The sequence below is a fragment of the Copidosoma floridanum genome, unplaced genomic scaffold (assembly GCF_036245765.1).
Source record: "Copidosoma floridanum isolate Cflo_tuat_1 unplaced genomic scaffold, Cflo_Japanese_pri ptg000013l, whole genome shotgun sequence".
Taxonomy (NCBI): Eukaryota; Metazoa; Arthropoda; class Insecta; order Hymenoptera; family Encyrtidae; genus Copidosoma; species Copidosoma floridanum.
In genome coordinates, this window is record NW_028321890.1 from 15,504,214 (window position 1) to 15,648,392 (window position 144,179).

The 144,179-nt window shown below is 36.3% G+C and overlaps 4 protein-coding genes and 1 long non-coding RNA gene across 5 annotated transcripts; 3 read left to right on the forward strand and 2 right to left on the reverse strand.

Annotated features, from left to right (window-relative positions):
- Positions 1-513: 513 nt before the first annotated feature.
- On the reverse strand, positions 514-1,853 carry LOC149374898 (uncharacterized). Its single transcript, XM_089591192.1, has 3 exons — positions 1,545-1,853; positions 1,055-1,336; positions 514-625 (listed from the first exon to the last, which is right to left on the reverse strand). The coding sequence occupies exons 1-3, from the start codon at positions 1,665-1,667 to the stop codon at positions 569-571; spliced, it is 462 nt and encodes a 153-aa protein (XP_089447318.1). The 5' UTR covers positions 1,668-1,853; the 3' UTR covers positions 514-568.
- A 7,001-nt stretch (positions 1,854-8,854) lies between these two features.
- LOC149374899 (uncharacterized) lies at positions 8,855-59,299 on the forward strand. The gene is made up of 2 exons (XR_016292949.1): positions 8,855-8,871; positions 58,453-59,299. It is a non-coding gene; the product is annotated as an uncharacterized LOC149374899 (long non-coding RNA).
- A 241-nt stretch (positions 59,300-59,540) lies between these two features.
- Oamb (Octopamine receptor in mushroom bodies) lies at positions 59,541-112,206 on the forward strand. Its single transcript, XM_089591186.1, has 9 exons — positions 59,541-59,801; positions 62,342-62,479; positions 78,982-79,080; positions 83,807-83,943; positions 96,497-96,634; positions 101,891-102,221; positions 105,403-105,582; positions 107,870-108,180; positions 112,008-112,206. The coding sequence occupies exons 1-9, from the start codon at positions 59,541-59,543 to the stop codon at positions 112,204-112,206; spliced, it is 1,794 nt and encodes a 597-aa protein (XP_089447312.1).
- Positions 112,207-112,217: 11 nt separating this feature from the next.
- LOC149374900 (uncharacterized) lies at positions 112,218-114,172 on the forward strand. Its single transcript, XM_089591193.1, has 2 exons — positions 112,218-112,587; positions 113,911-114,172. Exons 1-2 carry the CDS (start codon positions 112,218-112,220, stop codon positions 113,988-113,990), a joined length of 450 nt encoding a protein of 149 aa, XP_089447319.1. The 3' UTR covers positions 113,991-114,172.
- Positions 114,173-128,173: 14,001 nt separating this feature from the next.
- Positions 128,174-136,494, reverse strand: CPR16 (cuticular protein 16). The gene is made up of 2 exons (XM_089591189.1): positions 136,365-136,494; positions 128,174-128,925 (listed from the first exon to the last, which is right to left on the reverse strand). Exons 1-2 carry the CDS (start codon positions 136,489-136,491, stop codon positions 128,174-128,176), a joined length of 879 nt encoding a protein of 292 aa, XP_089447315.1. The 5' UTR covers positions 136,492-136,494.
- Between the last annotated feature and the right edge of the window lie 7,685 nt (positions 136,495-144,179).

The following is a 144,179-nucleotide window of genomic DNA, read 5'->3' on the forward strand; positions in this document are numbered from 1 at the left end:
CTTATATATACTTAAATTGATATTGTATGCGAAGAAAAAGAAAGACGTTGTCATAGCGATATCTTGTTTGTTTGTTTGTTATTTTTTCTGGTTGACTTTATGCAAAAAAATAAAGCAGTTTAACTCCAAAAGTCCATCAAGTCAGTCGTTATCTTTACTTGCGCGTTTGTTCAAAAACATACAGGTACATCTATACGAGCAAAACAATTGCCAACGTTGCTGCAAACATTTACCTTCTTCTCTTTTTCCCAGAAATTGTAAGAAATGTCCTCAAGTACCTTAACGTCATATAAATTATTTTCAAAAAACTGATTTTTATAAACGAATTAATATCTACGATTATTTAACTTAACTGCTCTAAGGTTTTATGGATAAATAATATTACCGTATGGTAAAAATTTTTTATTTCTATTTATTCCGATGTAGGAACTTACTTATTTAAGTGGGATTTACAACTACATTGTGAACAATGTGAAGATTATTAAACAACCACTATTGGTAATCATCATAGCATTTAGGATTCGTTATTTCCTATTGATGTGTACAAAATAAAATCATCGCAATTTGCCTATAAGGTCCACTCTGACAGATGTGATATCATATTTTCAGTATGCATTTCCAGATCCTGTAAAAAAAAAAATTTTGTATGTTACGTTGTAAATACATTTCAGAGCTGTGTATATATTTAGACTACAAAGAAATGTTGAAAAAGTAGGTGTGAAATAAATTATTTACATTTAATTAATCAAGTTTCATGCACACACTTTCAAAAAACATTATGTTATCTACGTAATACATTTGTGATTATTCAAAGATCAAATGCATAAGGGCTCGATGCACGGGATTTCCATTCACGTAAAACAAACTATCAGCACAAGATAAAGGATCATCGAATAAATTTTCTGAAAAGTGATGGTCACGCAGCCTCTTACAGTGTGAGTGCATATATAGTTCGTGGCCGTGCAATTTTCGAAAGAAATAGCTTATATTACATGATATATACTATTATGGACGTATGTACATGTGGAAGAACACGTGTGTATCCATAAATTACCTCTGGTTCCATAATGCCATCGTCTGCGTCATTACATGCATTGCTGTCGTCCCATTGTTGGGTGTAGAAGAACATCGTATCCACCTTATATATATCTTGCCCAATCCGCTCCTTGACATAGTCCTGAAATTGCGTTGTTGTAAAATTTTCTCTCAAATGTACCTCACAGAAATACTCCATGGACTTGTTGAGATACAATCTCACTTCTCGACCAAGCTCGTAGGAGGGATTACATTTATAGGCAGGGCTGTTCACTATCTGCTCCGCTTTCAGCATGTATATCTTGAAAAGACAAAAATATCTATTGTGAATGAGTTAAAAGTCATCATTTTCAAAATAAAATGAATGTGATGATTTTTTTAAAAAACCATTGAACCACTTGTGTATTGTTGAGACAGAAATCAGACTTTTTCATAAGTTATTCAAATGAGCTTTTACGTGTTGATCGTGGAAATAAAAGTTTGTTTCTTGAATATAAAATAAAACTTACTTTGCCCTTTAAATACGAAGAAAGCGAGCAGTTGTGGACCTCCAAAATAATCTCAGCTTTCTCGAGCTCGCCTTGCTCCACAAGTTTGGTGGAATGACTAAGTACAGAGTCACTGGAGGCCATTTCTTCTTCCTCTTTGGACACAAGATCTTTAAAAAAACTCACGAGTAAAAAATCACACCCACTTATCTGGACGCGTTTGGCAAATATGGTGTGTCGATACTGACATGAAAAGCGAAAACCAAAAAGTAACTGCTGGTGTAAATGTATCTGTACTATCGATAGTCTACACTTGTATTGTACTGACACTGTTGGTATAGGCTCGTTTATACAAAGGACTCTCACTACGATGGATGCGTTTCACCCGTTAAGTACTTAAATATTACTTAACTTTTCCTTTTATCTACAAGTGCGTGACTGTAGCCGAAACATCACGCACCCGTTGGATGTGACTAATAGAACCAAGATAAATTTTGATAACGAGAACATAATAGTCACTAGTTTGGAAATAATTGAGTTGACGTTTATCACCTATAGCCATGACTAACATCGAGGGTGTCTATCGTGTACGAAAAGACAATTTAATGTGTGTAAACTCATTACCAGGTGATAAATAATCTTTCGGTAACTTTCACAATATGTAATTACCCACACACCCCCATCCCCGTCGCTTCTACCATCAGGAAGCGCGAGTTGCTTCGTTTATGCAACAACTTTTCGCAGCTACATTGCACAATCGAATTTGACGCTACGTTTAATGTGACTACATTCGTAGTTTTTTAATGGAAAATGAAACAGAATAATTTAATTTATATGTATTATTATCCAAACTCCAACTGGTACTGCTCGTAAAATATACGATATTTAATATTCTACCTACTAATCATAATCTATTTTAATAAGAGCCGTAATTTGTTCTTACTACATCATTGTAAATTTCTATCGTTTTCCACAAACATCAAGACTCTTGTCGATCACACGAAATGGAAACTTATTCATTTCATGCGTGTATACGCATTACGTATAAGCTTTTACTTATAAGTGTATCATTATATATCTACTACTGTTGCTCCTGTGAGTAACGATAATAACCAAAGGGAAGTCAACGAGTCAATGTCCTTGGTGGATTGATATCAAATGGCAATTGCATGAGGATATGACGGGCCATTTTTTGCAACACTGTCTGCATAGCGGACCAATTCTATCATGCCAAATGTAGAAAAAATATTTTTTACAATTAGTAAAATTGTCGTATGGTTGAGCAAGTGTTGTTAAAATTTGACAAGAACAATATTCTTGATACAAAAAATCTCGCTTAAGCCATAAGGAAGTCAAACGAGCTAACCTTTTTCCATTGTTTTGACAATCAGATACGTGAATTTTGACGTCGAGTTTTTTTCTTGTGATGGGGTATCAAGGCTATTTTGCTCGACTTTGTTGTGGGCGTACGAGCTACACACGCGCTAAAATCACTTAGCACATTTTTTTGTAGCAAAAATGACTGTTCACACCATCTTTTAATGACAATTGCTCAACCATAAACGGCAACTCCTCTAAATGCAATAAATACTTTTTCCATAGATTTGGCATTGTGGAAGTCGTCCACTATCCAGTCAGCATTACGAGGAATCGCCAACTAGAGCACTGGCCGTCTTCACTTTCATGACGAAAAGCTGATTCAAATATGCGTGTAATTACTGTGCGTGGCATCCAAAGTGAAAAAAAAAAAAAAAAAAAAAAAAAAAAAAAAAAACAGACTCTCCGCAATGACACGTCCATGACGCCCATCCACGAAAGATCCGCAACATTTATGTGCACACGTGTATCACCTGCTTTGCGCTACACATTCATCATAGTTGCCCCGTTGTACATGCGTTATTCAGGGTAGGCATAAAAGGGACGCAAAAAAAAGGAGCGGAAACGAGGTGAGGAGGGAACAAGAGCAAAGGCTCGGACAATAAGGAAAAAGAAGTCGAAAAAGCATTTACTCCGTTAGAGCGTACGTCTGCACTGCTGAGATGCATTTCCGCGCCAGCTATTTTCTCACCCCCACCGGCCCCTCTTTCCCAGTCCACTTGGGCACACGGACGTATATATAATCCACACATATATAATTTCTGGTGTACGCTCCGCAATGAATGAGTTACGTCACAGATAAAGAGAGAGAGAGAGACAGCCTTGTCTTATTTCCTCGGTGTGCGCCCGCGCGCGCCACCCACGCTACCCCCTTTTCCGTGAGCTCTCGTCATCAGCCCGCGTACATGCATATATATACATGCTGGAGCTCCGTGAGCACATCCACACATATAAGGATCGTGGGAGCTTGGTGAAGGTGCGCGTGGCCCCCTTTTCCCTTTCTTCCTCCCTTACCCGCGCTTTTCTGTGTTTGTAGGTCCCTTCCTTTTTCCCATTCTCTTCTGCAGTCTTCGTGGTCTTGTGTTGTCTGAATTGGGGATGATGTGCAGCGCAAGAGTTGAAAGTTAGCTGGAGGAGTTTTTTTTTTTTTTTTTCCTTTTCGAGTAGCGAAAATTGGAGTGAAAATTTTCTCCTTGGGCGCGTATTGTGTCGCCCGTCCCGAAGTGCACTCGCGGAGATGAGAAATTTCTGATGCCTCGTAATGTTACCTTCTTCTTTTTTTTTTTTTTTGTTCGTTTAACAACACTTTTCTCGCTGTTTTCAACGCAGAAAGGTACGGAGAAAACATGTTCAACTTTTTCGCGAAAAATAGGACGCTGCGTGTTAGATCAGACAACCTGTTGAGCCAACATCATAAGGTTAATAATAGGACTTTGAAAATAGAAGTAAACGTGAAAGGGAAAATTTTGATTCCGTTGAATTATAATTGTGAAGTAAGAGATGGAATGATAGTTCTTAAAGAAACGAAAATCTCACTCTTAGGAAAAAAACATTAGGCATCGAAAGCTCACGTTTGGCGTCATCGATTTTTGGGCCGATTAATAATGTCTAAGGTGTATTTATTGCCTGCAATGCTTGAAATAATCACCAGCGTAACGCGTAACCTAGGACCCGTGATGTTATATTTTATCACACCACACCTTTATTTTTTTTATTCATGCTGAATCACTCGTTTTAAGAGCAAATCGAATACTTAATAGTAATTTATGTCGCTTGTCACGTTTCATGCCTTATTAATGTTTATTTTGGACGCATAGCATATAGCCTTAGTTTTTCTATAGTATATCTAGAAATACGAGAACTTGATAAATTACATGTTTGATTTGACGATTAATTTCAAAATTTATTGTACGAAAAATTAACATGAATTTTAATTATACATCCACTGTTTTTCTATTATTGATCTGATTGTGAGCATTTGATGGTCAATCAATCGATCTCGCCTAACTTTGTCGATGTCTCTTGGGATACTTTTATTTGCAAAAGGTCATGTAGATGGCGTTAAAAATAATGTATACAACTAATTTTTGAACAATCAAAACGTAATATTTTTTAAAAACTGTTTATATTAATATGTTAAAGTGGATTACAATAAGGACCATCATGCCAAAATTCATTGTTCATATTACGATGTATGGTATCAAAAAAAAAGCTAAAGTAAATTTATAATTTTTTTTTTTCACTGTTCTCCTAACAAGTAAAGTAGTATTTGATAATAAATAGGAAGTTTTAATAAAATAATTTGGTCATTTGTACAAGGTACATTGTTCTGCATCTAGTTTACTTCTTTAAGACTTACTTCTCTATATTTTAACTATTTTTGTAACTGGCACTCGATTAATATTTTAAATGACAAACTGAACGATATGTACACATAGTATTTCTATTAAAAAACTGTTATGTTTTCTTTCATATGTTTACTTTTGACTGTACACCAGCGTGAACAACGGCTGCCAGTATAAACACAACTAACCGAGTAGCTATATATTGAACATTACTAACATTTTCTAAATCCTAACAATGTCATGCCAAATGTTCATCAGCACAATATTATCTTAACTTGTGTACGGTTATTCGATTCCAGTATTCATTCATGAATTTCACTTTAAAAAATTACGCAGTGAACTCTTTCTATTTAAAAAAAAAAAAAACATTGATTACTTCGATTCTTCCAGAGCCTTTTCTTGTTAATTACGGGGGCAAGGGTTTCAGGTTTTAAACTTTTTACCATCTCGGCCAACGTTGATAACGTGCAAATAAAAAAAGAATAACATTCAAATCCAATAACTTATTCGCTTTTGTTGTGGTAGATGTTTAAAGCTACCACCTTACTTGTTTTAAAATTAAGTTTTTTATCAAAGTTAAATTTTTTTTTTTTGTTTTTTTTTCTTTTTTTTTTTTTTTTTTTTTTTTTTTTTTTTTTTTTTTTTTAATCGGTGCGGGCAGGGATGACGCAACACTTAGTTCATTCGTACTCAGACATATTGTAACTGGAAATTTGACTTAGATTTCAAGACAATACCAATAAAGTACAAGGCTTTAGTGATACGAGACTAAGACATTCATACTCCTAATTTTTTTTTTAATCAATACAATACTATTATCTGTATTGGCTCGTATTGACTCTCGTGCACCATAATTAGGAAAAGGTTTGGTCAAAAAGCCATAGTAGACCCCACAGGAGGAAGGGAGGCATTAAAAAATGGTCAAAATAAGGCTATTTGGTTTACGGACAGGCCCTGTCAGTTAGGAAAGCTCAATTTTTCATGGACGTCACCACAGAACTTTTAATCGTGAATGATGATGTCCCACAGCGATATCAAATTTTTAATACTGCATGTAACGGAAAAGTATTATGAATCTGAAAAGAGCAAATAGCAAAGGGTAATAAATAGAACTGGAGAAATGTATATAGTCTTTGAAGCAAAATGTAATCACTGTAATAATGAAAAACCAAAGGAAATCCTCTTACGTCGTGTGGGTCCGGTCTCGAGGCAATATATGATAAAACCCCCCCTTAAGCCCTCCGGAGACCAAAGTAACGAGACGAAATAAGTCTGCACGCGAATGGGAGGTTAAAAAAAGAATCGAGAGTCGAAGAGTAAAAAAATACGATGAAAGAAGAGTTGGGAGTGTCTCCTCCATCTGGTCTTATTAACCACGACGTGGGTTCTGGTGCTCGTTCAAAGGGAGAGGGAGGGCGACTCGCCTGCTTACCCATCCACCCACGTAGAAGCAAACTTGCCTACACGTACGTAAATTGTAACCCATCCTCCCACCGGCTCTCCAACAGCGAGCTTGGAAATGCAGAAGTGCAGGTATGTGCTTCCATTTCCTGTATACCTACCTTCTAACAACATATATGGTCAAGTAGCTTCTTCCTCGCTTCGTGGACGGGCGCGTGAGTGAGATTTTGATGTAGAGGAGAAGGTCCGTGAAAGAAGGAATTTTATTCGTGGTGCTCAAGAATTTATGACATTACTCCTGTCAATGTTTACTTTCGGCAATAACATTTTGTTTAAAACATCTCAAAAAGAGAAGTAACACACAAAAAACTAATACAGTTTGCTGTGCCTTTAAAAGCTATTGAATGACTCGGGACTAGAAGAACAATCAAGGTGGAAGAACAACAAAAGAAATACTACTACACAGGAAGGAAAAAGCTATCGTCAAAACCACTATTTGTTTGGGTTATACTACGATACCACACTGTATATAATTTAAGTCCACTCAATGATCATTTTTGTTATATTGTGAAGATTACTCCACATCACTGCTATGAATTTTTGTTACATAAAAACTATCATGTGATTTAATTCCCGTGTTTTCCAAATAGATGGTAATGTTTACCATGTAACTTGTAATTTTACAAAAAAAAAACAGTATTTTAAGACTAGACTTCATAGGTACTGGAACATTTTTATCAAATTAAGTCGTCTTTCAAGGAGTTCACTCCCTAACAACCGTAACAACAAGTAGTAGAACCCTGAAGCCCCTGTAAAACTTACCAGCGTATGCCCGTATTTAGATAAACAAAATATGTTTAATTTACTACAATAATTAATAAAAAGAAGTTTATTTACGTAAGCTGCAAGAAAAAAGAAAAACTGTAGCATCCGTACCTAAAACGGGGGTTCCTAACCTCACTTGTTTTTGTGGTAATATTTCATCGACTCCTTTGGTCTTAAACTCTATGTACTTAACAGTTGTTACTATTAATCTCTTAAGAGTTTTTAAGTAATTTTAAGAAAAATTAGAGATCTTTTCAAACAACTACAAAAAAGTGCATTTCCAACCATTCCAAAATTTCATCATTTTAGGTCTCTTGTAACGAAACTTGGTTTTGAAGTTTCCCTTAAGAGTACCCACTAGTTAAACACAAGATTCTTCAAATAGTATCTTTTTAGTTTTTAGTTTTTTTTTTTTTTTTTTTTTCATCAACATTTGATTTCGATTTCGAAGGTGAAAACTTCCTCAAATCATTCTCAAGAGCGAATTCAAACATAGATTCAACTAAAACTTCAACCTCAGGAGACTTGGGCGCATAAGTTCATACTATACTGTTTGCATCCAGTAATAGCGCCATGTAAGTAAGAGAGAGAGAGAAAAAAAAAACTGAGTCCACCCCGTTAGTGGTGATGGAATACGAAAGGGGAGGTCGAGAACGATCGGCACGCGCCAGAAACCGGGCCGGGAGTGACAAAGTATGAGCCCACTGCACAAGTAAGTAAGTAGCATGAAGGGACACAACCAGCACATACGTGTGGCATAGTCGACTACGTCGTCGCAGTCAGCGCGCATGCACCATTGACGTTCGTCCGTACGTCCGAGCGTTCCGCTTACATATACCTACCTATATACGTTCGCCGGCCTATAGCGGCAGAGGCAGCCCGGCCCGGGGGTTTCCCTCCTCTCTTCAGTGCGCTCGGCATCGCGAACCCGGCTGGACGGCTTCCGCGTGTACAACACACTATATATCCCTCCCTCCTCCCTTTCACTGCGCTGTACTTGCGTCGTATATACACCCCGTGGGTCTTTACCGCGCGCGGGAAAATCTCGAGCCCACCCTTTCGCATCGATGAATACCGTGTGGTGGATTTTACAAGTGCCGTGACTGTTTGCTCAGTGGTTTTTGTTTTTGTTTCCCACAGTTGTTGGTGCCTCCCAGTGTATTTTTTATTTATTTATTTCTTGTTTTTTTTTTTGGTTGTTTGGTTTGAAGTTTCGAATGAAGGAGATAAAATGATAAAAGAGGCATCGCTGGGGACGAGGAGCAACAAGAAGAGAAAGAAGAGGCAGCGCCGGTGGTTGTACTAGTGCGAGTGAAAAGCTCGGTCGTTCGGATCGGCGAGTCGCCGGTGCATCGGGGAAAGTACACCTACGTCGGACAAGACGGCCCCCGGCTCGTTCGGTAATTGTTGGCTCTCTTCGGTCCCTCATGTACACGCATACATATACACCCCGAGGCACACGTGAAAGCACATTTTGGGGTGATGGTTGGAGAGGGCTTTTTCTCTGATTAGCTGACGCGCGCTGCGTATAGGTATATATTGTACCTTATGACTTTGATAGCTGACTCGTTTCGTGTGGTATGGGTTTTTTTTCTGAACTTCACGTAGGTATATTTGGAACGTGCGAAATGTGAGTGGCGACGGACAGAATTTTCTTCGGGGATTTATGCGAATAATCACATAACCATTTCACAAGTGTGATTCGCGAAATTTACAAATGCGAGGTAGGCACGCGTATGTTGCGTGAAATCACTGAGGTCGATCTTTGCTCGGTGTAATTTTTTCACTTCAAGGAATTTTTTTTTTTTTTACCCTTCGATAACGCGCTGCGATGATGAATATCTCGAGTGGACTCGACACGAGGCTTGTAACTCCAGACGGGACACATCGGTCGCAGAGATTTTTTTAGTTTAGAGCGAGTATGACCATAAGTTTGCAATAAATTTCTGGCCTGCCGTCGCGTTAAATTGATAATTGCTCGTGTGAAGCTTATCTAACTGGTGCGTTATTGTTTGTTAAGAAGAAATAGGTTTTCTTAAAAGGAAGCGGAAATGTAAATTTTCTTATCAAAGGCATTAGCTTGTGTAACCAGAGGATGGATTGAAAACAAATTATTTCCGTGAAAATTTTCAAAGTTACGTAGATGGTTCCAAAAGATTTTGTGGTTTTATATATTTCCACGGTGAAATCCGTGGAACAATGTAAGGAGAGTTTAGCTTCCTTGTAGTGAAAGCTTTACAATCGGTCGTACATCTGGATTCTCGCGAGCGATTTTTATCGTTTTGGGCTTAAACGATTTATTTTTACTATCTTATAGTAGTAGCCGAAAAAAAACAGAGCTTTTATGCTGTTATCTACTTCTTTTTTGTTTTTTTGGTTCTTATGATTGTTTATTCATTTTGGGTCGAAAATTTCAAAAAGTATTTGTGTCAGACGTATCTTGTGAAAAATAAAAACCTCATTTACATTATTTTTATAGGCCACACATTAACAAGGAACATTATTTTTAAATTAAATTCAACCTAATCATAACAAGACACGAATACTATACTTGGACACATGTTAATTTTATTCATTATTTTCTGATAAAATTAATGGATTGAAAACAATTCTCATTGTTACTATTATACCAAACAATCATTTAAATAAATATTTGAATAACTGCATCGATTGTACATGATAAAAAGAAATAAGTAACCAGTAAGAGCATACGAGAGTATATATTATTAAAAATCATGTGAAAATGATCAGGAGTAATAAGCATTTTTGTAAATACGTCGAGACAAAAAAGTTTGAAAAAGTCTCGTACCAATTCGTTGACAATAGTTTTTTCTTCTTTTATCTTGTATTATTTTGATCGTTACAAGCGTTTTTACATATTATTTTGAAAACACGAATAACACGTTAAGTTAACAAAACTACTATAGTCATGCTTATTCGACCGACTTCTTAGCCACCCAAAATAACCATCAAATTACCTCGCAATGTTTATTTACAACAGAAATAATTTGAAGTGAAAAAAAAAAATACTATCGTTGATGAAAAAATATTCATACGTATTTATGACAAACAATGATGCAACCGTTTCGGCTTTGTATTAAAAGTATATTTCACAAGAATACATACCTAAAATCGTTATTAGGTTGAATAATTCCAGGGATGAGTGCTTCTTCCGTAACAATGTAAAAATATCATACCGAATTTAATAAATTATACTCTCACTGCAAAAAAGAAGAAGAAAATAATAATCCAAAACAATTGACCATTGCATAGTTACATTGAAAAAATTATCTCAGCAAATACCCTTCAGTTCACGTGAAATTTCATTACAAGCAACAAAAATGAAAGATTTACTCAATTTTCACCAGCACGCTATAACTCATACTGTCATAGATTTACGCGACCTCCTAATAATCCGCGTTTACCTTGTAATTGAAAATTACGGAACGAGTCGCGGTGCAGGCAGTCACCACGATCGATTTTCTTTTTTTTTACGTACGTTTTTTCATCCCGGCCTTTTTTTTCTTGCTTCACGCATACACATCTCAATGGAGGTTGACCTTTTTCAAGGCTAGCACTAATAACGCCTTGTACTGCTATTGTCACGTGAGAATCAATCGGTAATGTGCTTAAATTTAAGATCGCACTCTTACCCTCGAATTATGTTGATTTTACACGCATCACTTAACCGAATGACCAGCAAACAGATAATTCAGCGACGCATCGTTATGAAACGCACAGCAGCGCTCTGTAGCGCCGGACAAAGAGGAACAGGTTCTGTAGGTTAAAAGCGGCAAAAAAAAAAGCTCCAGAACGAGCTCGATGCAAATCATCTCGTCACGCCGAGAGTGAAAAGAAAAGAAGCGCCGGCTATCCTCTCGTGGAGACGATAAACGATCTTTGTTGCACAACGCGAGGGACATACATTACGTGTATAAGTACGAGCTCACGGCTTACACCATCACCTTACTGGTTCCCCCGGCAATCTAACGTGCAAATATAATTTCGTCGACAGGGCAGTGGTAAGTATATGGCTTACGTGTACGGTGGGGCACGAGTGCTCTCCTTCGGAGGCCAAATCGACTCCCTGAGGCGCCAAGAGGGCCAAATCTAATGGGTGTAAATCATCGAGGGAAAAGGGAGCTGGAATTACCGGGTTCTAGAGCTGGAGGTACCGTGCAGAGGAGGGAAACATTGGGGGACACAACTCTTACTGAGTATTCTTTAAATTCTGGTGACAATTCTCTTTTAGCTGCGCTAGATTTCTCCCGCACTGTAAAATCAAAGAGTCTTAAAGCACGCGTTTAAAGCACGTGAAATCAAAATTTACACTTTTCATAAAATGCATAATAGCAGTATTGATAAACGTTGTAAGGAAAACCAAATCGATGCTTCATAAACTATTTCACCTATACCATTAAACTAAACTATTGTTTTTCATCAACGATTGACATGAGATGGCTGTAGAGAGTAAAACATTCATGTCACAGATTTTACACACTTGTAAACGTATTGTAATCTGTGACAGCCAAGTTTTTTCACTCCACAGCTTTCCTACATTGGTTTTTCCCATTAAAAAGTATCTAATTTAATGGAACTGATTAACCACTTTGTGCACCATAGCTTTGGTTGTCCTTAAAGTTATTTATTATCCACGCCACCACGATGTATTTTATAAAAATTGAAATTTCAACTACACAGTTAAAACGTGTACTTTAATACACTTGGATTGACAGTCCGTGGGAATGTATACTTGATCAAAAAACGCTTCAATAAACAAGGGGTTTTTTTTTTGGACTAATTTTTACGCAAACATCAACATGGATGATCCGTATTTACAAAGGATATCCCGTGCACACAGCGACGTCGGTCTAATGAAAAAGTGATTGCTCGGTGCAAATATTAACAATACGAAATATTACCGATTCGCGCAATGCTTTAATAAAACAACAAATTTATCGAAATTGCTTGGTGGATGTTGGTGTTATGTTATACCTACGCACACGCGACAGGCCGTTCATCAAATAATTCAATATCGTGCAGGTACACGCGATGTGTTTATAATACGTTTTATCCCCCAACTTCCTTAATGAAACTGTCGAGGGTTATAACGCGCTATATATTATACATTTACACATTGACATCATTCATACATCAATCACATCTTTTGTTATTCATCTATTGATTGACGTGATTTACTTTTTTCAAGAAAGTGAATATTTCGAATCAATCACATTTAAGAGCTCTTTAATAAATGATTTAATAAGGATACAATTCCGTGATTCCGAAAAGGATATGTCAGATTTGACTAATTTACGAAATAACATGTATCGATGATAGGTGTTGGACATAATATCTATGTGTCCAATTTTTGGAAATTGTCATCTGGCAAAGCGTGTACGAAATGATATACATAGTAAGATGGTTCTTTGGTTGAATAATTGTGAATAGCATCAAATAAAATTTTAAAAAGATTTTTATTGAGTTACTGCCCCTCAAAATTTCAAAGCGAAAAAAATGCTTGTTGAAAGTTGCCGTTACTGTTATCTTATATAGAGCAATATTGTCTGGCATCCTTAACAAAAGTTATGATAATTTTACTGTATAAAACGAAATAAAAGTCCAACACAAATAAAACTTATGTGATTCCGAATAAACTGACAATTCGAAATACATAGGTACATGGACTCAATCGAAAAATATTGTTAGTGACTCGGCATACATTGTCATTAGGCGAGCATCATTTTGCTGATATTTTGAAGTTGAATGTAGTTTCACAAAATAATTCCTAGAAACTTCTCTATAGAAATTATCCAGCAGTTTCAATAAAAATCCATTCAAAAGCCGTGCTTTTGACTTAAAAGTCACGAAAGAACTACTTCAAGTTGTCAACTAAAGAATTCTAAGAGACGTGATCGATTCGGAGTTTAAATGAACTTTTCCTTAAAAAAAAGACCCTTTGATCCGAACATCGTTTTAATTCTCGCAGACGCTTTTTCGTCATAGATTGTAATTAAAAAGTGAGTGTACGTGTTACCGTGGGTGACCTTATTACAGTAGATTTGAAGAAAATTGCCAACTATCAGTTGAAAAAGAAAGTTGTGTCAGAAAATAATCTATTTTTCTTATTACCTAAAGGTAGCGTTAATTAAGATGATAAAGTCAAGACGTAAAAATGAGAGTATTTATTAAGTAAACCATACAATAATCCACGTAATTCTGTATCATTCACATATAAACTAGTCGTGTGCGCATTGCCTTGATAAACAATACCTCACTTTTGTACTTCACAACAGTGATTACAGTAAGCGTGTTAATAACTGACTAATCATATTCAAGCAATTAAAAAATTTATTTAACACTAATAATTTAGTACAAACAAATTTTTTAAATATTTTCATTGCATGTGTGTTGGATCTTTTTAATCTTAGAACACAACAACTGATACGATTAGCCTGCAATTGGGTACATTTTGGAATCTCCAACGCTTTCTAACACATGAAATAAACTTTGTAGTCCAAGAGAAGTATGCTAAGCCCAACAAAATAAGGCCCCTCAGCACAGCAGGTGTTGAAATAACATTTTTCACCAAAGTTGCACCATCCAAACTTTTTCTACCGCAGTTGCTCTCGGGAATCTTCTCGATGAAAAACTTCATTTCACCTTAAAACAACTCCACTTCTAGCGACGATCTTGTAACTGCAACTGAAAAAAGATTGCTCTTCTTTGCGCTACGATCTTTTAGCCACCGAAGGCTTTTACTTTGTTGTATGACGCGTGAAACTCTTTATATATGCAGCGCAATCTCGTGTGTAAATTTTTACAAATCACTCGAGCAGGAAGTAATAAAAATTGTCGAGCCATGCGTCTGTGGAAAAACAAAGTCAGGGTTTATCCACGTACCTTATATTGTTTCTGATGAATATGAATACAAATTTATTGTAAAAAAAAAACTTTGGTAACTTTCAGGTCGAGTCATTAAAGTACAAGAATTTCCGATCATTAACTTGGTGTACATATTGATACTTTTCACGCTATTCTTACCACAAATCATCGTATAAAAATCAAGAGAACGTAACACTTGAAAACCCAGAGCCATGCACTTTTGCGTGTTCGAAGAAAACTGTGTTTGCAAGCCTGCGAAAAAAATCAGCGTGCGTCCCCTTACCCCGACTTATCCCCCCAATCAATCGGCGCTCGAACAACAGCCACTTAACGCGAGGATGTTTACGAGCTAATTGAACGATGTTTTATAGGTTTTTGATTAGCGCGCGGTTAAGGCGACACGTGGGGTGGGGGAAAGCAGCAGCCAATTGCGGGTACGAGTATTGTCCGTAAACACGCGTGCCAAGGAAAAAAAAAAGGAGGGAAAGAGAGCAGGGCGTTAATCTTGTCGGCGATAGTTACTGTCGGGGCGCCCGTGATGATGCATGCGGTCGTGAATTATGTTCCCAGCGAAAGAGCTCTCGTCATTCGTTTGGCTCCCTCCCTTCCCCTTTTACTCGGGAATAACGAAGAAACGTGAATTATCGGTGGCTCCCGTCTATTATTCCAAGAAGCTTTCCTCTCGTGTGATCTGTCCTCTCGTTTTTGTTTTATTGGCAAGTCAAGAGTCTTAAATTATATTTTTGGAAGACATTTCGGAGGGGGATCATGTAATTGTTACCAAAAGTTTCTGGTATTGGGAGCGTCTTGGTAATTATTATCAATTCCTTTTGCGAGTCGGTCGGGAGGAGGAATAAAGTTAATATTATGACCTTGAAAATGTATTCCATGTATTTGGTGAACAGAACAAGCAGATTTTTATTTTTTACAAAACAATGCCAAATTCGAATGAATCCAAAAATATTTAGAGTATTGTTCATCATTGATTGAAATTGCGAGTAAAAGTATTAGGGAAAGCCTTCAAAGTCTTTTTACCGGAAAACTAGTTCATAACGGTTACAACTTTAGGTGCAAAAGTTTTTTGAGGTACCATGTACAATTAAAGGTAATATTAGGTACTCCAAATTTTCAATAGCGATGAAGAACACTTTACATAAAAAAACCACATGGTCTTTACTGAGTTCGATACTGCTTTTAAAGTAACACTGGAATTTGTAGAATAGTGTGATACCTACAGTTTCAGAGAGAGAAAAAGAGTGATTTTTACCAGAGACGGAGAATGAACATCAGAAATTTGGCAACATTGCATAGAGCAGGCAGACATAACCTCCAAGATAAGTTTTCTTCTCCAAGTACTGCTTAATTGATGTGCTTAAGACTTTGACATATGTACTGAACAGCAACGCAACACAACACTGAATTGCTGTCAATTAAAATATTTTTAATGAAAAAATTTGAGGTAAATGTCAAACAATTATCTTTTGCGTGTTTGTTATTACAGTCTCTATACGTGTACAAAGTCTCACATGAATAATGTATCATAGCCAACTAACTAACTAACCACCTGAAGATTTCTGTACAAGTGTTTTCTTCACATTATAAAATACACCCTTATCAATAAAAGAAAAAAAGATTTAGTATCATTGGAAATAGAGTTCTGTTTATTTAACTATAATCGTGACTATTACCCTAGTCCACACCTATTTTGAAACCACTAGGGGTTCGAACCTAACCTAATAAAGTAACGGTAAACCCAAATCCTGTTGACCGAACGAATTACACAATATTAAAAAAAAAATCCCTTACACTACATTATCGAAAAAAGTTCCTATCTCGAACTTTCACTCACAGTATAACGTTTCCTCGTAAAATCAAAAAACAATCTTCCCACAGCTATAAGTACCCGATGCCTTTTCGCGCGTGGCTCCACGATACTACGAAAATTCCACCTTGTCCCAGTATAGCCCATTATTTTCTCCACTAGCTCACTCTCGTATCTCTTCCGTGCACATCATCCTGTCACAGCAAAAATTCCACACAATGTATAGCAGAACTATGAAGCAGACGACAAAAGTTAAAACCATACTGGCTAGATCAAAGAACTGGGAAGCAGTTCGAGCCATCAAAACTCGTTCTCTCGCTAACAGTCCCGAAATATACGCATACAGAAGCAAATTTTCCGTTGTCAGCCCGTGCCAAGGTAACTTTCGTTGCAAGAGTTTGCGTTCTCGTTACGGTTAATCCGCATTTACCCTGTACCTGCGCAAGGGAATGAACCATGTACCGAGAGACAAGGAGAGTAGTCGGTTGGCTTCTCTTTTTCTTTTTTTTTTTTTTTGCAACAGACTAACCCTTTGATATTTCTTTTCTACCCTATGCCGATACCTGTATAGAGAAAGTAGATGAGAAAAAATACGTGGTCAAACGAGCAAAAGTCCAAACATAGTTGAATAATCTAATAACGTGTAAGATATATATAATAAATTGGCTTTAGTTATTTAAGATAACCATAGAAAAAGTTAGTATGTCATAGTTAAAGAATTGAAAAATAAAAAAAAATAACCTTTAAGTGATCTTTGCATATCTTATATATATAATATGGCCCATGTGTGTAACCCAAGCGCGTGTTAAAATTCAGTAAAAAGAAATACTGTATTCTGTGTAGATGAAACATTCATTTTCACTCCGAAGAATTCTTACTTACTTTCCCCGTTTCGCTACTTTTTTCTTTTTTTTAATAAACCCTCGTTTCGAAAAACAATTGTGAGAATAGCACGCGCACGTGATTTATAGAACAGGCGCTATTACTGTCCGCGCTTCATTGGGAATTTGGGAACGTTCGGGTGTTTTTTTTTTTTTTTTCGTAAAAAAGCCGAGATATAAATTTTTTTTCTTCGAGAAAAATTTCCAAGGCACCACACGATGGAGCTTTATACATACCTATATGTACTGGGCTCAATGCCAAGCTCCGAGTGTGCATAGCAGTCGAGAGGGTGTGGGTTGGAGATCATCACCGGGTGGCTTTCTTCAATTGCTTGCCCCGCGGCTCTTATGCGTCAAGAGACGTTTGACTTTTTCGAGCGACCGTACTACGCGCTTGGCAAACGTTAATCGCTCACGTACTATGTATAGTTTCTTATACACTTGCGTGTGTTGGCACGCCTGTACTGTAATGTGCAAGACTTAAAGTTAAAAAAAAAAAAAAAAAAAAAAAACTAATAAAGAAAAAAAATTTAAATACACTCTACTTGTGTTTATTTATTTCTCATATCTCGCCCCCAACGGATCACTGATCACCTTGAATTTCTAATAAACCAAAAGTTTAAGAATGTTCACGTTCTATTAACTTTAAAGATGATGTACCAGCATTTCTTCATCTTGTGAATTGAAGGTAGATTTTTTTTTAATCGTTAGGTGTGATGGTTTGACACTTACATGAGTAAATCCACCAAAAAATATCTCGTTTTTGTTTCTGATTTTTGAATAGTAATTTTTTTTTAGGTACACCCTTGAGATGGAGCTTATGTTACTCGCAATGTCATGTACTATGAGGAAAAAATTATGAGTATATTTACGTATCATCTATATAGATATAATTTTAACATTTAAATCGTAGAAAAAAAGTGTCACCTCTATTAAAGGTGTGCTTCAAAAAAATTTTTTTTATTAAAAATGGGAGGAAAACACCAGATGTTTTTTGGGGATTTTCTTATATATATACATATATAACAGGTATGGTTTTTGTAAAAAAAAAAAAAAAAATCGAGGGTGATTACTTTCATTGTATAAAATTTTTGTTAATTTTTATTAATTTTTATTAATTTTTCCTCGTGAATATAAACTATTTAGACAGTGAAACAGTCGTTTTGACTATTTCAAAGTAACAGTTAACTTATAACTTATTTAAATTAGTTGGTAAACTTATTGTTTGTACTACTAGAAACAATTGTGTATGGGTTGTACAATTATTTTCATTCGGCTCATTGAATTACTGATAAATACTCAGAATTAAAATTTATATCGACCCGGTGCGAACAAACATCCCTGATTTTTCATTATTTCGCCAGTGAAAATCTTGTTCACCCGCGCAAATAGTGAAATTTTCCCGATTTCAAATTAATAGAGGCACAGCTATTCAAAAACCCAAAACTGTAATGATTTTTTCCAACGCTCAAGATGAGAGTCGATTATTCAAGACAACACCTTTTATTTTTCGCAACCTCTTTTGTACCCATCCCGTTTCTCCCCCTATTTAAACACGCATTCGTGTACACCCGAAGCCGTGGTGCTGAATAGCTACACGAAAGTACAAAAAGAAGGGGAAGCGAGAGCAGTTTATTATTATCATCGTACGGCACGAGCGCGCGGCCTAATTAATTGGCCCTCCCACTCGCACCATTAATGTCTCGTTTCCCTCCCTAATAAGGAGCTATTATAGGGACTTCTTGAGGGCGCCCTTTGTGCGTCCGCGCACGAAGCGATCGGCTAGTTGTGCGGCAGGTGCCCATTGTGCCCCGTGGTCACGCTAATGGCTCGCGATCGATTTGAATATTTTACGCTTTTCTTGGTCAGGTAAGTGATTTAACTGCCGAGCGAAGGTGACTCGCTCGCTCGATCGCTTGTTTGTCCCGTGGATTTATCGCGTGAACGCGCTCACGGTTACTTAATTCATCGGGCACAGTCACGACTCTCCGATCCAGTGCAGCAACCGGCCAAAGGTTGGATTAATTAACCTTCTTGTTTGTTCCCTTTTCCATTGTCGCAAGGTATCAAACGTAAATTAATCGTAATGATTATCGGTTGATACACCGTATTGGTGCGGTTAATGTATACGCACGTGTAAATAAGTTTTGGCGTTATTTTAGAGTACGTAATTATGTATTTGAAAGAGAAGTTCATAAAATTCACAGAATACCTTTGAAGCTGTACGTGTTTTTCTGGGGTAAATTTTTTTTTTTTTTGAAACGTGGTGTAAGGTAACGTACAAAGAAGCAGTATTCCCGCGCAAGGTTCTCAAGCAATCGATCGACTCTCAACACTTTAAAGCTCGAGACTCTCAGATGACACCAAAATCCAAAAAAAAAATATTTTTTTTTATATTAATTCTAAACTCTGTTCAAAAGCCAAACTATTATTCTACCTTGGCGGAGAAGGTAGCTATTTCAAATTAATTTTATAGAGCAGAACTAATTTAAGATTGTGAATCACTGACTTACGTTTTACATTAAACAAATGAATTAAATTTTTGCTTAATTTAATAATGTAATTTTTTTTATTTTTGTACAATACACGTGTTAACAAAATTTGTGTATTATTTTATTAAAACTTCTCATAAAACTTTGAAAAATCGACAAGTATTCATGAAGTTTTCTGTAAACTCTTTATGTTACGAGATCCAAAAAGAAATCTTCCAAAATTCTTAAAGGAGTGGTCTTGAAGCGTTATAAATAAATTTTACTATATAACTTAGACAGTTGCGTATTTTAAGAACGTGTATACTGAGAGAAAAAAAACAATAAAAACTATAGAGAAATCCCAGCAAAAATTAGCAATCTGCACTATAAATTGGATGCAAGTTGGTAAAAAAGGTTAAGTTTTTATTTTTAACAGTAGAAATAATTGTTTTAACAGTAAAAATTACTATGCTGGAACAGTAAACCTTAAAAGGATCGATTGATAAATTTTACTTTCCGCATAAAAGTTTTTACTGTTCTAACCATACTTTTTACTTTTCGAATCATAATTTTAACTGTTACAACAATAACTTTTTTACTGTTAAAAATGTTAATTTTTTTCCTTCTTTGCCAACTTTTACCTGATTTACTGTGCGGAAGGGTAATTTTTACTGGAATTTCTCTAAAATTATTTTTTTTTCTCTCAGTGTATATTTCAATGATTCCTGTCTAGGACACGATATCCTGCATTTTAAAGTTCTGTTTGTTTAACATATGTAGGGGGTAACTTATCCTTGATTGAGTAACAGCATAATTGACGACTTTTTCTCTAAGAAAATCGTATCCCACACACTTTTATTTTAACCCATTATCAATCATGGAACTTGGCATCAGAATGATCGATACCAAAAAACAAACTGCTAAATCTTTGTAAATCCAAGCCATCCTTATGGCTCATTTGTCGTAAAATAACACGTCGACACCTTGGATAAGAGAAAAGTAATCCGCTGTCTTCTTCGCACGGGTGTGTCAATAATTATCGTGAAAACAAACCACTAACCTACGAAGGCACCTTCACGAATTCTTTATGAATTCTCACCCACGCGTATTAAAAAAAAAAAAATAAAGAAATAAATAACCGCGTATTTTTCAAACAACCAATGATTCTACTTAACGGCATCTGAGTTCAACTATCAACAAACATCCCATTATCGTGCGATCACAAGCGCGATTATGTAAGCCCCCGATCTTCTGGCGTCAAGCAAAAGATACACTTATAAAAAACACAACACTCCCGATATCAAATTTATTTTTGTTCCCTCGTTACGTTATATACGTTCGGATCTCCGAGAGACCGAAAAATCCATCCGCCGTGGCCACGAGCCTATACGCGTAGCGTCGAGAAGCCGTAAGCGCTTTTATCGTGACAAATGGCCGTAAGCCGTCTTCCGTAGAAAAAACACACGCACTTACACCGCGCACCCGCTCTCCTCTCTCGAAACTCTTGACAAATCTATTTTTCACCCTGGGTGTACATTTTTCGCGAAATCCGATGAAAGGCGCTTCAGCAGTGGCGGCGTGGATGGCCCAATCATCGGGCTGGTCCCAAAGGTAAATGTCCCTTTTATGACCATAAATTTCATCATACTTGCTTCTTTGATTTTTTTTTCTTAACTGTGAGCTTTAACAGGAGAAATTTCGGTATTAGCTGGTGCGCTATAAATTTACCATTATTATTCTAATTTTTAAATATGTTTCTTAATTGTTAGAATATTTTATTTCATAAAAAGATTATAAGACCAAAATGTACATAATTATAAAACGTTGTACCTATTGTTTCATATTATGTCCCTATTTATGAAACTTTTAAAAAAATGTAAATTTAGTTTTTTTAGTGTAGTGAACAAGTTTCGAGCTAGCAGTAATTTTTTTACTACTGAAAAAAATACATGTGCTTTAGTGAGTAAGTATGAACAATTTTTACCGTTGGTGGCACTATTTCAAAGCGTTGCACTTAGTGAATAGGTGCTCGATGTGATAGATCTCTGCATCCATATAGGCTGTGTCAGGGCTCGATGATTGACCCAAAACCCAATTTTCTTGCTTAATCGATAATAAATGTAATTATTGATTTTTAAATGCAGAAAAATATACACTTATGGTAAATCATCCGAACAATGAACATTTACTGACATCGCGATGAAAGTTCCATTAGTTTCCTGAAACCGACAATTGAACCTCACACCAGAGTTTAAAAAGTACAGCGGGTGAATCGATCGCGTACACCCACCGAAAACAAGTGGCCACGGACTAATTCAGCCACTGCTATACTTTTGGTTGAGCCGCATCAATATTTCATCGACGAGCCATTCAAACCTCACAGGTACGTGTATATACATGCATCTCGACCACGCGATGAAATATATCATAAGTGTCATCGTGCCCGCGAGTGAAAGGATTGATTGACATATTTGTTGTTATTTTGTTGTCGATGATGTCAACACCACCAAAAAGCATGCGAGAAACGCAAAGTACTTACGTGTACACATGTTTGAGAAATCGGTACAACGACGAAGCAGAAAAACTGTACGCACCACACTATAGCCCATCGATTATTCACAACTTCGTTTATCGTAAGCGTACAACGCGTATAATCACGCACGGGGCTGTACACAAGTTTTCTTTATGATAGTAGGTAAGATGGAAAAATCGATTCGTCATCGGATACAGCGACAGATGTACATACACCTCATGTAATGAACGCAGATAATACAGTGTGACAAGCTTGTCAGGTACATGTTTAACAAGTGGCTTGCAAAGAATAATAAAGAGATAACAAAACGAGAGAGGGAAGCTTCGATTCTCGGGGGGGAAAAAAAGAGCTCTCGGAGCGTATACGATTGCATAAGCTTTTTCTCTTATCTGCATAATCTATTTTCCATTTAGCCGCGCTCTGATTATTTCTTTCTACTACTCCCCGCTCTTTCCGTTCGTCATCTCGTGCCTTACTCCTCCATCCCTTCCACAGCTGACAATAGGCAATCGATGAGTTTGTACACGTGCCCTGGTATTATGTACGTTCATACGTAATATACGCGTCGCTGCAAGCTCGCGACAACCACTCGATTCTCCGAGTCATCGATTTATTTTTTCCTCCCTTACTTAATTTTTTTTTTTTTTTTTTTTTTTATCTTATAAAACACGCGCGTTGGTACCCACCTGCTTACAAGGTTATTACACATGCTCTCCGCAGGCGATGTCGATCTGATCACCCGATTGGGAATGAGAAATTCGCTCAGATGCGTCACAGTATCTTTTACGATGTTAAGTAACATAACCTCAAACAAAAAAAGTCGAATTTTATACAGGAAAAGGAGAAAAATCTTCAACAAGATAATTTATTGCTGTATCTTGAGTAATCGACGGGTATTGGTCATTATGATGCATGTAAGCTACATTTCAGCCTCCCATTAGATGATTGCCTGACCAAAACTGAAACTTTTTAGTCAATTTGGTGTCTAGAATCATATTAATCCTCATGGACTGAGAGAAACGGTCAACTTTTTCCTTTGTCACTCGATAATATCGGAAGTAGTTGATCATGTATCGTTCTTTCACAGGATAAATGTATTTTTGGAAGACATATTGGCTTAATTGCAATCAGCACCATCTCCATTGAATTTTGTACAAAATAACTGTAATCGGTGTTGACACATTCACAGGTCCTCGACTTATTGTAATTACTCTTTATTTTTATGTAATGTATAAACGTGTATTGACGACAACATTATTTTTTCTAAGGTTACGTTTTGTTCTACCATAAACGTTTTAGTGATGCATAAAAAGGCATAAAAATGTTTGGTGTAACGAATAAATTGAAATATAATCACCACTTTGATGATTATATTTTTTCTTTCTATTAAAAAAAAAATGTATTCAGGTATATCGTCATTTTTTGCTCTCTAGTTAATAAGGTAGATTTACTAGAGTTGGGACTATATGAATAAAGGTTATGAATTAATAAGGTAAGAATCTACATTATCGACCCATTATCGTTTGACGACACATAGTTTTTCAACCAAGGGAAAAATTACTGCCTGGCTTCGACTGAGAGACGAATTTTTTCCGCTAAAAAAAAAAATTACCGTAAAGCTAAAGTAAAACACGCAGTGAACATTCGTTGGTCACAACATCACTGTTGCTTTTTTCTCCGCGCACACAATGGCACCCACAGACACTTCAAGGTACTGACATAAGCTGGACTTGCTAGATCTGCAGTACAGACCGACGACCGAGCAGAGATTGGCTGAGCGTGACGCGATAAACTCGGTTTTACAGGAGGTACTCGCACATATACATGTATAGCCCGGTTAGGTATAAGTCGCAATCGGGATGGTTTGCGTGATACCTCGAGATTCTACTCGCAGTAGAAGTTGGCGCAGTGCAGTTATTACACCTATACACATTATGAAAAAGAAAAGAGTGTAGGCTGGCGTTCACGTGCTCGCCGAGTGGTGTGTTGATGTGTGTATACGATATACGCTGATTCTTATCTCTGCGTTATTGATGGAGAGGGCGGTGTAGCTGTCACCGAGGCGTCAAGTCACGGTTATCGATGCCGTATTTTTCTGTTAACGCGTATAAAAAGGACACTGAATTGTAACTTGGAGTCACTTCTTTGTACTATCGTTGAAGTTGTCTGATAGTTAATTGAAAATATTTTAATTGCAATCACAGGATTAACAAAAATTGAGATAACACGTTATAAGTAGACCATTTTTTTTCTAGTAGTAAAAATAAATGTGTACTCTCCAAAATCCGGTATTTCCATTATAAGAGCATTAATATGCTTCTTCTGAACAGATCCGAACTTGAGCTTGCACCTTTTTTCGAAAACCAGACGATCTGAGCGAAAAAGCACTTTTTTGAGCTCATACGTGTACGAGTACTTCCACAAGAAAACATTAGTTGGGGGTGCCTGAAAAAAAAAAACAAATATTTTCGAGACTCACCTAATGATTTTCATCGTTGACGAGTCTCCTGAAATATAAAAAACGAAAAAATTCCAACAAAAAAAGTATGCAGCTCGTTACCTTGTCCACATGTTAAAACCTCGAAAACACCTAATAAAAACCTGTTCCAAAGGCGTACCTTGAAAAAAAAAAAAAAAAAATTATTTCACTATGGACGGCCCACGTATGGTTTTTTTCTTTCAACGGTACCGCTTAAACACGCGAAATAAGAGCACAGAATCCTCGGCGAAATTAAAAAACTAATTATCCAGAGTAGCCGTGACTGTAAAAGCACCCTCGTACGAAAACCCGCGCCAAAGTTTCCGCAGCCTATGCTCGCGTGCAATTTTTATTAATTTCACGAGCATGTGTTTGTAAGTTAAAAGCGCAAGAAAGAAAGTAACCGGGTCGTTCGCCCACTACGTGTGAAATGAATGCTTTGAGGACGATGTACCAGGTAGCCCAACCCAAGGGGAGGGTGGGGGATACTTGGTGTCCATGAAAACCTCTCCTATTCGCTGTGCGCGCGAATTTCATGAATTTTGGCACCGATGTCTCTAGCAGATGTATTTCAAGTGGATTTGGGTATCCGAGTTCCGATTTCTGCCACATTGAGCACACAGCAAATATAACAGCCCGCCCAAGTACCCATGTACATATACTCACTAAATGCCCAAGCGATGGGCATCACATTGGAGAGCGTATCTGCGGCGATAAAGAGCGGCAACAGAGTGCAACGTACGAGGAGTAGCATACCTACACCCATTCGCCCGAAGAGCTGTGATTTTTTTTTTTTTTTTTTTTTGATATCTACATACTCATTACACAGACGCACGTGTGCACGTACACGGTCCCCATGTGTATATATATATGGACGCGACAACAACAATACGACCCTTCGCATCGACGACGCCAATCTTCGTATTAGCTAAAGTTAAGGATCACTTTGTCTTTGGTTGGCGTGTGCGGTGTGTACACATTGGGTAAATCGCGAATAAGTGCAAGCTTCCCCTGGACTCTAAATCTGTCGCAATTGGATTTCGCTCGGCCGCGCTATGCAATTGTTGTTGCTCCATCTATCGCTCGCCGTGATTCATTTTCGCGTTGCCGACTTTGTTGCTTTAGTACCGTACGTGTGTGTATATACTCGAAAAGAACGAGAGAGTGAAGGGGTTTGTTTGTTTGTCCAATGTTGATCGACGCGATGAGATTTTTCTCATTGTTTCTATAACTCTCGGTTCTCGTTTGTTGGTTTTCTTGATTGACGAAAGGGAGGGATAAATAATGGCTCGATCCGGGGGGACGAAAAAAAAAAAAAAAAAAAAAAAATCATCAGCTTGGTGGTGTTGCATCTGAGCCGAGAGAATTGATATTTTTCTTTTTTTTCTTTCGAACATCCGAATCCAAGTTGATGGTGTTAAAAACATAAACAAAATAGGGTAAAATAGTTTTCTTCATTGATTTGTACTCACTTTAGTGTGAATATTTGAGAGCTTAAATTCCTGAAACTTGAGATTTATTTCTTGTTCTATGACTTTACAATGGTAACCAAACATTTTTAATATGATTTCCACGCAGAAAAAAAATCGTTCTATATAAAAATGGTATTAATGAAAATACCAAAATCTCAAACTTTGTCCTAGTGTTTAATCAGTTATACTCGATTATGTAATTCCAATTGGAATAACCATGATGTAATATTTAAACTACATAGTTTAGATACCATAATTTTCTTTTGATATAACTTTTTTTTTGTTATATCAATATAAACCACACACAAGATACATTATGTTGAAACACGTTCGGTCTTTATTTAACACGAAACCGTTATTCAACTCATCTATGATAAAAATAGTCAAAATTATTTTTCTAAATAGAACTAAAATATTAAATTAATAAGCTAAATTACATCACAAAGACATTGATTTTTTATTTATTCTCTGGATAGGGACATGTTTTAACAAGTAGGTATGTACTTTTTCCTAAAATTTGCTAACTCGTTACTCAACTAGTTGCGTTATCGTGATAGTGTGTGTTCTTCTTATTACTGCGTGGATACCATCTCGTCACTTTATAGCATGCGAATTATTAACCCAAACTACATATACAGCGATCGTTGTTGATTAAGCAAAAAAAAGTTAAGTGTTGATTTTGTTCGAAATGATACTAAGATAAAAAATGGCACTTTATAAAAACGTTACACCCCAGACGTTTGGATATCAAATGGATTAATTACTTTTATAAATAATTTTATTGGTGCTTGGCTATACATGAATCCCTAAAAATGGTATATAAATATGAAGCAACAGGTTTACGATCAATTTTTAGGGCAAACCCACCCATTTTTTGAGACTTTGTTTAACACATTTTGTCAAAAGTCCGAAATATAATGTATTAATCAAACATACATACATATATACATTTAAAATGGGAATTTGTTAAAGTGATGACAAATTCCACTTCGAATACATGAATAAAACTGGAAATCGACGTTTCTGGACATGAAAGTGGATACAGCGATTTTTCTGTTCGTCAAAACTTATGGATCTCATTTTACGCTCGATCGACCATTAGGCTACATCAGCACATTATTCTATTATAGAGCGTAAATGTGATGTGGTGTTATTGTTCCTACGCGCATCGGCATTACGTCCCGGCGGTACTATAGTTCTTGACAAATCACGCGGAAGCTTGAATTTGCTGGAGCGAAAATTCATCACTCGATGACAAGTATGTAGTTACGCGCTTGTTGTCAAACCGATCAAATTTATAAACAATAACGCCGATTCCTGCACTCGTAGCTGTTGAGTACTTTGAATTAATTTTGCGAAACTTATTTACACACTTTTTTTATTGTTCGTGTTGGCTGTTGATAAATATAAGAAGTAATAATAAAAAATTATAAAATTATTAAGAGATGAACTTAAAATTATAAAAGTATTGGTTAGTATGTTATCTTGAAAAAAAAATTTTTTTTCCATCTTCTCTGATAGAAAAGCAAGTGGCTTATTTGAGGCTTTATTTTCAATTCAGCATCAATGAAGAATTCATCAGTGTAGAGCTACACTGCCGAGAAAAAATTTAAGACGGCCCGAACTGGGAATACTGTACTTACTGAATAATAATGAGCTTGCACTGCCCGTTCCTGGTCCAATCTCTCACCAAGGAATACTTTGAGCTATCAAGATTTTTGTCGTTCTCTACCTCCAAAAATACTTGACCAGTATACGATGCAGAATACACACGAAACTATGTGTTTGTTGGTATATTAGTTTTTCCCTTTTTACGAAAGTATGAATACGTATATGTGTACGTAAGTATATGAATTTATTTTTGGTGAGCCCCTTGGCCCTGATAAAGATTTTATATACATGAAATTTTTCATTTTGTATTGGAGGTAAACATAGAGTTATATTTATATTTATATTTATTCATTTATTTTAAAATTTTTTCTAATTATTTGGATATCTCATTAATATTTGATTCCATACAGGTAACATACTTATTTAAGGTAACACTGTTGAAGTGAAACTTTTTTTTGTCAAGTTTCAACATACACGTACAAAGTGTTGTACATGCAGTAATTAGATTGTTGTGAATGGAGATCCCGCATCAGGTATTAAAAATACAGGAACAAGATCCAGCTTTTAGTATCTAGTGTTCGTCGTATTTATCATTCTAAAAATTTTTTAATACATGCAGATTAAATACTTTTATCATAATTAGTTAGACATGGGTTTTTTTAAAATTTATTTTATGCTGTTGTATGGTTAGACCAATATAAGCTGCAGTAATTAGAAACTTCACCCTACATATTAGTTTCTAATTTATCTTTTTTTCATACACCTTAAATTAAAGATGATATTCTTGTTTTCCCTATACCTAACTACCCTTTTTACATTCCTCTGTTCAGCTTTTGCCTCGGAATCTGCTACACACGCAGACAAAAGATTTGATTTGAAATACAATCATAATAAACTCGGTATATACGGTAAACTCAGTAAATAAGTTTTGACGTGCATTATTGATTTCTTATGTATTTATATATCTTTTTATATGAGGTCTGATTCCTGATGATACATTCTATTTCTAATTACTAATTATAGTTGCTACCTTACAAACATATAAAAAGCTGTTTTTTGGTCTATGAAAGCTACACATACCGATGAAAAAAAATTGTTTTCAACTTAAATCATTTAGGCTATATAATTTAAAGTATGCACATTGTCCGTACAAATTTTATGTGTTAATTGCAAACTGTTTTCTTTGGCAACTAAAATCAACAAAAATCGTAACACCGTAGCAATGGTTGCTGCTTAAAATCGAGTATCCTTCCCTTATTTTACTATACAAGATAGAAAAATACTGATTTCACACAAAAATATACATGAGATTAAACCGTAACATTGACCCACTAAATCTTAAGATCATTCCGCACATAGCTGGTCAGAAAAAAGGACAAAATACCACACAAACGTCTCAGGTTTATTGTGGTTCATAGAAAAAAAAAAAAAGAAAAAAAAAAGAATAATCATAAAAACCCAAGATACGTGTGTGCACATCATCTCTGACACGTTGCATATCATTTTTTCACCGTCTGCGGCTCGTATACAGAAAAAAAAATGATGAAAAAAAACTGAACAAGATTTCTTTATAATAGGTTTGCACACGCACGACTGTTGGCCATCAGTCCAATTTTACACCATTTACCATCACATGGAATAACAAAAGTAGCAATGTTTGCCACACACGAGTACATAAAGACAAAAACAAACGAACCATAGAAATACGCAGGGCTCTGTTTGAAATCCAAACCTATTTTTAATACGACTAACTGCGTGACGTGCCCGAAAAAAAAGCTGTCAGCTGTCTTCTCGTAGAGATAAAAACAACGGCCAACAATTCATCCAAAAAAAGGAATGACAATGAAAAAGAAAAGAAAAGAAAACATCCTCGCAATTCAGAACCACCGTGTGCAGCTTTTTCCCCCTAAACAAGTTATTTTTTCGAGACGCCCATAAATTTTCTTTATCAATTTCGCTTGCGAGTCACGGTGAGAAAGTCTCCCTCCTCCTGTGCTCTAATATTTTCTCTGTTTTTCCAGCTCCTTGGCCTCCGTTTATTTTTCGAGCTTCTTTGAACGGATTTTAGGTGCGCCGTGCTATCCTCTTACGTTTTTTTCTCATCGTCTCTCCCTTGCCGTTGTCCATTATTAACTGTATTTTCTTCAAGTCCGACGGTAGTTTATAATCTTTATGTTCCCTTTTGTTGTGAAAAATAGTGTGCCCTAAGAGTTTAAAAATAACATATATATAAACAAATGAGTAAACTTACGTTTTGTAATTATTTCTCTCATTAGTTTATCACTTTATTGTAGATATAAGCCATACCAGAAAATCTTATTCGAAATTAACTTTTGATACTGTTAAACATTTTTTCTTACATGTGATTTTGACTAATGCTTAACGTGTCAATTGTAAACATTAAACAAACTGATTTGCTGAAAAATTTATTAGATGTACCGTCATTTGACCACTAACACGACAATAGTTGATACTAAACATATGTTTAAGCTTTAATGCGCGTAGGTATACCTACTTCTTTAAATTTCGAAAACAAACTATTAGTTTCCGAAAACGTAGCAAATGGATATTAACTATTTTTGATTTTTTTTTTCCCCATAAACAGCATTAAAAAATCTGATGAACTACGTAAGTAATAATAGTTTCAAATTCAATGTATCCAAACACGAACAACTATAATTCAAGTTCAGCAGTAAATGCAACAGCCTCAGCCATTTGACAGTTTTTTTGTTCAATTATTTTTACTCTGCGGTTTTGCAGACAATTTGTGGTGTTCAATCGAGTCATTCGATACAATCGATGTCTAATCGATTGCTCGAAAACTTGTCATCAGCAAATAATTTCAGTAAAGTATAATTTGCCTAGTAAGTCCTTATAAATTCTCTAAAAATCTTAAATCCAACCTTATAGCGTTAAGTAAACTATAAGACACATTTATGCTTAGGAATTCATCAGACTAATTATACTTTACTACTTTCTAGTAATGACGACGAGTTATCGAGCAATCGATAAGATGTCACATGTATCGAATGCCACGATTGAATCTCAGCAGCAACTTTTCGCGTAGCACATAATTAGCTCGGAGACGTCTGGATTATTCTCGAACCCATCCGTATAGGTATAGACACATGTTACGCATATGAGTGACAGCTTATCAGTTACTGCTTCGGGATCACTTAATTGCAAATTTGTGAATTGCAAAATCAGCGTTATTCGTGACATTTCATTAACGAGGGTGAATTTTTTTTTCATCGAGACCTTTCCCGTACAAAACACTATTCGTTCCCATCCCAATCACTAATATTTAGTTTCAATTCCACATACCTCTTCAAATTCGACAAATTACCACTCCTATACAAGTATACATCGTGTATCGTGTTTCGCATCACTGACTCTCTTCATTGGGGAAAAAAAAGAGAAAAAAACTTGTCATTATTACTTACAATACGCTCTATCGAACGAGTTAAACTTTAACCGTTACATCACACGCAGTGCCAAGCTCGGCTTTTCTCATCGTAATCACGCGAATCGTCCCCGTCGAGTTTATAATTGATTCGAGAAGAATACGAATAGACAATCGGATTAAGAACTTTCTGTCCCCGCAAATTAATACAGTTAACACTAAGGGCGGCAGGAAGGGGAGGGGGATGGGTTTGTATCTAGTTAGACCAACTTAGTGTTTCATGATTGGAGGGAGGGGGGGAAAAAAGTTTTCCCTCGCAACTCTCGGGTGAAGCCTCGTTGTATCAAACACCTGTTAAATTATCCCCAATTATCCCGCTCTTGTCTCGTGCTTTGCCGAGATTTAATAGATGTGTATGTAACCCACGAGGAAGAGCACGGAAACTTCGTGGCAAAGCAAGAGAGGGGCCCGAAGTACGTGATTGATTGAGAGGCAAGTTTCCCGTGACACTACCAGTATACTTGTATCATCGCCCTATCCTCATGATCATTAACACTAACATTGTCATGTTGTATGTATTTACATTGTATCTAGTGATCTTTTCGGCTGAGCCAATGTCCACCTATAAGTACCATATACGTATACAAAGAAATACCATTTATTACATGTACAAACGTCAGCCAGCAAAACTTTCGCAACTTACCTACTACTAGCTTGTTTTTCAGACAAACAACTGATGAAGAGGTGAAAAAAAAAGGGCAATTAAGTGTGCCGTGACAAGCGAAGATTGACGGCGTGGGTAGGAAGAGCTGCTCGAACGAATGGGCGGGTGATCGACTCTCCTTTCTCCCTCCTTATAGGGTGATGAAAAAAAAAAGCTCCTGAGAGCCACGGACGAGTGCTTGCACGCACAAACGCCGTGAGCACGTTTAATCCGTTCTCGGGGGCTTGTTTTTTCGAGGGCAGGGGTATTTATAGGCAGGCGTTCCCTGCAACCCCTGACTCTCGAGACCCTTCATTATAACTTCATTCAGGTTGCACATCTGCTCGATAGCCCTTTTGAAACTGTGTATTACGCTGACAAGTGGAAATTGACTTTTTATTTAGGTATGGAAGTGTAATACAGGGCACTATTAGGTGAAACGTCGAAATTGTTTTACGATGTTTTTTGTAATAAGCAATAAGATGCATTTCATTTATCACCTTTGATAAGTGTTTAAATAATGCTAATGTCTATTTTACATCCATTCACAAAACATCAGTGAAATAGGACTTTCTAATGTTATTTTAGCCGCTGAATTATTACTTTTTTATCAAATAACGATCTTATTCGTATCATTAATTTTGAAACAAACTAATAATATTAATTAAAGATTTTTTTTCGGCATATTTGCCATAAAATTATTGATAACCTTCGACTTTTCGTATGATTTTATTTAGCTCGTACTACCTGTATGTCCGTCGCAGTATGGGTGGTAAATCGATTTTTACCCTATACTTCGGTCGTCCATGGCTCGTCTTACCCTACTCGTCTATTTCTACTTGATTTCGTAAACGATAAACTCTTGTAGGAGACATCCATTAATTTAGCGAGGCAAAGGGAGGGAAGTGGTCCAGAAAAATCTCGCTAAATATCGCGATTACGGGGAGTAGGCATTAAAAATAATACGTCAACTTTATAATTTAAACGACATACATTTATTACCCGTGTGAACATGGTTACTCGTATCTTGTTATTGTACTGACACGATACGATTAGCCTGTGCAATATATATATGCTTATTTTTACTTGTTATTTTGCTATCATTCGTTGAATTTAATTCAATTTGGTAAATTTTATAGAAAAAGTGGAGCAAAAATCTCACGCAAGAGGAGGTAAAGTCGAACCAAATCTCACAGAATCCCATTGTGAAGGAAGATAGGATCCGAATTTAGGGAACAAATACCTCACGTAATTGATGGACGTTTCTTCAAGTTAAAATAATCGCAATGTGGATTACTTTAGAAGAGCAGATTGTAACAATCAGTAGAATTTTAGACGTTCATTAAAAATTGTTTGCATCGCGTTAGTAATAAAGAAATATGTTCAATGCTTTTGGAGTGCAATGATTACGGCCATTAAAACCATTATTGCTCCTGATATGAACGCCTGTTTAGCATGTGCCTTATAAACAGTAAATAAATGTTAAAAAACACTTCGCCAGATTCAATAACAATTTTCTTATTTTTTTACCTACTTTATAACACAAATCAAACCACTTATCCATGTACTACTTTATTCCGCAACTATTTATGTTACAGCACTTATTTTTTTCTTTCTTGTTAACTGCAAGTTAAAAAAAGACTTAGAAGAATCCTCTGTGCTCTTTAATGATTTATCTAGCTTGCTACAAGTACTAAGCAGTTCCTTTTCAATCTTATCTGACGCTGCCGCTTTTGCAGCCCCACGCACTCTTCTATTTCACTCGCTCTTTCTGCTCTTTACCGGACCAAAAAACTCTTGCCAAGTATTCTCATCCTATTTTCACCACTCACTATCCTTTTGTAGCTTTTAACACAATGTTAACTTGTTTGTTTTTGTCTATCTCCCTCCCAACTTTTTAAATTTTTATACAACCATTTTCTTGATCACGCAGGCTTTTTGGACTTTTGCTGACAATCGGGTCAGGCTTTAGCCATACGTCAGCCGGGTGTATTTGTTTAGGAAACAAAAGAATTTATTTACAGCAAAATGGAAAAAATATCGGGTGAAATCACTTAATTGAAGTAAAATGTAAATTAGATAACGAAAACCACAACAGCTTGATTTAACAAAATATGAGCTGTAAACGGTAAAGGAGTAAAAACGTCACTTTACAAAACTCCATGAAAAATGGTAACATCGATTTGTGCTCTTGACATTTGATCGAAAGCAAAAAATAACCATATTTCAAATGGAGAAGTTTAAACAAAACTCGTCATCCCAAAACGCAACACTTGTTACCAAAGGACGTACATGATTATTCCTCAAATGCCTCAGCATGACAAAAGTTATCAATGTCGAAACTGGCTGTTGGTTACCACAAGGAATGTTACGTCATTGACGTTTAATTATATCATGTCTGAGAAATAATTAACTTCCTTTGATGCAGGTACATGCACATAAACCTCGCATAACTAGCTACGGTAATTTAAAACGAAATAAAAAATGCACGTTGGTTTGAAAAAAATTTAATTTACTTATATAAAATTATACTCAAGTAATTAATTATGATCATTAAACAATTTATCGAAAAGTCAATCAGACCTAACTTTAACCTAATAAACTCTTGACGTCTTAAAACTTCACTATTTTGCGGCATGTCGTTTTTGCTAAGGTTTATGGAAAAAAAAGATGTGGTCGTCTATCTAGCTCTGAATCAATTATGATTTAATATAGATGTAAAAAGCTGTGTGTTAAACAATTAAGGAGTAATCGGGAGATATGCACGAAGTACAATAATATTGATTGGATCAATGTTATTGTAAGATGGTACTTTGATGACATGATATGCTTATAATATTCACTCTTGACTAGCAAGAAAAAAATATTATTTAACAATAAATTTATAAATTTCGTACATTTCTAGTATTTAAAAGATAGGTAAAATCAATTTACAAACGCAAAGAGAATTGTCAGTGAAAAAAAATGTCAAAGTAAACTCTAAATTGTCTCACACAAAATATTGTATTGTGTTCCCTGTCGACGGCCTATCTTGCCAAAAACTCATCTGATATCTCACCTAAGAATTGAAGAAATTTACTTCCTTTTTAGAAATGACATAAATCACTTATAAAGATGTGTTTTTTGATGCACCATCTAAATTTTTTTTGACTGTGGATACTTTGTATGAAATTTTAGCTGAGATCTGAGGTGAGTTTTTGGCATCAGATAGTCACCTGAAATCTCATGCCAAAACTTACCTGAGATCTCTGCTGGGATTACTTAAAAAGTGTCCTTACTAAAAAAAAAAAAAAAAAAAAAAAATTAAAAATCAATTTTGACAGTATTCAAGCTGTCCCGTTCGAATAGTACATCGAAAAACACATCTTTAACAGTTTTTTATGTCAATTTTTATAAACAAAATAAATTTCTTCAATTCTCAGGCAGATCTCAGGTGCTTTCTCAGATGGTATATCTGATAGTCATCTATGAGATCTCAGGTTAGATCTCACACTCTGTCTAAGTAGGGGTAAACGGGGGTATAATTGCGGTTTTTTTTAGTGGTTAGCTTTAAACGATTGTCTAAGAAATTAAGTGCGTCAAATCGTTGTGACTGTTTTTTATTATTAATGTTGGACTCAAAAACTATTGAATTCCCCTTTGATAAATGTATAAACTCATGAATATCGATTTAAAAAGAGGTTTTAAAGTTCAGTTGCCAATGCTGGTATTAGTGCAGGCCTGTATGTACCTATTATTGTGCATGCATTATTGTGGTCAATTTCAATGCTAAATCAACCGGGTATCCGCAATAATACCATCATAGGGAAAGAGGTTATGTGTGCACCAGTTATTGCGGACGTGATTTTTTGTTATACAAGTGTAAAGTTTTTAAGGCTATTTTTGAACTGAAGTTCAATGAATTAGGTACTCTATAACTTGATTTAATGATTTCAAGTATTTACTATCCATAACTCATCAGTTCAGTTAAAATATACGCATTATTCGAGAGTAACGCAATAATTGGAGCAACCGCAATGATACCCTCGTTTACCCCTAGACAGGCTTTACACCTTTCCAGCCCGATCTCAAACGAATCTCAACGACATCCCGAAACGTTCGACAAGCGTTGCGTGCAAGAATCTCTTGGCCGACTAAAATCGCCTGATGCGCTCAACGGCATAAGCATCCACCTCAACTACCCATTACTCAATATACAGAATCGGAGCACTCGAGTAAACAGATCGAGCGATATTTTTTGATCAGTCGAGCGGTGCGGAAGTCGACCTCGATGAGGTGGGAGGGGGTGAGAGATGAATTTCGTTAAAATTACAAAATATCCCAGTGCCGGGGTATTGGAAAACGATAACGGGAGCTTTGCCTTTGACTTCCGGGGGTGCGTTTTTCCGGTGAAGCACGCAAATGTTTGGTCCTGTACGCTGTGTGACTGGAAAAAGTACACCTGATCGTTGCATATCGCCAGAAAACAGCAAGTGGTTAAGCTTATGAATAAAAAACGTTCTTTTTGCACACAAAGAGCAGTTGATATTGATACCTTCATCACCAACGTAAAAAATGTTTTGTAAAAAAAAATAAACAATTACGTTCCGTTAATCCTTTTCTGCTTTAAATAGTTTTTATTGGTTAATTTTAGATAATTACCAGCGTTTAGTGTGTTGGTAGAATGTTGTGGAAAAAATGTGCTATGTATGAAATTTTTTGAAGCCTCGCAATGTTTGCAATTGCTATAGTGTCAGTTTCTTACTGTCAATGGAAAAAAAAGAAACGTTTTTCAACTGTTTCTAGTCATATTTTTCTATTTCACGTATTTATTTGTTTTTTTCAGATAAATGTACGTATGGTACAAAAAAACGTGTTTTTTATTGGAACCAAAGTTACAAGAAGCAAAAACAAAAAAAAATCTGTTTTCCTATACTCCAGAGCTTCGTAATAACAGTACTAGGAATTTCGTTCTCTCTGGTAAAACATCTCCGGCTCCAATCCATTGCATTCGAGTATGAAAACAAAGTTATCGATCAAATGCGTGCCCGATTGGATAAATATTACTCGAATTAGTCTGAAAATTGGACTACGTACACAAGGAGCTGATTACGCATCTAATGCTGTAAAATACTCGAACCAACCTCGTTTCACATTCAAAGTTTGTTTTACTCTATTTTAGGTTTTACTCGAAACACAAAGTTTATTTTACTATCCTTTGAAATAGTCATACCTAAAAACAACAGTATCTTGAAAAACTTTTTAGTTCAGCCAAACTTACAAAAGGTTAATATACTAAAACTCTCCCAATGATTAATCAGTAAGACTTTTCCAGACTCGTTTATTCAAGTTGAAAAAAAAAAAAAAAAAAGCAATATTAATTTACAAAAACCCTTCAGTGTTTATCCATTACACTTTAAAGGCCTGGATTCAATAATACCTATAGCGTACAAACAATTCACCAAAGGAGATTATGTATGCTTTGGTTATCTTTTCGTTATCTTATTAATATTAAGGATCCAGCAAAGTTAAAAAAAAAAAAAAAAAAAAAAAAACAGGTTAATGGAGAAAAAAGTTGGAAAGCACTTTGGCACAAGGACTCCCCGCAAGTTTAGTTGAACTTAACAATTTCAACGCGAGTATGAGCCACCACGTTGAATATATAAGCATCAGAGGAGTAAAATAAGCTCTCGCAAGCTCAGTCGAACGCACCAGTCACCCGTATCGGATTTGCATCGTGACTTTGAAAAAAAAAGAAAAAAAAAAAAGAAAAAAGAAAAAAAGAAGAAAAGCTACTCTCGGTGACGAGATATTGTGTTCCGCGCGAGAAAATAGGACCGCAGCGTATAAGGGCGTATCGCGTGGCAATTAAGACGACGTGCCGCTGACCCCGAAAGCTCGCCGAGGCACGAAAGCGCTCGAGAGCCAGCGACACTCGAGAGCTTCTCCCCCGCTGATGCCGGGGCGACTTTCTCGAGCGGCACCGCGGAGTGCGCCTTAGAGCGAGAAGAGGCCGGCTCATGGAGGGGGGGGGGCAGCTACTGCACTCACCGATATACGTATATATACATGCTCGGAGTGAAACTTCCGGGGCAGCGAGAGAGAAAAAGCTCGAGGCGCCGGCAAAGTTTTTTGCATGACCATTGGGGGCTTTTTTTTCGCTTGCCTGGGCGTTTCGTCAAGGAGCGCGAGCGTCTGCTTTTAATTACGATTAATATATATTAAAAAAAAAAAGAGGGCAAAGTGGGTTTGTGAAGATATGCCCATATTTATATACATGGGCTTCTGCATCGACTCGGGGTATGTACGAATTCGTAGCGTGTCATTGCGGTGAGATTTTTTAGGAGATCCGGTTTTACTCGGTCAGCCAAGGTAAATACAAGTGAGGGAAAAAGTGTCGATACTCATCGAACCTTTTGAAATAAAGAGCATTGTTTTGACACAGCTTTCTCGCTCGAGATACGCCGACTCGGAGAATTTCCACTTGTTTTGACCTGAAAAGCTCAAAAGATGGTTCGGCTTTAAATGCTCTTTTATACGTGTACACGCGGTGTGTGGGTGTGTGTACGTGTATTTATTCTCAGAGTCGCTTATCGAGCTCGTAGTATATACTTCGCTGGCGTGACCATTCATACTCAATTCCTTCATTTGTGAAAATATCGTGTTCAAAAGGGAGGGTTATTTTTTCACGCAAAAACAAAATATTCTCGCAATCTTTTTGAAAAATCATCAGCCGTGAAAAATGTAACAATTGCGGTGATCAAAGCTCGCGTCTCGATTATCGTTTACGTGTGAGCTCTTTTCATGTTTCAAAGCAATTTTTCATCATTCACCTACAATGTGGAAAAAAAGCTCTGACAATTAATTTGCTATAGTAAATGCAGGTTCCATAAACTTTATTTCATTTGAGCAATATCAATGTTTAATATGATTCATAAGTTTGCATTACGTCATCAACAGCCCAACATGTTGTGATATCATAATGTGGTATTAATGTATATAATATGTTGAAGGAGTACTTGCAGAGAAAATTTTCACATTATTTATAAAGTTTTTTTACCGCTTCAAATATCACATTATTACAACTATAAAATTACAAAACATACTCTTTGTAAAAAAATGATACTATCAATATAATTATTGATTATTGTTATTTTAATATCGCACTTGCTTATGGAAAAATGAGCAGAATATACATTTTGTTTCACAACGTTAAATTACATGGTGTATGCAATGCAAGTTAGATTTTTTTTTTTTTTTTTTTTTTGTCAAAATATTGGTTTCGATTACAACTACTATGAAATGTTTAAAAATATTTGTGAAAAGTTAAAAATTTTTTAATCACTTGTTACATCTCATTGAAAATAACTTTCAAGGGAATCTCGAAAGAAGAGGTTATGTTTGGTTTTTTTTTCCCATCATTTTAATATTTTTTCCAAAACTGAAAGTTCGGAGCTCTTTTATAATTTATTCAAAGTCTGTTGTTGAAATTTCAGCAAATTTTCTAACTAACAAAAAAGGAAAATGTAAAAAGACAGAACACCTTTCGAATAACATAACCTCTACTTCCAACGCCTTCTTAGTATGGCGTCCCGTTTTGAGATGTCAAATACTGCAAAAAATATGCAAATCGAAAGTACATGTATTAAAGTTGGTCGAAAAACCTTCTTCAACCCCATTTTGAATTGCTCACTCAAAAAACACAACCCATCCTTACAGACTTTTTTCAAAATCACTGTATCCAAAACTTAAACTACCCACAACCCACTTCGAGCAGCCAAAACTGTAGCATTATTCAAAATTAACATTCCATCGCTGCAACGATACTAAGGGAGCAAAACATACGATTTAATATCAAAAGAAAAAAACCAAAAGCCAATGAAGCGCAAAATTGATGAAACCCGTTCGCGCGTGCAAAGCTCTTCGGGCCCTCGCTTGCGGAGCAAGAAACGCCGCGAGCATCAACACAGCAGCTCCTCTGATAAACGACATGCGTTTCCCTCCCCATCGTTCTCCGGAGAAAGCTGCATTCTCGGTAATTCTCTCCCAAGCCCTCTGCCCGCCACCGCATGAACTTCTTTCACCCCTCCGCGAATTCCATTTGATTTATTTTCCCCCTTCGTATCTCTCTCTTCGCTCCTCGCCAAATACACGAGCGCGCGCATCAAAAGGCCAGAAGAGCGCTTTGCGAGCTTCTTCGACTTTGCGCGGATCAGGCTCTCCTATACCCAACCTCTATCTCTTATCCTTCCCCCCCCCCGGCTCCCCTAACTTTTTTTCCTTTATCTCTCGCTGAACGTTAGACCCCCGTTTGGAGGAGGGGGTAAAAAGGCATCTACAAGCGCGTAGCAGCTTTTATCGCGTGAGCTTGTCCGGATGCAGCTTCCTCCATGTGCCTTGTTCTTTTACCCCCCTCCCCCCTCCCACCTTGCTCTCTCGGGGGAAGCGTTAGCAATTTGCAAAGCAGAAACTTATCTCTTGCCCCTCTCCATCTTTTTTTTTCATGCATATACGCTCTCCGTTCTTGTGTATGAAATACACAAGTGGTACGAAATTGGACGGGGAGGGGGAGAATTTTTTCCGACACTTGAATCGAATTGCAACGATAACTCATGTGCTGGCTCGCGCATGCGTACGAAGTATACGCACTTAAGTGGGGGGAAGTATTTCGCGCGCTCACGGGGGATCCCCCTACTCTATGTCTCGGGAGTTAAGCTGAATTCGCATCTGCCAACTTTTGGAAAATTGGGAACATCCTCGTGTACGTCGGCGGAAGGAGAGGCAAGTGCTTGTCGCGCGTCAGCAGACGAGAAAATAAGTAAAAGTCGGGCTTTTTTTCGTTTTCATCTCTAACTGTGGAGCTTGAGACAAGATCACGGGCGTCGATGTCCACTTGTCCGACGCGCGGGAAAAGAGGAAAAGGACCATAAGAAGAGCCTCGGATAAAGTGAAAGATCTCTCGAGTTGGCGGAAATGAAGAGGAAATCGGGAGAGCAAAAAATGGAGGGATAGATTAACCGGCTGGTTTCACGTACGGTAGAAGAAAAAAATGAGGGGGGGAGGGGGTCACTGGACGTGAGATGGCACTGTTTGTTATGGTGCGGAATATATGGCTCTATTATTGGAAAATCGTTCGGGGGGAAACGCTTGAGAGACAAGGGTTTAGGAGGGTGGGTTGTCGTCAGACAAGAGACGCAAAATAACATTTGGCTGGTTTGAATACGCATTTTCTCTGCTTTTCGTTCTTCCCCCTTCTTTTAATTTATTTCGATGAATGCGGAGCTTTTTGTGTAGAGTCTGCATTTTTTCGAAAGCCCATCAAGTGGCGGCTTTGGTGAGTTTGAAAATATATTTGTTACAGAGAAACTTTTGTCACACAAGAGGCGATTTGACTGGAAACTTTTGTCTTTCTTGGCTTGGTAAAGTCGAAAGCTGGTGGTATTACTTACAATAAATTCGGTACTATATATTTCTAAGCTCTCCACAATAGCATACGTTTAATTTTTTTTTTCCCCTAAGATCGTGACGTTTTTCATGTGGAATCTTTTTGAATGTATTCTTGAGGTCGTTTAAATCTTTTTAGAGATATTATGATAAGTATAATGGGATACATAAACATTTTTCAAGTTTCCATTGTGACAATGCATGTATTTCTAATGTATAAACTTTGGACAGTGCATTTTCATATTTTATAAAATGTCTAGTTGCAGGTAGAAAGAAAATTTTTCATAGATAAAAAGACATTGAAATATCTTAACGTTAACCTTAATAACCATAAGTTTTCAATTTGGAAAACTTCCAAAATATTTTGGCAGCCAAAGTTATGCTGGCAAGTGTGTATACGTACATGTCATACCGGTGATTCGCATGAAATCAAATAAACATAGAATATTGTAAAAAAAATTTAAAAAGTACAAGTTGAATAGGTTAGTTTAGGGCAGCCAAAAATTGTGTAAAAAGAAACAAAAATGGCAAAAGGTTTTTCACCGGTTGGGGCAAAAAATAGGAGCATGGGATGATCGTATTTATAAAACATGAGCTAGAACATGACACATTGTGCACTAGGTTTAGGGTATTCCCCAGACTCGGTTTTTTGTTACTCACAGCTCACAACACGTATAACTCTCTGTACTGTCTCGAGATAAAAGAGTGACCTAATTCTATGAGAATTTTTCGTGAGTTTCTTTAACGACTTGCTGTATTCATGAGCGTTTCATCGTTTATAAAATTAATAGTTCTCTGTCGTTATTTGGCTTTGTTATATGTCTATTAGTGCATTAAGAGGAACAAAATTTTCTTAAATTGCGAATTCACTAGCTTTCATGGTTTTCGTAATTGTAGTTTTGTACTGTGTTATTGATTGTTTGATTACACATCACAGTAAAAAATATTTTGAGAAATTTCAATTGATTCCTGCACATAAATTTACGATATAAATTAAAAATATACATTTAGTTTGGAAATAAAAGAGCTCACACAAAAAAATCAATATGATGTTGCAACGAGGATTTGTAGTTCAACCTAGTTTTGTCAATTATTTCGCTTCATTGTTTCAAATTACTGAAAGGTATACACTATTACGAATCAAATACCCCGTATCGCGCTGAAATTCATTGCGAGGAAATCAGCAACATCGATCTCTGACGTTACTTTCAATTCCAAGCGATAGTTAATTTCGCAGCGAAGCTATGATAAATTACCCACCCCAAACAATAGACAAAAATATTTCTCAAACACTGGAAACCGAAGGTCCGTCTTGTTGTCACATTTCACATTAGTTTAGGATAATCGGCAATTGTTTTCACAAAAACACGGGCAAATGAAACCAGCGATAAAATATACAATGACCTACGTGAAACAGCCTCCGACTCAGGAAAATCCAAATCCTCGAAAGAATCGTTGAAAAAAAAATAAAGATACACTTGAAAGCTCGCAAGGCTCGCAGCAGCATCTGAAAATCCATCGTGATGATTTATGCGAACTCCGCGTCGTCGATTCGAGCGACTATCGAACGCTGACGATTTTTCCCGGCAGCCGGTGCTCCTTCCCGAGCACATACGGGCGCTACAGGTGACCTTTATTTTTTACGATCATCCCCGCCTCCCTCCCGCCTACTCGTCCCTTTTTTACCCTCGAACCTCTGCCTCGCCATGCATACGTGTACACGAGAAAAAGTCAGAAATGTATTCTATAACACACTTCTCGAACTGTTGTGGCGCGATTTTTTCCCTTCACCCCTTTTTTCTTATCTCCTACGGCGACAAAAAGGCGCAGAGCATCAAATATTCCGAGCGTCAACTATAACAGCGACGACGACGAAGAAGAAAAAGACGTTCACTTGAATATAAGTGTACAAAATTTTAATACAAAGATGTAAAGAAGTGGAGATTTCTGGGTTTTCTTCTTCTGTTATTGAAACATTTTAACGGCATTCTGGGTATGAATGTTGGAAGGGAAGAAATGACGGATGCCGCGAGAGAGAAAATTGCATTAGCAACGGTATACCCGAGTTATGCCTCCAGGATGATGTTTTTTTAGCTGCCGGAAAACTAATTTCTCGCGTTATACGTACGGAATGGGTGGATAATGGAAATACGAGGAATTTTTTTCCTCATAACTGTGTGAATATTTTATGTAAGCTTTAATGCTGTTTTTTTTCTGTATTTGCATCGAACGTAAATGCGTTAAAAAAAAATTTGTAATCCATAGTGTTACATGATGGAAAAAAAACTTTTTTCTTTGGCCCCAGGTAAAAATTTTAAGCCGGTAATGTAGCTAAAAAAACATGTATTTTTTAACTGTAATCTTGAATTTTTTTAGCTAGTATATACAGCTGTTTTTTTAGCTAAAAATCTATGTACGTCTAGCCTATCAAAAATTATTTTTGCGTACACGGTAATGTACTTGAATTCAGTGGCCATATTAGATGTTACTATACCCGATGGCAACACCACAACTCATTAAATTCAAGTACAAAAAAAGTGTAATCACGTAGACGCACATACATTTGCAGCTGAAATTTTTAGTTAAGAAACAGCTATAAATATTAGCCAAAAAAAACACATGATTACAGGAAAAAAACACATGAATACAGCTAAATTTTTAGCTGTTTTTTTCAAACTGTATTAACAGCTGAAAATTTTTACCTGGAAGTAATAATTCCATGCAAAAGATTATTGTACTTCATCCTGAGTGATCATTATTTAAAAACTATTTTAAAGCTTTTAGAAAAAATTTGTATTATTAAAACGCTGTAGTATTATTAGGATGTAACACATTTTTCTAACAAAAAGTCTTTTAAATAAAGCGTTTGGAGATACTGGAACAACAGCTAAAACTATTGTAACCCTGTTGAATGAAAAAAGAAACAAGTCATCTTTATTTCACTTCTTAGCAATTTGATTGACAGTTTGATGTATATGCATTCAAGTTTTTTGTAATCCTCTTGAAATTAGGATTTTTTTTATTAATTCTAAATTTTTGATTTTTTCCAAGTACATCATTTTTTTATTAGGTATGGTACTAAAGTAATGATTAATTATTATACCCATTAGGATTTGTTAAACAGTTCAGGTTGCAACCAAGAAGTTCTTAGAGTGACATCGAAAATAAACAAGCGAATGCAACAACCGCATTTTTTTTTTTTAGGATTTTTGGATATTTTTGTGAATTATTGTTGCAGAAATAAAAACACAAATAATATTTCAGAATCACTGACACAGAATCATACCAAATGGGAGAGGCATAATAGTGCAAACATGAATAGAGACACTAGTATACATACTTAGTAAAAGACCTACGGTGATGGATACAATGCAAAGACATTGAGATTTATTAAGCGACGTACAGGCACATAAATAAAGAGGTAACTGCATAAAAGCACAAACACAGAGATAAAGGTGAATTTCTAAAGAACAACGTTTTGAGATTAACAATAAAAGGTACAATAATGGACCTATACGAACAATAATTTGTATACAGTGCACCGTGGATCCTGGAAAATAATGAAAAGAAATACAGGTACATAAACATGCCCATTCACTTGGAAATGTAACAATAGGAAGACGAAAAAAGAAAAAAGACAACAAGAGTTAAATAAATGATTAAGGTAAATTCACCAACAAAAAATAAAATCAAATTGTATAAGCCTGAAATAAGATGGAGCGAAGAAAGTGGGCAACTATAAATTTTAACAACACGAGTAGCTTATTAATAAATATCTAGTCCGATTACCAACTACAGAAACACAAGTGTCAATGCAGGACTAATCAATGGTAGAACAAGAATATAGCACAAGAAAAGAGAATTGAAAATTTAAGAAACAAAGACAAAAAACCGTGATGTACAGAAAGAGATACAAACACAAAGACTCGTTAAAAATGCAAATAAACAAAACTGATACCACTTCAAAGACATACTTAAAGTCATAATTACTGTGCTACTTGCATAGGGAAAAAAAAACATAAACCGAGATAAGGAGGGCTGTAAAGGCGGAATTGCGAATATAAAGTCTGGGAAATAAAAGTTTAGTAACTAAGATTAGCAGCCCCAGTAGCGGACAACTAGTTGTTAAGATGTAAAAAACGGCAAAGATAGAGTTTGCGATACAAAAAAGATTCAGAAAAATAATTTAAAAGCAAATGAAAAAGAAAAAAAAAGATAATGACAAAGATTTTCTGTTTTATTAAAAAAAAAAATTGCAACATGAAAAAATCAACGCACAAGAAAGTTGTTATAGTTAACACGCAAAAAAAATGTGAAATAATGATTTTGTAACCAAGGGAAAATATTCTTACAAAGAAACTCTTACAATTAAAAATTTTTTTACACAAAGTTCATTACAACGAATACTGGACGACTTGTTACTTTAAAACAACGTTTGCTAACAAAAAAAAATGACTTTTTTGAAAATTCTCAATACCCATCGGTCCAATTAAGCAGTAATCAAAACGTATTATTTGTGCAATAAGAAGTTATTACGCAAGTTTCAGTGAGTAATGCAAGTAAATGATCATTAAAATGCGTTAAAAGTTTCAATAAGCGGAAAAAAAACATTTTCCTACCTTGAGCGTTTTTGAGAGGCTGGTGTGCTCTCGGTAGGAAAAATGGTATTCGCCACATAAGCTTCATCCCTCCGGGGCAACCTTACGGACCATCAGCCGCAAAATAGCCGCAGAGGCGATAGCATTTATCCGACGAAAACTACTAATTTTCAATAAAGGTTTGAACGTAAATTCTAAAACTTGGCAGAAGTTGACGAAAGATCGAACCGAGAGGGAGGGGAGGCAAAGTCCCACAGGTATGAATAAATAAAATGTGTAAGCTACAATAAATAAACAGTTTAAATATATAACATGCATTTATATTTTGTGCATCAACTATAATACAACGAACATTCAGCGTTAGATTTTGGAATTTTTTCAACGAGTACCAGTGAAAAGTCAAGATCAAGATCCACCAATGAAAATATTGGCATGAGTTACTTCAGGCTCGATTAATTTAAAAGTACTCAAGTACATAGTGCTCAGAAAAAAACCTAACTGTTTTCGTTGAAAATGCAAATGTTACCACAAATTTTTCAGTTTTACGACTTCCTTCCTCGGAAGCTGTTGAATCGTGTTCCAAACTAAAATCATAACAAATATCCACAATGGCCGAGTACGTTCGAGTGGCGTATCCAATAAAAATACACGCATACAGAAATGAGCCAAAAAAAAAAAAAAAAAACCTCATCCACTAAGAGAGTTAGCAAAGAGAAATGCCACCGTAGCGCCGACTAGCTCGAAACGTAGTATGAAGAAAGCTACTGGCTGCACACGCTGCGTGTACGAGGGACGGGAGCACATGCATGTATGCATGTACGCGCTCCTCTCTCTTTTCCACCCCTCGGAGCGCGTGCGAGTAAAAGAGATCGGTAGGTATGTATACTTGGCGTTAGGTACACCCAGCGCAGAGGGTCGTACACGGAAACGCGAGGGAGGAAGGGAGGAAGAAAGGTTCGTGGGCGCGCAGGACGTGAGCTAAATACCCAATGACTTCGATGGGTGTACTTATATACATGTAGGTGGCACACGTCTTTCTCTCTCTCTCTGTCCCTCTTGCCGCAACTCTCACCTCCATCATACATATATATCGGCAACCTCGAAAGCACATCGTACGCGCGATCGGTATGCGCTGGCCACTACCTACACTGCTTGTCGCTCGAAACGAATATCTCTCTCGCTCTGTACCAACGTAACCGTACATATATACGTATACACGTGCGCATTGATGGAAAAGGCCACTTATCTACCATCTTTTGTGGGCCAACGAGCCCGAGCTTCCATTCAATGGACTTTGGTCCATGCATCCACTGCAGTGCGCGACGTCGAGAGCTGAATTTTTAGCTCTTCCGTGCTTTTTTTCCCCTCCTTTTGCTCGTTGCTTTTCACGATTGCTTATACATACACACACACACACACACATCCACTTATACGTTACACGAACGCTTTTGCTCGGATTGAAAAGCTCCACGTGATGCGCGTGTGCATCGATGCACGGGTTGAAGCAAGCCCGGTTATGAGTAGCGAAAAATTTACTCCGACTGCATGGAAATTTTCGAAAACGAAGCCATTAGTTTTGACACAAAAACGGGTTAGTTCCTTCTCCGTGTCTATTATTGTTATTCTCATTTCTTTATATTCCTAGCGTCGAATTTCGTCGCTGCGGTGCTTTCAATGTTTCATACATATACTGCCGATGCTCGAGTGTACGTCCGTATTGAATTTTTCATGCGCCAAGTGCATACTTTTAACCCCCCCCCCCCATCTGTGTGTACAACATCGAGGCGAGAGCTCGAAACGGCAGAAAAAATGTCCCGAAACTCTCGTACACTCCGGTGCTGATCGCGTCCTCGTTCCGCGGAGCGAATTTTCGGTGGCGCCCTCCTGTCTCTCTCTCTCTTCACTTGTACACACGATCGCGAGTAATCTCGAAAATGAAGCGTCCCCCGAAAATTTTTGGCAATCGTTTGTTTTCCAGCAGCTAGGCCTTTTCTGCTCACTCGGCCGGGAGTGCAGTTAACAGTCGGCACATCGATCAGGGGAATCCCCGGTTTGCTTCCAAGTTTCGGGAACAGGGTGACAGGCGTATGGAGCGCAGCTAGAGTTTGAAAGTCCCGCGGCGTGCTTGTTGGTCGCAACTTTTCTCCACTTCCCGTTGTAGGCGACGGGAAAGAAGGAACCTACGACCCTGGGCGGTCGTAAAGACGATCCGGGAAGCCGTGGGTACGTGAGCTTTGTTCTGTATCCTCGGGAGCATTGATTTTTCCCCCCTTTTTTTTTTGTAGGTGATGCAGCGCTTGGGTCGACTCGCTCGCCTGGGCTCGATTGGAAGTGGAGCGTCGCCGTGGTTATTGGAAGGGCGCGTTTGTATTCAAATGCAACACGTAGCTGCTCGTCGGTGCGTTACTGGCGGTGCGGGCCGACACTTTGACGGGAGAGAAAATTCGTGTTCGATTGGAAAAAGAAGAAGGAAATAAAGAGAGAAATGGATGGAAGGAAAAAAGAAAGAAAAAATTGGGAAATCGTGTCGACATCGGAATGCACGACGTGCGATGTATACGCCGGTGGAAAACGGGCTGACGTTTCGGAGTTTCGTTCGTTTAATTGGACTTTTGATACAGTCGATTCCGAGTGTACAAGCGGCTTAGGTGTATTTACGTGTGCAGGTGGTTGTGCTTTTTATTTTGTCTATAATTTGACAGCAAGATTTTAACGACTTTGAGTGTGTACTAGTGGCTAACTGCAGTTTTTTTACGTTTCAGGGTTACAGAATACTAATCTTAAGGTATTGTTTGTGCAAATATAAGATAATATAGTGATATTTGGTGAATAATGGAGTGTAGTATTCTATAAAACGTCTATTAGGATATGAAAGTACGATTGCGTCAACCTTCGTGCTTTGAAGTATCCCAATTCTTTAAATCTCACGTTTCAATATGATTTTTTTTTTTTTTTGTCAAAACTTAAGATTAAGAAACATGTTAATGCTATACCACTTGTATTTAATTATATTTATATACGGGATCAAAAAATCCATAAAATACAGCGATACTACGTACTGAGTCTTTTTCAATCGGTTCATCACGTCAACAATTTTTACGATTAATACAAAAGGACTCGTTAATTTAGATTTGTATGATAGAGTTGAGGTATTGCTTTTTTTGAACAAAATTTTTTGTGTAACCAGTACGTGTCGTGAGGTTCATACGCAAAGAGAAATCTTTACCTTCTATACTATCTCTGTCCGAGTTAACTGTGGAATGGTGTGATTGAAAAGGTTTCTAATATCCTAATGAATCGTTATTTTGTGCCGCCCTTCAAAATTTATACAGTTTTTGATACTTTCAAAATCACGTGTCTGGAAAAAACTATGTTCAGTGTGTAATGATCCGTGTCCGATGGTCAATCAATCAGAAGAATCCACTTCAATTTCAAATTCCAACGTGACAAGCTTAGCCTAGGATGAAACTCACGACTCCCACGTGTGTGGCAGTATATTGTCTGTGTACTTACTTCTTAGCAACAATACATTACAGCCTTATAATAACGAAATTAATATAAATTAACATGATATGTGATTTTTAGGTTTAATCATTTTTTTTTCATGATTCTTGGTATAAATTAAAACTTTCCTTGGGTAGAACAAACCAAATCGGTTGGTACTTTCAATAGTCTCGAAAAGAACTTAATAAACCATGGAAATATGAAAGTTCTGCAGCGAAATGTCAAAAAACCATTCATACGTGAGATTATCCACAAGCCCCGCCAAAAACTTTAACCTTCTATGTTCTACAGAAATATCCTCCTCCTCTTCCGCTGATCCCAAAACAACAGCGCACAATACTTGTGGTCGGATCACGCGAGGCACAGCAGCCGACTCTCGCATGCACTTCTCCCTTTGCACGTATAACCTCCAACTCCTTGAAAACCCCCCACTTGATAACTTTCCCTTTCGAGGCTTAGTCGCGTCATCGCGCGCACCCCCTCGTACACAGCAAGTAGCCGTTCCAATCGCCACGTATAAGTATACCCACTACGCTTGCGTGTGCATGTACATGTAACACACGTAAAATTAATTTTTCACCTATCGATCACCTCCCCACCCTTGCTTGGTATTATCACACGTGATACCTTCAACGGCCATTGGCATTGGGGTATCATGCGTCAAGCAATGGTAGGACCTTGCTGGTGCATTGTTAATAGGAGTATAGCTCCGTTGCCGCTAACAATAGGTCAATACAACTCTTTTGCGTGCGTGTAGGCCGAGGTCTTTAGAAAATCGTGAGCTGCAGGAGAGATCAAACATTTTTAAAAAGGTTTTTCTCGACTCATTTACCGTCCAGCAACGAAAAAAAAAAAAACAACGGTCATGGTTTCCAGTTTTGTCCTTGCGTATCTTTTTCCAAAACTGATATACCATTTTATAGTAACAGTGACTTTTCGTGACGTTGGGTGGTGGTAAATCTCTCAAGTAATAGTTTTCAAAATCGCTATTTCCTACCTCTACAGTCGAGTCACAATTTTTCGAAGACTTGGACGTGTATTCGTTTCAAGAGCAAGCAAGTGCGCACTTGAAAAGCAGCAATAACAACGGCCCAGTACAACGAAGAAGAAGAAAAAAAAAAAAAAAAAAGTCGATTATAATTACTATCGAGCGTGGCGCTACGCAAGCGCCAGTTACGACACGTGCATATATACACACGCATATATGTCACACGTGGACGCGTGGGTGTTTGAATATTATACATCCAAGAAGAGAAAGTGCTCGTGTATGTATACATCCTCTGATGGTGTACGAGCTCGTGCCAACCGCAAAGTGGCCGCGTGTTGCGTACATATATTATGAACTAATAATGCTCTCGTGTATATATATATTATGTACCCCATTGTGCGTGTGTTTTTGCGTGTATGATATACTGGGTGATAACCGGTTTGGCGCTTAATTAAGTGGAGGTGCCAAGTGCACCGCTCGGCTCTGTTTTCCCGTACAACGACGCAGTGACTAATCGTTTCTTTTATTCGGCTACCGGACGTGTATACGTCGTGTGTACCCGACGCTGTGGTGGCGAATGTGTTTAAAGATTATAACGAGTTCGAATCTCACGAGGTCGATTGATTTATCGGTTCGCTGGTGTGTTCGTGGGTGCTTGGATTTTTTTTAATCGGCGAACGAATAGTCGATCGGTCGGACGATGCGTTTGATTGACGGGTGTGACGCTTCTTTGGCCCTTGCGTCTGACTGAAATCGGATGTTACTACTTGTGTCTCTGATGACGTACGTGTATTTTTTCTCTTTTTTTCTCACGTGAATCCTTTTTTTTTTTTTTTCATTTATTTTTTTTGTGCACCAAAGAATGTGTTCCTCGATAGCTGTTTGAGCATTAACTGCATTTTCATTAAAAATCCATTGCCATTTTCGATCTGAATTTTCAACATTTTAGTTTTTGAAAAACTCCTTTCTCGTCTTCTATAGGAGCCCTGAGGTCTTAAAACTCTGCAATAATTGTCCGTAAAGCAAATCATGTCCTTCACTGGAGGGACCTTTTTCGTACAATAGTAATAAGCAAAAACAGTTTACTTATAAAAATAATAGTGGAAAAAAAAATTCGTATAATTGACAAGCGAGCATTGTCATCAAGATTGGAATTTGATTACATAAAATAGTATCCGACTTTGTATTTTGTGCAGTAAAGACTTGTTGCATATTACTGGGATTAGCCACGTCATTCCAAAGCGAAGAAAACAAAAACTCACGTATACCTACACGATTGTACTTTGGATAGCTTGTGTTTTGACACCTAGGGTGTACGGGGTTACATTTGACTATTTTCATCTGAACAAAAATTATCAAAGCCACATGTGAAAATGGAGACTAAAATCTCACACTGGTGATGTAACGAGTGTCCATCAAAAGATCACCTCATCTAAGATGGTCCCTCTAGTTAGCTGAGCAATAACAGTTTTCGTTGAACGATAAGGCTCAAGGTTTCTAATGCCCCCACTTACATAGCCTCAACACCAAGCCTCCAAAAAGTAGCTGTATTTTCGCAAGCTATTCTACTCATCGTTTCATCATTCTGATAACTCTAGAAAACAGTCCAACTTGCACACCAGCCCTTCATTACTTGCGCCCCTGGAGTATAATATCCCTGGCCCCTTCTACTGCTTCCTTAACGCTTGACAGCTATGAATGTCTACTTCGTGCTCTGCTGCGTATACCTTGAGGATAAAGTAGCAAATCTTTTTTTGTAACCTTTCTTTCGGTGTGTAGTTATGGCTGCCAAGTCAGTATCAACGTCAACTGATTTTCGTTGTACTCCGATGCTTTGAGTCCACAGCCAAAAGTTCCTAGATTACACTGTTGCGTCATCAAGTTAATTAGATAGTTCTATTTCAGAAATATTCTTCCTCATTCTGTTTTCGACCCTCATTTTACTCTTCTTCTTTTTGATAGCTTTTCAGACTCCTCTGCTCTTCTGTTTCGTGTAGAGCCATCGATCTCTGCCACTGTAACACGTTGATTTTGCTCAGTATTTCACTCACGATTTTCACTTTAGGTATATACTGCGTAGTCTTACCAAGTAAGTCAATTAGACTTTCGAGAAAACGATGGCATATACTAACACGTCTCAGACAATTTTCAGATGTCCTTGATAGATTTTGGGCAACTGGAATTTGTTAAAAATAATGTTTACAACTTCCTTTTTAATAAATGAAAAATGTGCCTTTTTTTGTTTTCTGTGTTGCTTTTTAAGAAATTGCTCGCATCAACTCCACGTGTGCTGTTGGCCTCCACTTCTTGAACTGACCAAAAAGTTGTTCCATGCTCTTTGGGCTGTTTTTTTATGTGTGGTGTAAAAAAACCTTCTATGGGTGATTTCCTAGTAGATTCTTACTGGCTGAGAAACCACCCCCACATGAAAGAGCAGCCCTAATGGCTAGACACCCCTTTAAAAGAAAGTTGTGGGGGCGGAGAAAAAGAAAGGAAGAGAAATGGACTGCCAAGTTTGTGGCCAAGAAGCAACGATCAAGGGTAGATCTTTGACTGCCACTGACGCAAAAAGTGTGAGGTACGATTTAAGTGGGATAGGAAACCACCAGCTTTTATACTGTACATATTTTCCTGAGTGTCAGTTGTCCATTTTATCTGTACAAGTGTAGCTCTAGAGACAATATATTTTTCCCTTACATATAGATAAGACTAGTTGTTTGAAAGAGGTACTCTCGAAACTCCGTTTGAGATCCTTTGACATCTTCGAAAGGCGAATGAATCTGCATGAGGAATACGGTTGGCTCGACACAACAAGGTTGTACGAAATTTTTAGTTACCACGGTACAAGTGACTACCTGAACAATGACGTCACTTACTTTCAAGCTGGAGAATTTGTGAACCTATATACATGTCTTGTATTAATTTTGGATAACTACTTGACACTTCAGAGCTGTTGTAAGCACGATAAAATTGATAAGAACTCAAATTGTGTGTTCCAAATGACATCGACAATATACAATGTCTAAGGGAAAATCATAAGTTCAGAGCTCACTCGAGGAAGCGAAAAAGTTTCATCCCACTTTTACTTCGTACGTAACCGCGCGATTTACGATTTGATCGGTTCATTTAGCCGCAGCCACGTACAGTCGGGAAAGAGTATAGAAACGAGGTCGGTGGTAGCGAGGAGGAGGGTGACTCGTTAAGCCGATGGGCCAATCGTTGGGGGGAAACGATTTAATTAATTAACAAGATAAGCGCCCCTATACGATATCACAAGGAAGACTTTTTACGAGCTCGAACTTCGAGGTACGGCGTTTAGGTAGTTTGGACGAGGCAGCAACAGCAGTAGCAGTCGATCAGACTTACAAAGGCTATATCTGGCCGCATCGATCGGGCCAACGATTGCGTGCCCCGCGATTTTCCCAAAGAGCCTCGTAGACACGTGTTATGTGTGTGTGTATATAACCGGGTTACGTTGGCTTCCGTAATGCACGTGAACATTGACGTTCGTTGCTGATGTTATTGGATTCCAATTTATTTCCATCGAAAATGACTCGCGCGCGTATGTCTGTGTGTGTGTGTGTACATGTGCGTAAGGTCAAACCTCCGATATTGATGCTCTTCGATTGTTTGGGCTATTCGCGTTCCTTGGAGATAAATAAAATATCATTAACGTGCCCAGTACCAATGGCGCAACGCGAGGTCTACTCGTGCAGTATCTTTTTTTTTTATGACGAAGCACTCGATTTCGCGGGGTTTTTCAGTCACTCGTACTGATGAAAATTATTTTTTCAGGTAGTCGAAAAATAGAAGAAACGTCTTTCTAGAAGACACGACCACTTTTTTTGAAGTGGCTCGTACATTGCATGTATACTGTGCTATGCACGACGATTCATTTATAATGAAGATACGCTTTCTCAAAATTTCAGACCACTTTTACTGACAAAATATGCAAAAAAAAAAAAAAGGATTTTGCATTTTACATGAACTTTCAGGGTTATTTGGCTTTTCTGTACCGTAAAAGCAGTGGTTTCTATGTATGCGAACAAAATTTCTTTGCCATAAATTAAATTCAAGTAATACGAACTACAAGTTTTTTGCTAATGTTTTCAAAAAGGTTGTTTTTATCGAAGAATCATCCCTATATTCTTATATCTCAAAGAGGCAATATAGGTTATGTGTGTACGTTGATGTTTGTCGTATTTGTAATTAAATATAATAATCTTCTCACTTTGATTACTCCAATTGTTTTATGAGTTTAATTTTACGGACGAAAAGTAATGTTTTACAAGCTTTTATGATATTCTTTTGATTTGAAGCTCTGTTGACCATGATGGCAGGGTATGAGTCACCCAAAGTACTTGCTACATAACCTAAAAGCACAAATTGACTGTAGATGGCAATATTTCTAAGAAAATGCACAGGAGTAAGTTGAAAAAACATGCAAAAAGAAAAGGCACGTAAGTATGAATCGAGCCAGGGTAGTATACTTACACGAGATCCCACAAATTCGCTGGGAAATGAGCGAAATCGGTCGGGTTTCGCGTGTTACTCCGTACAAACTGCATACGCCAACCTTCTCGTAATACCATACTTTGACTGGTTATTTTAGGACGCGGCTATTTTTCCAGGTGTCGCGTGAGTAAATACAAATCCGAGCCCCGTTCCGCAGGATTGGAACGAGGCTAGTAAGACGCCGATCGACGCCCGCGATAGACCCACGATACGGAGTCCCAGATAAATGTGATTCGCCGCGTAAACAACGGCTCTTGCTCCCATTCCAGTTCTCCTATCGCCCCCTCGGATAACACTTGTTTCGTAAGATTGACTGGTTAAGTGTGAACTGGAAACATGTGGGACTTACAGTTTTACCTGACGATTCCAACAAACATTCAATATACGAATTTCATTCTTTTGAATAGCATCATGTGCATGTTTTTTTTTTCATTATTAACAGCTGTAATGAAATTAATCTTTTGCGTTGAATACGAATCAAGATATTTAGAGCTGATGGCGTCAAAAAGCGCGCTTTTTATACTTCTTATAATTAATTCAAGACCAAGAAATATAGGGCTAATTTCTAAAAATCCACTGAACATGAAAAAACTTATTTTTAATGAATGAATAATTTGTCACTAAGACTATTAGTCATACAAGGAACATCATATGTTAAATAGTTAGTACTTCTAAATTTGTCAGATACAGAAGTAAAAAAACACAAGAATAAGGAATACATGATACATTTCTCACGGTTGTGAATAATTTAATGAGATGAAGACAAAAAACAACAACGTGACATTCTTGCATAAGGATTTTCACACAAACTAAGACGAAATTTTCAGAAACGAAAAATTGAATTTTTATATGAAATACAGGTGATTCGTGTTTCGTCGAGTTAAATATTAAATAATCAGATGTCATGTTCATTGAAAGTGGTTGCAAATTCGGACCACTTGTTACAAAATCCCCAAGTAGTACGCTTACAATTAAAAAATAAACAATTCGAAACCCTCGTGTTATCGGTAAGTGACTTTCATCGAGTTGCGAGAAAAAATTCAATTCGTCACCCGCCCCGAGAACCCCAGCGAGGTGTGCAGGTGCGCCAATTAGGAATCGATATTCCAGCGAAGCTGTACAACGTTAAAAGAAGAGAAAAGAAAAAAAAAAGGAGGAAAGAAAAAAAGCTGCAATCAGCAGAATCGTTTTTCTCCGCTGCACGGTACATAGCAGTAACGGTAACAGCTATGCGGGAGGCCATCTCCGCCGAGAGCGCTTCCCTCCTCAAAAGCCCAGAGCCGGTCTCCAACGGAGGGGTGAGGCGCGAAAATCCACCGAGGAAATTATCATTCCCCAGCCCTCGAATCGATACCAGCTCGCACTGTATACTTGAGCCCATAACGAGCTAAAAAGAGGACAGCGCCTTCGGCCCCTGCAGCCCGAGGACTCGATGAAAAAGAAGGAAAAAAAACGCGCTCCTCTTTTACGCGCCGAAGCGCCATTCACTCTCTCGACAGGGGGGGAAGAAAAGTTTTCTTCGCGCCCCCCGATTGCGCAATAACTTTCCTCCTCTCTTTTCCTGGGATTCTCATTGCACCACGGCTGTGCGCCTACATACAGCCCACTGTGTACACTCTATGGGTGGGAGAGCCCGGTCTGACCGTATCTGGACTCGGACTACTTAAACGAGCAAATGGCCACGGCTCACAGATATACGGAGCCCAGACGCAGATGGATATATACTTACCTTGCACACACGTAGCGAATTCGCCTAAGGAAACTTTACGAGTTGGTTATCTGTGGCTGGCGAGCGTATACATATATATATATACCTGCAGGCTGTCATTGCCCGGGAACAAACGAATCGCAGGGAGGTATTTACAATGGAAATTTCTCTTCGCCAACTCGATCGCCCTCTTCACGCGAATCATTTCGAGGAATCCCTTGGTAGTGGCGTTGATGCATTCTCCCCTCGGTAAACGTGCCCGAGTTTGCTTTTTGGTTAATCCCACCGATATTTGGTTGTGCAATGCATTGCTTGACCAAAGACAGAAAAGGTTGGCCAAATTTTTTTTTTTATTTAGGTTTGGTCGCGTTGTTCGCTTGGGTCGTGATACACCCGTTTTTTACATCACTAAAAATGTTGGCATTGAACTTTGGTACCGGTGTACTTGTGCAAATTGTTCGTGATCTTATCGCACGGCTTACGTACTCGCACGCACACGAGTTGAAATTCATTACACAATGATTATATGCAAATCCGCGCTTTCACTTTGGAAATTGCCTGGTCAGGCCAACGCGGTAATTGGACGCTGCCATCTCCTTAGCCACGAAACCGTAGGTAACAATAGGAAGTTTTGCAAGCTGAAAGAACGTGCCGAGTTCGTCCCAAGGTCGTTGATCACACGATCCGGCTCGTTTGCCTGCAGATTATGCTCGGTGATATTCAAATGAGGCGTGAGCTGCCTTTTGTAAACAACTTCCCGAAACTCGTACGAAATCGATATAGAGACTTTTGCGCCCGGGTACGAGATTACGCGGGACAAAGGATTTGTTGGTACGGGGAAATGGGAGTCAGAGACATCTGTTTTGCGCGGAACAAGCACAAGTGATTGTTTCCATCGCAGAACAGTGTACCAAGTAGGGATGGGATCAAAGATTAGTCCAAGATTAAACCCAATGCCAAAAAGATCAAAGTGACCGCGAAATTCGATTTCCTACAACTTCGGTCTAACATCCCGTTGTCCATAAAAACGAGTTCTCGCTGCACTTAAAACAAACATTGGTTACAGTACAGATGAGGATTAACAAAAAAACTTATGATGAAAAAAATTCAAGGATCGAGTAAAACAACGTTGCTGCTTAAGTTGCATCTCGAGTAATGAGCACTTCAGCACTCCTTCATAAATACGCGGTCTAACTTTTCTCCCCAATTTGTAACTGATGACGATAAACTTTGGCTTTGTTGATTATTCCGGGTGGAAGTATGCGCCTGATCATTATTTTACATGAAAGTGGCTATTAAAGTGTTAATAAATGATAATTTATCTAATTGAGGTAGTCTGTTATAGAAATGATTTACTGAATACCATTAAACTAAAGAAGTAGTAACAATCTACTTTCCACTGTTTCACAAGTCAACTGCGGTATTTGCCCAATAGACGGTGGACTAAGAGAAGTCCACTTTTGTACTAAAATGTAAGAATATTTTACCTACCACATGAGTTATATGGTTTGGGAAGTCATGTGAATCGGAATGTTTTCTTTGTACAGAAAAAAATATCCTTTTTATTTCTAAGGAGTTTCAAAAATTTTTTCTTCGTGATTAGTCGTTTATTTATTCACTTGTTGGTACACAACTATTGTGCGAGTAACTCTAATACATATAAAATCGAGTAGAAAATTATAGAATTCTCCTTTTCCTGCGCTTAAAAAAAAGGTTAATTCCTAGTGTGTGTTACCCATTTGGGATAATAATTATGTAAGAAAAACCAAAGAAATGACAATAAATTCAAGTGTTGAGAGACATCTATTATCGTGTGATGCAAATCATAACTTTCCATCAATATTTTACGAAGAATAAGACCTCATGTACACTACCGATAAACACTAACTCTTTTTCGTAAACGATACAATAAAAGCTTGAACAAACAGCACACACAAAAAATCATGAATACACTAATCCAGGTTGTTTTGAACGTCTGCTTGCAGGACCCCTCAAAATGGAGGAGAGCGAGAGAAAGCCGCCCCGCCAGCGAATCTCCGCGCCAACGTCGTCCCTCGCCGATCTCGGAATCCTAAACAACAGCGTCCCCGAGTCCTGCCCGTCATTTTCGTCCTCGCTCGCGACGTCAGCTGGAACGAACGCCACTCCACCGCGCCAAAGTCACCGCCGTCGTCGTCGTCATCATCACCACCGTCGTCGTCGTTGGACGTTATCGCGCGCGCGGGAATGCACCACGCGCGACAGCGGTGCCCTTAAAAACGAATAAGAAAAAGGAAAAAAACAAGCTTAACGAGCAAAACAAGGACATCTTCCGTCGAGGTGCTCCTCGACTGGCTGTGATTGTGTTCATTTCCTGTTCTCTATCGTCGTTCTCTCCCCCCCTCCCTCCGAGCACGCTATACAATGAACGAATAATCGGTGCCGAGCACTCGCGAAATCGCCGGCAGGACAATAACACTCGGACGAAAAGTGCTAGTGTCAGGGATTTAGGAAAAAAAAAAGAAAAAAGAAAAAAGATAGAAAGAAACGAACGAGCAAACAAACAATGATAAAGACGCTCCATCCCGCTTCTACCCCCCGAACAACGTGTCACGAGAGCGATAGGCGGATGAACAAATAAATGGTATCGAGCCACAGTTGGGAGTGGGTCTTGAGCTTTGGTGGACAAAGTGTGTGCGAGTGAAACGAAAACAAACAGCAAACAGGTCGAAAGTGTAGTGGTCGCTTCGTCCGGGCTCAAGGAGCTTTAAGGACGGGGACTCGATAATACCGTGGATCGTTTTCGAGACAAGTGGATGAAACAAAAAGAAAACAATCCCATACAGCCGGGAATTTGCAGGGTACACGTATATACATATACATGCCAAAGAATATAAATCATAGTTTACAATTTCTCTCAATGATACAAGGCTACCGTTGAGTCCTTGTCCACTTTCCCGCCTTGGCTGGGAGTCTCGGTGGGTGGGGGCCGCGATGCGCCAATCGCCGAGGAGAAGACGTAAGCGCGAGTGGCTGTAGGACAAGGAAGGGCCGGGAGGTGGTGGGCTGGCGAGGAAGGGGGGGTTGCCAGAAGATGCGAGAGCTGAACGAGACCGCGTGCAACGCGTTGTACTCGGCGGTCGAGTGGACGGGAGCCGGGATAGTCGCGACCTTGGCTGTGCTCGCCGTGGTCAACGTCATGGTCGTCCTTGGCAACGTCCTCGTCATCGCTGCCGTTTACAACAGCATCAAACTACGCAACGTCACCAACATGTTCATCGTCAGTCTCGCTGTCGCTGATCTCATGGTTGGCGTCGCTGTGCTGCCCTTCAGCGCCACCTGGGAGGTGTTTAAGGTAAGTTTTTCTCCTTTTTCTAAGACTTTTGTCCATTTATGCTTTGGAGTTTTGCCCTTGCGTTTAGTTAAAAGAATGATTAGTGGTGCTGATAGTCGTGAGCCTGCTCTGTTTCCAAACTTCGCCATACCATGCAAGTTTGCACATCACAGTGGTATTGAAGCTAAGAGGGTGGTTCTAATTTCGCCCGTGCCAAATTGTCCTGCAGACTTTTCTGCATGTTTATTGCGCCCAAACCCTGCAACCTGAGCTGCAGTTATTCCTGGAGACTTCCCTACGGCCTGTCTCAAGTTTTCAAGAAAAAAAGTTGTGTCCTGATCTAATTTATTGAAGGTAGATCAGCCACCTTCCGGATGATAACAACAAAACTGGGGAGTTGAAGTAATTTTTTAAACAATTGTTTGAAAATAAAATTATTTTTTCTAGTTTATAGTTTTTTAAAAGTTGTTCAAAAATACTTCAACTCCCCAGTTTTTATGTTATCGTCTGGATGATAACGGCATATGTGGCTGATTTACCTTCAATAAATTAGATCTGAACACAACTTTTCTTCTTGAAAATTTGAGACAGCCCAGTTTTCAGGGGAATCTGCAGAATTTGGGCGCAATAAACATGTAGGAAAGTGTACAGGATGTCTGCAGGTAGGCTACAGGGTAATTTGGTACGGGAATTTATGGAATCCTCACACCAATTACAACAGATTCCCTTATGTTTGTTACTTTACGTGAGAGAAGAATCGTTCATCTGAATGAAACTGAATCGTTAATTTCTCGCGAATCGTTTATCTTAAATTCGTGTTGCATGAGAATATAAGATCAATGGAAATTTAGAGAAATCTCTGGATTTGTGAGGACGGACGTGATTTCGGAAAACTATATTTCTAGTACGCCACAGTGAAAACAAGTGCTTATAGAAGGACGCCATAAAGGTTTTAGTTGGTTTCTGATGGATATCAGTATTATTGTTTGGTTGCAATAAATAATGGATTGCTTTGGTTGGGCTTATGCGAAATATCAAAGTGCTTATGGTATATAAAAAAAGTTTCACTTTACCTGGTGATCCTCAAAAGTTGCGGTAATTCTGAGACGAGTAACGAAGCTATAAAGCAATTGAGATTTTGATCGCATCGATTATCTTGAAACTGATGTATAACTTTTAATGGAAGGCACTCAATTGAGAACGTGTTTTTTTTTTATAATGTAATGATTCAACTGTTAACTTAATCTAATGACTATTGTTTGAGATATTTATCTCCCAAAGTGAAGTAATTATGAAATCTTTGTGAATCTGGGTATACAGTTAAATTAATGTCTAATAGAGACCCCAATTAATTTTTGATACCGTAACATCAATGCTTACAGAAAAATGTTCTTATAATTACCTGTAAAAATACTAAATAATGATAAACTTTTATCATTATTTTGTTGTGTACTAACAAAAAGTATCTAACAATCTTATTTAATTTTATAAAATACTTCGTAAGTGACTGTAAAAGAATATGTTGTCCTGTAAATATCTCTGTAATAAGTAAGTTATGTTTTTACACAAGTGCACAAACGATGGTGTTGGAAAAAAAAATCTTGAAATAATTACACTATGAGCAATCATTCCAATAGTAGTTTTTTTTCCTTTTCATTGTTGTGCACCGTAAGTCAGACTTAAATGTTTTATCCACATATCATGTAGAGTCACATATTAATACCATCTTATGTAGTACAATTTGACGGCTATTATACTTACATTTACTCAAGTACCATAAAACGTTAGGCTATGAAAACCTTTGACCTTCTAACTTTAGTGGGGATTGAATTACTCAATAAATGATAAATCCGAACGTGTAGGTAAATATCTTTGTACAAAATACGAGAGTTTCAAAATCCCTATTAAATCCCTTTCCAATATTGTCGATATTCTCCAATACTTTTGATACAATGACGTTGGTGCTTAACAACTTACACACACAGATATCCACCGGTAAAATTAATAAAGTTTTTAATTTCACATCAGTGTTTGAACAACGAGAATCGTGGAGTAAAACAATTTTTTCCTCGTCATTTTTTCCTACGAATCGTGTTTGCTCGCCACAAATACATTTTTAATCGAATTTTTAATTAATTTCGTAATCTCGCCAAAGCCTCGGACCGACCCACCAATAAAATTTCAATAGACCGGATCTCCGATCAATGTAATTACAGGATCCCACATTCCCCCTGCAATGCGAATACGCGTCGCCCAAGGCAGCGTTTTATGCTACGAAATTTTCTTCTCCCCCACTGGTGGCTCAAACGAATCACGTAGAGAACCAATCGACAAATCCGCGTGAATGGAAAGACCGGAAATAGGCGTCAACAAAAAAAAAAAAGAAGCGCAAACCAGTGGTTCCATGGGAATTTATCGGGAATTCCCACCACAACGCACGCGCGGCTAGAATAACGCGTCTGGGGCCAAAAGGCCAGGCAATCAATGCAATTATATGCGTAAATCGCGTCAGCGTGCCATCGTTCATTAGCTCGCCTCTGACTGATTGTTTCCAAACGCAGGTGTGGATCTTTGGGGACATTTGGTGCTCGATTTGGTTGGCCGTCGACGTCTGGATGTGCACGGCCTCGATACTCAACCTGTGCGCGATCAGCCTCGACAGGTACCTCGCCGTCACTCGCCCCGTCAACTACCCCCAGGTAAGATGGCGCGCTGTGCAAATTTAAACATGTATATATTTTATTTGGTACACTTTTACACAAACATACCTGAAATACACATATATTTTCATCCTTACATCAAGTCTGTTTTTCAATGACAAAGCATATGTTACGCATACCAATCACTCCCACGTGATAAGTTGACATCTGGATTCTGGATGAAATTTTTTTACTACAAAAATAAGTCTTTTTTTCTCCTTTTGATAAATAACTCTACGTATAAGGTTTAAACGAGATGATTAATATTTTCTGAGTGTCTGAGGTAGGATGATTCAACAGTGGGTATTTTTAGAGATGCAGTGAAAGAAAATACACATTAGAATAATGTCTGTGATAACAAATTTAGCTAACTTCTCTATTCGAATAATACGAACAATAAGTATAGGGAAGTGTTTTTCACAATGTATCTTGATATTTATTTATTCATGTCAAGAGGGAATATACTAACCCACGAAATTTAGTGTGAAAAAAAAAGTTTTCAGAATAACAAATAATTTTAATCAAACCGATTCGATTACCTCTGGAAATGTTGTGCATTGTATTCTATAAAAATACTCAATACACAAATGAATAAATTGTTAAATAAACAAAGAAACTAATTCGATTTTGCTAGTTTCGTCGAACAAAGTTTGTAAGAAGATTGTCAAAGATATTAGTTCCAACAACTATTACCTACGTACGATTTCTTGCTCGCAGCGCCGTCCCTTTCCTTAACTAATTTATAATCAATTTATCGGAAGTACAGAGTAGTTAGGGAGTGCATCAATTTTAGTGGCAATTTGCTTAGCAAGTGTCCAGGTTATAACGAAGAAGTTGTCTCTGTGTAGTTTGTAACTTTACACGTACTATGTGCATGGGAAGTGACCGACTTTGCTAACCAGGGCCATGATTGTTACGTCGTTTGAGTTCACGGACTTTCATTACATTAATCGCGTAAATATACAGCTTTCCCCTAAGTTGTGGACGTTTATTTGTTTAATTGAACTAATTGAATCATGCAAAAGTTGATTTTACACGTCTTAGGGTTACTCAATTCCATAGCTCTACACGAATAACACCTGAACGTTACTCAAGTATATTTTTGTAGTTGAATCGATGTATGAAAAAAAAAAAAGAGATATATTTGTTGACTTTGTCTTTCCATTATTTTTCTGTGGTCTACCACACTTGAGATCCTTTTAAAAACAAACATTGATTTTCTTCTAGTGTCAAGTGGACAAGATTATTACTTCTTTTATTTCGTGATCCAGGATGCATACGACTAAACAAATAAAGAGATTTAACTCATGTATGGGAGTTGTTTCTTTTTTTTCAATGCTTAATTCCACACGTTACTACTCCACGATTGTTATCAAAACATTTTGCTAAGAATAAGTACCACAGAGAGTGCCATTATGAGATGATTTTTCCATTTTAAAATATTTACACGTACATTCCAATGCAATTTACGCTTATCCAAGCGTCCATTTTCAAATTTCGAAGTCCCAACGACCTCGAGATAAAACTCCAATTTTTCCTTTTCAAACTTCTCGATAAGCTTCAGCCCAGCCACGCGTATTTCGCTCGAATTTTTCCTTCGTCCGAAAAAATAAAACGCCCCAATGATCGCACCTTTTCGATTTTTCGAGCTCCACCCACGTACGAATATCGAAACTAGCTCACGCGATTTCAATAGGAAAAAAAAAAACAAACAACAGATCTGTGCGTTCGCAATAAACGCAAGATGGTGGCGTAGGTAAAACGCCCGTGTTTTACTAACCCCTGTGCTATTCTAAATATCCATCCAACCAATATCCAACCCTTAAAAAAAAAAAAAAAAAAAAAAAAAAAAAAAAAAAAAAAAAAAACCCAACTTGCACCCATTTGTTACATTCAGAAAGAAAATAAGTTTAAAAAAAAAAGAAACTTAAACGTTTTTTCGACAGAAGCTCTTGCGTACTCGAACCCACTAAAATATACTCCGTCGCTACGAGCCAGAGGGAGTATAGTGCAAAGAAAGCACCGAAGAGGAGAAAAACGAAAGTCGGCCGTGATTTATCGAACGACGGCAATCCGAATCAGCTTTCCAGGGACCGTATACGAAAGTACATGATATGAGGAAGTTATACAGGACCCGCGCACGTGGTTTCCAGCCAATGTTAATACACCAAGGGCGCGGGGATATCGTTATTAGTTTCCCTCTCGTGTTTGTATGAATGTACGCAAGTGCAGCCACTTGGTGCGTTAATCTCGTTGAGTTACGATTTCTTGTTTCCCTCATTACAAATGTTTGGTGAATTCTACGTGGAAATCCACATGGAGGATTCCACATAAGAGTACACGTGTTGGGTGTTTTTCGGACTACACCTAATATTCACCCTCTGATATCCTCGTAGGAATATTAATCCAACTTGCATGATATCCACGTGGAATGAGACTTGATTTCCTAGACAATGCTAGACATACCCCGAAGAGATTCTACAGAGATTCCTTAAGGTACTGTCGAATGCTCGAGTACATTTTCCAACCACATCGCGATAATTACTCATCCATTGGCCCTTGGGGATTATATTTAGATTATTTGAACACTGGCAGCGTAAAGCCTTGAGATTCTCCGTTATTGTAGGGCTTCGTATTCGGCGTGATAATCGTACTACCAGCGCTGCTCTGGTGGCTAAAAATGCAACTATAACCTGTTATGCTTATATCGTTTTGAAATTTTAGCGGGCTTCGTGGTAATTGCAGTCTACTGAACAAATTATTCACTTTAATTTGGTAATTCATTTATTGTGTTTGTACAGTCATAAAGTACAGACAACACCTAACATAGCCTGGACTTGAATAATCACGAAGCTCGCTGGAATTTTAAAACGATAAGAATGTAACGGGTCATAGGTGAATTTTCAACCACCAGGGCAGCGCTGATTGGATTGAAATGCTCGCACGTGTATCATAAACCCAACCACATGAACATGTACTACAACGAGCGTAGGAGAAAAGAGCAAAAGCACACGTATCTCTCGAAAAGCCGCAGACATTCCTTTTTTCCTCCATACCACTGTATGGTCCTGGAATCTCGTTCACGCGATTCTTTACTCGTGGGTTTTATCCCCCTCCGCGTTACTTTTTTTTTTCCACCCACTCCGTTCCACTTCTGTGCAGCGTGTACCTTCCACTGTGCACACGTACACGCTGCACGTGCATTTTAACGAACACGGGCGCGCGCGCTCGGGGGAGGATTAAATCTGCTCGTGAGTTCGAGCTCACGCGGATTTGCGCCACAGAGAGGGAGATAGTGGTTTCACGGTCCGAGAGCTATGCTGCACGGCCGAATCGCTGTTGATGGGACTGGGCGCGTTTTTGTCTCACCCCTTCTCTCCTCCGTGCCCCCGAAAACACAACCGTCGAACTTACTCGTGTACCTACACATGTACCCCGTGCGCTATGTGTACTGCAGGACTCGGGATTGATGGAAAGTGCCTAGTCGGAATAACGAGCGATTACCATAGTGCTGTCTGGTAGATGAAATGGAGCCCACGGCTATTGCACTTTTTAACCTCAAACTAAAAAATTATTGACAAAGTATGTACAAATGGTTTGTGCAAATGAATGTACTTTGTACGATACAATCGTGTCTCGGTCTCTCGTTTGAAAATTGTTACAGGTGTTACGATGGAAGGATCTGATAAGAGATCACTTTTATATACCAATTCACCAAAAATTGATTCTTGAAGAAGTCGTATACAAGTGATATTAAGGAGGTTCCAGGGCCCTATAGGGTCTAAATAATTATTGAATCTAGTGGTACCATTTTTCATACCCCTAACCGGTCAAAACTTCGAGATATAAGTGTTACCTCTTATAAAGTGTATGCGTACGGTAAACATAGTAACCTATCAATTACAACCTCAAACAAAAGTGCCAGGTATGACGAATATACATGTCTTATGAATTAAAACTTTATCTTTCCAATTCCGTTGTCACTAAAAACTGGTAATTGGACTAAAAATTTGAATGATTGTGGGAAAAGGTAAGATACTGTGTTTACCTCCGGTAGTACGAGGGAATTTTGGGCAGCAATATTGTACTCGCAGGTTACGCGTAGCTTAGAAGCGCGTGTAGTTTAAATACAAAAGGTTACAAAAATTCGAGTAATTAGAGGTATATATTTTTAAATTTTCTGAACATTCATAGAATTAAAAATATAATTACGCAGAAAAAATAAAACAATGGAAACAGAAAGGGTACAATTTGATATGTGTGGTACACGCTGGAATCTCCTAACATGGTAGCTAAGGTCTAAATCTTGTAGAGGGCTCGTTACAAAGCTCAACCTAACCTAAAAATGTATGCAGTGCACCCGTGTACAGTGCAAAGCACATTATATAAAAAAATTTACAAAAATTGTGTTTCATGTTACCACTGTTTAATTTCCTATTGTATTCAAGCATTCTTTATTTCGTGCAATTAATCAACCCGCGCCATACATAAAAACGTATGATTATATTTTACTTTTTCCAGAAAAATTTTAACGCAATATTTACTTTAATTCATCCACCAGAGCAGTCACCTATGAATATTTGTAAACTGACAGGGTCTTTTTGAATAGGTGTACATATGGCAAAGTGAAGGCCGTGTACAATCTCACACAGCCCACCATGTGACGCAAATCATATACGTATAGTGTTGGGAAGAGGGCGCGCATGCATTCTGCACCAACTAAGCGAGATCGGCTGCTGCTCTGCTGCATCTGTCCCCGACCCCGGCCATCATGGCTAATTACACCCGGTTGGTGCATATATGTATAGCACTGCGTAGGTAAAACCAGTAGGACTGCGTGTATATATACTCACGTACTATTACATACTTAATGTATACCCTTCGGCGCGAGCGCGTGTTTGCGTTGATTATGAGGTTACCCTTCGCTCATTAAGCGAGCGTGACTGTGTTAATCGATGTATAATCAAAGAGAGGGACGCACGATTGGTTAAGCCGCCGTTGGTCGTTACGTTCGTTGCGTACGAATCACGGGTTTGTTTGTTCCAAAAATAAGTGCAAGGGGGAGTTCAAAGTGGATTACTCCGCGGGCTGTGGGTGCAGTTGGAATTCTTTTTTTTCTTTTTTTTATTAATTGTTACTTTACTCATAAGAAGCTTGTGTGCGTAAGGTAAAAGTACCAGTACGTGAACACTTCCTAAAATTGCACCAGTAGATTGAACAGCTTGAATAAACTATTTTCAATTTAAGTGGATGAAAAAAAAATTTTTTTCTGATATCCCTTGATCGTTCTTTAGATAAAACAAAATTTATATTTCAGTAAGTCTTTATACTCAACGAGAAAAAAATTATTTATTCGTGCAACTTGTATGAGGTGGCTTGTGAGACTGTTCAGGTACTGGTACCATTAGGTTTTACCTATGCCCAGTACTCGAACACATAAAAACGATTGAAATCACTGTTAATCAATAATAATAGTATGTCAAGCCAGTCGCTATAGTTTTCATAATATGTTACCAATAAAATTAGAAAGAAATTGTTCGATTTGGTTATTTGCAATACATAATAAAAATAGAAATCAGTGGAAGGCAGCTTACATAACCTCTCTCCCATTTAATTAACATGGGATGTTCAAGTACTCGGTCAAAAATACGTATTAGTACCAATACCTGAACACGCTGTTCATCTACTAGGTCATTGATAAAGAAACTTTAAAGTTAAGTTATTTATCGTATACGCAACCTAGAAAAACTTTTTTGTTTTCTTTTGATAGGAAAAAATATAAACTTACTGGCGCAATGACTGTTTTGTTGTTATGCAATTCAGAAATTCGATAAAAATGAGAAAATAAAGGCTTAATGGAAAAAGTGGTCATGTAAGTACTGGTACTTTTACTTTATAGAAACTTAAAGAGATATGTAATTTGACACTCGTATTTTTCTATTTCTATTTTTGTTCCATTGAAATCAACGCAATTTTTTTCGATGAATCTAAATCCATGACTAAACCTATCGATCAAAATATCCAGATTTTCAGATATTTTTGTTGCGGTTTTGACCATATTTGAGATTATGCACACTTTTTACTTTTTCCTTTCTCAACCATGAAAGTACTAATCTTCTTCTACTAATAATCTTCTTCGAAACTGTCACTTCTTTCACAGGAGAGGTTGTACGCCCTATACATGACTTCGAATAAAGCAAATAATACGAGTTTTTGAATGTATAACCTCAAATATCCCAAAATCTTGATGCAATGGGCTTATTTTAATCATGGATTCGAATTCTATGAAAAAAGTTACTTCCAAAAGTATATTTCGAAAAAATAATGTTTTTTAACTAGAAAATTTAACGTAAAACAGCATTGCAAATAAAAATACGACATAAAAGAAGCTATAAATTAACTAATTTTAAAAACTTGCTAGCAATGCTTGCCAATCACAAAATCTAAAAGAACTAAGCAAGTTATACTTAAAGATGACTGCAATTTTCTACATTGTCTTCAAAATCGAAGGTATTTACAAAATGTCAGCTTGAACAAGTAAAAAAAGGCTCAAAAAATTGATCGTAAAATTTTCCTCTGATAGACAAACAGGTACCAAGTTAAATAAAATCTTGCAGAATGTGTCGAACACATAACTTGTCAGCACCACTATTTTTACTTTTATGACCCAATCAACCACCTACTCAGTTAAGTTGACTTACAAAGTCAAGAAAAAACTGCTTTGTAATGCTAAACAAATATGACCCGTCACAAAACAAGCAAAGTGTACTTTGCAAAGTAAAGTCATTAGTGTGAAATATTTAGAGGATACGAGAGGAGTTTCGTCCTTGACAGTGGCTGTTACACTAAAACTTTTTTAATAGTATCCGTAGCACACTTTATTGAGACCATAAACTAACGCAACTCCAAAACTAATAGTTTCATTCTGATCAATTTAAGCTTTTCATTGTTATAAAATTACTAGCTGTAATCAATTATCAATAAAAAAAAGTATTACATGACTTTTCTCATGTTTTTTCTAATTCTTCATCATTTAAAACAAATTTTATTGAATTCTCGATACATTATAAGCTTTGTTTTTCTATTTTTTGATGAAAAAAAAAAAAATTAAATAAATAAAAATGACTACAATTTGTGAAAAAATTCCAAAACTAATTTGTTTCAGATCTTAAATTTTTGAAAAACCTAACGAAACGTATACTTTATAAAAAATATCTAGAAGTTTTTAAGAATTTTTGAGAGTAAAATTTACACAAAAAAATAGAATTTATTGTTGATAAAAAAATATTTTTGATGTTAAGTACTGGTTGTAATAAAAATAAAAATTTGAATACAGCTACCTATAAATAAAAACGCAAGATTTCGTTTCGCAAATTTCGTATAGTCTGTGGAGCTGTGTGATCATTAACAACAACTCTAAGCTCTTAATCGAAAAACCACTACCAAAATCAGTTCTTTAAATAAACACTCGTGATACTTTTTTCCCAGACCATATATAACTAATAAATATGCAATTCTGCTAGGTTAAACCAACTAATACTACTAGAATACAATGGTCCATAGTACTGTCGAATCGATACCCATACATCATCCCTAGTAAAAATAGTTATTTACGTAACAGGTGCGGAAAATACGATTTCCCACACGAGTCATGATTAACTCTCACAAATGGCTGGAGTTGACGGGAACGAGTGCCAGTTGAGCACACGAGTGCGTAGCACGAGTTACCGTCACCAGCCACGAGTGTGAAAAATCGTCCCACACGAGTTGCATACAAGATTTTTCGCAATAAGTGTGAGGAAAATGGTAAATAATTTGATGATTCACAAGGAAGGTTGTGCGGGATCCAGCAAAACTATGCAAAGTGCTAAGACTGCAAAAATACCAAATGATCATCCAAAAAAAAAAAGTGTTTTTATGCCTCAAATATAGAAACAGAAATTTGATTGAATTAAAACTTTATTTTAAAAAGTAAACTTTGAATTATTTAAACAAAAACATTTCCAAAGAATTTTACAACTGTAACAAATTATGTTGAAGGATCCCACACCAACACAATGGGATTGTGGTTCCCAACGAAATTTTATAAAATTTTAATACGATATAGTTTAATGGAATTGTCAAAAAAAACTCATTAAGAAGGAATTTTATTTGAGAGCAGAAACTTACCTGCGGATAGGGTTACGATAATTGTACACAGACGGTATCTTAATTCGTTTTCCGTAAGATTTTTGGTGTATAGCAAAATTTTTTTCTGTGTGTGGAAAAACCTTTGCCGCACACCTTTTCCGCACACTGTAAGGGAAAATCGATTTTCCACACTAAAAATAGTGCGGAAATTACTTATTTTCCGCACACTATTGCGAAAAATATTGTAAGACTATGAAACATTGAAAAATTTTTATGTAAGTGGTGTTGAAAAATTACTTCTTCAAACGATTTTTTTTAATAGTACATGCTTTCGATATCTTAACGGTAAATCCTGACAATCATCGTAATTCTAACATTTTATTAATTACTCTTGACACATTGACAGACATGTACACAAATCAATTAGATCGTTCATACGAAGAGATTAATTAGTCCAAATGAAATTTAGGACGTTTTAATTTACTCTCGCATCTCTTGTACTTCCAGTCACATGATCACTGAAACTTAAAAAAATAAATAAATAAGCACGTGAAACGTCCATTTGAATTATAAAAAATAAAAAAGTTAAATACCAAAGCCTTGAAAATTGGAAGCAACGCCCATCATCCACAGTACACAAATAATAGTCAGTAAGTCAATAACAACAACACCGAAAAGGAGAGCGAGTGAACGACGAGCGCTACTTTCGCACCCCAAGTGCATCATCTGCATAGAGCCGGCTCAAGCTCTCAGCAAGATAAATACGCGAAATTTACGGAGGGACCTCGTTTGGCCAATAAATATCAACAGAGCCGGGAATAAAAGATTTTACCGTCTCCCTCGTTCGCGTTTGCATTTTTATCTCCCCCGATAAATTCACCTTCGCTGCTCGCACCCTCTTCGGCTTTCCAGATCCATCGATTGGCGTGCATGTTCGCCTCCTCGTGTACATCGGAAAGGGGGGGGGGATAAGAGGATTTTCCTTGAAGACGTTTCGTGCGCGGCTCGCGAGATTCTCGTGCCGAGTTTTCGAAATTGTCTAACGTTGCATGGTGCAAAGGGTGTTACTCGTTTTGCCCGTGCAATACACCTGATTTATGGACGGCGGTTAAGATTTTTCGAGTGCATGAACTTCGAGCTGATGCTTCCCGGGCGTTTCGTGTTCGATGCGATGAGGAGGCTTTCAACTTCGAATGGCTCGAACAATATACATCCCATGCCCCCACGCGTACTCGTACTTGTTTCAAGGCTTATAACGCAGGTTTCTCATCACCATCCAAGCTTATTTTTACAACACCGTTTATTTGAAGGGGTTTTTATAGGATAGGACTTTGAAGCGCCTGGATCTGTCTGTTCATCTTTATTTTGTGACTATCATATTTAGCATTTGTCAATCCTTAATGTTTTAGTAGTAAGTTTAATGTACATATAAATAACGAAATAATCGGAGGCTTTGTCTATACATTTTTCATGTTTTAAACGTCAAAGTTTAGACATAATAATGTGGTGAGAAATTTAGAAATTTTGATCGTACATTGTATTTTACAAGGAAAATATTTTTCTTACCATATTTGGTTATCAGCTACTCAACGTAATAAAGAGCCCAATTAATGCGCAGCACCTCAGAAGTGCACTAAAAAGTAATTAGTGGAAAATAAAATATTCAGACTTTAGTTACTTTATTCATAAAAGTAAATTTAAAAAAAAAAAGAATACTGATAATACCTGGCTGCCATTTTGAAAAAAATTGTCAATCTGCTATTTTATGGCAGACATTAGACTGACATCGTGCCTATACAAATGCTTCTGATTCCATGAAAAAGTATTCAATGCAGCAACTGGTTGCTATACTATACAATAATTCGATAAAAAACGTTATCGCTACACATGTTGTCTTTTAACATATTTGGTATATTTTTTAAAATGAATTCCCGAATAATGAATTTATAGAAATATATTTTCAGTGACTGAGTAGAGTACAATTTTTTTTTTTTTTTTTTTTTTTTTTTTTACTTAAATAGAGAACACTCCAAATAATTTTTTTCATTTCCACAAAATAAAATTGCGTAACAGCTTGAAGATCCACAAATCGATATGGTGTAAGTTATATTTCATTCTAAAGCCCAAATCCCATGCACCCAAGTCACTGTACGCACCATAAAAATCAACCATCTTGACTGCCACATTATTATGAAAAACGAATTAAAAAAAAAAAATCAATTATTTTTTGCTCCCATTGTTACTGAATCCCCTAATTACGAGCTCTTACTTTTGAAAGAAATAATCCTCGGAGAAGCTACGTCAAATGAGAGCCCACCATTCATATTGAACTCTGGGAGTACTAGAAAATCCTTTTTGCTGTATAAAAAAAAAAAGCTTTTGCTTTATCCTATTGCAGTAATCTTTGACATTTTTTTACTAAAATAACTCCATACGAAATTCAGCAATGTTGCACTAAAATGTGATATTTTATTTTATCAAGCGAAATTTGTTTTATGCTCGTATAAATGATCTCGAGAATTGTTTTCATTAAGATTGTTGTTCATTATTGCTTTTTATGCCTGCTTTTTATTTTATTTGAAGGTTGTGACAGTGAAATTTTCATAAAAATTTCAAAACGTGTGAAACAAAAAAGACAACATCGATCTATTATTACGCAACGGAGACAATCAATAAAATTTCAAGTAACACAAAAAACTTACAAAATAATATAATTTCGAAATGCGTAAGATTTTACGCATTATCTGTATTAACCACTGAATTTGACCAAAAAAATCTCAGTTCGTATCCATAAAAATCAGATAGCAAGCATGTTATACAAGAGTCTATAAAAAAAAAAAAAAAAAAATAAAAAAAAAAACAAGAAACGTTGAACAGTCCACCAATGGCTTTCGATTCGATTTGTCTTCTAGTAGCGATAAACTCGAGCCTCGGAGTTCGTACGACCATTGTACGTGGCAAAGCACACAGTTTACCGAAGAGGGTTGGCATACACTACGCCTCCACACGCTTATACGCTTGGCCGGAAAATTTACGAGCCCCACATACGTATCTGCAGGTGTAAACATGTATGTAGTGCCTAATTTAGCGTTAAAAATATTGCTTATGTGTAATGTAGTCATTGACCTCGATGTGCTGGGACGAGCTTTCGTGGGGGGATAGTTTTATTTGCCCACATGTGCTTGGGATTCGTCGAAACCTTAACGTTTGCTCCAAATCCTACCGAGAGTCGTTATTGCTTCGCGGTCGATTGTAAGGTGTGAAAATAAGTGTGCCACTTGCGATGGGGATGGATTGCGGATCTCAAATTTAATGTGCTTATTGTCTCAGCCGTTTTGGTTATTTTACATGTAGCACTTACTGAGACAGTTTTTTTTACTCAAACCTCGTTATGATCTACCATTTTTCATTCGCTTTTAGAATGTTATTAACTTGTAATTGGACGATTCTAAGATTCATTTTATTGAAACTGTATAGAAAGTTACTTAATATCTCGAGTTCATTAACGTGCATCGTAAATCTTCAGCTGCGTGTGGTAGAATCAATTTTTTTTTTTTTTTTCTATCACAACCATCAGTCAAATTGAAAGATTCAATGGCAAATTGTTTACTTAAAATTTTTTTTTTTGAATCACAAACATTTTACTATGTATATTAAGGTGTCTTAAACATAAATTTGATTAAAAAAAACACTGATTAAACGTTATGCATGCCAGTTCATAAAATTTTTTTTCATAGCGCTTACAAGGTACTAATGTACATCGTACTGCATTGCTGTATTGCTAATGCATACTTTTAAATATCACTTTTCGCCTGCAAAAAAAATAACCTACGATTTATTATGAATCAATCATTTACACAGCAATGCAAATATATCTTATTTAAACGTTGCTTTCAAATTATTTATAGTGACCGTTGGAGTACGTACATGAGATTATATCTCGGAGGTGCGAGTTGAGTAGGTAAAGACAGAGACTCGCATTAAGTCTTCCTGTATTAACAAGCCCCTCAAGCTACAAGATCTGCAATTTAAACCACTATACTATCAGGGGGTTAATCATTAATATTTTCATTAATATTAAATACTCTATCTCTCTCTCTCTCTCTAAGAAAACTTCAGGCTACTTTACTGTTGAAATATGCAATAAAAAGCTCGTTAATGATTGTGCCTTTTACTAGAGCTTTTGTGCTGATTCGGCTTTTTAGCACTGAAAGTGCAATGTTTTCTGTTCAAATAAACAATATTTCTTAACCACGAACTAGGTTGAAATCATGTAAGCTTCAAATTTTTATTTTAGAAAAGTCGTTTTTAGATTAAAGTGACGATACATGTATAGATTATGTACAATTACGTGCTAGGTCATAATGTTTGAATTAAGTAAAGTATAGACTATGTACGTTGTTACTAGTAAATTTCAGGGTATTTTATTTGTGCACCTGACCAATAGTTAGGAATTTCAAAAAAAAAACAAAAAAGGTACATCGAAAAAAAGTCTGGTTAATAGAGAGAGAGAGAGATAAAGAGCACATGAGAAAATTCAGATGAAAAAAAAAATGGGAAACTTGAAGAGATGAAATTCACAGATAAATAAGACGAAGCGGAAGGTATATTTACCGCAACGACCTAATTTTCGTGCAGGCCAAAGCGTCACGAGTACAGGACACGTGCGCTCGAGCGAATACACAATATATATGTATACGTACGTATTTCAAAATGCACTTGTTTTGTTCGGCACGCCGGCGATTCTACTATTTAGCGATAACTATTTTATTACAACCAAAGACGTTATTTAATAAATTATGAAAAATTGTTTGTTTGTTTTTTTAAATTTATGAGTCAGAATTGTTAACTGCTTGGTTATAATTTTGATTCAGGATTAGTTATAGTAGTCTAAAGATTATTTGACTTTCAATCCAAGAGATTATGGCCAGCAATATTACTGAAGTAGAGACAGACAAGTAAGGTAAGATCAGCCATCAACTTATCGAGGAATGAAAGACCCTTAGAGTTAAATGAAAAAAAGAAATTTACGACATTACACTGTCATTCAAAATAAAATAAAATTTTGTAAAAAATTAATGTTTATTCTTTTATACGTTAAATAGTTTTAAAAAAGCAACGGCAACTCCCCTGCATTTGATGTGTAAAAGACATCGAAAAGTATTTTATTTCATTCCTCAAAAATATGAAAAATATCTTTTGATAAAAAAGGCATGGCTGAAGAAAGTACTTTTTTAACTTTAATCAGTTAAAGAGTCGAGATTGTCTTTTACATTAGAGGATACTTTTATTCATTTCATAAATAATAATTACGTAGGGGAAAATTAATTTAATTAAATGGAAAAGGTGTGATATTATCTCTTTGTTCTTATACAATTGGAACTTTTGGTTTATGTGAAAAACGATGACCAATCAATTGACATTAAAAGTAACGATTGGTCTAATAAGTGAATGAAATCGAGTACATTAAGCAATTTGCAACGATTTATTTAGTTGTCGAGATATTTTTTTCCTTACACCTCCGCCGAAAGTTCGTTCCATCTGACCCGATTTTGAGCTAGAAAAAGCCTCATATCAGTCCTGCCATATGTGCGCAGAACGAAGTGCGCATGTATATATAGTTATATATTCAGCACCAAGAAGCAGCAGTAGTTATACAATACATATATATATATACGGCTAACGGAGTTATAACCTTTAGAGTTTATACAACACAGAAAATCATCGGATATTTATTTACATAAATTATTGGATATATTTATATGTATATTTTTTTTTTGCACAATTTACATGTATATATAAATTTATTAATTTCATATCAACAGAGTACACAACACAAAATTAAAACTACCAAATTAATGTTTTTTGATCAGTTACTTTCAATCGAATGATTTATTTAGTATATAAATGTAGTATATACATGTCATATTACAAAAATAAACTATGAAATCTTTTATTTAATCGAATTATGCTTATCACAATTATAATAGTTATTGATAATAACCTGATTTATTTTGCACTTACGGATATAAACATTAGGATTTTTAAAATGATCTTTATAGGATCCATGATTCGAATTTAAACGGATTTCTCTTCCTCTCGTTTTGCCAGCACGACCAACCTGCACAAATCCGCGGCCCAATCTGATTTTATATAATATACTACAGTCTCGGCGAGCGTGTATATATAGATATACCTATACACATGTACACTCATCTACGTGCATTTAAGTGGTATTGTTCGAGCGACCGATCAATCAACAATAATACATAATGCACTAAATCTTTGACTGGATCTTTAAACCATCATTTTTAACAAAACTAAAACCGTGGTGACGAACTTTCGGCGGAGGTGTAAGGAAAAAAAGTATACGTACCACGGCCAAAAAGTGGGGCTACATCTGACCGCGCATTACCGGCCTCGCCTTCGGCTCGGCCGATAATATAGCGCGGTCAGTAATAGCCCCACTTTCTGGCCTAGGTACGTAATATACTATTACGTATTGAACAGTATTAATATTTTAATTTTGCGGTGTCAAACTCAAGGTACCATGACTGTTATTGTTAATACTAAAAACTTTAAAAGCTCGACGCATTAAGTATCGCAAATACGTATTTTTAATTAGAGTTATTCATATTTAACAGCTGACCTACTTTACTTAAAAACGCAAATCCAAGTATACTTTAAAATGATGAAAAAATAAAATTTCAGCTCAAGTAATTTTAAGCCCTTTGAATCCATAGATTAAAATGATCATTCAATGAGTGTAACATAACAAGTAAGTTCATTCGAAGAAATTAAAAAAGAAAAAAAATAAATAAATAAGAATCAGTATTTTTCGTTCTATAAACTTTGCTCAAGTTTTTGTTGATTTCTCCAGTTCAAAACGATTTTTATTTTTTGATAAAAATTCTGTCCACATGCAGCTTATTTGTCACTTTGCCAAACCACTGTTTCAACCTCTCGCAACCAAATATTTGGTGCAATTATTTAACCGTCTCGTAAAACAAAAGATTTATTTAAAAGCAGTCGACATTGTACTCGCGCAAACAATAGATTGCTTTTTTTTTGTATTTTTGCTCGACGCCACAAAAAATGTATGCGTGCACATATCGATCGAACGATGACAAAAATTCGCGCGTGTGTTTTGCACACGTACCGTACAGAATGCGTTAGCGGCGTCATAAATTGGTCTTCATTTCTATTCATGAAATGTCAAAAGTTGCATTTAATATTTTGTACACCGACAGGCCATTGTGTACGGCTGCAGATCCACGGGAGGCTCATAGTTTCAGTGTTTACTCCTTGGTACGCGTGTATTAATCATCGGGACGAGCGAAAGCTATGACGCAATACGCGCAGCGTCGCGATTTTACTTTACGCGTGGACTATTCGCGGAGAGGAGGACAAAAAATAAATGCACGTGTGCTGTTTTTCTTTTGCGAATTTCGTACATTGTGCTTTTTTTTGCGCGGATCGACCGCTGGGAATAATGTTTACGCGCGACAATGGCACGGAAATTCTTTTGATGGTCTTCCGAACAAAACAATCGGCACGTTTTACGCGCACATTGTCTTGCGAAACAAACAGCACGTGTTTTAACGCGCGTTTTCTTGGAGAATAAAAAAAAAGGACGGGAAAAGACGCACCGATGCAAATTTTTTTCATTCTTCTTTTTGAAATTTTGATTTTTGTTCTCTTTACATTGTTGTACGGTCCTAGCGTTTTTATAAAATTAGGAAGTGCTACGTGTGATGTGGCAAGTTTACGGATAAAAATTTTTTTACTACGATAATAAACTAAATTAAAGAAACTTATTAACCTTGTGATAGAAGCATTCTTGGGTGAAAAAAAATCAAAGTACTTTTTTCTGGTTTGCAGTTTTTCGGAAAATATACATATTTATTTTTTTTTATTTCTTGTAAACATATTATCTACTCCAACTTGTAAATAAAAAAAAAACATATCTCATGATGACAAACATTTGGACCTCGTATACTGAATCTATTATGTTTTGCTGTTTAAAAAAAAAAAAAAAAAATTTTTTATTTTTAAAGTATGGTTAAAATTTATAGCACACACTAAGTGTATACTCAGAATCTGAGATATTGTCATTGTATATTTGGATGATTTTCTTACAAGTTGAAAAAGTGTTATCTACAGGTGAATGAGCAAACCATCCCATCCCAGACTCTTCCGTATCTCCTTGAATCCATCTGGACGCAATCATGTCACACATTCTCGTACACACTAAATCCACGTTAACAAGTTAAGAGAAAGAAAAAGTAGCCCTTTTCTCGGCAAAAGGTCGAATGTACGACACAACGTATTTTCTTTGTTCTTGGTCATGGTCTTGTGCACTCCGGTTGCAGATAATGTCACCAAAGCGAGCGAAAATGCTGGTCGCCGTCGTCTGGGTGCTTAGCTTCATTATTTGCTTCCCACCACTGGTCGGATGGAAAGATCGAGAGGTGAGCAAGCTTATTTTTACGTAGTGTATAAGACACATAATGGCTATAAATAAAAGAGGCCCGGCGTCGTGATCTTCAAATTGATAAAACGTAATATGCTTATTTTTTTTATTTCTTTATTTTTTTTTTTTTGCACGTATTGTAGACCATGATTATAGGCACATGCATTTCCTTTCCAAAAAACTTTGGAGAATACTCGAGTGAAAGGAAATTCGTGTCTTTTAATTTTACACTTCTTTGGGGTAAAAGTATGGTGTCATGTGTATTGCCTTTATAGCTGAAAATGGCATGAGCGGAATGAAATTGCAATTAATGTCATTTTTCCAATTATCACTAGTTTATTGATTTATTCATTAAACTTCACAGGCTTTGAGCCCAAATACACCTAGTATTGTAAATATGTAGTGTGTTAAAAATAAAGAGACTTAAAAATACAAAATTTGAAAGGTAAATTAGAGATTATTTTATCTGTATTATGACCTATTAATGTCTAATAAATACCCTAAGATTCGGAAAGAAACAATGCATGTTTTTGTACATGTAGAGAGATTTTAATTTAAACGTGGGATGATCAATGTGGGAATAGATTTGTGTGTACTCAGGGGTCGTCGGGTCAATCAAAGCGAAAGCAAAGCTACAAGTTATACGGCAAGTTCACCTCGGGCCAGCTCTGGATCGTTATTTGTCATACGTTCCATTAATCATAATTGTATAGATGTCATGGACGATAGACCAGAGAACCAAGCGGAGTGGGGTAAATCCAGTGAAAGTTTCCAATGGCAATTAGTTAAAAAGGATAGAGGGCATCGTCATCGTGGCCAGACCTTGATAAGAGATAATTGAGTTTTGTAACAGGTGCAAGAGTTAATTTCCTACAGCTGAAAAAAGATTATGGAGCAATATACCAGTGTCAACAGCAGCACGGTTTTAAAAATTAGTATCATTGACTCAGAATTACAAAACAAAACCAAGTCGAATAATTTAGAAATAGTAATGATGAGACGATCATTGAATGTGCGGCATCAGAGTCATGAGTTATTCCTAAACTTGTGTAAGATTAAACTCGATTTAGATGCCGTAAAAGGTGCAGTCATGAACGATGACAGTGGAAGTTTTGAATCTGAACACAACCGCACCTCTAGAAGGCATAAAAAAGGCACGGTCTGACACATGGTCTATTGCCAATGAAATGGCACCACTGGCGTTGAATGTACGATGAAAAAAAAAAAAAAGTTTTTCATTGCCAGCACACAGGACGAGGCAAGATATTTGTGAGAGTATCATTCACACAAACGAAAAAAAATAACATCTTAAGATGCGACCACTGTTAGCCATCAGAAAATGCTATGAACGCTTTTAGACACATCACCGGCCATCCTTACTCTTCAAGTAAATGTCTCGAGTATCTTAGTCAAACGAGGGTCGCTCAATAAGTCCATCACTTTGTTTTTAATATATTGTTTCAATTTATTTTTCAACATAGTCTCTTTGCATCTCTGTACATTTATTATGACGAAAACGTTAAGTGATTGAGAAAGTATCGCGTAACATAAATCAAGTAATTTGGTCGTTGCAATGGCACTCGCGTGATCTGGAGCATCGTCATTGTGAAAAAGCACTTTTTCCTTCCCCGAATGAAGTCGCTTTACCTCTAGTGAGCCATCAAATAGTTCTAATATAACGAGGCACAATTCTCTCCTGTGATAGGTTTTTCCCTTCTGCAAGTAATCAATTAATATTACACCATGTGTGTCCCAAAACATTGAGGCCATGGCCTTACTGGCTGATGAATCGAATTTTGATTGATTTTCCTCGTGAAACCTAATGTTTGAATAGCATGTGAAACTTGTTTTTATTAAACACCAATAAACTAAACAAAAAAAAATATATTACCAAAACAAATGCACTGACTTGGATTTTTGAATATTCACCAATGTAATATGGTACTATCACAGAGTGGTAAAATATTTACGATGGTTGCGGCATCTTTAGAGAAGCTACGAACTTATTGAACGATCCACATATCTAAAAAAGGCATGTCAACGTGGCGTAATGAGAATTAATTGATAAGTACCAGGTAACTGGTGTAATGTTTTTGAGGGCAGATGAAAGGTCGTGTTATGTCAGTCACACGTTGGTCTACAATGAAGTCAAGTAATTTACAAGTAGAACTGTTATAGTGCTAGTGTAACAGAACTGTAACTTTAAACAGTGATTTATATCTTTATAATGAATAACAAGTTAATTGTCACTAATTTAAAAAAGGAAAAAATATACAACTACTTCCTCTGATGGAGATATAAAATTCCTATCCTCGAGAGACTGATTAAATAGTGAAGAGTGAGGCAGGATAAGAGCAGATGAACGGGCAATTAAAAAACTCGATAGAATACCGTCAAGAGCAGCATAGCGATTGTATGTGGAAAATAGCTAAAAGGGAAATGGATGATTGGACATGTAGAATATGTAAGGGTGATGAGGTAGGGAACTGGCTATGACAGAGGCTGCAGGAGCAAGGATTGAAAATGCGTCGCAAACGGTCGAGCAACGCTGGACAGAGTCGATTCCTCATTATTATTGAGGAGACCTCATATTGGATGTCATGTTAACGCGAACTCAGAAAACCCTAAATGACCATCCAAAGGAAATATCATTTTGCATTTTTTTTGTCATTTTGAGAATGGACCATTGAAGATTGGCAGCGTGGATATTTCCAGTGCTTTAGAGCCGAGATAGTGTTCCAGATCAATCGAGCACATGTTTTAAAGTGAAATATGTGAAAATTTTCTATCTTGTATGTATAGTAAAATAAGAAAAACGCGTTCTAATGTAAATGACGAGCGTTGTCACGTTGAAAAGATATTGTTGATTTGTTTTAAAAAAGACGTTCAGTTTGTGACGAACTACGATGACTAAGGATCACATTTTGTTTATTAATAACAAATTGTTGCTTTATTCGATAATCTTCTTCAGATATTTCTTTCTCTGCGCAAAGCTGATTTTGTCAGCTACAGACAGCATAGTTTTTATTTCAGAAATAAAATTCCATGGTATTTTCGACGATACGGAATTAAACGTACCATGACACTTTTTGGACTCAAATTCTTTCTATCCACGCGATATGACAACGTGGATCGATGAGAGATGGAAGAAATTAACGTGCTACGAAAAAGAGAGGACAAACCAAAAGCACGCAAGTGACTGCACTTGAAATGCAATGATAGTTTCCAATGGGAACGAGCTTTCACGATAAATCGGCACCGCGCGCCGTCAAATTCATGCACATTCTCACGCATTCTGTTATCGCTACGCTCGCAGCATCTCTCCTTCTCACCAACTTGGAAGCGCCTTTTCCAGAGCCTGGCGTTTTGGCACAGCGGCTCGCCCCAACGGAGGCTTTTAATACTTGATGCTCAGCACTCGGAGTTGCTCGTACATCAAAGACGCGCGAAACAACAGCAATTCCAGAAGCAATGGTGCAACCAGATGGCGGGTTTAATACCTTGAAAGTGGCGTAAGAGGTTTCCCATACTTAAGATCCCGTCGTTTTCTCGTTTTCTCGCTGATATTCCCGTATCGGTTGGGCGGGCTTCTCCGTCAGCGTGGCTCCGGTCGCAGAGCTTTTTGCGCGCACATCGTTTGAAACAACTTTTTACGGCTGCCAAGTATAGTAATGGCGCGCAGCCGTTCCTCCGTCGTTAATTTGCAGATTTATTCGCATTTGAGGGCTATTTTGCATCGGGTCCTCCACTTAGATCCGGGCCGTGTTTCTACTGAAGGTACATCAGTCGTGTCTATCGTAACGTAAAAAATAACGATGGTCCTCGTTGTGAGCTTTTCAACGCGAAGCTTGGAAATTGCGTTTCAACTAAATAAGAATTACACAAACGACTCATGAGTATCGTGTACATTTGATTGGATGGTTTTTCGAATGTTAAGTGACTTGACATTATGAAATTGTGGTCGAGGTATTGGTTCGAACAAATTTTATACATTCAATGTAGAAAACAAAGGTTATCGTAATTTTTCTAGATCAAGTCGCCCAAGACATTCTTTTTTAACTAAAACGGGTATAAAGAAAGGACGTTAATAGATTGCATTGATGCGATATAGGTATTGCTGTTTTAACTATTTCCTTTCCACGTAAAACAGAAAAATTTTCATTAAGCCAATTACCGATCAACAGTCAAACTTTTCCCATTACAAACCAATTTCAATTACAATTACTTTCTTTGGTTACATTGTTACAAACACGTGCCATTCTCCCACATTAGAGACCATCGATTTTCCATTAAAAAGAATAGAAGAAAAAAACCACTCACGATTTTCAAACCCAAACAAACTCTGCGTCCCTCTCGTCATCGATCGAGAATAAAAAGACTGTCCCAGTTAATTGGAAAACAATAATCCCCAAAGAGCCGAGCCAATAACACGCGCGCATCGAGCTAGTTCAGACTGCTCGTGTACACCATTGCTCGAAGGGCGAGTCGAGTCAATCATATCTCTGGAATCACCCGACGAAAAAAAAAAAACAAAGATTAATAAACGGAAACAGTGCAGACCATTAGCACACGGGGCGTCGCCCGTGATCGACCCGAGCCTATATTTATAAAGTATACCAATAGCGCCTGATCGTCCGCCGTGTCTTGCTTTACCTTTGTTTCCTAGTTGTGCTGTATGTATATCGACCCTACTTACGTAAATTGCTTTTAATTGTGCATCGCAGGACGACGAGCTGTGGCTGAACGTGACGCTAACCGAGGACGAGCTGTATAACCTGACGACGAGCGCCCCGGTGATACCCGTCAAGCCCTGCCGCTGGATTTGCGAGCTCACCAACGACGCGGGCTACGTCGTCTACAGGTAAGCTAGACCATACAAACCCCTTATATCCTTCCCACCACCCCGTCCAAGCTTGAGTTTTCGGGATTGCATAACGTGTGCTGGGAGTTCCTTGTGAAAACATACTTTTCTCGTATACGATAGAGGGATACGGGCGGTTGTGGGTTTTACATGATCCGCGTGGTTATCACTGTAAAATTCAAGTGTCTTAAAGTACACGTTTTAAGCGTGTAATCGAAATTTTCGTTTTTCATAAAATGCTGAAGGGAGTTCCCTCGTACCTAACCTTTTTGACGCATAAGATCAGCAGTATTGTAACCTGCATGACTATATATATATAGATATAACACGACGACGTACTAACGGTAGCTGTCGAAGGAGAATTATTTTATTCACTAATTTATTGCTCATTCCATAAGCCATGAGTGAAGATGAGACTGTAGCTACATAATCACCAAGTTTTTAGTTATTTTCAAAAAAATTTTCAATCAAATCTTGACGTCGATTATCCAGATATTGTAGGTTATGTATCAGAACAGTACTGTTTCTCGTAAGACTTCACGTTAAAAGTTCAATAATAAAATTATCAATATCTTACTTTATAAGCCATAAAGGGACTTAAAATTTGAATCGAAGGGTTTTCATACACTAATTAATCTCTGTTCAAAGTATTATCAATATATTGACGTTAATTCTCTTAGCGAGTGAACTCCCTTAATAGCAGTATTGATAAACGTTGTAAGGAAAACCAAATCGATGCTTCATAAACTATTTCACCTATACCATTAAACTAAACTATTGTTTTTCATCAACGATTGACATGAGATGGCTGTAGAGAGTAAAACATTCATGTCACAGATTTTACACACTTGTAAACGTATTGTAATCTGTGACAGTCAAGTTTTTTCACTCCACAGCTTTCCTACATTGATCTTTCTCATTCAAAATTGTCCAATTTAATGGAACTGGTTAACCACTTGGTAAACCATAGCTTTGGTTGTCCTTAAAATTATTACCTATGCCACCACAATGTGTTTTATAAAAAACAACAATTTCAACTACACACTTTAAACGTGTACTTTAACACGCTTGGATTAACAGTGTATTATGCGGAACGGAGTGAAGTCGACGATTTGTAGAGCCACACTTGCGACCAAATCGCGTTCGGTCATAATGCTTGGATGTTTGATGCCGTCGGTGTCTATGTGGAGGAGGGGTGAGGGAGAAATAAAGTGGAAATACTTAGCATTTATGAATAAGAATGAAGTGGGGGGGGGGGAGTTTTTAGATCTGGACGATTGTGGTAAGGAGCTGTGGATAATTAGGTAAATCTTTTGTTTATTCATTTTTTATTTAGTTATTAAAACATGTTCCTGGTGGTTTTAGGCAATTTAATATCTTGGAGTATATAAAGATATATATTGCGATCAATTTTTTGCGCTTAGTTATTTCTGTGTATCCTCTTAATAGCTTTTCAGATGAGCTAGTTGACGTGGTTAAGGTAATAAGGACAAAAGAACTACGTGAAAAATAAGTCCAAGTTCGTGGGAAAGTGGATTTACTAAATTCATGGATTTTTGATGAGCAGTAACCACTTTTATCGTAAACTATGAAATACATATTATGTTACCTACAAGTAATTAAAAAAAAAAAAAAACTGCTTGAATGGAAAGAAATAGACCGAGCATCAGGTGATTTTAAAGACTGGCTCAAGAGTTAGATATATGTGGACTCATGAATCCCCAATATAGATTATCTATTTTTTACTTACCTTTTCCAGTCAGATTGGGTGAGAGAGAGATACATGAGCCTCAAGCTGAGCTTTTAAACTATGGAAGGCTTAGTAAGTGTATACTATATACTGTGCAATAAACAAAATTTTACTTATTTTTGTTCTGAAATGTAGGAGCTAAACCAACGAACTAGTTTGTAGAAAAACGATCCACTCTTAAAAACTCTGATTTTCTTTGAACGCAAACGTATCAATATGGTTTTATAGCTTTTGTCAATAGTTACATTCTACCCTCGTTAAGATTCTAATCTTTACTATTGACGTCTTTCGTTTTGACGACTTGTTTTTTTATAAATCTCAGGTATAATATTGTTTCTATTCGATTTCTTGAACCACGAAAGTGCAATTACCTAAAATTTGAGAGGGAAAATCTTATAGGCCACTTCGTAGAGGTTGAGTGTCTCAAATTATGCAATGATGTGAGAAAAAAAGATAATGTAACCGCTTTGCTAATAAATTAACACATATGTGATTCACGGTGTAAGATACAAAAAAATCGAAATGATGTGAGTCAGTGCTGTAGACTACATGAAATCCCTTAAATACAATCCTTAGCAAAGCTGGTCGAATAAGTAAGTTAATCAAAAATTATCCTTGAAATACAATAGATGACACTCATCGTGTTGATAACATTAAAAATTAATGCAAACTCTTGAAAGCAGCTCAGTTTGATATGATCATGTCCGTTTTCGAAAAGCTGATCAGAGATAGATTGAAGAAGATTTGAAATGAGTGTACGTAACAAATTGTTCATGAAACTTCTGGAGTTTGCAAAAGAAGTCCTGTGTTCGCTAAGGTCTAGAAATACACCAGGAAATAGCTTTTGAACAAAATAGTCTCTTGGCAAGTAGTTCTTCAAGTTAACGATTTAGTTTGACTCACGAAAGTTATGAAGCCTGTACTACTATACAAAAGTTTTTTTTTCAAACTGATTAAAATGTTGCAACGTATGGATTCATGCTCATTTTACATTACACTAGAATAGTAACGACCGCAAAAATTATGATTATTTTTTTATCACCAACACGTTGAACTTGTTTTGATTTGATAACTTTTTACCTTCGTATACGTGAAAAACTAAAATTTTGTTTAAAATATTTTACCAAAGTATGTCAAACAGATTTGTTAACATTCCAGTGCACAAAAGAAAACTGAATACTGTAATTATTTTATGAATTCAACAAAGAACTGTGCGGACACAAGCTAGCTTCCAATTTTTTTTTTTTTTTTTTTTTTTTCCTTTCCGCGGAAGCCAGACATAGAAAAAGGTTCTACTTTTGTTCCTTCTATAATGTACAATCCATGTCTTTTGCATTGGTCATGAGTCCTCTTTGTGTGACGGTAATTTTTACGTGGCAAAATCAAGTCCAAGGCAAATCGTGAAAAGTCTCATTTCTAACAATTTAAATAATTTCCACCAATAAACAAATCTATTACTCGTTGCACACTTTTTTTCCAATCTACATGGATAATGCCATTGGTGATTATTTGAAGACTTTTTTCATGAAAAATATTAAATGACCTTTGTTTACCTTAAATTTTTACGGTTGTTTTAAATAATTTTTTCATATCACTTTTTACGGTACACATATTACGCACCAAATAAATTCTACTTTATGAAAAAAAAAAAAAAACTAAACGAACGTCAAATAGAAACAAATGGCTAATTCATCAGCCAAATAACTTTTATAGATAAAGTTATAACATGAAAAACTCGAGAAATTTCTAGTAATAAATGTATATTATAAATGTATCAACATTGGAATGAAAATTTTCAAAATGGCAACTGGCAAAATAAATCTTGTCTCAAACAAACTTCTCCCCCAGATATTCTTTATTCGTTTAATGCTTTGCATAATTCCTTTAATAGTGGCTTCAGATGCAAAAATTGGGCATCAAGAGTTACGACTGCCACCGCGGAAATTCATAAGCTCTTGTGGATTCGGCATAGGATTAATTTCAAGAGGTCTCGAACTAACAGAGATTTCTCCAACTCTCTGGCCGAAATAGTTTGAAACAAAGTTAAGCCATGATTCGGAGTGAAAGTTCCGTTGCCACTATAGTCGATTAGTTTTGAAGTTCGCTGATAACAGCGATTGTTCGGAAAAGAAATGAATAATACCGATGGCAGTTCTTGGGAATTCATTCGTGAATACAAAGAAGTTGAAATTTGAACGAAAATTATACGACATTGACACTAGCTTCATTGTTAAGCAAAATTGATTATTGAGGTTACAAGAAAGTTTTATAATGAAATTAGTTTGGTCCAAGTTGTAAGAGAAGTGGGCTAAAATCTGATGGATAGAAATCCGAGAATCTTTTGCATATCTAGAATAGACGCTTTGAATCGAATGAATAATGAAAGGGACGAATTTCTCAATCCTTACCTATTGGTATACTTGATATGTTTATCAAGGATATAATTCTATTAGCTCTATCATTAAGAAGCTTAGAGAGTACGTATGAGAAAAAATTCTAATTACAGTAAGAATTTTTTTAGTATACCACAAAAAACGACATCTCTAAACCATGTGATTATAACAATTGGTGGAGATTTTTGTCCTAAAACTCTAAAAAAAATGTAATTCATTAGTAAAATCATTTTTTTGTTCTAGTCACTGAATATTCAAAATTTGCGTACAGCAGATAGAATCTAATATTTAAAAAAGAAAATAATTTTCAAAAATTATTGCTTTTTACTAATTAACTGTATGAATAATGTAAGTCTTGTCTTTTATACACAAAAGCTTAGTTTTTTAAATTTGTGTAGCAGCTTACTGATGTGCAAATAATGATTATAGGTCGAATACATTACGTACATCTTTAAAAAATACAAGCTTAAAAATGTAAAAAAAAATCTACTTTTTTGCTAAAAAAAAAAAAAAAAAAGATTCATGAAAGACGTATAAAAATATAATTGAAATTCAAATGATTTAAATTTCTAACGAAACTAATAAAAATATTCTGTCAAATCTCTCAAGATTTAAAAATCTTCTAAAGCGTTTTGATCCGACCTCAGAAATTCCAACTTGAACATGCTTACGTCAGCTAGTAAAATTCAAGCTTCTTCGTTTGCTCATCCCATCATTCATCTATCCCGCTTGTTAATTCACGTCCCTCTCATTTAATCATACAATTGAAGAAGACGACTATTACGTAACTCGATCCGATGGCTCAATCAGCACCTTTCGATGGCTGACCGATAAAATTTGTCTTGCATTTCGCTTAATAGTCGCGTTGGGTGGTCTTTGATTTTTGCCCACCTAAGCAATAAAAAAAGTATCCGTGTCGCACAACCAATAGTAATGACTGCGTGCAATTGCAATTAAAATTATATCTAATCTTTGTACCACCTTAAAAATGTGTCACAATAGTTGGGAGAGAGAAAAAAAAAAAAAAAAAAAAAAAAAAGAAATCATGGAAACGGTAAACTCTTACTTTGATAAAGTCAGTTGAATGCAACGACAAATGAAGCCCGAGAATACCGACCAAATCTAATATCGCGAACGGGGGGAAAAACTGAAAATACGCGCAAAAGGCAAAAAGCTCGGGAGGGCGAAACCTAATTATGCCGTTGCAGCTCGTTAGAAAAATCCACTTGGCCGGGAAATGGGTGCGTGTAGGGAAAAAAAAAAAAAAAAAAAAAAAAAAAAAAAAAAAAAAAACACAACAACAGCAACAAAGTTAATTTCTGACCGAAGCGCGAATTCTCTCGGGTGCCCAAATTGCAGGCGCGGCCCGAGGGCTAACAGCAAAACAAGAATCGAAAAGAAGTGCGAGGGAGGGGGGAACACTCGAGTTGCGGGTGAGATAACTCATGTGGGGCGAGGGTGGGTTGAAATTTTCAGTGAGCATTGTGTTTTTGGCGAGCTTCCGTTTTCCGCGCCACTACGCGCACGAGGGCCGGAAAATGCCGGGGACACGCTTGCGAGAGGAATTAACGAAGCAGCGCCACTTGTTAGGCGGACGCGTACGCTGTACCTGTTTTTTTTTTTTTTTTTTTTTTTTTCTTTTGTAAGTTTCGGGTTTTCCCATGTCCTTTTTGCGAGGCTGCAAATGTGTCTTTTCTTTCGACTGAGAATGACAAAGGGAGGAGATTCTTGGGAATTGGGGGAGGGGGGGCGTGCCACAGTGTGGGTGTGAAAAAATTGGTATCGCAATCGGACTATAAGTAAGGGTAGACAGAGAGAGATGGAGAAAAAAAAAGATAGTATATGCCGCACATAAATATTGATGATTGAGTGTGATATTCAAACACCGAGTCAGGAGGAATTTTGGGCATATTTTTTGTGTCACGCGCGAAATACGGCCAGGTTTTTCATATTTATTACACAAAAAAGTAATAAATATAAAAACTTCAACGCATTGTATCATGGCGTACGCGCATAATTTTTTTTTTTTTTTCGAATTAGCTTTGATCACTTTGTCCGTACCACTCGACATAAATTTTTAAGCTTCTTTGGATTAATGTTTCAGAAACTTACGCGAGGCTGAGTAATTACAAATTTTTAATTAATTTGAGGCCTCAAAAATGCAAAAAAAAAATTTTTTGTGTCTTACTCAAAAGTAAAACAAGAGAGATGAATATCAAACGATTTAAAAATGTTTTTTTCATGAATTTTCGGAAACCAACAAAGTTTTTTGTTTTCAACGAATTACAAAGTTTTACAAATTATTACGGCCAAATTTTTAAAAATGATCAACTATATATAGTAACAAATTTGTTAAAAAATATACTTTTTGTTTGAGACGTAAAAAAGGACAAAATATCACTTGTAGAAATTAAAAATTTGGATGCAAGTATCATTAAGTCAATGCCAATTTAACTTTGCAGTCAAATTCGATTAAGATAAGAGGCAGATTGAAAATCGATCTCAGTTGTTTGAAAATCCGATGCGAACAGAAGTTTATAAAGAAGATCAAACCCTAAAATGCGGCAAACTATCGATTGTTGACTGAACAGTGCAGGGTCAGGGCTTTGAAAGAACAAACCGTTGATTTTGTAACAAATAATATAAAGGATATACTATTCACAAAAGCCATAAGGAATTTTTCTTGCACCAATTTATTTTTTATTTATTTTTTTTATTGAAGCTTTACCTAAGATATATGCGAGAATAATTACTTTTTATTTTTAGGATTCACGTTTTAAAATTTCCATTTAAACATCATGGACGTAACTTTACAACAATCATTTTATAAAATACTGTTTGTGTCGTCTAAGCAAGAAAAAACGTGGAACAGCTGGAAAATTTAGTACTTGCTGACGTACAGATTTAATAACTATGATTCTTATACCGTTTGATTCTTTAAAAAACTGCAATTTGAATAGCATGTGAGATAGAAAAAAATAAAATAATTATTGAAAGGAAAAAACGAAAAAAATTGAAGTTTTATGATTTTAAAGTTGTTTTTGCGGTACATAGGTATATCTATATACGTACATATTACCTATAAAATGTTTTTTTTCCAGTTCATTCGTATGTTGTACTCGTACAGTTTTTCCAAATTGATGTAAAATTTTATATATTGATACAAAATATATATTTACCTCCCGTGTTTAATGAATCCTGCTACACTTTAAAGTAACACACACAGCCTTTGACTGGTTTCCTCTTTCGCCGTATAACGTACATGTACATGAAAATTGTATATGTACACCTAACCCACCTCCATGCACTTAGCGATTTCTACTATCAAAAATTCCAACTCAATAGCACTGTACACGCTTGACGAAAATTTAATCACCACTTCCTCTCTCGTTGCTAATTCCACTCGTCCCTAATACACTTCCAGAGTTGAGAAATTCCTTAAAAATCACCTGAAATTTTGATCATGTTAACGAGTCCGTGCATAATAACCCTTTTAACCACTGCTAACGAACTATCCTGCTAACATATACTAAAATTTCGAGGTGCCAGTGAGAGCCACCCCGTCCTTCACGAGTTTCACCCTAAAACACACTGGCACACGCTTGACTCCCACCACACGTGTGAATTAGGGAGTCTATTCTTTGCTGGAACAAAATTAAAACTCCCACGCGGTGTAAAAAGCTTAGCAGGTTGAATAAATTTTCTATACTGTGAAATTCGATTTTTCAAATCAACACTAGTCTCAACATTAAAATAACTATTAATAACCTCGTTGTATGAGCAAGACTTTTTATACCTTGGTGACAGATTAAAAAAAATTTTGACTTCAGTTCTAGTAGTACGTAACAAAGTTTGGTAGTTTAAAAATGAGGAAAAATTTTCGACATTATAAAAAATCCCTAATCATACGTCCAATGCAATTGAAATGGAAATCAATTTAAAATAAATAAGATTAGTACTCACACTGAGAGAAAAAAATACCATTTGGCACAATATAATGGATGGAAGGTGACAAAAAAAGGAAAAAGTAATTATTTCAAGTGGTAAAAATTACAGCTTAAATAGTAAAAATTATGGTTAGAACGGTAAAAATTAGAAAAATTTCTTTTAAGAAACTGAGTGGTAAGACTAAAATCAATTCGACAAACCACGAACATCCCCCAATTATAAAATACACCAGGTGAGAGTAGTAATGAAGCACAACAACAAGCAAGATACATGGGACAAAAGCACGAAAGTTAATGTCTAACACGAGCGTAGGTAGCAAGAGGGTGGGGGTGCAGAGAGCCTTCACGACTCGAGTCGTACACATGCTGTACACGTAGGATAGTCGCATACGTGTGTATACCCAAAGTCCCGAGCAAGCATTAATTAGCGTTAATTAAGATCCCCGGACTCCTTACTCGCGTGGTCGCGTCGTGCGGTCTTTTTGCACGTACGCCCCGTGCATAGCAAGGAAAGTCAGTCTGAGCAGTCCCATGCCTGTTCTACTGCGGTTACCTGCATGACGCTTGAGTCGCGCCAACCTCGCACATCTTCCTCTCGTCACCGTGGAAATTCATCATATTTTCGAAAGATCGAGGAGAGGCAATATCCAGGAACTTTCTCGAACTGACGATGCAGCTGTGGTGTTTACTGTTTCATGAAGTGGAACTTCACTATTTTTTTCGAAACAAATTTATGCAAGCTCGTGCTTTTCTGTACCAAGACAAATGTATCATGCTGACCGAAATTTTTAATGTTCAAACGGTAAACATTAGGTTGGGTGTAAAAATTAAGTTCCGAGATGTCACTGTATCCTGCGATCATCGTACAACACGCTAATTTTTGTGGGGATAATCACGATGAATATTATTTCATATTTCTATCGGTACAAATGACACAGAAGGAAGAAAAAAAGAAACATTGTCTCACGGATGATCAGAAACAAAATTGGGCCTTCAAGCTATAGATGGTGTGACTCGTACTACTTACCTAATAGTTTTTTATGGTCGTACGAACTGCAATTTGCATGCCAGCGTTCGACCACGCGCGGACGAAAGTATCCTGCAAAATTTTACATCCCGAAAAATGTTCTCATCTCGCGAACATTGCGCGAACTAAAAAAAAAGTTATACTTCAATGCCACGGACAAATTCATTCCATATTATAAACGTTTTCATTTGGGATACACTTATACGTCTTAGTTTAGGTAATAGTCCATCATTATAGAAATGAATTAAGTAAAATCTTGTAGAACTTTTTGTCATCTGATAAAACATTCAGTGTCACATATAGTTACCAGTGAAACCACAGTCACGAGGATTGTGGGAAAAGAGTGATAAAAGTGATGTAAAATTTCCATTTAATGTGAAACCTGCAAAAGTATTGTTATGTTTTTCATCCTTATATTTTTCGTTTATATAACCTGCAAAGAGTTCCACGGAAATGCTGCCAGACTTATTGTTCCCATTACGGGGACTCCCTGTAAAAACGTTTAGTAAAGGAAGCAATTCCTTTCACGAGAAAACTCCAGCGTGTAGTCACGTTATGTTGATAACAGAGTAAAAGACTCATTTTCTGTTCTATTACTGTTTAAATCTGTTTATATCCTCCGAAAAAAATTGTTTTTCCTCAGCAGAATCTAGAACAACGTATAACAAATTTATGTACAAGCACTCTCAAGCAGAGTCGCAATTGTTTTTCTTTACCGAATGCATAATTTTCATAAGAAAAATACACTAGTCAAACAATACGTTTCTCCACAGCCGATATCTTCCATCACTTTTTGTTTGCAAGAAGCAGCACTCGAGGCTCAAAACTCATCGTTTATGTACGAGGAAATGGCTTGCCGACACCTCGCACACCTACACACATGAAAGACCCGACACTCTCTTCTCGGAACATAGCACGGCCGTACAGGTTGCCCTTGGCAACACGTTACTTTAAGATCTCGGCGGGATTATCGCGCGCCACGCGGGCTTTTATCACCTCCCATCTACCCATACTCGACGGCTGTGCGAGTTAAGCTGAGTTACTGTCACGGCGAAACCGAAGCCCCCCACGCCCCCCCCCCCCCGTGGTAAGGAATTTTGTTTTAATTAGAACTACTGCAGCAGCAGTTGGCGAATGCGGTGCGTTACGAGTTGGCGTATAATTTTATTGAGAAACGTTATCCTGTCAGTCAGCCCCTCGTCAGAGTTAAATAATTGAAAAGTTCTTGTGGGGGGAAAGGGGGGTCTTGGGTGTGTAACTGTACTCGAGGAATACCAAAGCGATTCTTAGAGAAAGTCATAGTATCTAGTAGCTAAATGGAATCAGTCAAACTGTATATTTGCAACGTCAGTGGTATGAAAAATAAGTATGAGAATGTTCAAAAAATTTGGATTTATTTGATAACTGGAAATAAAGTCATTATCTGACACATCTACCCGCTAGTTTTGGCGCGACAAGAATATGCGTTGAAACACTTTTCGGAGGTGGCACAAAGAATCACTTGCATCAAAACTGGTTCTAAATAATACCTTTCAATTTCAAATTTTACGGGAATAATTACTCCTAAACAATAAGGTATCGCAAAATGATGAAATATCGCCCCACACTCAGTTGTAAATTAATCAATTAAACTGAGCGTGAAACTTGTATTTTGACTCAAATCGCTGCAGAAGCCCAGTACAATGAATAATGGAAGCTCTTTTGATGTCGAAAGTGATGTTATTACTCTGAGTTAATTAAAAGATGAAAGGCAGCTCGCTAAGTGAAAAGGCATTAACCTTTAGATTCACGGGAGGTCCGTTATTGGAAATTAAAAGTAACAAGCGTTGCGAAAAATTGAACGAAAAGTAAACGAAAAAGAAATCGATGGTGTTTCTTTTCTTTTTTTTTTTTTTTTTATGAAATTCACATAAGCCACAAGAGCCATTTTCAAAAAAAAGCAATACTGAAATTCCTTCGAAAGCACCGTAAGGGACCCAAGTATGTATATTAAGGGTGAGATATGGAAAATAAGAATAATGAGAAACTACTAGAAGGTATTAATTATCTTTCGCGCACCATAAAACATAGACAACGTTAACGTGATGTTCAAAATCATTCGTATTTTCCTCTAAAACTTAGCTTTAGCCGTAAATGTAATATTTCTATAAAAATGAGCCCAAAGTGGTCTCCGTACTTTAATTTATAAAACGTAATGTAATGTTTGTATGAAGCACTATTTTTTTAAAGACTATAAATCACAAGAAATAGTCTAGCTAAAAAAGTCAATGATAAATGAAGCGCAAAATGAGTACGAAGAAAAATATAAAGTCCAGTACTTTCTACCGAATAATTACGGTGAACACTCGTGACATCAGTTGCCAGTCCATTTGTAGTTATTATTACATGAAAAATTATTTTTAAGTATTTCCAAAAAAGTGATGATTATATAAATAACTTCCCATTTAAGGTAGTAATGTACTACATCGATTGATTATACTTACAACGTATCGATTAAACTTTGGGGGTGCTCGTGGAAAAAAACATTGATGTTTTAAATTTCAGGCAATTGAATCTAATGGGGTACTACGTATTTTGTATCTTAAAATCCGTAGCGTAAAAAAACGACTTACATAAAACATTAAAAAAAAAGAGTATATATATACAGACAAAGAAGCTCACGGAGGTGCTTTTAATCATATCAAATTTGCCTTACCAGTTTTGGCAAGTTATGGCTACTTTGTTAAAGCTACTCAATACTATCGATACATGCTAATAATTATTTTAAATTTTCGATAAAACAAGAGTTTGACTGATAGAAATGAAACATAATTTGCATCAAAACATATTACTGGTGTTAACTTGTATTAGAATAATTTTATTTACATTTTCCCACATTACACAATTCGACAATCAAACGCTCTCAATATACAAGTTTTGGTCACTTGAATTGGATTTTTTTATTGTTTCTCACGCAAAATATTTTTAAAAAAAGGTAGAAAACAAAAAAGATGCTCCTAAAACACAGAACCTTGTATATAGTAAGACAAGAGAAAAGCTGGCCATTCGATTATTCGTTGAACCGACCCAGGATCGCTTGTACAATACTGAAAAAAAAAACGCGCATACAATACACGCAGAGAGAGATATATAGAGCGAGCGCACACATCCCAAAAGACTCGCAAAAAACTTACCCAGCGTGGGAGGGCTGGCTAATTGGCGTGCACCCGCTCCCCAGCCAAGTTTCGCCCACACGCACACGCCCACGCGTAGTGGAGCTTTAAAAGCTCTCTTTCACCTGTTGCGCGTGAAAGCCCAAGCTGGCCCTATTCCCCTTCGCATCTACCACCTATATACACTTTTACCCCACCATTTTATTCCGCGCCATACAACATTTCTGCGTGCACGTTATAACTGCATAGTTGTCTTTTTTCTTCTCGGTACGGCCGGCGTGCAGCGCGCTGGGCTCGTTCTACATCCCGACCCTGGTGATGCTGTTCTTCTACTGGAGGATCTACCACGCCGCTGTCTCCACCACCAAGGCCATCAATCGAGGCTTCCGCACGACCAAGGGCTCCAAGGGGATCGGCTCGAGGTAAGTTCCCACCTTTGTGTGCACAGTATCAATCATGCGCGAGTGAGCACGCCTCTCTCCGGTCACGTTTTCGATTCGAAGAGCTTTTGACTCCGCGGCCTGGCGCGATCGGGATTTCACGCGCGTGCCAGGGGACGTCGGCTGTAGGTTGGACTGAACAAAGCGTGGTGTCTTTATGGCATTTATCAACGCCTCGAGATGGTTGGAAAATGTTCTTTTCGGTGTACAAAAATTACTTTACGGGTAAACCGCACGGGATGGGCTAATGATTATGTGCGATTAAAGTTGATAAAAATAATCGAAAAGTTACTTTAAACTTACTTGATTTCACGCTTTTGATGTTACCATCCGGATGACCAAAAAACATAATTGGCTTACCTTTGCGTCCGAATGAAGACGTTCAGAAAAACGGATGGAATTTTTAGTCGTGAAAGGCGTTTTTAACACGTTTTTACGATTATACTGCATTGTGAAATTCAAGTGTGTTAAAGTACACGTTTGAAGCGTGTGATCGAAATATCCGTTGTTTATAAAGTGCATTATTGTAGTCTTGATGAACTTTTAAAGCAAACGTAAACTATATTACCTATTCGATTAATCTAAACAATTTTTTTTGTCAACAATTGACATGAGAAGGTGGTAGAGAGTAAAACATTTCTGTCACAGATTTTACACACTTGTGAGCGTGTGAAATCTGTGACAGCCAAGTTTTTTCAACTCCACAGCTTTCCTACATTGATTTTTCTCATTCAAAATTGTCCAATTTAATGGAACTGGTTAACCACTTGGTACACCTTGTCCTTAAAATTATTACCTATGCCACCACAATGTGTTTTATAAAAAACAATAATTTCAACTACACACTTTAAACGTCATTTTACAGTGTATGATTTTTTCGTAAAACGCAACAAAGTTTCAGAAATGGCATTTTCGAGATGTTGTCCGCCATCAAGGGCGCGCGAGCATTCGGGTTGATTGGAAAATCATTTGTCCGCTCGTCACGACCACATACATGAGAACGAGCAAACTTTTCAGGGGAAAAGTTTTCGTGGGTGACGATTCGCAGCGACTCATCAGTGATGCCGTTAGCGCGCGCGCGTGTTCGTTACGCCTACCCGCGGGGAACTTTCCTTTCGGAAACTTTTTTGGTTTTTCGTGGAACAGCATCGTGGGATTGTACGCCGATTCGCTTGTTTACCGAATACTCCTTCGCATTTAATTAGCAGGAAATTTGCGCTTTCTTTTAACGCAATTGTCAATCCGGACACGCGTAGTTAGCCAAGTTTGACGTTGACATTACTCAGAGAAAGATAATGTACCCGAGGTATCGGTGTTTTTGCGATTGGATGGGTTCATCGATTTTTCTTTTCAACCAGACTCGTTGAAACAAAAAGTACCGTAAGGTACAAAATCTACGGGTGACCCGTCGAAATTTGAGTGTAAATTAGCTTGACATCGCCTATACGGTCTTTGACATATTTTTCAATTGCACAAACGCTTGGGGAAACCAAGGTGCAAGTTTTAAATTTGGGTAAAAGGTGTTGTGAAAAATGAATGTTCAAGCTGCCATAAAAATTGGATGAACGGAAAGGAAAAATAAGACAGCCGGAATTTTAAATTGAGAAGATAATATCATCTTGAATAATCCATCAGGGGCGGACATGCAGCTTTGATATTGATGACTGCGAGTTAATCATGGTAATGATGATAATGATGATCATATGAATAGTTGAATGGAAATTGAAGCGAAACATTCAATGAATCGAATTATATGCGTTGTGTAGAGAGAAATTAACTCTAAGTACGCTCTTATAATCACTTTTCATCCCCAACATCAAAGCTGAAAAATAAGCTCCTATCCGTAATAAATTAGAGACATAACATTAATTAGGATATTACCTTTAGCTATTTTATTATTTATTGACTTATTTTGTTTTATACGTTTTAACTAATAATAGTGTGTAATTTGTAATGGTATGTACACTGAGAGAAAAAATAATAAAAATTACTGTGCTAGAATGGTAATCTACTGTCATTTCGCCGTCTGAGGACTTTTTACTTTTGCCAACCTAATTTTTACCATCCTGTGGAGTAATTTCTATTGTACAAGCAGTTAAAATAACTGTACTCTAGCACAGTAATTTTCACTGTTTTTTTTTTTTCAGTGTAAGACCTGAGACATAAGCTGCAAAATAATACAAGTCCACTGATACGAGCTGTAATTTAGCCTTTATGTATTCGTTAAATATTTTCGACTGAAATCAAGTAAGAAATTGAACGTGTTATGTTATACTGATAAAAGCAGGTTTATTCTAATGTCACCTCATTTATTAAGATCTAGTAAATTATGCAGCCAAAAAATCAATTTTTGTTAATTTTTGGTTATTTTTACTTATACGTACAACCAGCCAAACAAAAAATAAAATATGGTATGGAAATAAAGTATGAAAATTAAGAACTTTGTAGCCAAGGCAATTCAAATATTTAATTTACTTTAAATGATCTCCCGAGCTGACTTTTCCGCTGTTCTTAGATGATAAAAACTGATCTCCCTTTATACGCTACCTCAATCATGTAAACAGAATAAGTTTGATAATAAACATATGTAAATATTACATTATACACCACCCATGCACGCGCCAAAATCAATATTTCGTTGATACTCGTATACCTAACGGCTTTGCTATCAAAGCTCAAAGTAAAGAGTAAAAAAAAAAATTACTAAGTCATGATTTCAACGAAAAGTTGATCTTGCTTGGTCTAAAGTCAAACAAATTTATTTTTTCTTATATTATCCTTATAAAATGTTTAGTGTTTCAAATACATTTCTAAAAAGATATCAAACTCTTTTACTTTTTTTTTCAAGAAATCATAAAAGTTATGAAAGAGTAATTTATATTTAAAATACTTTAGTCATTTTAATTATGATGGATGTATTTTACAATCAAATATGAAACTGCTTAAAAAATTTTGTTCATTGCATGGCAGTAATGACACTTAAAAAAAAGAAAGAAAATAGTGCGAGAACTCATTACTTTTAACCGAAAGATTTAAGCAAGCGTTTTTCGGCTCAAAATCTGGACTTGCAGCTTCTTTTACTCAGGTGTCGAGATAAGTAACAGATGATTTTTCGGACGATTCGTAGCTTGGGGAGAAGAAAAGGACAATTTAGTTCCATGACATGAACTAAGTCAACTCGGCTCTGTGATATAAATGAGGTCAGCTCGATTAAAGGGAAAAAAGACAGTTCGGGTTTTCAGAGATAAAGGAGACAACTGAGCTCTAAATTGTAAGGAAACTACAGATTGTTTAATTAAAGACGGTAATAGACGTTTAACATTTTCGGAAATAAGCTGTAGCATCAATAAAGAAATCACACATCTTTTGGCACGTTTCTAACTTTTTTTTTTTTTTTCACCAGTATTCGTAAATAACAAGTTACATTTTCAAACAATTTGTTTTTCTACGATTTTTTTTTTCAACTGACACAGCAGTATGAATTTTATTGACAAGCCAAGTTTTTCCTCTCTGCTTGAAAACTCGAATTAGTCCTTTTTTCATATCGTTTTAGTTAACTCTTTTTACATCACAAAGTCGAGATGCCATATTTTTCACCAAGTGACAAACTATTTATGTACATCAACATTTATGTTTGATCTACTGTTAATTTATTAGTTGGTAATAATGCAAGTTTAAGGGCTGTAAATTATTTTTTTCTTAAATTTTCTTCCAAGAAAATAGTGAAATCTGCAATAATCTTTTGTCAAGCTTTAATGTACCGAAATCGTTGTTGAAGCTTGTAAATAGTTTTAGATCAATGTGAAAAAAAGTGACAACAAACAAAAATTAGAAATAATTATCGAGAGAAAAATTTAATAAAACTACTGTGCTACCACTAGTAATTTGTACTGAGTAAGCAGTAAAAATTACTGCGCTAACGGTAATAATTACATTGCCGAGAAGTAAAAAATCGTGTGCAAATAGTAAAAAGACGTCTGAGTAGCACAGTTTATAGTGCTACAACATTAATTTTTATTTCTTCCTTCAGTGTGTGTCATTAGTACCAATTTTTTTTATATCCATATGACAGTAAAAATAATGTGACTGATACGCAAGCAAAAACAAAACACGTGATTAACTACGTGAGCTTTGCCATGTACAACATTATCCCCGTGGATATGAGCATATCGCTCGGCAGCTCTTTAAGAAGGATAACCGAATAGATGCGCCGCGTGGAGAAAAAAAATACTGTTTTTTTTTTTTCTCGCCAACCATTAGTCTTCATTAGATTCATAAAACGATAAAACATTTAGCGTTTAAGCTTCCGGCTTGAATGATTTTTGCTCTTCTTTCTCCCTTGCTCCTTCCGCATGAGTAATTTTCTTTGCCTTGAAGCTAGAATTAGAGATTTTTTGCCAGAGATACACGTTTCTATTTCTTCCTTTTGATAAACCTATCATGATTTAAACAAAACAAAAAAAAATTGTTCACGCTTATACCACTACTAATAAGAATTAATTTAATAACTTTATTTCCATTGGTATTTGGTATTTCGTTTGGGTGGGATGATTATTGATTCAAAGATACTTTCAATAAAACAAGTAGGGAAAATCTTTGTGCATAGTTACTCGACAAGGTATGCGCTGTGTTATGACGTAATAATCTAAATGTTTTGGTGTGCCGATAAGCAAAAGAATATTAGATTTTCAGCAATAATCACATAAAACACGAACAATATGCTAGAAAAATATAATGGGAATATTATTTTGATCTCGAAGTACAAAAAAAATCGAGTATTGATCGACCAACACTGCAAACCGTTTATTATTCAACGAAAAGAAAGAAACTCGCGACAAGTAACTTCTCCAGCTTTCAAATTTCAATAATTATCTTGCACGAAAACGCTTTCGTTTCATTGAAAAGCTAAAAGAAAATGCCTTCACAGCATCTTTCGAACAAGTGACTTTTATGCTGTGGGTCATAAACTGGAAAAGCTTGCGAGTAGAACCATGGAAATGGATTATTAGAATATTCTTAAAACAAACTCATCGAAACTATAGTTCGAAAAAACTTTTGCCAAACCTAAAATGACTTGTTGAAGTGTTCTTTAATATACGTAAGATAATTTTTTTTCTTATTTTTCAAACCAAAGGGGTGACAAAAAAAAAAAAAAAAAAAAAAAAAAAAAGAATTTCCAAAACCAAAACTGCCAAGTCACGTATACACTTACAACTATCACCGCCCCATTGTCCCTAGATTCGACGACCAACGCCTCACCCTGAGGATACACCGGGGCCGATCGAGCGAGCACAACGGTGGTGGGGGTGGTGGTGGTAGCAACGGCAGTCCCCGCAGTAGCGACTGCACGAGCAGCACGACGACGATGACGACGACGACGACGCGGAGCCCGTCGCGGCGCGATCGCATCAAAATCTCGGTCTCGTATCCCAGCACCGAGACGCTCAGCACAAAGTGCAACAACACGCTCGAGAGGACGCCCTCCAAGTGCTCCCAGGTGTCGGTGCACTACGCGAACGGACAGACCCAGAGCCAGCTATCCGCGTCCTCCAGAACTGCCTACTTGAAGGTGAGAATTTTCAACCACATGGGGATTGCTTTAATACGTCAACACTGCAAGTATAAGTGTGTTACTTCGACCCACTTGAGTGTGTGATTTTCTGTAACACTTTTTTACTCTGTTTTATGTGGGTAATTTTACCGGTTTTTAAATGTATATTTATCATTTACACTCACAAAATGGGTTGGAACAACACTTTTTAGTGTATAAATTATCAATACACCATAGTAAAATTATATACAAGTGTTAAATTACCCATTCAAGTGTAAATAGAAAGTGTTTTAGAAACGAACACTCTTGAGCGGGTTGAAATTACATACTCTGATTTGCACAGTTTTTACGCACTTTTATGTGCGTAATTTTACACCTTATGAGTCTGAAATTACCATTTACACACATAAAGGGTATTAAAATCACGCTTCTTCAAGGTGTGAACAATAAATGTGAATAAAATAAATGCACGCTTAAGAAGTGTAAAAATGTCCCCATAAAGTGTTAGAGAAAATGACACACTTAAGTAGGTTGAAATAACACACACTGTGATGTGCAATTACGGACTGTTTGGGTATTTCGTAGTCGCAAAAATAAACTGTGCAATTATCCACTAATTTTAATTAATTTTCGATTACATTTTTATGTAACGCATAGGAACAAATTTCCAACAATGAAATGAACAAAAAAGTTCAGAGAAAGCAAAACATCTTCGGATTTACGTATATCCGTCTCTGGTTTTTGATGGAAATACTAGAGCACCCATTAAATAAACATTAAAAAAAAGAATCAGTTTACTTTCCAAATTTTGCATCTAAATCTTCTAAGCTTAAAAAAAATTTTCTAATTTCGTGCATCTAAAATTGGAACCTGAGCCTTATCTTTCATTTTCGAGATTAATTCCTTTCAGTGGAATTTCTGCAGTAACTTTAAATTGCTCTGACCTTCTCGGATCGAAAGTTCGATTGTTAAGACTCTTCCATTACCTCCTGAGATTGGACTTATAAGTACAAACCTTTCGCGATTAAATTCCGCTTAGAAAATTAATTTTCCCGCAAAAGTTTTGTAAAACTTAATTTTGATAAGTTGAAGTATGTGCAGTTATTATATTAGTATACATAAAATGGTGATATAAAACATTTATTTCAATTATTGTTCAAGACATAAAAATGATGATTCTTTAATACCGATGGTACAGAAGTATGATAATACAAATAACATTTAAGTAAATGTCTAAGCAGATGAAACTAAATTTTAAGTGTTTATTTTAGTATTTTTTCAATTATTTGTTTGATAGGTTCATATAAACATTTAAATACATTTACTAATGACAAATTTTCGTGGACTTTTTGCGTTAAAATGTTAAGATAGGTAAATAGCTTCAAATGAAATGTTACTTGGACACTGAAAACGCGTATTTAGAACAAAGGACACAAAAAATACTTGTAATAAAAATTTAAATGAATTGCTAAAATAATTGATTTGCCGGTAAATGTCCTTGATAAGTACAGTTGAATATTTGGGATGTTTTTTTCCCAGTAGGCACAGCCTCACTGCCCAACATTAACGTTTGTAACCACTAAGAAAAAACAAAAATCCATATTTTTTTTCTCCATATTCCATTTGCTGATACAAAACTAATTGAATATTATCTGATAAAAAATCCGGACGAAAATTTTCAATTACGCTGTCACAAAACAAATCATCGACATATCTTATGGCATTGATTTTTTTTCCTCTACGTGCATAAAAATATACCCATACAAAGAATTACTTAACAATGACTCAAGACTTTGGATTAACAATAAACAAATATGAGAGTACATTTAAATCAAACTATTGACTTAGTTCACCGTAGTTTGGACCATACATTATTTTTTTTAATTCTAATATCGATATGTCCGCCACACACGAGCGTGACTTTTGTCAAAAATGAAGAGCTTAGAAGTTTGTGGGATAAACAATATTGCAAAAGCCATATTGACAAAACAAAGTAAAATTACATCTCGAAAAAAATGGGGGGTAAGGGGCAAACAGTCGAAGCGTCGTATCCACGGGCTGGGGCGAACCGTATCACAATCGCCCCGAGGATAACCGCCGAAAAACGTGGAACCGACCACCACTGGACACGTATATTTATTGAATCGGCTTTATCTCGCGGCCTTCCGCACTAATGCGAGGGGGAGGGGGCGAAAAATGGATCGCCGATATATTTTTTCGCTGAATCGACGCTAATGCCACCCCGGCCGAAAGCGCCGCGCGGGTACTTCCTCTTCCTTATTCCTCCCCCCTTTGGCCATCGCGCGTCTCCTCCATAATTCAATTGATCGAGAGAAGGAGGGTGGAACGGCGACATCTCGTCGACGAGCTTTGAGGAATAACGAGACCATGGTGCATCTTATTGCGATCCCAAAACGTCACGTGATTTTCGGGGGAAATTAACACAGGCCTTTTACAAGGGACAGATCTATTTTTTTTACGCCTATAACGATTATAACGCCATGAAAACTGTCAAATAACACGTTTTCGAGAGAATTGAAACTTTTTTTTTTTCAACTCAATCATTACATGGAGCTTAAAATTTTACCTCGAAAGTGAGAAATGCACATTTAAACTGTACAAATCTCCTCTGATGCTTGCTATATAAATGTAAGTTTTTTTTTTTTTTTTTTTAATAAATACCTACTATCGTAGTGTATTTATTCTTCAGGCTTTATTGTAATCGAGTACATATATAGCCTTGGTACAAGTAAGGCACATTTTACATTATATTCGTTACATATTTATACATTATTGGATACACTTTGTATAGTTTGTTGTTACGGTGATGATGTCACATAGACCACTTCAAGAGCGAAGGATCTATGTGGTAGGCCATTTTCTGCGAGAAGGTCGCCCAACCCCAAGTTAAATGTGGATTTCAAAGTAAGGTTGTAGATATTTAGGTTTTTTTAGGTTGAAGCTTCACGTAACGATTGACTTGGGGAGACAAATTAGTTGAAATTCCCTCGAAAACGTATTATTTGCCAGCTTTCACAGCGTTACAATTGTTGTTGGCGTAAAAAAAAACATATGTGTATATATAAGGCCTGTGTTAATTTCCCCCGAAAATCACGTGACATTTTGGGATCCTAATACACCGAGTGGGAGCATGTGCGGCTCGAGAAGTAATTTTTGATTCGAGCTGTGGGTGCTTCAGGTCGGTGGAGTCAGCAGAGCTGGGAGCTCGAGGCGGCCGAGTCGGCGGGGCAGCTGCGAGAGCCAAGTGGCCGGGGACGCGCTCTCGCTCCGGGAGCTGACCTCGGGGACGACGACGCCCGGCAGTGGTGACGAGAAGCCCCGTGTCATGAAGATGGGCAAGCGAAACATCAAGGCTCAGGTAAGAGGTGCCATTTTTTCTTCTTCTTCCTTTCGTTGACCTCACGAGCCGCCTTTCTTTGGGGGGTGAAGGGCTGGGGGTTATTTGTGTGTGAGTGTGTCGTTTATTGCTGATGAGACTGACTTTTTTTACGGCACGTGGGCCGTGGGAGATTATTTATGGGATTGCTTGAGGATCGAGAGCGGATAGTGACTTTATGGAACGTGTCCTTGTATATATGGAGCGTGAAAATAAGTGTATGTGCAAAACGATCGGGTCCACTGGATAATTGTTTCGGATATGTATATCAATATTCCCAAGAGCTTACATGGAGGGTTGTTTTCTTTCTAATTGTCGAAAGCAACGATTTGTTTGAATTATTATCATTCATAAACATCAAATATAATCTAATATTTGCAGTGGTCCATAGTATAATCAAAAATAAAGAAATGGATATACATCAATTCAATTACTTTAGAAGAAAATCTTGTTCTGTACATATATATATATAACAAGTCGTTAAATGACTTCTTATCGTTACATCAAAGTTAGGCTTCAATCAAAGTTTCATTATATAATTGTCTATCGTGCAATACCGAACTAGATCTATAATAATTTATTCGAGTCAGTCGCAGATGAAGAAATGGTAGTTTTCGTTGGATAAGCGCCATCTCCTCTGGGGCTATTTTGTGGCCGATGGTCCGTAAGGTTGCCCCAGAGGGGTGGAGCTTATGTGGCGAATACCATTTTTCCTACCGGGAGCACACCAGCCTCTCAAAAACGCTCAAGGTAGGAAAAAGAAGTTTTTTGCAACATAAGACAATTCAAATTATGTTCGGAAAGGAAAACCAAAAATTTTCAACATTTTTAAGCTTGCAAGATTTTTACAAATAAAGGAAAAAATTCTGGCGCAAGTTATTTTATAAAAGGTACCATTTGGTCGGATGTTCATTTCAAAGTATAAGTTTAAATAAGTCAAATACATCAACTTAACTTTGTATAAAACAAAAAAAAAAAAATAATGATTTAATTCTTTAATACCTCATTGCATCATAGTGCATGTACCTATCGTCGTATTGAAAATAAAATAAGTTCTTTGATAATTAAATTTTGACTACCGTAATTAATGGAGATTTGAACGACGATCCAATGATTCTGTTGATTACGAAACTCAATGTCGCCACGACTTTTTATTTCAACTCGTTGGCTACAATTACGGAGAACGTCTATCTTGTTGTGTTCATTGGATTCATTGAAAGTGCAGTTTTAAAATGGTCCGTGACAAACTTGATTGAAACTTTGATGAAAAATTGATTAATAACTACAGAGATGAGTAATGTTAATGTAATTTCTTTTCTCGTGTCTCAAAATCGGTTGAAATTACTTTAAAATAAATAATATAAAATAAAATAATGTGGAACTAATATAGATACAATGTTTAACGTTTGTTGAAAAAAGATTAATGACAAACTTTTACATCCAATGCTTTCTTGATATTTTGAATAAGCTGTTTATTTGTGTGCATGTATATATTACTATATGAAACTTCGACTACTACTGTTTGATTTCAATTACTTTATACGCACAAAATCCTGTTAAAGTGCAGTTGTTGATCAAATTAAGGATTAAAGAAATGGTAGAGTGACTTAGAGATGTATTGTCTTTTTTGTTTGAATTAAAAATAATTTGAAACCTTGCCTACCTCCGACTATGAGACTCGTTGTCTCTGAGTTCGTTCACTTGATCTTAGTCACCATTTCTTCAACTTTGTGTCATTTTTTTTAAGTTTATGGCCTTTGATATTTTTTAGTTATGTCTCTATATGAGCCTTTGTGCACGATGAAATTGTGGCTTTGATAACTCAATCATTGAATATTCCATACTGATGATATGTTGCATCAAATATTCAAGTGCAAGAGAATCCATTTAATAAATCACATAATACGTACTATTATCATAGAGCAGTACAGCTTTAAGCAATAAAACAATTAAAAATACTATCTGCTATTATAGTGAGGTTTAAACATATTGTAAGGAATCTAGTATGGTATGTTTTTGTACATCTGACTGATGTACCACAGCTTAATTTCGATATGGTAAAAAAAAAAGCAAATATTCTGCATGATTGTAAAAAATTGAATAGTATGCAAAGAAAGTTGGAAATGAGTATTTTTAACAAGAAGCCAAAATTCAGCCATCATTGAACAACTCCTTTATTCTTCCATACCAAATAACGCTGTGCACCCTCCAAATATATAAGATAAAAAATAAAGTACGATGAATTTAATGAACTGGAAAAAAAAACCAGGTAAAACGCATCCGGATGGAGACAAAGGCCGCAAAGACGCTAGCGATAATAGTGGGCGGCTTCATCCTCTGCTGGATGCCATTTTTCACGATGTACCTGGTGCGAGCCTTCTGCCCGGACTGCATCCACCCGACGGTGTTCAGCGTACTTTTTTGGCTGGGCTACTGCAACTCGGCCATCAACCCTTGCATCTATGCCCTCTTCAGCAAGGACTTTCGCTTCGCGTTCAAGAAGATCATCTGCAACTGTCTCTGCAAGCAGCGCGCGAATACGCTGCGCAGGGGCAGCGACGGCAGCCAACTAGCCATGAGGTAATGCTTGCGTCATCGTAATATTATGCTCATGTGTATCGTTTGACCCTTCGGATGAGGAACACCTTGCTTTTGTTTTTTTTTTTGCTGTATATTCCTTTTCGAGGAAATTACCTCATTTTTTGAGTCAAGCTGATCTCAAGAATAACACGCATGTCTCTCGAGTGAATTTAATGTCTCGTAATATGAGTAAAAATATGAAAACTTATCTCGCAGTCACGATTTACTCGTTCGTTCGCGTAGTTGTGCTATAGTGCTAGAGATTTTTTTAAAAAAAAACCTATAATTTTATCGAGAAAGTTGAAAACGGTACTTTTTTCCGCAAAATAACAAAAAATACTTGAAGAAAAAAAAAAAAAATAGATGTTCCTTGTCTCGGGCGCCGATATTACATAGATTATCTGCGTTGGCCTGCGTTTTTCTTCTTCTCGTTGTTTTTATCGATGTCGTTGTTCTCGTTGCTGTTGATGTCGTTTTTATGGGTATTTATGAATTGAAGAAGGAATGTATTGTTTTTAATGGTAAAATTACATCGTATTGGTATTATTGGCTTCATCGTGCCTTATTCGATGTGTTTCATTCCACTTGGTGTGAATAAACGTTTTTATTTTCTGTGTCATTTGATGCTTTCTAGTTGTACTTTATCAGTATGTAAATATACACTTTGTAATTGATATAAACATTCGATGTAACATCAAAATGAATTTCGATTTCATTGTTGTCTCTTTTTTTTAATGGTGGCATATTCCAAATTTTAATGGTTTTTACGATTTCACGTGGTGTTTAACGCATGTAGTGTTCATCGTTTACAATATGGTCCTATGGTGTGTATTTATTTCTCAAATTTTACATAAAATCCACGCAATTCGTTAATGTACCTGATGTATGATTTTTCTGGACACGCAATTTATGATGCATTGTTTTAAAATTCCATCACGCGAAATATCATAATTTGTTGCGTAAAACAAATCGATGTGATTTATCAATGTGCAAATAAACTTTCAATCTTTTGCTATTTTGAAAAATACTGAAAACATTACAAGCTTCCTCGACTTTTACTTTTTTATCATTGCAGCGGCGATGTAACTACGTATCTGCTTTCGTCACGCGTGTCCTTCAAATTGATTCTTAAAAGCTTTTGCGGCTACGTGCAAACTCAAACAGACATCTTTTATATCATTACGACGCGGTTACTCTAACGTGACAGGAAAAATGTGTCGTACTCGTAATGCTTTCTTACAAAAAACGCCTTTCGCGGTAGATCGATGTCTTCACACAACATTCGTGGTAAAAAAAAAGCAACACAATAGTAACCCATTTCCGTTATTTCGTATTTAAGGTATCTTCTCATACTTGTTGTGTAAAAGGGAAATAATTGTGACATTTACATCAAAATAAGAAGTACTACTGAATTGACCACCTTTACTTATTGCCTTGAATTTAAAGGATTAAGAAACACATCAAACGCTTATTTTTCCATCTCTTGAATACCAAGGGTAATAACAGCCTCCTAAAATAATATTTTAATCCTTATCTCGCCTTTTCTTAAAACTTTTTTGATCAAGCAAAGATAAATTTTTTCACATCAACAAATCGAGCATAGTCAACTGGGCACAATAAATTTCAGGATTATTGTTGTTATTACCATTATTTTTATTATTATTTTTGTTATTATTATTTTTTTTTTTAATTATTTTTATATTATTATTATCACTACTATTCATTGAAAGATGGGATCATTTATTTTTTACATAAAGGAGGCAAGTAAACAAAATTTGAATTTCGAATTCTTCTCATCAACACTTTCCAAGTAAAAACTCCGGTGCAATAATCGTGTGATATTAGTTAGTCTCGCGTTTAGACTGTCATAATTTTTTCAGAAACAATCAGGATAAATGCATATACCTATCTGATTGTGCATGTAACTTTTTGGGACAGTTTGTCTTGAGGACAAGTAAATGTCTCATACATTTTAAACGATAGATTTACAATAAAAGATGTTTAGCCTCTTACTTTGGTGATTTTGTGAAAAAAAAGGCCCGATAAAAAAGAATCAGTCAAGCTAAAAATTAAAATCTTTTTATTAGATAATTTTAAATGCATAAAACGAAACTTGTTTATATTCGCTAATTGAATAATGATTAATTAATTTTTAGATAGTTTTTCAAAGTAACTAATAGTTTTTGAAGTATTTTGAATTAGATTATCACAATTTTAAAATAATATTACATGTTTAAAAAATAAAAAACCATTATTGATACGAAAACGTTTGTTTCCACGTGTATTTTTTTTTGTCGCTCATAAATTTTCACACATTAAATACTTACTAAAATTCCTTATTAGACTCCCCGAAATGTTTTCAAAGTTAACTAAGATTTGAAAAATTGAAATTTTCAAAAATTAATACAGGTTGAAATAATCTGTCAAATTTTTTTTTTTTTTTTTCTTAGCAATATCCAAGAATGCAATACAGCAAATTTTTAAGAAACTTAATTTTGGTATTTACTATTTTGGGGTATTGACCAAATATAATTTACACATCTGTCTAATTATAGTTCTCAAAGGAAACACTGAGTTCGATACTTAATTCGTTCATTCGCAATTGGCTGACAATTTAAGAGTAAGACATTGGTAAGCTTGTGCATCCAAAATTTACCTTAAACCTGATGACTTATCACTTAATTGAGCAATTTAATTAATGTTGTAAAACAACACGTTCCTAATGTTTAGACAAACTTGATTAATTAATCAGTGCGTTGGGTCTTTCTGGTGAGCGTACGATAATTGAGTTACTGTGCAAAGTGAGATGCGTACGTATATTTTTCGTGACAGCGTATAGAACACATTACTTTCCGAGCTCCTCTTACCACCCAAAACGTACAGAGTCACTTGCGATGAAGACATTTTTTTTTAAAGTTTCTCAACACGTACCCCAATTTGCGAACACCGCTTTGTATATCTTCTCGTATATTTTGACAATAATTAGAATTTACAAATATTTGTATTGCTTTGTTTGATCAAAAAAAGTTGAACAGATGACGAGATACTTACTGAACTGCAATTCCGAGGGGATTATCATTGGTTGTTTTTCATCCTCGAAATGGCTTATCAGGCTGATGAAGAAGTCACGAAACCGATACTATCCCTCATATAAGAAAATCTAAATTGTTGATGCACATCAACTCGGCCCGGTTCCTTGCAGTTGCTTAAAATATATATCCAAATTACAAATCGAAGTGTCTAATTCCAACCCACATAAGTGTGTAATTTTCTGCAAAAATGTTTACTCATACTTGTATGTGGGTAGTTTAACACTTGTATAGTGTGTATTTAACAACCCTTTGAAAGTGTGTAAATGATGAATACACACTTTGAAAAAGTGTAAAATTACCCATTTGAAAGGGAGTAAAAGCGTTATAGAAAATTACACGCTTAAGCGGGTCGAAGTAACACACTTAAATTTGCAGTGCAGTGATTGTGATGGTATAATCGATAAAGCACCTTTCCATCAAAGGAAATAAAACAATCTCGTTTAAACGCCACCCCTGTTGTATTTTCTCCCTCTAAACCACGTCAAACCGGCGGCAGCCATTTGTTGGTTGTCGAGAAAATTCCAACTCTCTGGTTACCACTTCTTTTACACGCTACACCTCTATGGATGTTTCCTAGCACACAAGCATCGCCATATGTACATATATATCTGTGTGTAACCCGCTAAAAGGCTGAAGTTGTCGTCCAGCATCGATGGTTGATGAATGTGCGAGAGCACGGAGATGAGAGAGCCGGTGGTCCAATCGAGCCGAGGATTGAAGTGGAGGACTTTGTAGATTTCGTTTTACAGGAGCGAACGGAGCCCCGGTCGAGCGGGACGCGGCCCGGCGCCGGGCCTTTCGATCGAGGACTCCGACCCGGAGCACTGCGGCTCGGGCTCGGACGCCGTCAACTACGGATCCGGGGCATCAGACCCAGCTGGGGGCAGCAGATGACCATAGCACGTCGGGCTCGGCGCGCAGTGCCTCGCCCTGAATCTCCTGCAGATGGTTGCGGCCCAACAGCCGGCGGCCAGCCAGCAGGAAGTTACCGACTGCAGCGACAAGACGCTGGAACACCTGACGGTGGAACAGCCCCGGGAGCGTCGGGTCTCGTTTGGAGGCGTCGTTACGTGCGACGACGACGACGATGACAAAAACGAGCGACGCGAGCTCACTGTTGCCACGACCTCGGACGACGAGGGCGCTGTTGAGCGCATTGAACTCGTGCGGTTCGACGGACCGGGGTACGGGGACGGTGGACCACCGGTGGTTATCTTGAGCTGCAGTGACGGGGCACAGCGAGCCGAGCCTGATGATACCGATGATCGTGGCAACGACGGCGACGACAGCGCGAGCGAGTCCTCGTCGTGGCAAGGTATGTTCCTATTTTTCTGATATCTTGTGCATTATACACTGCAAATCAAAATGTGTAATTTTAATCCACTCAAGTGGGTTTGTTCCTCTAACACTTTTTACCCGCTTTTATGTTGGTAATTTTACACTTCTGTAATGTATACTCATTATTTACACACTTCAAAAGCGTTGTTTTCACGCATTTATTAAAATGTGTTAAAACAACTCTTCTTAAGTGTGTAAATCACAAATGTACACTTAAAAAGTGTAAAATTGCCCACATAAAAGTGAATACAATGAGTTGAAGAAAATTACACTATTATGTGGGTTGAAATGACACACTTCGATTTGCAGATAATTCTTCTGGTGTTAAAAGATGTTTTATTGTAATTTTTTTTTTCTTTAGTACGTTTTAAATAATTAATACTTGAACAAACTGAATTGGTTCTAAATAAAAGCGACTTTGCTTATCGACGTTTAGGTCGTACACAATTTTTTGTTTTGGACGGCCCTCATGAAGACCTATATAATTAATTTTATTATTCTCAAACGTCAGATGTTTCAGAAAATTAGCAAATGGCTGACTAACTTTCTAAACAAAGATGTACATAGTTTATTTATAGGTTTGTGTACATAGATTACTATTGTGTTCTAGAAATTATATCAATACGTACAACTAGAACGAAAAAACAGCTTGGGTAATCTTCGTCACATAACTTCATCAATTGCAATCAATTATTTTTGTATGCATGTAACCAGAAACAAAATTTAATCCAACCAGAAAAAAATCGCTGAGTCTGTAATTTAGAATGTAACTTTTTTTTCTTTGGGGGTCTTTGACAACTTACGAGAAAGAAAATAGGGAATGTGGCAAAGATCTTACGTCATTCAAATATACATAAATATTTTTGATAAGTGAGAAAACTCTTATTACTTGAATGAGAATTATGAAAAAGCTAGCAGTAATATACGATCAGATTGCTAAACTTTGCTGACGAAATTGCATTTTTTTTAGTAGAATAACTCTCAAAGATTAACAAATATTTTATGTTTTTTTTTTACATTACTGCATTTGACGGAAATGGGCACAATGATTATAAAATTTATCAATCACTTAAGAGTAAAATTTTTTCTGAAAAATTTAATCTGTCTTATTTTCATTAGAATATTTTTTTTTTCGTTACTACTTACAATACGATTCTCATCAAAAGTTTTTCTATAAAATATTAAACGAAACGTAGAAATACTCTTTCAAAATGCTTTGACACTTTTTTATTTGATTTTTTTACCAAAATGTATGCGTCATTTGTGCTTGAAAAATTTTGTTTTATTTCAATTGTTGCAGATACGACTGTTCCAGGCAATCATCCCGAATCTCGATCACTTGAGCAAAGCAGGATTGTAACCTCAAATCGAACGACATAAAATCAAACTCAGGTGATCCAATTGCAAAACGATAGATGTAATATTAAAAGCGAGAAAAAAAAATCGTTGTTCTAAACGTATATTTAAACGCATATAACCAAAGCACAAACGTATTAATTATACCGGATGATAAACATATATGTATACGTAACAAAAAAAAAAAAAAAAAAAAAAAACATAAATATACCTAAGGAAACAAATGTTGTGTATGCATTAAAGTTGTTACATTGACGGGTTACTGATTTTATAAATGTATATTATTAACTGTTTGTCCGGTGAACTCGGAAAGTTGAAAAAAAATTAAGTATAAGTAACGATAGTAATATAAATAATGTGTAAGTATTAATTGTGCTAATAATATAAATGATCATAAAAATAACAATATTAATGATGATGACAAGCAGCTGCTACGCGATTAAGGAGGCTTGGGCGATTTTGAATTAAATGCTGGCTAGGTCTGAAATTCAGAGATTATATAGATAAAGTTTGCTAGATTTTTTTAGGAAAACAAAATAGGTAGGTCAACACATTTATTTTCGAGAAAATCGCTTGTGAAAGTTCGTCATTTTAACACGCAACCTTACGGAACCCGAAATTCAATAGACTACCGTACCGCAATAAAAAGCTGTGGGCCCACACATTAAATTGGTACATGTACTTGAAAGTATAAAGAATCTATTATTTAAAAAAAAAAATAGGATCAACACGTTAAATTTTGAGAAAATAGCGAGGAAAACATCGAACATGAGAATTGTTTTGTTCAGGTACTGTAAGTGCGCATGCGCTGTACATTTATAAACATACAAGCATGAAAATTTAAGTCTAACACAAGTATAGGTATATAATAGCAGATGAGAGCAAGAGAGTACAGTGTTGTCTGCTTTATCGTGGCAGGGCCGTCATCTTTACACAAGGTACCTTGGGAAAACTAATAAATTTTTTAATATCGATTTTCCGAATGACTTTTTCGCGTATTATTGCTATTTTGTTCACACATGTGTATAATCAAAATGATTATAAAAAAAATATTACAAAGAATCATTTGTATGACAAGTACCCCACAGGGGCCCTTCAATAGATACGACACCAAACGCCCAAGCCTCCTTAATCGATGTTACGATGTTACACGTTCCAGTCTATTGTATACAAAGGATGATAACTTTTGTCCCTCGTGTACAGCGTTTATTTTTTGCTAACGTTTTTGCTCATTGGGCACAAAAAGCCTTTTTTTTTAAAATGCGATAAAAAATGATGCTATGTAAATCTACTGGATTCCCAAAAAAATGTTATCAAACTTGTGATGAAAAAAAATGACAAAGTGTACATTTAATCGTATAAATACAGAGAAAGTTGTGACAATTTAAATTATATCTTATTTGATTTATTTAAATCCTAACTCTACTATTCAAACTTTTCCACAAATCTCCTATAATATATGTGTTTGTAAACGTAGGTAACAATAATTTATAACGCACTTTTATAGTTGTTAAATTTTTTTATTTTCCATCGGAAATATACACAAAAAAACTTTTTGATAACGCTGAATCAAAATATTATTGTGTACAAGCTGCAAATCGACATATATGGGAGGATACAAATATAACGTGCCAAGAGATTGCTGAAGTAGATAAAAAATATGCTTGGTCAAAATTTTTGTAATTTTTTCATGAATTAAATTCTTATTATTTTATGGTTCAGTGTTTTGCTAAATGAAAAGAAGATACATAAAGTTGGAAATTCCCTAAAAAATATAATTACAACTACGAAATTCAATTTTTTGAGGCTTCTAATTCCTGTACCATATATTGCATGTATAAGTGTTCCAAAAATGAAAAATTCAGTTCTAAAGTTGCACTTCAGAAAGTAATTTTTAATTACTTCCATACCCACTTGAATATTACACTTTTTCATACTGAGGTACGTGTCAACGTCTTTATTGATAATGTGAGAGAGATTGCACAAAAGCAATGGTAAGTAAAACATCTGTAGAATTCCTGTATGGATGGGATCAAGTTAATTGGCCTTATAATTTTATTTTATTCAACTCACGGAAAAAAACTGTAAAATATAAAAAAAATATACATACATTACTTATCCCATGTAGCAAAAATAATCTCCAGCTACACCTCACTATATTTTTTATTTTTATTTCAAAATATGTTACCCTTCGGAACCAGTGGCAAAATTTCTTCTATTATTTATATATAAAAGAATGTATTGTATTATCATAAAAAGGTTTTTTTTAATTATTATATTTTAGCCTTTAAAAAAACAAACGAGTGATTCAAATCCTTGTGCATAATGTTACTTTTAATACGGCAATTTTCATGCAATTGGATGAAATCTTTAAAAAAAAGCATGTATTATTCTGGTAAGGTAAACGTTTTTCAAGCACTCAAACTTATGACAAAAAATCGAACCAACATGGCTAACCATAAATTCAAAATTTTCCACATTTTAGAGATACTTTGTAACCGGAAAACTTTCCCAGACTTACTCACATTAGTAAACATGCGATTGAAAATGGGTCATCAACGCATTAAACGATAGTTGACGTATAAGCTCTTCCTTATCCCTCTTGTACCTTATCCGAACGTGTGCCTCCGTTGCAAGTACACGGAACTATATGTACCCCAACATAGCTGCGGGAGAGTTTCGGACGAGAAATTTCCGATAAACCTTTAAATTAGCACCCTGGCTATCCCCTTGAGCGTAAAATCAACAACTCCGTACGGGCTGAATGCTTTACAGCCGAGATATACGTGTATGACGTGTGGGTTACCATGACCCTTTCCTATCTAGTATACTTTGCCAAAATGCTGATGGTTGGAGTATAGTGTACCCTATACGATTCCGAGCTGGTGTTGCATCAGAGCGTAAAAGCTTGCTTTCGGCCTTTTTTTTGCTTCCGTTGAATCGAGAGTTAAGTAATTTCAGCATTTTATTAATATTTTTTAAGTCATAGATATTCATTTTTGATTATTTTAACAGTATTCAGAATTGTGTAGGCTTGTCATCACCTATTTTTCGAGTAAAAAACAAAAACTTTGGGGCTTAATATTTTTGAAAACATTTAATAATCTCCTAGCCTATCACTTTTGGGAAATAATTTCATAGGTTAATCTTTTTGTAAGTATCCATGTTGTCTTCGTGGTATTTACCAGTGTCGTCTTCATTTTTATTATCATCATTATTTTCTTAACCATTATTTTTTATTTAAAACCTTATGATCCTCGTCTTTATCCTTTTTTTAACAAAAATAATCAAATTAAAAAGAAGTGTTTTAATAAAAATAAAAAAAAATCACCCTTGCTAAGGCTAGTAAAATTAAAAATTTTTAAGACATAGTTAATATTTTCACTTATGGGGGTGGAAAAACATTTTTTACTAGAATTTTGAAAGTTTTAAGTAGAAGTTTTTATGATCAAAGTGTGTTTTCTACTTATTTTTTTACTTTATATAGATACAGTTTAAAAAAAAAACAATCGTTTGTCAAGATAGAAAACTATAATAAATATTCATAAACATTTTGAAAGAATTGCATGCATTTTATATGAATTACTCTTGAAATATATTTTGAATAAAAATTTGAAAAATGACATGTAATTTACGTGCATTTTTGGTTAAAAGCACAATGGTATTCAACTCGATATTTATATTGAAATAACTGATGGTGTGATACTTAAAACCATTATGAAATAAGAACTTTCACTTACCTTAGAACGATCAAAAAAATTAATAAAAAGATGCTGAAATACAAATCACTAAAAAATTTATGCAAGTACTAATGGAGACGTTCATAAAATGCAGTTAAAAGTTATTTGGAATTGCAGTTTCGAAAAAAAGTTATAAAAAATGGGGACATTTTAAATAGTCTAAATTTATGAAAGAATCACTAAAATTGAAAAAACTTAAAGGTATAAAATAATAATTATGATGTTATCTCGACCTCATAGATACATTTCTCTTTTTGGTTGTATCATATAAAGTATCGCGTGAATCTTACCAAATACGAATGCAAAAGCATTTAAATTGAACTAAATCTACATTAACTCAGTATGAGTAGAAATAAGTCTAAAAAACATATTATATCTTAGTACTTTACTCTTAAAAATCAACATTTACAGTAAATAAATCAGTCCCTCAATTAAAAAAGTCCTTCTGACGGTGCATTTATTATTCTTCATAAGATTTTTTCTGAACTTTTATCAAGAAAATGATGAGAGAAAATAAAAAAGCCTAATTGTGATATCATGAAATTGAGTGTAAAGTGCAATGAAGCAGTACTTTGTGTTTCAATTAATTTATAATTACAATTGAATTTTATGGTAAAGATCGGTCGAAAATTAAAAGTAATTCAAAAATTATTCAATTATAGCAAGAATTTATGCAGACAGCACCCTATTCATAAGACTCTCGTACTTTATTCATTAATGCTTAAATTAAAACCAATTATTGACGCTCGTTTAGCAAGTATATAAAAAAGCTACCTTATATTTTATTAAAAAAAAAAAAAAAAAAAAAAAGAGAGAGAGAGAGAGAGAGAAGGAGAGGAATAGAAACGCAGAGAGCGTCATTCAGTTAATTAAAGATCACAGAGCTTTTTTAAATTAAATTTTGTAAGTAATTAACATTAATAGAATAATAGAAGCTCATGACTATGCAATGAAGAACTTTTTATGTGCTTACGAAAAAGCGCAATGTTATTTTTAGTTGCCTTTTACAAAATATTTCATTTTTTTTGTTTCAGTTATTAAATTACAGCAGGTCTGAAATTAAATTATAGTTTTTTTACCTTATAAATGATCTTTAAACAGTTTTTCACTTACCAAAAATGGTTTTCGGTTATTTTTGAGGTAAATAATTCAAATTGTATTAAAAAAAAAAAAATAGTTTATTGAACACAAAAGTAACTTTTTTTTTATTTTTAATCATTTTGATAGGCAACTTAGTTTTTCAAGCCTTCCAAATGATATTAATTATATAATACTTACTTGTTTGCTCATTTTTGTTTCTACCTAAAGAAAAGAATGTAATTTTTTATACAGTAATAAGGGATGAAAAACGATTTTTTGAATTTCCACAAACCATTGTCTGTTTTTTTGTCTCTCCTTTACACTGATGAAAATGTCAGCATGCAGTAGAAGACAGCAGATTGACACCGATCCCCAGAATTCTCATTTCAACCAATAAAAGAAGTATTTATCAAAAAATATCCAGTAGGGCGTGATATCCCCTGAAAACCAGAGAATCCATGTCCATCTTTAGTATCTCATTGTTGTTGTTTTTATTTTTATTCTAGAAGTTTCAAAAAATCCCCTATGATTATAAGTAAAAATTGTATATTGAACTAATTGGACAATTATAACTAAAAAATCAAATGTTTTCATAACAAAAAGTGGATCTTAAAGAAGCTATGTGCTAATTCGTTAGTAGAGGTTTTTACCTTTTTTCGTTCATCATCCTAACGAAATCAGCATATGTTGTTATTTTGAATCAAATCGTATCTAAAAACCAGTCATGTTTCATCAACACCCCATTAACTAGTATTTAAATTTACTGATGCAAATGGATCTGCACTGAAAGATTCACTTTATTGCATTTTATTTCATGTACCACAAGTACTTCAAGAAACAATATTCTCGATTCGCAGTCGCATCGGAATATCGTACAATTAATAAATAAAACACGCAATCGTTCAGTATATCCGAGATTTTATTGGAAGCGTCGCCCAAATCCCAATAAATTAGAAACAAATAAAATAACTCAACCGTTGGAGGTGTAGGAATCACGTCCCACGGCGCAACCGTTAACGCTCCAACACCGAAAAAAAAAGGAAAAAAGAAAAAAAGAAAAAAAAAGGAAAAAGTTTCTTCGTAGAAAAAAAAAGGGAATCCCCCTTCTCATTACCAGAAAAATCCCCCATCGCAGAATCAACGCAACGTAATGAGATTCCTCGGACTCATCTGAATACACCTATGGGATACACGAAATTTCTCTACTTCCTGCACACACATACCCAAAGTGTAATAGGGCGGTCCCGTGTGCGGTGCTTTAAACCCTCCACACTCGTTTATCACATAAAAATACCTCGAGTTTTCTGTATTCTCGCCACAGAGAGAGAGAGAGAGATGGATCGATAGACCAGAGAAAAGGGCAGGTCCCGTTAAGTGCGGAAGCCTCGGTTGTTGAACGGTAAAAACGATAAGGGCGCAGCTCGGGAGGAGGCGAGCAGATAGATAGACAGATGTATACGGCGAGATACGCGTTGAAAAGAGGAGTTGAAGTTTGCACGAATTTATAATCTCGGGAGCCGTCGATACGCGATCTTTTCCTCGTCCTTATACTGCCCTTCCGTATATATCCCAGTACGGGCGCGTGCACTCTCTTCGCTTGCACACATATATACGTACACAAAGTGGAAGGATGAAACGTAAATACCAGCACCCGTCTCTTTCTGTTCCACAAACAGGTATACCTATATACAGTGGGACTGGATTCCGCGGCTGCCTTGTACCTGTAAGCCGATAAAAAGGCGAGGCTGCAGCAGGATTCTCGCACACAATAGATTCCTGGCTCGATCTCTGATTCGCTCGCTCCTCCGTGCATATAATATGCGCCTGTGTGTGTGTGTGTGTGTGTAAGTTTCACCATCCATTCAACCTATACCTACTTTTTCCCTATCTCTGTATCGCCAAGCCATTTAGTTCCGCCTCTGTCTTGTGTGTACCTTTTCTTCTTCATCCTCTCATCCTTCGTTCCTCCGATTTTCATCATTTCGACGTTCTTATCTCTCTCTTACTCCCATCTTCGGCGCCAATTCCATGACCCCCGGTATATATACTTATCGTCCCATATATAGTACGCGGGCCCACTGCTTCGATCCGCGGGATCACTTTCTCATTATTTCTCCGTCCTCCTTTTTCCCTTTTATTTTTTTTACTTGGCGAATTTTCATATCTCTGCCGTGCGCGTTGGATAAAATATGTATATGTATGCACTCCCCCCTATACTGTCCTTTGTCTCTATACCTATCTTAGGCACTTTTCCATGTACCAATCTCGAGAATTTTGCAGTGATTATTGGAGCTTCGATGGTCCGGGGCATTTCGCTGTACTGGATTTTCTTGCACTTCTTTTTTTATTTTGCTACTTTCCAAATGACGAGTTTCACAAATCGGCGAATCAATTTAATCTCGAGGAGTTTTGAGACTTTGTTGCCCAAGAATTTTAAATCAGGGTTTTTTCGATGCTTATCGTTGGTGTCGTTGATAAATGAATTTTTTCTTAAACTCGTTTTACATTCAGTTCAATTGCATATTTTCATTTCCGTCGCATCAAATACAAGCTTTTTTTTAATTTATCTCCGAAACCACGAATCCACATGGGTGCATTATAATTAAGCATTTGGTCAAGGACGTGAATTACATTGAAAATGGACGGACACAGGGAATACAGAATTAATGTCACAATATATACTTACAAGATAAGTCCAAGTTAATATTATACGTCTAATAAACATTTGTTTCTATCAGATATAGTCTAGAATGTACTTTTCTCAGTGATGATGGGAAAAAAATACAATTTTAATCGGGAGTCATACCCTTAACCCCTACAATAACGTTACTTCCAAGATTTACCATTTCTATGATCGAAAAACTACACCAGAGGTATAATTTTTCCCTTGGCTTCGATGCGCCATCTCCGTTGAAAATAAAAAAAATAGGACAGTATTATTCATGAATGACATTTTTAATGAATCACTGACACTTTGGCCACATGGTATAATATCGTAGTTACAACAGTCTGTATACTCATCACATGTAATCTCTGAAAGGTCCTGCATAAATGTGATGACCAAAAAATCAATCAAATGATTTATAAATTTATACACTTGAATTTTTCCCTCCAAATTCATTTTTCGTAAATATCCAAGCAACACTTGTACTTTGACTTCCTGGTACCAAGCGAAACTCCACATCGATAGACTTGATTCGTCTCTCAAGGCACACTTGTGTCCATCGAAAAATTTTTTTTCCCCCCGCGTTCTTATCAACTCTGACCGCACGTCGGGGAGAAAATAAAAACGATTGGGCTCACGCACGCCACGAGCGCCCTCCACCCTCATTCATTTCCTTATCTCTTTTCTTTGAGAAACATTTTTATCACAGCTCTGAAAAAAGAAAAAAAAAAATTCCATAAAAAGTTTTTGCTCCTTCATTTCGTGCAATGGAGTACGCGAGGAGGAAAAACGAAGTGATTGTTGATTTAGCGAATCTCGGCTCCGCGAAACGCGACGAAACTATCCGAGCGACGCGCCCAAGGTATATATGTATATACACACTTGCTCGCCGTATGTATACTCTATAGAATTCCATCCACGCGCCAACCCATCCCTCCTCTCTCTTTCATTTCGACCCCGTCCGTCTTTTTCCTGTAAATCTCATCCTATTGCTCAGCGCCCCCCAGCGCAATTATCCAGTCAGCTGCTGCTGCTCGGAAAAAATGCGTCTCTGGTTCATTCCGTTGTCAAGAGAAACGTACCTTCTCTCGACTTGATCGTTTTTTTCGTTAACTTTGGTCGTTCGCCCTCCGCACTCTCGTTAAGACGAATGGTATTTTGAAACTATAATTTGGCACGTGTATATCCGGCACCGGTTTGGTGCAGGCAATAACAATATCCAAGGGCTCCTCGTGCCCTAAGTGCCACACTTACCCCGTGGTGAGGGAGCCACTCTAGATAAGTACGAAAACAACCGCCGTTAAATTTCACCCAATAGGCCTTTACTCAAATACTTTTAATCGCTGCAGTTAACATTTAAGAGTTGGCCCCGAGGTATATAACTATCTACGATTTTTTTTGTTATGGCGTCTTTTGTACGTGGAAATAGTTCGTGCTGACCAGGCTATATTTGATTATTTCGAGGTAAACTTATATTTGAGCTTACGAAAACGTCGAGATTATCAGACCATTGTAAAATGGAATTTTCTGGAAAATTAACGTACTTTGCAGAACATGGTAATATAAATGTTCCAAAATACACTTTGAATCGAGTTACATATAACATTAAAAATTATTGTAATCGCAATTGTCCTTGTTTTTCCCTGTAAAGAAACGGCCCTACTTTAAAATCCATAGCGAACCGTTTTTCCCGTGCATGTGAAAGAAGGAGGGCGGAGGTCAAGGGTACTCGGGAAGCTTTTCCATCGCAAGCTCTCTGTCCGTTTATCCACTGGGTGAAGGATGTTGGAGAGGACCGTCGAATCTATCGAAGCGCCCGTGGTGAGCAAACTCGGCGACTCAGCTCCCCAAACACTCCCAGCGAAATGCAATATACATATATGTAATCGTGCAAAATCAGAAGGTAATATTGTTTGTCGTGAATGGTAATTATAATCTGAAACAAGTATTTATATGCTCGAGTTCAATGTTACACATAAAGTAATTACAAATCACAATTTGATTCACATGGTCACAGCATGACTACATCTATACAGTTTCGTACTTTTAAGGTCATTTGTACCGCAATGATGATAGAATCAACAATAGGTACTTCTCAATACTCGTTTAGCTTCCAAATTATATTCATTAACGTTATAACAAAAAAAAATTTATTTTGGGTGCAGCTTTCGTAAGATAGTAATGAACCAGGGAGGGAGAGGATGTTCCAAGATTTCGCCACGACTTAGGTTATCATCTGAGGCGATTTTTCACCATCTGCCAATGACTGTGAATTCCTACCAAAATTTGATTTACAGCGAAATCGGTAACCTCGTCATCACTGATTCAGCGAGAGATTTCAGAAAATTAGTTAAACGTTGCATTCATTACCGTGAATTTTAGAATTTTATTTCATACTTAAATTTTTTTGTCAAATATTTTATGTGCAGCTGTTATAAATAATGAACTGTAGGTTCAGCTGGACAATCTTCTCCTCAAACATATCTTTGATGGATCCAAAGAATGAGTTTTTATTTTTGGCTTTGTTATATTCTTGTCCAGAAGAAATGACAACTTATTAATCGAATATTTGATGGAAACATTCAGTCATCCTGCATCTCGTTCATTACCTTCTGTCTTCAATTATATTTACCATCCATGCAAATGTAGGTATATTTATTTATTCAATGGTATCAATTTTTATGTACTTGAAGCATTTACGCCGTAATAGATTTCATTTTAGTTCTGGCAAATCATTAATATTACTCTTTTTTTATTTTTTGAATAATATTCTTAGTGAATCGTAGTACTTTTGACAGTAGGATCAATTACAGATTATAGTCTGATGGTAAATTTTCAATTCATCCTTTACGTTCTCCTCTAAGAGCCTGTATACCGTCTACGGTGTCAACTCTATTGTTGCCGAAAAATATGTTTCTATTCGTCACTTTTTTGGGGAAAAATTAAAAAAAAATCTCTATAAATAAGCTCAATTAGGAATTAAGTTGTCCTTACTTTACAAAAAACAGTTAATTTATCATCAAACCGACCATTTCATGATCAATTTCTCATAAATTAAAAAAAAAAAAAAAAAAAAAAAAAACTTATTTAAACTCGTTTTAGAGAACTTACTTTTAAGGGCAATATAAAATTAATACTATTTGATTGAATCATACCAATAGACATGTACAAAAACATTTCGTTGGTCAATTTAAGATTCCCAATTATGTGTATTGACGGAACGAAACACTCGACTTTGGAATGAAGCACCTTGCCTTCCTTTCGTTCGCCCTGCGGAAGCCTGCCTTATCAATTCGAGATTTATGATGACGTCGCTTTGGGGGAAATGCGATTGGAATGAGTAATGATGTCCCACCGCAAGTTTGAAAGACTTGAAAAATAAAGCATAATGGTGTCAATAAAATTAACGAGCTTTAGAAAAAAAAAAACGAAGGCGATTACTGTATGCTACCGTTCATTCATCGTTATATATTATGCAGTATATCATTTATCAGCCATTTATCAAAAACGCACAGTTAAGATTACGTAAAATATTATGGTTATGCGTGAAGGCTCGATCAATACATCGTAGTCACTACAGATTAAAATTGTTATTGCCATACGTATGGTGTTATAATATCAGTTTATGCCGATTACTATCAATTAGAACCCTTTTTGAGAAATTCCATGCAATTTCTTAATTTCAGAGAAATGAATGTTTTAGATGACAATTAAACCTATTTCTTACCATATTGAACTTACACATCATTTATTATTGAAAGTCTAATAAAAAGTTAGGTGACATGTAATACTTTTTTCATTCCAAAACGATTTCTGCTTTTCAGAGAATTTCTTAAGAAGATAAGAGTTTTTGTACTTCTTTTTAAGTTCATGTTTAAATATTAGGTAAGTATCTCTCTTAATTATTTTTTGATTCATTTCTAGCTTTCTTTTTCTTTTTGGTATTTTTACTTCGTTTTCATTACTATACGTTGACATTTCTGTACTACTGTAAGTAGTAGTTGTAACATCTGTATATTCAACAATAAATCGTCCTTGTGTTAATATTTTTGCTTCTCTGTTTCCGTGTTGCACGCCAGAATTACATTCGTACTTTTTTATCTCAGAGACTCTATACCTTGTTATTTAGCTTTAATGTTAATGTCTTTATCGCGCTTTCTCTACTATCACTTTTATATTTAATAGCTCGGTACTTATATACGTAGCGGGTCTTGTCATTTGCAGTCTAAGATAGTGATGTGTAGGTACTTAAGCGCAGCCTGTCTACGGATTTTGATGCTTCAGGGGAGATACAGTAAGCAAAAATACGTAAAAAATTGTAAATTTCTCGTAGAGTTCGAAAAACAATCAAATACAAACAACTGGCGCACCGAGGCCCCACAGTAAATGGGGCCCAAAGTGTGCCAAATGCGGGTTTTTCCACTTTACTCTCTCCAGGCTCGTCAAGTAAAAAAAAGTTTTAAACAAAAGTTGTAGAACTATCGATTACAGATCGATCTGTGCAAATCCAATGTTAATAAATTAAAAAAAAAAAATTGTAATTCGCAAAAACCCGAAAAAAAGTGTTTTTGTAAAAAGCCCATATTTTTGTGAAAAAAAAAATTTTTTTTCTCGAAACTTGTGAAAAGTGTAGCTCTTACATGACTTAAAAACCACGTTTTCGAAAAAAATTAAAAAATTTTCAAACTTTTGAAAAAATTGAATTTTTTGAAAAAATCATGTTTTTTAAAAGCTCTATATCTCATAGACGCTTGCATTTTTATACTCCTTTTTGAGCACAAAATTTTCTTGAAATGATGTAGTTATGTTTTTTATTATTTCGCGCTTTTTTAATTAATCGGTAATTGGCACGAAATCGGTTGAAAAATCGGGTATTTTTTAAAATTTTTTAAATGATTTTTCTTCGAGAAAAAAATTTATTTTTGAGAGCAGTACCGAATAGCTGATTTATAAAAAAAAATTTTTTATGCACAACCGTTTGGACCCGAAATAATTTATTTTCTTTTTTTTTTTTGGAAAAAATCTAGTGCCCTCATCTTTGCATATTAAGGGCTGAACTTTTGAGAGTTTTTAGTTTAATATGTGAACTTTTTATAAAAAAATACTAGTACAACATATTCACTTCGTATTATTTGGAAACTCAATGGCAAGCGAAACATACTTGGGGCACACTCCTTCGCTGGTAGTACCTGTAAACTGAGTTCTGTAATGTAACACTGTGATCAATTAGAAAATAAATCAAATAACTTTTATCGTATTTCCTTAGTCAACAGATTTAGACATTGTTAATTTATGTGATATAAAGTTTTGAAAATTTAAAAGCAGATCCTCAAATTTTATTACTTCACATGCTTGTTATATTTTGAATCATGGAATCTACCTTTTTTATTGTTCTCAAGTGTTTTGATTTATAAAGAATAAAATCGGGAGTCGTTAATATTACATATTGTTATGAACAATTAAGTAGCTTGCCTTATTATTTAATCATCACCTACTTTTTAATTAATTATTAAAAGCGTACCTCATCAATTATAACACATTTTGGTTTTCATTTTTAGTACTTAACATTAAACCTTGAAGAGTCCATCCTCTGAATGAACAAGCGCACACAAGTTGATCGAGAATCGATCTAAGACAAACTCTTGATACTTTTTGTGTGTTATTATTTTTTTATTTTAAATTGAAAAATGAGATAACAAATAAGTACTCAAGAAAAAAGAATATTGTTAACAACATTTATTAATTTGAAATATTCTTAAGAATCGATCGTTAAGTTCCGCGTATCCCAACCACCGATGGACGATGATGCGAATTATATAAAAGCCTGTAAAAAAGCCAAAGATCGGATGTTTCACTCATGTTGAAAGTTGGTTTATGAATAGAAGAAACAAATCAACTGTAACATTGTTGTACTTAAAATTTGTTTATTATTAATTACATCTTAATCTTCAGTCGTATTAAAAAAGAACATTCATTATTCCATGATGTACATTCAGTTCTCAAAAGAATTACAAAACTTTGCCAGAATATGGTAATTCTTAAGGCCATCAATTATTTCTAGAAAATGTTGACAAACATCAAATATTTCTATATCGCTACATATATGGGGTACTCATTTGCATACAATATATATTTGATTAAACTTATCTTACGCTATATGTTTTTTTTAATTTAATAACTTATGCCTTAGAATACTCCAGTACAAGCTGTTATTATAATTTTGTATTTATTAAATATTTTTAATACTGAAATATTTGTAATACAATGTAACTATGCGATACAAGCAATACAATCATTTCCAAGAAAAAAATTCTTATTTTGTCGAATAAATAATTATCGTTAATTATTTAACACACACGTTTTATTATTACACATTTAGAATTAGAACTTAATCTTTACTTTTTATGGTGATTTTCTTCCTCAATCTTAATAAATTTATTTATTTTGTCAATAAATATACTATCAGTCATCCACATTGTAGATCTACATCGTCAATCGTATGAAAGACCCATAGAGATTATCCGGTGCTACATCTCAAAATTCGCCTAAAAACGTACTCGCAAATAGTTTAAAAATCAATTTTCTACATTTTCCGGAGATAAAATACGAAGTTTCACGAACTTACGCAACACCCAGCCTGACATAGCATAAGTGGATCCACCAAACCTAACCTCAATCCACACGTGGGTGGGACACCAAAGTGGAACTAGAAAACGCCATTCCTAAGCCTCGGGTAGGTTAGTGGCCAAAACGCGAAAGCCATCCCTGTCGGCGATGTAGTGCACCTGTTGCAGCAACCCATTGGCATCTATGTAACTGTAAGCCCCTCGAGTCGTGCCATCGAGGGAGCGGGACTCGGTTTTCGCGCTCGTGTCCCCGGTGTAGCTGTACTCGTACTGTCCAAGCGAGTCCTGGCTGTGCCTCATCGAGCTGTGAATCAACGGAAGGGGCATCACCAGCGGCAGAGCCGCGGCAGTTGGTATAAGCTGGTAGTGGTGATGGGCACTGGCCGATGTGGCGGTGAAGCGACGTGGAAACTCGCCATCGGCGTTACTGGGACCACTAGCACCACCTGCAGCTGCGGACTCGACGACGATGGCGTTGCTAGGCCGTGGGGCTGGTGGGATACTACGGGCCTCCTCGGAACTTAGTAGAAAAGGACTCCTGGACTTTTGTGATCGGGACACTGGCTGCTCAGCCTCGTGGTTGTAGTTGTCCTGTTCCGGTTGCTGCTGCTGCTGCTGGTGGTGGTATTGACGTTGGAGCCACGGTTGCTGCTGGTTCTGCCAAGACTCGACTCGGTGCAGCTGGTCAAGATGGCGTCGCTTGGCCAGGGCTACCTCGGGCGTGTCCTCCACTGGACTCAGGGTGTCACGGCCAGGCATGTTGCTCGCGTGGACTTGGAAGCCCTTCTCGGCATCGGCCGTGTAGGAGACAGTCTGCATCAAACCGTTTGCGTCGATGTACGAGTAGCCTAAAACGAAATTTGTTTTTTTTTTTTTTTTTCCTTTCGAAGCTCAAAAATGTTTATGGATGAAAATTTTCAGTAAGTATCTAGTTTAGTTTGCGCATCGCGGGTGAATGATTTTTCTAAAGAAATAATACTTATATGGTATCACTAGCTAAAGGTTTTACTCTTTGTGCTCTAGTTTAATAATTAATTTGTATCATCATTCAAAATTCAATTATATCCATTGCTAAGAGAAAGTTATTTCTTTGGTGAATTTTGTATTTCAACAATTTCTCTACCGGAAATAATTTTTTTCGAGTAATTGGTAATAAATACTTTCAACAATAAGTTAAAAACAAAAAAAAATTAACGACAATTTATGTCTAGATTTGAAACAACTGATAAAACTTACCATTCACAATTATCTGTTACTAGTTATTATCAGATATTTTATTTGTTTTTGTTCTCGAGATTGATTGATACAACAAATACCCACAAATAATACTATTTTTATAATTTTTTGTATCTGATATATAATATAATAGAAATCATCCGTTATTAACAATAATTAATAATTATTACTATTTATTTTTAAATAAATTTAATATATATAAGTCAAGTATAGGACAGTGATAATTAACATTGAAAATTATTTCCATTCACTATTTTTCTCCATGTTTCTAGAAATAACTTTGTAACAAACAATAAAAATAGTAGTAATAACTGTTTATAAAACATAATGTTACTTATTAAGTCTTATTACTTGTCTCATACCTGGACTTTTATGATTCTTATTATCAGTTATTATTTTTTATTCGTTAAAATAAATTTAGCTTGGGTTGTACGTACAATCGTCAGTTGTACAAATCGGAGTAACATCTTCAAGTTACATTCGTTTGTTCATTTACTATTGTTTGTACAAGCTCTTTTATCTTAAGATTTACATGCAATGTCCTTCTACACAGATCGAGACTTATGTCGCTGTAGATTACACCTAATTATATGTCTATAATCAGATCCACGAGGTGGATAGTCGTATTGGAACCAATTGAAACCGGTTACAAGCTTTTAAACCTTTTACTACAACTATTCAAATTTAATTGCCATCCATAGGGGTCTATACACTTTATTGTTCAAAACATCAATATCAGGGTTTGCTCAACACTGCGAGACTTCGAGAGCATTGATTAATTCGATGTAATTTGAACGAGCTATTAGCTACCTTTGTAAACCACTTGAATTCATCATGATTGTACGAGTATCGAGGGGAAAATGAACTTCATGAATTAACAGAAATCGAGACGGTCGATGTCAATGAAGCATCTATATACCGTCAGTTGCTGTGATATTGAACAATACACTGTACTTGTTAGCAATATCGGAATTTTGATTTAAAAAAAAAAAAAAACAGATACGTTAAATCACACATTAATGGAATGTACATTAAATTTGACAAAAGACAGAATTATCATTAATCGTCCACGTAGACGTACTACGAAGCTATAGTTGCCATTGTGAGTGTTGTATTCTCTTGGAAAAAAAAAGTAATTTTTCAATCGAGTAAGATGAAATCTATCGAGCGACTCTGTCGTGCAATTAAAAGTCATAGAGACATTGGCTGCACCACCGGTTTGTTCGTTGTGTGTAATGAAGCAAGAAAATGAAGGATCTACTACCGGTACCACTGGCCGTGATTACAGGGTCAGTAGTGGGTAAGCTGATAATGAACGAGCAATTAAAACGTGGCCACGTAACGCTATCTCCTTTTCACGGCTCGTGTAACGTTGAAATGGAAAGCAAACAAAGTTAAAGTATTGGAAAAATCGAAAAGGACGCGTGGGAATTTGAAACGATAGGAGAGCAGTTGTACGTTAACAAAAACAAAAGAAATTGCGACCTGTTTGATTTAAAACGAAAAATTGAGTGATTAAAGTGCAACCAGATAGGAAATTTGTTTATTTCTAGAGGACTATTTCTAATTTTTACTGTCACTTTACGAGAAGTAGGACGATATTTCGTTTTTCTTTCGTAGTAAATTGTAAGCGATAAGATGTACCCAATGTGACGAACTCTCGCTTACTTTTGCTACAGACGACAGTGAGTACAGAGAATTTTTAAGTATAGAGTGTAAATGTACCAAACGTTGGCCATCTTAGTAGACCATTTTCTAAAGTACTCCATAAATATAAAAAAAAAAGTAAAATTTCAAGTCCTAATGGGAATTATTTTATAGTTATAAACTATTTTAAGCTGTACCAAAAAGAAATGATTTTTTGCATACACAGAAAAAAAGCTTTTATTTATTATTTGACATGATGGAATGTCCCAATTATTGGCCACTGTAGAAAAAACTTGTCCCTGTGGCCGAAACTTCAAGTCCCAATCACTGGCCAGTCGTATGAATTGCACGCAATTACATTGGCCAGTTATTAGGATACACTGAAAGTGAGGTTACGTTGACAGATGTCCCAAAGCCTGGCCAGCCAACCAAAATCCCTTTATAGAAACACTTTTTTCTAATTTCCTGGTTAAAGTATTATCAAGATAACTATTAACAATGAAATTAATATAATTTTTAAGCGTGAATATTAATCAAAATATTTTTTACAGCTGCAAAAATTCGTGCGAATCGTAAAATTGTGATTGTGGTCAGTCTTTGGGACCAATTTTTTGGTGGCCAAGCATTGGTACATTTACCTTATGCGTTATTTTTACCTAACTAACCTAAATGGCAGATTTTTATTTTAAAGGAGCCCTGAAAACAGATGCAAATAGGTTGTTTGCTTTATTCATTAAAAATAAAAGGCGACAAGGTCTCATTGACCAGAAGTTTGTGTAGCAACAATGATAGTTTTTTATATTTGTGCTTCTTTATGCAGTGCCATACGATTTTCAAGGGTGTAAGACTGAGAAATCATTTAAAATGCGTAACAGGTTAACTCCAGATGCCACCAAATAATGATACTATTTTGGAACAAAGAGCTTCCTTAATAAAATGAAAAACAAAAAACTAAGATCACAAGTGCTTGTATGGATGCGAGTACAATTAAAAGTTGATTCTTGTGACTTCATTTCACAATTGTTGATTATTACTAGTAGTACGATGTATAATTAAATTTATCTCGGAAAAGAAGATTGCGTCCTCAAAAACATTCCTTCAGCTATTCTCGAGTATTGGAATGTGACTCTATTTTTTTTTTTATAACTGCAGAATTTGTGATATTCAGAGCTATGACGTAATATTGCAACAGTCTATTTTGAGTTCCTAGAGCTTTGAAACTGAGTGATCTTGCAAACCAGTACAAAAAATTTATTTCAAACTAGTTTTAACAAATGAACTACTTCAACAACTTGTCATCAAAGATCTGAGCTTGTGTGATACTAAAAAAAATGGTATGAAATTCATAAACGTCCATTACAATTGAGACATTTTGTTCGGTAAAATCATTTGGAGAAAATTTCATCTTGTTAGACCAAATACTGTTCATCACAGCTTAAAACTATCCAAAAACGTTTCTCGTGCAATCCACCATAAATAGATAATCTTTGTAAGCCAATGAATGACAAAGCATCTTTATCACATCACGAGCAATTAGAAACTCCAAAATGATTTCCCAAAAAGGCGACACAGCGTCGTATCATCGTTGTGGAATCGCTTCAACCGAGTTTAGCTCTATACCCTATACAACACACCCCTGTAATCAGTCAACTTTAACTACACTCGGCTCATATACCTACCCATCGTTAAAAGCAAAGTGCACGAGTTTCCAACTTTTCCATACGTACCCCCTCGCACAAGCTTGGATTAAAGACGCGTGGCTTGGCAATTATGGGTGTAGAACACATTAGACCTACGTACAGGTGCATGTAACCGATGAATTTTGCAGGGACCTACTATTAAACCCTAATGTCTAATCGACGCACGATAAAGGCTGCTAAAGTCTCGTGTAATATGTGGATTATGCATTTAACATATAACGTTAGGGGTTACATATGTCGCCTCGAACATTCACATAATATACTGTCGTTTCAGATACCGAAGTATTTTTGTAACAATTACGTTTCTTACGTTTACAGTCTTAGAATCAGAAAATTCGTACACCGTGGGCAGACACGAGAAGTTGGGTTTTGTACATAGAGCATTGAAAAATAATTACATTCTAGATTTTAATTTTTACAGGTATTTTTCTTTTTACTCATGTACATATAAATATTGATTCCTCAAAAGATATCACCAACATTTCGACAACTGGGTTTTCGTTTTTGTCAGCCTAAAATTTATCTTGAGTTATAAATGTCACAGTAACTGGCCACTTTATAAGGTACTCGTACTTCAAAGCTACATAGCCGTTACAACATAAAGTACCTCCATAATAAAATTCTGGTGACCAACTAACAGGACACATGAATTAATCCAGTAGTTGTTTTTCACTGCGTGTATCTTACTTACGCAGTGACCAAGTACGAGAACCACTTTTTGACAATTACTAACATTACGGGATTGTAATTTATAAATTCAAAGTATTAAATCAGTGTAAAAATTTTTAATACTTATTGGTACGTGTCAAAGTTGCATAATCTATTTAATTCTAACAAAAAAAAAGAAATTACTGAAATTTCCAGTTAATGTAATAGAGGTTGACAAGCATGAAGTAGTTACGCGCGCACCAATCTCAACCCACTCTGGGTTTTATTACATGTAAAGCGCAATTTCGTTTCCACGAAGCTATTCCTTGAGCATAATTTTCTAGCTCGATAAATTGTTCAAGGTACTAATTTTAACGGGGAGGCGAAACTTATGATTTAAACTCAAATTTCATTTTCATTAGATTCGACGTCGTAATCTCGTTAAACTACCTATGCAAACAAAATACAACGCATGAATTGAAATAATAGGATCTAATTAATTTTTGAGGGGAAAAAATTACCAGGAAAAAGGTTACAATAATTTTAACTCGAGCGAGAGATTAATTCCACAACAGATGGTGCATCTCGTTCTAGGGATTAATTTACTGGTGGTCGTTTTGGGTCCATCTCCCGAAGGTAATTTTACATCGACATGAGCGCGTGTATACACGCAGAGAGAAAGACACGCTGTCAGGAGACAGATGGACAGACAGAGCAAGAGACGAAAAGGAAACACGCTGCATTGAACAGCGGCGCAGCCATCACGAGAGGACATCAGTGTAGCAATTCTGGCGCACAATGGAAGCTTCGGTACTTATACAGGAAGTTGGGACGAATTTTGAAACATATTCGGTTCGTCTCTGAGATTCGGTGACTGAAGAAAAAAAAATCGGTTCTTTTTTATTAGCATTTCGTTACTCGGAAGCTATCTCATCCTTTTGAATTCTAAGGAATTTCAAGTGATTTCTTTGGTGAGACTGCAACCATTTGGAAAAACTCGACCAACGTCCAACTCGCTTGTATTCAAAGCAATACTTTTGAGATGATCTGGTTGAAATTCGTGGAAACTTTGTTCGAATGGAAAAATTCTTAAATTCATAAAAAAAAAAAAAAAATTTATAATTATGTATGTGAAAATTTCTAAAGAGTTTGACAAGTCAAAATGTGTTTTGTGTCAAGCTTTTTTGTGCTTACCATTATTTCGGTATAATATATTTTAAACGAATATATACCATATTCGAAATCTGAATGTATAACTGGAAATATGGAAAAATTACTTAATGGAAACATGTCTTGCCAGCTGCAGATCGACAGGACAGGCTAATGATAAATTAACAGGGAGTAATGTAAAAGGACAATTTTGATGAATTTTTTTTTTTAACTCTTAGTTCTTTAATCCTTTACACATAAAAAATAAAGAAAGTAATACGTACTATTATTTATGAAAATTCCTATCTTTCTTACATGTTTTTTTTTTTATTTTTGTTTTTCTACTATGAAAAAAAAAAAAACTAGAAGGACGAAGAATCTCAAAAAAACTCGAGTACGTTATTAAAACCCTGAGGATCAACGTAACATTCGCAAACAAGTTTTTATGTCAAGATATTCGATTCAACTAGATCCTCTAAATATTTTGCAAAAAAAATCAAGTACAAGCCTATAACTAATCGTAAAAAGAGCCTCAATCAACTCGATTGAAAGAAAAAAACTCGAGCGACACCGCAAAATCAAAGCCCATACCTCAGTAAACGCGCATCATCGGCAAACGTAATTCCCTCCGAATTTTTTGCATCCCCGTCTCTATAAGATACACGCAAGCACGAGAACCCGCACACGCAAGAGACCTCCCGCCGCGAGACTAATAATATCAATTTCCCACTTCGCACGCCGTCTCGCTTATCAGACGATTTTTGCCCCGGGCTCGCGTCACACTCGCACGCGAGTTCAAGCACCCTATTCCCCTCCCCCCCTCCCTTTGCCGCAACTCTTGCAACATTGTTATTGCCCTTCGAAACTGTAAAGTGCATCTATATGAAGTTCGAGTCACGCCAGAGGGCAATAACGACGCCCGGGTTGTGCGTTTTATTAATACCAACGGCGTGAATCGCGCTCTCCCTATCTTGAACACGCTGTAACTAACGGCGAACCATAATGACCCGGCGTGCGGTACTTTACCAACATTTACGATTGTGCGCGTCCGTAATATGACTAGGTGATGCGCATCTGAGTCAAATACGTAATCTTTGTTTAACCAGTGAAAAATCAGTTAATAAGTTTACATGTAGGCATCGGTTGTCCCTCCTGACAACATTTGATTTTTTTGTATCGATGCTTCAAGAAACGAATCAAAATCTCCTACACGAGTACCCAAGTGCGTAGAATGTTATGGCGATTTACTACTTCTGACAGACTAATAATAAGTAAGGGAAAAACAAGAAAAGTTGGCTTGAGAGAAGAAATCGCTCTTACCCAATTTCAAACTATATCTCATTTTATTATCTTGCGAAAAAGAACCAAAAAACAAATTATTGTAAAATTTATAACATATTGATATATACGTTGGATTGGTAAAAATTTAACTTGAAACCAAAATTTCAGTGTAGTACACCAAAAAATGTCTTTCCCATCCCAATTTCTTCCTAATCATCTCCTGGAAAAATCAACGTAGGATCGAGAGATTTCTGTAAAATAACATAAGCCAATATACCAATATTGTTATCACTCCGGATGGATGACCTAATTAAATATCAACACAAATTTAAACAATTGCTCACACGTGTACCCACATAGTTTGGATTTTGTATAGTGTACATCGCGAGCCTCAACAAGGAGCATTATATTGTGTCTTTTCACACATCCGACCCTATAACTAGCCAGTTTAAGGTCACTTACCTATTTCCCACATGCAAATTTCGTGAAAATTCCGATGAAATTGTCTACCAGCTGTAGAAGCTCACGGTGTATTATGTAATAATCTACGTGATGAACCAAATGGAAGGAAAAAAAAAAAAAAGTTGTTTTTGTAATATCCCAATAGAGCAAGTTTGTCGTCTTACCACCGCGAGTGACGCCGTTGAAGCTCGACTCGGATTTCGAGTGATGGGGTCCAGTGTAGCCGTACTGGTAGGCGCCGTTAACCGCGTCCTGGGTATGGTACTGCGTCGCCCGCGCTTTGCGACCCATCCACACGAGCTCGGCATTGTTTGGGCTCTCCGGTGGAATCGACGCCGCGCCTACGAGCAGTGGCAGCAACAGCACCACCAAGTTCGTCGTCATCGCTACCCGCTCCTGTGTTGGGGGATGAAAATTTTCTTGCTGATTAAAAGGATTGCTGTAGGAAAGAATTTGCATATTTCCAAAGTCATTCCGTACAAAACTATACCACCTTATTTTGAAGTGTCTCGTAAGCGTTTTTATATTTACGATTGGATCGTCTTTGACTTGTCGCGTGATTTAACTGAATTTTAGGTGATTTCAAAATGTTTTCATTTTCGTACAGTTCCTATTGGATTTCATAGCAAGCATTGGAGTATTAATATTTAAAATATACTTTCGTACAAAAATATATTTTGTGTACCAATAACTGAACATGTGACATGTATTTTGATGCATTGATTAAATACATTTAAAAATTTTCACAGCCGCGCTATCCCAAATCGCACGAGAAATAAATCAAACTAGCTTTTATTTAAATCGATTAAAATAAATAATAAAAACGAATTGAGGTACCAAAGTACGTGTTCTTTTTATAATCGACAATATACGTATACTGTATGACCAAGTAAATAATTTTGTTTCGAACAAAAATATATGTCACTATTGTACTACGTGGTTGGATCTTAGTTTGACTGCAGGGACCAATTACACTTATTATTCTCATTCAAGGCGTAATATAACACTATGGAACCACTTGAAGAAAATCAGCACATTTGTCGCTAGTTGTCAATCCCCGCGAAAGCCTTTCTCGTGCGAGAAACGCTGAAATCGGATAGCCAGCGACAAATGCAGTGCTTTGCACCTCAGTCGGGATTTCGCGCTGAATTCGATTAAGATCGAATTGAAATGAAAGACTCCGAACTTAATTTGAATAAATAAGAAAAGAGCAAGCGATTGGACGCTCAACGCGCGCTCCTCGATAAAACGCCTGTCGCGCGAAGCGTAAAAAAGAACGGCGTTCACGGGTTTGAGTTGGAGACTTGCGAAGACGAATATGAACTTTTGTGGTTGGAAAAAGTAAAGAAAACGAAAAAAGGAAAATTATTCCATCAGGAAAGTTGGACGAATACCTAAAAAAAACTTGTCTCAAAAACACAATTTACATGAGTGCATGAACGCAGAGCTTAAAGCTCGAGGTACGAATGATTTACCGCTCGTGTAGGTGTATGATCAAACCAACAAAAAAATCATCGTACCGAAAGAACAGTCCACTGTACGTTACAATCTCAAAGTATATTTATAAATAAACTTGAGTTTTCATGTCACTACCAATCCATTCGTGTTTTTAATACTGTAAATAGATACATTTTTTTAGAAAATAATTACTTTAATCATCAACATAAGAAAATTCATAATTTAAACTTTAATGAAGATATATAAAATTTTAAGTTTCAATCAAAAATGCATTCTGAAAAAATTTCTTAGATGTAGTTCTTTGTTAAATAATCATTTAACAATTTATTAAATAGACATTTTTAATTAAAAATGGATTAAACCAAGACATACAATATAGTTTATTTTTAATAGGTCGTTTGAATTTTAATTATATTTGAATTCATACTTAAACCCTTATTTGATGTGTGATAAAAATTTAACTAACAATTTAAAAAATGTTGTAATTATTGAGCTCTCGTTTTTTTCAGATGTTTTTAAAAGTTAATGATCATCTTGAAGAGTGAGTGAGATATTCTGGGACATCATTTAAAACCTTGTCTTTTAAGAGTTTAGGAATTCAATTTTTTCCTGCTACAATTTTTCTCCAATTGGATGAAAATAAGATATAAAATTTTGTTATTTTGATAAAGAAAAGTAAATATAGTAGTTTATTAGTACAAAATTAACGAGCATTTTTCTTTTGCGAAATAAAATTTTTGTACAGCAAAGAATAAAATTGTGGGCTATACCCAGTTTATACGGAAATGAGAAAACAATGATTTTTAATATTTCTGCAGAGTTAAATATTTTTCTTACTTCTGAAGTTTTTTCCATATTTTATATTAAATATTGACAATCGACAAATTCTTTTCTAATTTAGAAGATCGAAATTTCTTCAGAAAAAATTGTAATAATTGTGGCGTAAGTGTGTATGACCAGTTCTACTTTATATGTGACGTAAGTTATACGTGAGTATAGTCAACATTTTCTCATAACGACCCAGTGGTTAGTCGCATCAACCGATATAATAAAACTTCAACAACAATTGATAGAAATGTTAAGTTTTTTTTATAGTACAAAAAAATAAAATAAAATTTATTACGTAAAATGTATGATAATTACTAGCAAAAATTTTGAGGTAATAATACAATAAAATTTATTTTCAAACGAAGCCAAATTTTTTTCATGCAATAAAGCGATTTATTTTAACATGTATCTCCTCACAGCATCGTCTATTAGGAAATTTTTATCAAAGTTTAATGACAAATTTTCGTCAAAAGTTCTTGACATTATTTCATGACCAAAAAAACTTGAAAAATTTCATCATTAAAATTTCATCGCGTCAACTTTTTTAAAATCATAACAATAACTTTTTATACATCATTTTAAGCAAAACATCGAAATTTAGAATAAAAATTGGTCTCGAGAGCGTACCCGTGAAATTTTTGCGTCACGCATTTAGAACACGCAAGCGCAGAAAAAAAGACGCGCGGAATAAAGTTGGCGCCTCGCTTACCCTCGCTTCTCGTCATCCCCAATCGGATCCCGGAAAATTGAACGTCAAGTGCATGTACTACTTTGCGCTGCGATTTCATATTATTGTAGATGTCGATCGCGAGCTTATCCCGTACACGCACACTCTTTTCGAAAAATGTCGCGGGAGGTATTCATACGATTTTTTTTTTTTTTTTTACTTATTTATTTATTGCACGCGTTCTCGTTACAAATTTACTTCTGGTTTTATTTCGAAAGTACATGGTTGCATTGTATTGAAGCTTGACTTGAATTGTGCTTGTTTCAGTCATAAATGTTTGCTAAAAACGTGCAAGATGTAGATTAACAAAACATTTTTTTTATATTGCAGTAAATTTATTTCGCAAAATAAGTGACCAATATTTCGATTAGTTCAACAATAAAACAGTTGCAGTAGGGCGTAAAAGAAAAAAACGGAGCGTACGTGGTATTCGTTATTTCGAGGTGGCCTACTTTTGAGCCAAAAACAATAAAATAGCAGTGCAAATAAGGACACAATGAGACACAGGTGGCTTTTCTAAACTGCTACTGCACGGATTTTATTTGCATACGCTGTTACGAAAAACGTATGTATAATTTCTCTAATTATTTCGAGACAATGACTTCTGCGTAAGCTTTGTTGGCCAACACTTTACGATTCAATTTTTAAGGCGATGTCTAATGACTCGGACAGCGTGTTACTCACGCTGAGTTGCAAAACAACTATTTTTTATTGAATTAAATATACATATGGTGTATACAAATGTATGTTCATTACTTAATCGATTTCGTGAATAATATATATTAGTCCATATTTCTTGATAAATATAGCGATAGTTGAGTAAATCCTAAATTAGTAACACAAATTAAATTACATCAATTATAATATAAAGTATAACATCACCGTTTAAAATGATATAAAAGCATGATATTACCCGTTTAATCGACGTGCACGTGATGTAATCATAACATTAAACTCAGCTTCAATCTTTTCTTAAAATATTTAATGTGACGTTACTAAAGCCTTTTTATTCGTTGTATGATTGATTAAGATAAATCACGAGTTTTTTTTTTTTTTATAAATAGTTTGCATCAAATGTTAGCAAAGATTAAAATGAAACTAACTAACCCTACAAAAATAATTTGGAGTGGTACTTTCGGTTTTTTTTTGTTCCTTTAAAATACATATGGTAGGGTGAATAAAATTCACTGAATTTTAGTGTAAAAATTATGTAACAATGCGCTTAAAGTATATTTTAGTTTTTTATTTATAGAATTCCTCTGATACAAGTCACGTGGGTCTTTATTGAAAAAATATTTTAAACCATAATCATTAACTTACATCACGACCTTTGAATTAAAAAATGTACAAAATTGACGGCAGAGGTTCATTTTTCATAAAAAAAATCGTACAAGCAGTTACAACAAGTATCAAATTGTTGTAAGTGCATTTAGCGCGACTCGCGTATTAAAAAAAAACCAGTCATTTGCCCGAAAAATAACCAATCCTCAATGTCCAATAACCAAAAATATGATAACTCACGTAAGCCATCCTTCGTAGGTAGAACCAATGGAAAAAGTCAGTGGGGCCTTCTAAAAAAGTGCTCCTCGTCGGGCAAAAATTACAGTCGAAGACGGCAAAACTATTGTTACGGCCAACTCCTGTGAACTCTTGTAACGCACCGGTTGACGTAAGCGCATCCAACATCCAAACACAATACCATAAGTACACGAGTACAATATAACCGGCTGGCAGCTCGAAACAGAGAGCAGAAGCGCAAGGTCGGCACCGGCCGCACTTATATAGTCACCGGGATGCGCTCCACCCCCCCCTCCACCACCACCGCGACCGGCACAGCCGCTACTACGACTAGGCGGACCCCAAGGGCCCTATGGCTCGAGCGATAGCGCACGGGTGTATACGTGTGTGTGCGTAACATGAGAAACTACCATCGCGTAGCGGCCCACAAATCACAGCGCGCTCGATTCGCAGGCCGATAAATCACGCTTTATTGGTGTCCGGTCGCGAGCCGGCCGGCTCGGCTCTTATATGACCCATTGTCTTTTCGCGCGACTGGACCTTTCCGCTCTTCCATGGCGTACGCCGGCTTTGGTTTTTTTTTCCCCCCCCCCTATGTATATAGGTACTGGTGCGCGCGGAGAGCGGAAGGTGATGAAGAGAGCGTGCCTCACTTTGCCGCGAGTGGATATGCACTTGAACTTGGCGTCTCTCTCCGCGAAAGGAGGATGCGCGGTGTGAGTGTGTGTGTGTGTTTACTTGCGGATAAAATCCGTCCAGCGAGTTCGAGGAAACGCTTATTTTATCAATTCTATGGTACATTGGTACGGTTTCGAGCTCCCATATACTTTTTCGTTGGAGAAGTTACGGGGGAGCGCGTGGGTTTGTTTGTGGTGGATAAATTTCAATGCGATCTCGAAATCGCTGGTGATTCGGAAAATTTTATGGAGAAACAAAAGAAATCGTTCACTCTCTGTTCACGTTGTGTCTCGTTATTACTGGGACTGGAGTATTATTAAATGTAATGCGTGTTTCATCACATTGAAATCATACGATTACAGTTTAAAAGATTAATGGATCATTGGCAGGTGTTCTGATTACTCACTGCAAATGTAATGTGATGTTCAATGTTAGATGCCGAGAAAATTTTAGAATTACATGTTGTTGATATCGTATGATTACAGGATAGGGTACCATTGTACGTGAAGTAAGTGCCATTTTTCTGATGGGAGGTTATTGGGTTATCTCGACCCTGCAATCGAGAAAAATAGTCGTTTTTTATCAAAGGAAATTAAAAAATTGTGACTCGAAAAGAAAGCGTGTATCTCCCTAAAAGCTTATTAACTCTTACTTTAGTGGAGATAACAATTAATGTCCAGAAATGAATGCCGTAATACTTTCTTCTCATGAATTCAGGGACAAAATGTATAGTAGTTCCGGCAGAGGTGCGATAATAGTGTATTGCGTCCTTATGAGAAGAATGTACGACATTCTTTTTTGGGTGCGATACCTTGGGAGTCAATGAGGTATTTTACTCCCTCACATGTTCGATCTTTTTTCCTTCCTCTACTGAAAATATGACTTTTTGCATGATTTTCGGACTATGTGTATATTTCTGGAGTCATTTACTTTGAGTAAAAGAAAAACACACAAAGGACATAAAAATATTTTCAAATGCAGTGAATACCATTTTTTACTCTGAAGGAAATATGGCACTTTCCACCCCTACTACCGGGAAAGAAAAATATTAATTTTGGCGTATGGTACAAAAATTTGTTCATTACCAATATTATACTATCATATAACATGTGCTATACACTTGCAAGCACAGCGTCGCGTTTACAATATACTTTTGTTCCCCTTCCCATATCACCGGCATCATTCTACCGGTCAAAAACCTGTTTATCAGTCACGTAAGTATTGCATTTCACTTTATTAAATTTTTTTTAAGGATGACAACATTTTTCGTGTTCCGATCTCATGGCAAAGTACCTTTTTCACGACAGCAGTAATTTATTCATTACGCACGGACAAGAAGTGAATAAATTTCATTTATATAAAATTGAAAAGTGACTAATACCTTTTCTACCGAGTGGTTGAAAAAAAACACCCCAACACGAAACCCACAAGGTCAACGGTAGTACAGCCACGTGCAAGTGAAACTTAAGTAAGCCAGCATATATTCAAATTAGGATTTGCCGAGATGATTCAGCCCTTTTCGAAAATAAGCTTAGCATCTCCTCGAAAGGGACTCCTCCCCCCTCCCCATTTTGCATACCCACGAACGCGACTCATCGATACATTAAAATTCAATTTGCACATCTCCAGCCCCGCATATACCTACGTAGGAAGATTTTTACGGGACGCCGTTCGCGTTACACGCAGCACATGAATATAAACATCGTTGGTCGATCGCAGATTCAAATTACGCCGGCGAAGCGCGTGGTTGTACATACCAAGAATAACATACATGCGTATGCATATACACCCATAAATAGAGATATAAATGGGGCTCTTGTATGTGTACTCAAGGCGAGTTGATTACTGGTGGTGTTTCGAATCACCGGGGCAAATCTAAAATTCAAGATTCACATGTATACATGTGTATATAGAGAGGAAAGTACCGCCCCTCCCCCCACTACACCCACTGTACACATGTACGTACATAACCTCACTCGTGGCCATAAAGTACGTCCGATCCACTGGGAGTTGGAGCCCGAAATTAGTCCCTGCTGCATCATTATCTATATTCCTCTATACCCCGTGTGCGCGCCAACTTCATAGCTACTCCACTTCGGTACCTAATACACCCATTACCCACGTGCTCTGACGGATCATCCCCATTGTAAGCCCATTGGATATTTTAAGCCAATAATAGCACGTTAACCGGCCTCGATTAATACCCCCACCACGTATGTGTAAGCATATTATACGGCTACGCGAGGGATTGATAAGCCTATTCTCGGGTGTTTGACTCTTTTCCGCACGAGATTGCGCCGTGATTTTCTTCTTATTGCGTGATACAAATATATATATATGTATATATGTATATATATTTATGTGTATAGAAGCACGCGATGATCAATGAGGGATCGGTAGGTAACACTAGCCCGTTAGTTTACGCGAACGGTTTGCAGCCCATGCGAATGGATATTGTTGAGATTCCCTTCCACTCTTATCATCTCCTCCTTCTCCCTTTATTTCCCTCCGTCTCTCTCTCTCTCTTGTCGGGGCCGATTTTTATCAGCCACTTCCGCGTCAGCTTAACCGCGGAGCGAATAAATAAAAGGGATGTTGTGTATGGTGGTGGTGTGCTCGACCGCTCGAGCCAAGACCATATCAATTCCCACATTACCGTTATATGGGGTATTACCGTGAAGACCGCAAAGCCGGCTTTGCTTTGGAAAACGAATCCGAGCGGCTTTGGAATTTTCGCGCTAAAGCCCCTTTTTTTTCGTTGTTTCCCCCG

What these genes read in the sequence shown, in the direction of transcription:
- LOC149374898 (XM_089591192.1), bottom strand. Translation starts at nt 1,667, where the DNA reads ATGGCCTCCAGTGACTCTGTACTTAGTCATTCCACCAAACTTGTGGAG. An exon ending in CTTCGTATTTAAAGGGCAAA is followed by an intron (nt 1,337 to 1,544) that starts GTAAGTTTTATT and finishes TGTCTTTTCAAG; the next exon opens with ATATACATGCTGAAAGCGGA. An exon ending in ATGGCATTATGGAACCAGAG is followed by an intron (nt 626 to 1,054) that starts GTAATTTATGGA and finishes TTTTTTTTACAG; the next exon opens with GATCTGGAAATGCATACTGA.
- Oamb (XM_089591186.1), top strand. Translation starts at nt 59,541, where the DNA reads ATGCGAGAGCTGAACGAGACCGCGTGCAACGCGTTGTACTCGGCGGTC. An exon ending in GCGGGCTACGTCGTCTACAG is followed by an intron (nt 83,944 to 96,496) that starts GTAAGCTAGACC and finishes GCCGGCGTGCAG; the next exon opens with CGCGCTGGGCTCGTTCTACA. An exon ending in CCAGAACTGCCTACTTGAAG is followed by an intron (nt 102,222 to 105,402) that starts GTGAGAATTTTC and finishes TGGGTGCTTCAG; the next exon opens with GTCGGTGGAGTCAGCAGAGC.
- LOC149374900 (XM_089591193.1), top strand. Translation starts at nt 112,218, where the DNA reads ATGGTTGCGGCCCAACAGCCGGCGGCCAGCCAGCAGGAAGTTACCGAC. An exon ending in CGAGTCCTCGTCGTGGCAAG is followed by an intron (nt 112,588 to 113,910) that starts GTATGTTCCTAT and finishes CAATTGTTGCAG; the next exon opens with ATACGACTGTTCCAGGCAAT.
- CPR16 (XM_089591189.1), bottom strand. Translation starts at nt 136,491, where the DNA reads ATGGGTCGCAAAGCGCGGGCGACGCAGTACCATACCCAGGACGCGGTT. An exon ending in CAACGGCGTCACTCGCGGTG is followed by an intron (nt 128,926 to 136,364) that starts GTAAGACGACAA and finishes ATTTCGTTTTAG; the next exon opens with GCTACTCGTACATCGACGCA.